This window comes from Bos javanicus, chromosome 10 (genome assembly GCF_032452875.1).
Source record: "Bos javanicus breed banteng chromosome 10, ARS-OSU_banteng_1.0, whole genome shotgun sequence".
Taxonomy (NCBI): Eukaryota; Metazoa; Chordata; class Mammalia; order Artiodactyla; family Bovidae; genus Bos; species Bos javanicus.
The window spans coordinates 92,372,751-92,516,929 of NC_083877.1; the positions used below are offsets into that span (position 1 = coordinate 92,372,751).

At 43.4% G+C, this 144,179-nt stretch overlaps 2 protein-coding genes across 6 annotated transcripts in view; both read right to left on the minus strand.

Annotated features, from left to right (window-relative positions):
• Positions 1–10,622, minus strand: part of STON2 (stonin 2) — a 182,013-nt gene extending 171,391 nt beyond the window's left edge. For 3 of the 5 annotated variants that reach the window (XM_061429619.1, XM_061429618.1, XM_061429614.1), the window contains exon 1: positions 10,459–10,622. The gene's annotated coding sequence lies outside the window, so the exon portion shown is untranslated. Of the gene's footprint in view, positions 1–3,178; positions 4,344–10,458 lie in introns of those variants that run through there. The other 2 variants (XM_061429617.1, XM_061429615.1) reach the window with 2 other exon arrangements.
• A 32,907-nt stretch (positions 10,623–43,529) lies between these two features.
• On the minus strand, positions 43,530–108,365 carry SEL1L (SEL1L adaptor subunit of SYVN1 ubiquitin ligase). The gene is made up of 21 exons (XM_061429620.1): positions 108,164–108,365; positions 102,801–102,838; positions 101,527–101,758; positions 80,872–81,039; positions 79,388–79,493; positions 78,405–78,567; positions 72,602–72,655; positions 72,452–72,511; positions 70,037–70,118; positions 69,571–69,725; positions 66,552–66,608; positions 64,199–64,267; positions 62,467–62,544; positions 61,050–61,112; positions 59,659–59,746; positions 59,197–59,345; positions 58,197–58,362; positions 56,291–56,365; positions 55,177–55,349; positions 50,997–51,125; positions 43,530–47,840 (listed from the first exon to the last, which is right to left on the minus strand). The coding sequence occupies exons 1-21, from the start codon at positions 108,231–108,233 to the stop codon at positions 47,631–47,633; spliced, it is 2,385 nt and encodes a 794-aa protein (XP_061285604.1). The 5' UTR covers positions 108,234–108,365; the 3' UTR covers positions 43,530–47,630.
• Between the last annotated feature and the right edge of the window lie 35,814 nt (positions 108,366–144,179).

Here is a 144,179-nt window from a genome sequence, read left to right on the forward strand (position 1 = left end):
ATTGCTCTTTACAGCATCAGACCTTGCTTCTATCACCAGTCACATCCACAGCTGGGTATTCTTTTTGCTTTGGCTCCATCCCTTCATTCTTTCTGGAGTTATTTCTCCACTGATCTCCAGTAGCATATTGGGCACCTACTGACCTGGGGAGTTTATCTTTCAGTATCCTATCATTTTGCCTTTTCATACTGTTAGGTAAGCTTTATCCATGGCAGCACTGTCTACCTACAATGATGATCGTGTACTACTTTGCTTTTGTGTGCTATTGGATAAACATGTATGTGACACCTCCTGTCTCCCAGAGACTGACCTCAAAGTGCCTTACAACTCATTTAAAGTAACTCATGTACTCCTCAAAAGAGCTGTATAAACTAGATACTTTTATTATAGGAAACTGAGGCACAGGGAAGTTAAAGAATGCCCACCACTCAAACATGTATAGTCTGGCTCTGGAGTCTTAATGAACCTACAGCTTCATCCGGTTTTCTTGCGGCCAGGACCCAGCTCTGCCAAGTGTCCAGGGTGGACTGCGTTTTCTTCACAGGACAGAGGCCACCGGAGGATGGCGCGCAGAGCCCCTGGTCCCAAGAGCACAGGGCTGCTGTGTGTGATGGTGCAGCTGGAAGTGCAGACACGCCTGCCCAATTAGGCTGATGTGAGTGACAGCCGCTGAACTGGCGCAAAGAGGTCCCCCTCCCAACTCACCCCCTTTCTAGCTAATACTTTATAACGAAAATTTTAAGGAGGAAGAGATAGGGAAAAGAAAGAAGGAAGTGTGCTTCAGCAGTCCTGCTGATAGTGCGAACCCAGAGAGCAAAAACAAGGGCCCGTTTCCTCCCACCGGGATCTCTGCGGGTGTGGTGGACAGCACAGACCGCACCCCCCAACTCCTGGCCTTAATTCTTTCTAGCACTTTTCCTTTTGTTTCCAGCTACAGCAGGGACTAAAAACTCCGGGAAATGGTGATGGACAGGGAAGCCTGGCGTGCTGCAGTCCACGGGGTCACGAAGGGTCAGACACGACTGAGCGACTGAACAACAACAGAGGATCCGGAATTAGCAAAATTCAGTGAATGACAGCTATCGACCGTGATTTTGATCATTTCGATTTCAAAAAAGCTTTTTCCCCATCTTTCAACTGCCAGGGTCTAAAGTGGAGGGAGATCTAAGAACAAAGAGTATTGTTAAAAAATTAATACTTTGTACTGGGCGAAGACACAAGCCAAGCTATTTGTGACAACTCTGGGTTCATGGAATAGACGGCGTTTAAATAATGTGTCACTGAATAAGCTATGGATCACCCCAACCTTATCCACTTAACTGTGGCATTACAATTACTCTCTTAACAACTGAAGTCAGGAAAGACAGACAAACATATTCGATTCCTAAAGCAAACAGATATAAAATCTGTTCTCATTTGAAGCAGCTCACATTTTAAAAAAAAAAGAAAAAAGCAATTAGCTAACTTCAAAAGGCAGCCAATGGAGGGATTCTATCTTGCTGGTAAGGGTCTGGTGTCTCACTTCAAAGTTCAGGCAGATTGAAAGCCACTGACAGTCCTGTTATACCGCTTGGCATCTGGCGTGAAAAATGCTGAGACTGCCATTTCATTCAGATGGTGTGTTTGCACAAACCCACAGCACTGAAATGGTACCTCCTTTCAATGAGAGCCAGGGTTCAGCCTGAAAGAGAAGGGTGTAATTATCTCATCCCCCAAATTAAAATTAATGAGGACCTTTTGCGAGACAGTTGGAAGGCCTCCGTGGGGTACAATAATAGATGGAGAAAATCTTAACTAGATGTCAAGGGCCCAAGTTCTGAGAGCCACCATCCCGACGGGAAATCTTCGAAGCAACTGAAGCTGGGCAGCACCACATGCCAGGGAGATGGCATCAGGGGGTGTGATATGCCAGGGGATTCCTGCACGACTTTCAACAAGTCGTTTGACCTTCCCAAGTCATTTTTCGCAAGTGGAGAGAGACCGACCTCCTGCCAGCTTGACAGAGTTTATGATGGGATTAGACGGTATTTATAAAGTGGTTTGTCATCCTTCACTCCAAAGCGCTTTCCTATTAATAAAGTAAAATGTTAAGAAGGTCAGATGAGAGTCTGGCGTAACTCATCTTCTAATGAATCACTGAATGGCTTTGTTTTTCAGGAGGTGATGCAAACAATGGAAGCTGTCAGGATATCCGGATTACAGGGTCAGACGGGGATCGAGAAAGAAGACTCAAAGAAGTTCAGGTTTCCCTTTTCCCCTCTCCCTTGATCCCTTCACTCAGATACAGAAGTTGAGTCACAGTCCTCAACAAGCCTGTGCTGACCATCAGAGCCACAGTTCACTTGGGTCCATTCCCTAAAGCCCGATGGTGGTGGTTTAGTCAAGTCGAGTCTGACTCTTGCAACCCCATGGACTGTAGCCCGCCAGGTTCCCCTGTCCATGGGATTTTCCAGGCAAGAATACTGGAATGGGTTGCCATTTCCTTCTCCAGTGGATCTTCCCGATCTACGGATCGAACCTGGGTCTCCTGCACTGCAGGCAGATTCTTTACCGACTGAGCTACCAGGGAAGCCCCCTAAACCCCAATGCTCCCACCCAAATGCTACTTCTCCCTCCAATCCGGTGCAACTGCTCCTCCATGAGCCTTCCCAGCCCAGGACAACCTCAGAAAAGACCCCGTTTCTGGATTCACAGCATGCGTGCCCCTTCTGAGTATGTGGCTCCTCTTGGCCTTGCTGTTGTGTATCTATTATTAATTCTGCACAAATACTATACCCTTTCTCAGATCAGAGCACCAAGTGTTACCCTTTTCTGAATTCCTCATGTCTTCTTCTGAGCCTTATACTCAGGAAACACTCAATGCCATTCATGCGAAGCCACCTTCCAAAGATATTACTGGGCAGATTAGCAATCTGCCAAGTAGCTTCACACTCCTCACTGTGACTGAATACTATAAAGGACACTGACCACCTCTTGCTGCTAGTGAGGCCACCTCCAAGCACATAAATCTGGGTTATGTGGGACCAACTGCAGTGACAGATGTGTATACAATGAACAAAAAAATTCAAGGAACTCTGAGTTTTCAATCCTGCCCTTCTATTATCCATCTATAGAAATCTGGCTGTTTCTATCTAAGTTGTCACATTTCAGAAAGACAACAACAGCACCAGAAACTTACCACCAGAAATTGCTAGACATGGAAAAAATATACACGGTATATTCCCAGGTGGCTGCTGCTGCTGCTAAGTCGCTTCAGTCGTGTCCGACTCTGTGCGACACCATAGATGGCAGCCCACCAGGCTCCCCCGTCCCTGGGATCCTCCAGGCAAGAACACTGGAGTGGGTTGCCATTTTCTTCTCCAATGCATGAATCTGAAACGTGAAAGTGAAGTTGCTCAGTCGTGTCCGACTCCTAGCGACCCCATGGACTGCAGCCTACCAGGCTCCTCCGTCCATGGGATTTTCCAGGCAAGAGTACTGGAGTGGGGTGCCATTGCCTTCTCCGATATTCCCAGGTGGAGCAGTTGGCAAAGAATTTGCCTGCCATTGCAGGAGACGCAAGAAACTCAGGTTTGATCCCTGGGTCAGGAAGATCCTCTGGAGAATGAAATGGCAACCCACTCCAGTGTTCCTGTGTGGGAAATATCATGGACAGAGGAGCCTGGCGGGCTACAGTCCACAAGGTTGCAAAGAGTCAGATATGACTGAGTGTGCATGCACACACATGACATGATCCATAACATTTATTCAATATAAACATACAGAGAGTATGCTATTTATGTAGTTATTTAATATCTGTGCTTTTTAAATGTCAAATATCTGGATAAATGCTATCCAACAATGAACAAAAACACTTTCTAATGAACATGTTCAGTGTTTCACATCCCTCCTGGCTAGTTTAAGTGTCCCTTTCCTCACTGGTTCTCACTCATGTCTAGGGTTTGGTTTGCTACATCTTTTGAAACTGCAGACCAAGTTTCCTGGAGACCTGAGATTGAGGGAACTGTGGAGTTCACTGTAGAGCTGATCAAGGGAAGGTAACACTAAGGCCAATTCTGCAGGAGGAGGAGAAACAGCCAGCCTTCCAAAATTACCTGGACAGGGTAACAGACAGATCTGACCAACGGAGCTGGCTGCAGGCCTCCTGGACACAGGCTACGGGCTTTCACATCCTTCTGGAGGTACCCAGAAACCTAGGGAATTCTCCTGCCTCCAAGAGCACACTTTTATTTATTTTTAATTCATTTATTTTAATTGGAGGCTAATTACTGGACAATATTGTGGTGGTTTTGCCATATACCAACATGAATCAGCCACAGGGGTACATGTGTCCCCCCGATCCCGAACCCCCCTCCCACCTCCCTCCCCATCCCATCCCTCTGGGTTGTCCCAGTGCACCAGCTTTGAATGCCCTGCTTCATGCATCAAACTTGCACTGGTCATCTATTTCACATATGGTAATATACATGTTTCAAGGCTATTCTCTCAAATCATCCCACCCCTGTCTTCTCCCACAGAGTCCAAAAGTCTGTTCATTACATCTGTGTCTCTTTTGCTGTCTCGCATATAGGGTTGTTGTTACCATCTTTCTAAATTCCATATATATGCGTTAATATATTGGATTGGTGTTTCTCTTTCTGACTTACTTCACTCTGTATAATAGGCTCCAGCTTCATCCACCTCATTAGAACTGACTCAAATGCGTTCTTTTTAATAGCTGAGTAATATTCCATTGTGTATATGTACCACAGCTTTCTTAGCCATTTGTCTGCTGATGGACATCTAGGTTGCTCCCATGTCCTGGCCATTGTAAACAGTGAAGGGTACAATTTTAAAGTGTCATTTGTCTATCACATTTCTGTTAGGAAAATGATCTTTTTCAAATCTCACTTCATTTGATAGCACAGGCACACCATGCTTTCGAGTTGCAGTATTGGAGAAGACTCTTGAGAGTCTCCTGGACTGGAAGGAGATCCAACCAGTCCATCCCACAGGAAATCAGTCCTGAATATTCACTGGAAGGACTGATGCTGAAGCTGAAGCTCCAATACTTTGGCCACCTGATTCGAAGAACTGACTCATTGGAAAAGACCCTGAGGCTGGGAAAGATTGAAGGCAGGAGGAGAAGGGAACGACAGAGGATGAGATGGTTGGATGGCATCACCGACTCAATGGACATGAGTTTGGGTTAAATCTGGGAGATAGTGAAGGACAGGGAAGGCTGGCGTGCTGCTGTCCATAGGGTCACAAAGAGTCAGACACGACTGAGCGACTGAACTTAACTGAACTGAATATGCACAGAGTTTCTAGTATATTCAGCCCCACAACAAACCATTTTATACTCATGACACCTTGAAACAAATACTGTAAATTGCGAGCCAGCACTCAAAAGTTGACCCTGAGAGTATTTCATTCATTCACATGATGTCCATTGGGCAGGACTATCACTGATTAGACTTTTGCCGCATCTGGGATTTATGAAAACACAGTGAAAAGAAAACAAACCCTCATTATGGTTTATTTCTTGTGTCATGTTGTACATGCCAACATATTTTCTCCTTAACGTCTGATCTTGGAATGCTTTCTCATTACAGGAGCTGTGAGTCACAGCTAAGGGAACTGCCACAACTTCCTCCAACCAGAAGCATGATCCAAACTAGGAATGACCTTGGGTTCTCAGGGGGTTATTTATCCAGGGGGCGGTGATCACAATTTGCATGATCATATGGTACAGATGTTTATTCATGAAGACCCTCAAGGGAAACGAGTAATTTTTTCGACTATTTTAAAATTCAGCCAAATGTCCACCCAGTGAGCAAACCCAGCTCTGGAAGAAATCAAAATCGGGATGACAAGAAGTGTGACGGGTCAGGACTGGAACTGCGTTGACAGACTCATGGATTGGACAGGGCGTGGGGGCAGAATGACAAAGGCAGGGTGGCACATTTCTCGCCTCTCCGAATCGGAGCTGTTCTCGTCTCCTGACGAGAGCACTGTGCCTGCAGTTCAGTGTAGCCCAGAGACTCAGTCACTCTTACAGGCCAAAGCTGGCCTCCAGCAAAACTGCCACATGGATTATCCTGGGGCCTTCCAGATTTTCTCCTCCTTCCACTAGGCCCTTCCTTTCAGGTCTTTCCCCTCAACTCTGTCATAATTCCTCCCTGTAATTCGGTGACTTTCAGAGTGTGGCGTCTGGGCCAGCATCATTATCACCTGAGTGCCTCTCTGAAATGCTCGTTCCCAGGCTCACCCTGCTGTACTGGTTCAGAGACTCTGGTATGGGGGCCCATAAATCTATTTTTTCAAGCCTTCTAGGTGATTCCAATGCACCCTAAACTTTGAGAACAGTTGCTTTGGATGATAATTATGAAATAAGGACTTTAATGTGAGAGAGACGCCCATTTTAGAAGACCTGTGAAGACCTGTGGGCTTCCCTTGTAGCTCAGTCAGTAAAGAATCTGCCCACAATGCTGGAGACCTGGGTTTGATTCCTGGGTCAGGAAGATCCCCTGGAGGAGGAAATGGCAACCCTCTCCAGTATTCTTGCCTGGAGAATTCCATGGACAGAGGAGCCTGCCGGGCTACAGTCCCTGGGGTCGCAAGAGTCAGACACGACTCAGCAACTAAACCACCACCTGTGAAGACAGGCCACCCAAATGAGCCACTTCTAGGAGTGGACTCTCAAGTCATGTGACAGACAGTGAGAGGGAGAGATCTGAGATCTCAACTGCTTCAGTCTCCCTACATTGCTACTAGAGATGCACTCACCCTGAAAATTTGATCATCTCAACCACCTTAAAACCCTTCGAGTAACACAACCTTCTAAATCAACTATATGTCAACTGGGCTTCCCTGGTGGCTCAGATGGTAAAGAATCTGCTTGCAATGCGGGAGATCAGGGTTCGATCCCTGGGGTCAGGAAGATGCCCTGGAGAAGGGAATGGCAACCCACTCCAGTACTCTTGCCTGGAGAATCCCATGGACAGAGGAGCCTGGCGGGCTACAGTCCATGGGGTCGAAAAGAGTCGGACAGGACTGAGCGCCTAACACTACTACTACTATATAGGTCCACTGAAAAAAAACCTTCAGTGGCTGCTCCCCGCCTATAGGATAAAGTCCCAGGCTCCTGGCACATAACCCTGTATCATCTGCCTCTGGGACACCTCCCTGGCCTTGTTTCCTCCTGTGCTTTCCCTCCTAATCATCTCTGCCTCCTCTGCAAGAGGTTACATGTGCCCACACCACCAGCATTAGCTCTGGCCACGTGGCTTACCTTGGCCAACAGCATGAGGCCTAAAGTGACACCCGCTCCTTCTCAGCAGACCTTTCAGGGCCATGGTCATCTCGTTCTGTCACGTTCTCTTTTTCCCCCTCTCCCATAAACAAGATTAGTACGTCCCAGCAAGAGGCTGTTTCTTCAGCCTTGAAAGTGAAACTCACCCAGTCTTGTCTGACTCTTTGCGACCCCATGGACTGTACAGTCCATGGAATTCTCCAGGCCAGAATACTGGAGAGGGTATCCTTTCCCTTCTCCAGGGTTCTTAAGGCTTAATGGGCCCCAAAATGGAGACACATGAGGAGCAGAACCATGAATGCCCTACCCTGGACATGTAACATGGGTGAGAAACAGACGGCGGTTGGTAGTAAGCCACTGAGACTGGGATGCGGTAGGCGGGGGTAGGTATTTGCTGATTTTTCCTAAGATGACTATTATAGCACTTCTGATATCCCGTACCCTCTCTTTCTGGAATCCTCCCCTCTGCCTTACTCTTCCTTCCAATCCCAGCTCAGTTCTGTCTGCACAAGAGAATTGCCTGTTAGTCTACACTCAGCTCAGGTGTATCCCCTCAACAAAGTCTCTCTCTCTCCAGAGAGACTTTCCCAGGTACAGTTCGTCATTCTTACCTTGTAGACCTCCTCTGTCTGCTACTGATCTATAACCACATCCCTGGAATGGCACTAGGGGTTTCTATTCATTAGCACCATCCTTAGAACAATTCCTCTTAAAAAAAAAAAAATTTTTTTTTTTGAGCCCTCATTTTGCAATGTGAGAGAGACTTTGGCTCAGAAAAAATCAAGCAACTTCTCTAAGTTTCCCAGCTGTCAGGGGCGGGTGTGGCTCTGAACTTGGCAACCTGCCCCTTACCCCACGTGCCTCTGTGTCTCCTCCAGCACAGCTTCCAAATCCCCCCACTCAGGTGCAGAGGGAGGATCTTCTCACCAACAACTGAAAGGGCTGGTGAATTAATCTGACATTTGAAACATATGACTTCCCTGGTGGCTCAGACGGTAAAGCATCTGCCTAGTTCGATCCCTGGGTCAGGAAGATCCCCTGGAGAAGGAAATGGCAACCCACTCCAGTACTCTTGCCTGGAAAATCCCATGGATGGAGTAACCTGGTGGGCTACAGTCCATGGGGTCGCAAGGAGTCAGACATGACTGAGCGATTTCACTCACTTTGGAAGATTTACATCTGGAAGTTGGCTCCTTACCCTCTCAGATGATAGTCATGTTCTCTGAGTGGATGTATTTATTCTAAGGCTCCTGGTAAATGTGCCAGAGACCCTAGGAGCACTGGGGCACTTTACCTGCGCCCTCTCCCCAGCTCTCAGGTTGTGGGGGTAATGTTCTAAGAAAGACAGACAGGTTCCCACTAACATTACTCTAGAGCTGCCCTCCCCAACCTTTTTGGCACCAGTGATAGGTTTCATGGAAGACAATTATTCCACAGACCAAAGTTAGGGGTTGGGTTTCGGGATGATTCAAGCACATTTACTACGCACTTTGTCTCTATTATTGTTTCATCAGCTCCTCAGATCATCAGGCATTAGATCCCAGAGGCTGGGGACCCCTGCCCTAGAGAATTTCTGGGAAGGCCCTTTGGGATTTGTCGGGGGGGGGGGGTAGGAAACAAGTAGCAGAGGGCTCAGAAATCCAAGCCAGTCTGATATATATTGATATTTTAGCTTTTAAAAAGACACATTCAGGGAATGAAACATTTATCTGACTCTTCAAATTAAACAAGGAAAGTGACACAGTGGCAAAGAACCGAAGCAGACCACCCAGGTCAGAAACTGGAAAAAAAAAAAAAAACCTCAAGTGGGAACTATAATTTTAGGTTTCTGTGAGCCGTTGGCATTTTGTTGTGTGGTTGGGCTTTTGTTTGCTTTTCTCTTCTCTCTCTTTTAAAATTCACTTGTTTTAAGGGAGGAGTAGGGAGTAGAAGAACGTTCAAAGTTTCCCCCTAAATCAGCCATAGTAATGAGGCAACACAGTCTTTTCACATGACATTCATACACTTTTTTTTCCAGGGTTACAAAGTTTTCTCAGTTACTAGTTGGAATCCATTTATCTCTCACCATTCCAGTGAAGCAGGCTTGTTTTTCTTTTTTTAAATTCCTCAAAGGATATAGTACCTTTAAATGATACCATCAGTAACATTAGTAAGATTACTTTTCCCCTTCAAGTGTAAAGAGCTGTTCAGAACTCCAAAGAGTCACTGGGCCCGTTTGGACACGTCTGATTTACTCTTTAAAAAGGCCATCCGCTCCCTATAATGAACACTAAGCCAGCGTTTATGGAATACTTAAGCGCTGGCCTCAGTGTTTTCCAGCTTGGCTCACTTACTCCGCAAAGCCACGCCATCGGGCAGGTAAAGGCAGTGTTTTGACTTTACAGTCTAGAAGAGTGAAGCGCAGGAGACCACGAAGGACCTGCCTCAGAGAAAGAGACGGAGGCCACTAGCTGTCAGAAACCAGTTAATGATTGACTCACAGCCCTGGGGCAGCTCCTTTTAGTACAGGCTGCAACAGAGGCACACACACACCAACCACATCAACTCTCTTCATCTCAGGGAGAGGGGCGGGTGTCAGGCAAATCGCTTGGCAACGCGAGGAGGAAACTCCATCCAAAGGCCGGGTCCAGGCCGCCTCTGGGCGCTGTCCAGCGGGCATCGCGCCTGAGAGGCCAGGCTGGGGTCCCTGTATCCGGGCACCCCGAAAGTGGGGCGCAGAACGCCAACGCAGTTTGGGGGAGGGTTGGGGTGAGGAGTGGACGGTGGAGAAAAGCACCGTCCGCAAGGACACCTGTTGTCGCCTCTCTCGCTCGGGCCCCACGAAGACGTCCCGGGGACCCAGATCTCGGGGCGGACACGCACGGGCAGACAGCGCCTGTGTGCGGGGCAGGGTGTCCAGGGATCACGTCTTCCCCCCCGACCCTGCACCCCTGCCCGCCTTAGCGGACTCCCCTCGCTCACTCTCACCGCTGGAAGCCCGCGGTGGGGAGCGGCTGGGGGAAGCGCGTCTCCCCGGGGCATTCCAGCCGAGGCAGCTTCGGGGGGCTCCAGGGGTGCTCGCGCAGCTCCCGCAGCCCTACGACCTCGCGGCCGGCCCGGCCCCCGCCCGCTCCACCCGCGGGGGCCCGGAGCGCGATCGGCCTCCCAGCTCGGGGAGCAGCTACCTGCGGCGCGGCGCGCAGAGTCCCGAGGGTCCGCCGGAAAGTGGCCGCGGCTCAGCGGGAGCGGCGCCGGCCCCGGGGCGCCCCCGTCCCGCCGCGCGCTCCTCCCTGCCGTGCTCGCTCCGGGGCGGCCAGGCCGCCGGCTCCGAGTCCGAGCTCGCTCTGCGCCCAGCCGCGCCGGGCGCCGCTCCCGCCGCTGCGGATTGGCCGAGGCGCGAGCCCGAGCCGCGCGCTGACTGGCCGGCCGGGCGGTGGGCGGGTCCGACGCGGCGCGGACCCGCCCCGACCCCGACCCCCCGCGCCGCAGCCCCGCGGCGCCTCTCTGCGCCCGGAGCCCGGAGCTCAGAGCCAGACGCTGCAGCCCAGGTCCTGCCGCGCGGCCAGTGCAGCTCAGGCGCGCGGCCCGGGGGTGCAGGGGGGTGGGGACCGCCCAGGAGGCTGTCCCACAGCCCGTGTCGAGGCTGCATGGTGCGGATTGCTGCTCTCCCGTCTCACTCTTATATGAGGTTTTGACTCCGCATTCATTTAACGCTTTTCCTCTCAGTTCGGTTCAGTCGCTCAGTCGTGTCCGACTCTTTGTGATCCCCTGGACTGCAGCATGCCGGGCTTCCCTGTCCATCACCAACTCCCGGAGTTTACTCAAACTCATGTCCACTGAGTCGGTGATGCCATCCAGCCATCTCATCCTCTGTCGTCCCCTTCTCCTCCTGCCTTCAATCTTTCCCAGCATCAGGGTCTTTTCCAATGAGTCCGTTCTTCGCATCAGGTGGCAAAGTATTGGAGTTTCAGCTTCAGCATCAGTCCTTCCAGTGAATATTCAGGACTGATTTCCTTTAGGATGGACTGGTTGGATCTCCTTGCAGTCCAAGGGACTCTCAAGAGTCTTCTCCAACACCACAGTTCAAAAGCATTGATTTTTCGGCGCTCAGCTTTCTCACATCCATACATGATCACTGGAAAAACCATAGCTTTGACTAGACGGACCTTTGTTGGCAGAGTAATGTGTCTGCTTTTTAATATGCTGTCTAGGTTGGTTTTACTATATATACATATATATATATATATATAGGCATACTCTCTCTCTCTCTCTATATATATATATATATATAAATATAAGCTATAGGATTATAGCTAATAATGCTATTGGCCACCTGAATCGTTGGAAAAGACCCTGATGCTGGGAAAGGTTGAAGGCAGAAGGAGAAGGGGATGACAGAGGAGGAAATGGTTGGATGGCATCACTGCAGTGATGGACATGAGTTTGAGTAATCTCTGGAAGTTGGAGATGGACTGGGAGGCCTGGTGTGCTGCAGTCCATGGGGTCGCAAAGAGTTGGACACAACTGAGAGACTGAACTGATATATATATATATATATATATATATATATATAGGCACAGGACGCAGGGCAGTAGCTCATAAACAGTGGGCACCAAATTGTGTTTCTAGACTCAGATCGTACTTGACACACAATCTTTGTGGAGCTTGCAAAGGGTAAGCGACTTGTCCAAGGTCCTAATCACGTTAAGAGATTACTAAGGACGAGAAGGACAGCGAGGTCTTCCTCGACAAGGAATCTTTACCTAGCTATGGAGATGAGTCTGAATAATAATAACAACAACCCTAACGTTTCCATGATGCGTAGTATTCGCCAGTCAGGTTTCCAAGTACTTTGCATATATTAATTCAGAAATGCATATAACAGCTGTCATAAGTATGTACAGAGGTCCTTTGTGGACAAGAGACATCAGCTCTGAGTGCGAGAGATTTTCATCTGGAAGACAATCGCCCTGCATTGCGATGGAGAGGCACAAGTTAGAATGGAGAGCAACCGTCAGGAATTAAAACTGTCCACATCTTCATCTCTCCTCCCATTTTACAGTCTTCAGTCCTCCCAACATTCTCTCACACCTGCAATGAATCTTTCTAAAGAATAAAAACAATCACTGTAAATCAGGGTGTTCCCAGAACTTTGTTCTACCACTCATCAAAGGACCCCAACCCCATCCCCAAACACCCAGCTAGACAATGAATATAAACAAATAGCACAGTTTCTGTCTTACCTTTGACTTTGGTTGCAGTAATGTCTTCTTGACAGCAAGTATATAACCATTTTCCTACAGGTATTTCCCCCTAGTTCTTTTCTCCTGTGTTGACAGAACCCTTGAGAGAGAAATTTAGTTTAATAGAGAAGTTAAAAGACCCTGGTGAAAGCCAGTATGACTCATTCTAAAGAGCCTGATTTTTGCCCTAAGGATTAAGTATTACTTCCTCAGTCGTGTCTGACACTTTGTTACCCCATGAACTGTAGCCTACCAGGCTCCTCTGTCCATGGGATTCTCCAGACAAGAATACTGTAGTGGGTTGCCATTTCTTTCTCCAGGGGATCTTCCTGTTCCAGGGATCGAACCTAGATCTCCTGCATTGCAGGCGGATTCTTTACCATCTGAGCCATCAGGGAGTGAGCTGAAACACACTTACTTTGAAGAGCCCAAGACCCTTGGAGAAAATGAGCTCGGTTTTCTCCAGTTTACATTAGTGGATAAGCAATCAATTAACTTCATACTGAAAAGATGTATTGGTATAGTGAAGCCTTACCTGGTAAAAATGAGGGCACAGCAGATTGTATGAGGAAGTCTCTTTCACCAGCATCCCTCCCACACACCATGGGTGTGGCTTTTGGTAAAGCAGAAATTCCATCTGGATTGATCATGCAGTCACTCTGAAGAAAAGAGGCTCCTTCAGCCAAAGAACTAGGCTAACCCCAGATGATTTCTTAAACTGATCAACCTTGGTCTCATCACACTAAACTCAGCCCCCCTGGAAGGATACATGGAAGACTCTGGTTTCCTGGAACTTCCCTGGTGGTCCAGTGGCTAAGACTCCTGGCTCCCAACCCAGGGGGCCTGAGTTCAACCCCTGGTCAGGGACTAGATCCTGCATGCTGCAAGTAAGAGTTTATAAACAATTTTTTTTTTTTTAATCTGGATTCCATCACATTCACTGTGAAATCCCCCTTTGGCAGGAGCTTTTTGTGTATCCATCTCTCATCCCTGTCTCCTCTAGCAAAATGCTTTGCTTGGTTCTGCTTCCTGTGTGGCTTTTCTTCTCTGGCTACTTGGCACTCAAGACAACTAAAATAGCTCTTCCTCCATAAGGCTGTCATTAGCTCTCCCAGGCAAAGGTAGAATCCCCTCACCTGTGTTATATCTGCATGACAGCATTCTAGTTTACATGGCTGTCAGCCAGTGGGAGGTAATAGGTATTCAGTAAACATGAACTGATTGCCTAAAGTCCTTAACAGGGTAACAGGGTGGCATTAAGGAGACTGGGGCCACACCCTTATGCTGGTCAACAGGGCATCCTCCAGGTCCAGACTGGTGTGGGTCAAAGTGATCACCAACCTGACCTGATAGTGAGCAAGCAGTTTCTGTATGTCAAGCGCTATCAAGTAAAGAAAAGAATAGTTCTCTCTTAAATTTATGCAAAATAAAATGCTGCAGCTGACTTAGAAAACACTTCGGCAGTTCCTGAAAGAATTAAACATAGAGTTACCTTATCACCCAGTAATTTTGCTTCTAAAGTATATATTCAAGAGAATTTAAAACATATGTGCATGCAAAAATGTGTACACTGATGTTCTCAGAAGCATTATTCATCATAGCGGATAAATGCAAGCACCCCACATTTATCAACTGATGAATGGATAAACAAAATGAGGTGCATCCATATGATAGAATGCTATCCAGCTATAGAAAGGAGTGGATACAGATACACGCTACAATATGGATGAACCTTGAGAACACTATGCTAAGTGAAAGAAGCAGAGACCCAAAGGGCATCATATTGTAGGATACCCTTTAGATGACATTTCTACAATGGGCAGATTTATGGAGACACAAAGCAGATTAGTGGTCGTCAAGGGTCTTGGGGAAAGAGAAATGGGGAGCGACTGCTGAATGGATCTGGGGTTCCCTTTTGCAATGACGAAAATGTTCTAAAATTAGATAATGATTATGATTGCACAACTTTGTGACTATATTAAAAATCACTGAATCTTTTTTTCATGTCCACAGCATGCATTCCAAGAGTGTAGAAACTGTCAGGGAAGGCAACGTCAGTTAAATCCTGAAGTGTAGTAGCTAAAAGTATAAAAGTGTAGAGAAACAGAAAAGCCTATGAAAAAGTCAGATTGTCTTGCCCTCGTGTTGCAGCTTTCAACAACAGATCTTTTTAGATCTGCATTGTCGAACTGAACATTCTATGGTAACGGACATATTCTCCATCTGAGCTATTTGTTATGAAAGCCATTAGGCATATGTGGCTATTGGACACTTGCAATGTGGTTAGTGCAAGTGAAGAACTGGATTTTCAATTGTATTTAAATAGCTACGTGTGGGTAGTGGCTACTTCCCTGGCAGGGTAGCTTTTGCAGGTTTAGAGGACTAGAGCCATCTTCACTGGCAGTTTGGTACGACACTTCAGGGCATGGGAATGGGAAAGCCTATGTCCTTCTGTCCCAAAGCTTAGCTCAACCCTGTATCCAGGAAAAATCCCTCAATACAATCTCATTCCTCCTGATCTCCTCCCTTCTGTGAACTCTTAATGAACTTCTATCAATAATACAGTGTTTAGTTTTGTCTTTATGCAAGGTGCTTCCATTCCACAAATATTAATGGACCAAGCGCCATGAAGAATTCTGGGGAGAGCAAGGTCTGTAGACAATGTCAGCCACATCTAAGGGCTGGCCTCAAAAAGGCTGAGAAAAAGAAAAGATAAGAGAAATCCTCTACTGGGATCTGGTTGCTTCCTTTTCCTCCAGCATCTCCTGCTCACACATACAATACTCTTCCAAGTGGGAAATTGTGCTACTAAGATGCTGAAGAATCTTTATTTAGATTTCCAGTTTCCCACTCAAGCCTTTTAACGTCCTTAATTCCTTCAGCACACCTTCCAATTCATGTAGCTTTTTCCCTTCTATGAACTTTCATTGACTTTGAAATTAATAGAACATAATGGCTCCAAAATCACTGCAGATGGTGATTGCAGCCATGAAATTAAAAGACGCTTACTCCTTGGAAGGAAAGTTATGACCAACCTAGATAGCATATTCAAAAGCAAAGACATTACTTTGCCAACAAAGGTCCATCTAGTCAAGGCTATGGTTTTTCCAGTGGCCATGTATGGATGTGAAAGTTGGACTGTGAAGAAAGCTGAGAGCCAAAGAATTCATGCTTTTGAACTGTGATGTTGGAGAAGACTCTTGAGAATCCCTTGGGCTGCAGGGAGATCCAACCAGTCCATCCTAAAGGAGATCAGTCCTGGGTGTTCATTGGAAGGACTGATGCTGAAGCTGAAACTCCAATACTTTGGCCAGCTGATGCAAAGAGCTGACTCATTGGAAAAGATCCTGATGCTGGGAGAGATTGAGGGCAGGAGGAGAAGAGGATGACAGAGGATAAGATGGTTGGATGGCATCACTGACTTGATGGACATGAGTTTGGGTGGACTCTGGGAGTTGGTGATGGACAGGGAGGCCTGGCGTGCTGTGATTCATGGGGTTGCAAAGAGTCGGACACGACTGAGTGACTGAACTGAACTGAATGACTTTCTAAGTGTTCTTCTGTTATGTGGTGTCACCACTGCAAGATTTATTTGTTACAGAAATCCTTACTGAACTCCTCCTTATTTTTTGCTGGAATAGTCGTAGAGGGCATGGATAAAAAGAAAGACAGGGTCACTGGGAAGTTGAGAGCCTAGCAAGAAGGCCCACAAAGACACTGTTCCATAGAGTTTGGCTTAATATTTATTTCTTTATTGCCATACCATATGCCTTGTAGGATCTTAGTTCCCCTACCAGGGATTGAACCCCAGGCCCCAGCAGTGAAAGCATTGAGTCCTAACCACTGGACCACCAGGTAATTTCCAAGTTTGGCTTATGTGTGTTGGAAGGTTCACTAAACGCACAGGGCAAGGAACAAATGAGTAGACATAGAGAAATCAGGGAAAGCTTCTCAGAAGGGGTGATGTTTGAATTGAAGGAATTTGAAAGATGAACAAGAATTTTTGAAACATTTTTTTAAAAGTAAGATGCTATTTTTATTTTTTTAAGTGAAGTATCAGTTCAGTTCAGTTGCTCAGCTGTGTCCAGCTTTTTGTGACCCCATGGACTGCAGCACTCCAGGCCTCCCTGTCCATCACCAATTCCTGAGTTCACTCAAACTCATGTCCATTGAGTCGGTGATGCCATCCAACCATCTCATCCTCTGTCGTCCCCTTCTCCTGCCTTCAATCTTTCCCAGCATCAGGGTCTGTTCCACTGAATCAGTTCTTCAAATCAGGTGGCCAAAGTATTGGCGTTTCAGCTTCACCATCAGTCCTTCCAATGAATGAATATTCAGGATTGATTTCCTTTAGGATGGACTGGTTGGATCTCCTTGCAATCCAAGGGACTCTCAAGAGTCTTCTCCAACAGCACAGTTCAAAATAGTTAACATTATATTAGTCTCAGGTTAGCTACTGAACAACACCACCACCACCAATATAACGAACCAATGTTTGTATAGATTGTGAAATGATGATCAATTCTTAAAATGTAAGATGTGATTTTTTTTCTTTATAACTTAAAATTTTTTTAAATTCATTTATGTATAATTTTATCACCCAAAGTTGGATTTGAGGCAGCATGTCAGGGAAAGCTTTGGGGACCAATGTTTGAAAGAATACATTAACATCAAAGTCCAGCTCATCATCTGTGGCAACGGTTTTCGTTGCTAACAATGGTGTTAACTGGACAATCACTCTGGCTGCCCTCAAGGCTTAATCCTGAGAGCAAAACAAAATAAATATAAGACTCTAATCAGAGGAAGTTGAAAATGTCTCACCTGTATTATTGCAATAACCTTCTTACTGGTCTCTTGTGTTTAATCTTACTTTCTTCTATTCCAGTGTATCTTAAATTCCAGTCATCTGTGTTTGACTGTACATTCTTGCAGATGTACAAAAGTCTCCATGTATCAGCTGTACTTGTTGCTATTGTTGTTGTTTAGTTGCTAAGTCATGTCTGACTCTCCTGTGACCCCATGGCCTTCAGCCCACCAGGCTCCTCTGTTCATGGGATTCTCCAGGCAAAAATATGGGAGTGGGTTTCCATTTCCTCCTCCAGGGGATCCTCCCAACCCAGTGATGAAACCCAGGTCTCCTGCATTGCAGGTGGATTCTTTTCCACTGAGCCACCAGGGAAGCCCCTATCAGCTGTACTAAGGTTCTACTTAGTATACACTTAACTGTTTCTTAACAGTATACACCTATGTCTTTAAATTCGTCTCATTTTGCTCAACTTTATTGAAAAGGAATTTTTATATCATTATCATCAATGAAAAAACCAGTATCATTTGCCATAAATAGAACATTAACCACACAAAAAATAGTAGAATGAAAATAAGCCATGTTATCTAATCTTAGCAGGATACTGTTGGCTGCTGAAAGTTTCAAGTTTGAGGTCCTGCTTTTTCTTTGCTCAAAAAGAAGAGTATCAAGATTTAGGGCTTCCCTGATGGCTCAGATGGTGAAGAATTCACCTACAATGTGGGAGACCTGGGTTCGACCCCTGAGTTGGGAAGATCCCCTGGAGGAGGGCATGGCAACCCACTCCAGTATTCTTGCCTGGAAAATTCCATGGACAGAGGAGCCTGGTGGGCTACAGTCCATGCAGTTGTAAAGAATCAGACCAGACTGAGTGACTAAGCACAGCACATCAAGATTTCAGTTCAGCTCAGTTAGAGAGGTATTAAAGACACACTGCCACCACACTGATCATTTCTTCTTGGCTAAATCAAGCAAACAGACTGAAAGATAATTGGAAAAAGAATAATTCTCACACTATGCGAGCCAATGAAATTTATTGCCCCTTTTGCATACCACTTAAAACCTGCTTCTGCATCAAGGAAAACCAGCTCTTCACAGGTACCACATAAACGCTGCTCTGATCCATCCCACCCAGAGCTATTGATCTAACCTATAAATGTCAAGAAGAGGTGGCAAGAATATACAGAAGAACTGTACAAAAAAGATCTTCACAACCCAGATAATCACGATGGTGTGATCACTGACCTAGAGCCAGACATCCTGGAATGTGAAGTCAAGTGGGCCTTAGAAAGTATCACTATGAACAAAGCTAGTGGAGGTGATGGAATTTCAGTTGAGCTATTTCAAATCCTGAAAGATGATGCTGTGAAAGTGCTGCACTCAATATGCCAGCAAATTTGGAAAACTCAGCAGTGGCCACAGGACTGGAAAAGGTCAGTTTTCATTCCAATCCCAAAGAAAGGCAATGCCAAAGAATGCTCAAACTACTGCACAACTGCACTCATCTCACATGCTAGTAAAGTAATGCTCAAAATTCTCCAAGCCAGGCTTCAGCAATCTGTGAACCATGAACTTCCTGATGTTCAAGCTGGTTTTAGAAAAGGCAGAGGAACCATATATCAAATTAACAACATCCACTGGATCATGGAAAAAGCAAGAGAGTTCCAGAAATAACATCTATTTCTGCTTGATTGACTATGCCAAAGCCTTTGACTGTGTGGATCACAATAAACTGTGGGAAATTCTGAAAGAGATGGGAATACCAGACCACCTGACCTGCCTCTTGAGAAATCTGTATGCAGGTCAGGCAGCAACAGCTAGAACTTGACATGGAACAACAGACTGGTTCCAAATAGGAAGAGGAGTATGTCAAGGCTGTATATTGTCACCCTGCTTATTTAACTTCTATGCAGAGTACATCATGAGAAACACTGGACTGGAAGAAACACAAGCTGGAATCAAGATTGCTGGGAGAAATATCAATAACCTCAGATATGCAGATGACACCACCCTTATGGCAGAAAGTGAAGAGGAACTCAAAAGCCTCTTGATGAAAGTGAAAGTGGAGAGTGAAAAAGTTGGCTTCAAGCTCAACATTCAGAAAACGAAGATCATGGCATCTGGTCCCATCACTTCATGGGAAATAGATGGGGAAACAGTGTCAGACTTTATTTTTCTGGGCTCCAAAATCACTGCAGATGGTGACTGCAGCCATGAAATTAAAAGATGCTTACTCCTTGGAAGGAAAGTTATGACCAACCTAGATAGCATATTCAAAAGCATAGACATTACTTTGCCAACAAAGGTCCATCTAGTCAAGGCTATGGTTTTTCCTGTGGTCATGCATGGATGTGAGAGTTGGACTGTGAAGAAGGCTGAGCGCCGAAAAATTGATGCTTTTGAACTGTGGTGTTGGAGAAGACTCTTGAGAGTCCCTTGGACTACAAGGAGATCCAACCAGTCCATTCTGAAGGAGATCAGCCCTGGGATTTCTTTGGAAGGACTGATGCTAAAGCTGAAACTCCAGTACTTTGGCTACCTCATGTGAAGAGTTGACTCATTGGAAAGGACTCTGATGCTGGGAGGGATTGGGGGCAGGAGGAGAAGGGGACGACAGAAGATGAGATGTCTGGATGGCATCACTGACTCGATGGACGTGAGTCTGAGTGAACTCTGGGAGTTGGTGATGGACAGGGAGGCCCGGCGTGCTGCGATTCATGGGGTCGCAAAGAGTCGGACATGACTGAGTTTCTGAACTGAACTGATAAACATTATCATTTCTCTCTCTTATCCAAAACCATTCAATGGCTCTTTACTACCAGGTCTTCTCTTGAACTTCAGGTTCTAAGCACTGCATTCTTAGAAGGTGCTCTCTCTCAGTGTCAGCCACACCCCTGCCTGCCTCCTACCACCCAGAGGGGAGGACAGGGTGAATGAACAAGCTTATTCACATGAGGAATGTCCATCCCTCATCCAGACAGCTTAAGGCCTGACCAGGGAGAGCACGATGTCACCACATTGAGCAGAGGCAAGAGAGGACTTCAACCAGAAAAGCCTGTAGGCATTGTGAAAATGGGCTGGAGAGCCCCCAGAGAAAACAGGCATCGCCACCCTGGGGGCTGGTGGGAGCCCACAGAAAGGAGGGGTCACTGTCCCGGGTGCCAGCTCGGAGTTGAAAAAATGCCTCAGGTAGCCCAGAGGCAGCACCGTAGCTGGAATATTGCCAGTCAATACCAACGCCTGGGCTCACACATGCAGCTCAACCAACATTCCAGAAGTGAACTGTCCACCGCCCTGATCTCTGAGCTTATCCAGTGTATCATGTGAGTGAGTCATCCTGAATCAGCATACCAGGACCACTCTGGCAGTCCGTCTCATGCAATCCTGCAAAAGAAAGAGTGCACAGGCCAGGGAAGCAATCCATGCTCCCGGCCAGCCTCCTAGGTAGAGAAGACGGCTACAGGGTACCAAAAAGACCCCAGCAGGACGAAGAAGCTAAGAGCTCCTTGGGGCTCCGGTCAGTTCCATGTGCACCTGGAGAGCCCCAGGGCGCTTGTGTGCATGTGTGCCAAGTCACTTCAGTCGTGTCTGACTCTTTGCAACCGTATGAACCGTAGCCCGCTAGGCTCTTCTGTCCATGGGATTCTCCAGGCAAGAATACTGAAGTGGTTGCCATTCTCTTCCCCAAGGGACCTTCCTGAACCAAGGATCAAACCCGAGTTTCTTGTGTCTCCTGCATTGGTGGGTGGGTTCTTTACCACTAGCACCACCGGGGGAGCCCCCAAGAGCACTTACAAGGGGAGAAAAGGGGACAGACAGGGCCTGACCCAGGCTCAGGGTGCCTACCCAGACAGCACTTTCAGCCCCGCCAGTCTCAGGCACAAAGTGGAAAATTGTGAGGAAGGCATTCTGAAACAGGACCCCGAGGCCTGGAGTCTGGGGCAGTACCCCCTCTGCCTGCTGTAAGGACAGTACTGTCAGTCATATAGCTACTTTTCACTGTTGAGGCTGAAAAACTCATATACTGGACTAATTTGTCCAGCCTCCTTTGCCCCTAGGGAAGGCCATGTGGCTTAGTTCTAGTAAATGAGATGTAAGAGGCAGTTTACCAGATGGGGAGGAGTGGGTGTTTGAGAAAGATTTTCCTCCCTGATTTAAATGAAAGCCTCTTTCCCTGCCCAGTCTACTTTCTTCCTTCTTTGAATATACTTTTCTGAAGATGAGATACTTGGAGCTGTGGCAGCCATTTTGTGCTCACAAGGCAGCAAGCCTAAAATAAAGCCAAAAAGTCAAGGATGAAAGAGCAGAAAGAAAGAACCTAGCTGCTTTTGCTGTCACAGAGCATCATACCTTGAAACTTCTGAGACCTGGTTGGAAGATGTGTAATTCTATCTTAATAAGGTTGCTGACATTCAAATGAGATTATACACCTGCGAGTCCTTCATAATGTACATGATGTGTGGAAATATTAGTTATTTTTATTTGTCTCATTTGACAGATAGGAAATCTTTTTAGCTTTTTAGAGGAAAATTAAATGACCCCATCCCCTGGCCCCCAACACACACACACACACACACACACACACACACACACACACAGAATAAAGAGACACTATAGGATTTTTGTTGAAAGGGAGAACTCATTTCAGACAGCCTAGAATTGACACCCAGCTCAGCCACCTCCTGGTATCATCCTGGGCTGGTTCCTGAGCCCCAGTCCCTTATTTATAAGTGGGGATAATAATATACCTACATCCCCAGAGGGTTTGGGGAAGTATAAAATGAGAAGATGCCTATAAAGAATTTAGCACTGTGCCTATGTTCGGAGAAGGCAATGGCACGCCACTCCGGTACTCTTGCCTGGAAAGTCCCATGGATGGAGGAGCCTGGTGGGCTGCAGTCCATGGGGTCGCTAGGAGTTGGACACGACTGAGCGACTTCCCTTTCTAGCACATAGTGGGCTTGCCAGGGGGTGCAGTGGTAAAGAATCTACCTCTAATTCAGAAGATGTGGATTTGATCCCTGGTTCAGGAAGATCACCTAGAGAAGGAAATGGCAACCCACTCCAGCATTTTTGCTGGGATAACCCCACAGATAGAGGAGCATGGCAGGCTACAGTCCATGGGATCACAAAGAGTCGGACATGACTGAGTAACTGAGCACACACACACACTGGCACATAGTAGGTGCTTGACAAATATTTAATATTAATTATTCTTTTACTCCACAGATGTCTGTAGCTACAGATCTCCTGGATCAGCCCTGCTCTGCACTAAAAAGGAGTTATGAGAAAACATTTTGAAAGGAAGCTTGCCTGAGGCTGCAGTGATATATGAGTATCTGGCATTCGAGAGGTAAAACAGCAGGTGGGCAAGAGCAGAGCGTTGGGAGCCAGGTGGCTTGGCTGTGAATCCTGGCTCAGTCACTTAATGGTTATTGACAAGTTATTTAGTCTGTGCCTCAGTTTCTTCACCTCTGAAATGGGTTCTCGTGAGGAGTGAATGAGATAAGGCACATCAAGTGTTTAGGGTGGTGGCTGGCACATAGTGTTAGGAATTACTACATACCATTCATATTAAATCTCTGAGTTAATTTAAAATTCAAAATAAAGTTTGTTCTTGAAAATCCCAGTTGGCTTTTACTTCAAGATGATTGGGCCGGGGGAGGGTGGATAAAAGAACACAGAGATACATCTGATGTCTTTGTCTTAGGCCCCTTTGCCTAAAAATCCACCCTCCCCTTTTCTGGCCCATAAAACCACCACATATTCTCCACTGCCCCAAGGCCAGGGCTTGCTCTCTTATGCTTCTGTCCCTCAAAAAGGACTCATCTCTCCTTTTACTGCCCATCTGTAAATTTCCCAACGTCTTTAACAAATGTTTCTTCCGCGGAGAGGTGAAAGTAAGGGGGATGTTTTTAAAATCTTGGCAGTTTGCGGACAAATACAGAGCCATAGTTCACACTGGAATTCGTGCCTCCCTCTCCAAAGATGAAGGGATTATCAGAGGACTTGGGCAGACGGGGCTTCTCAACACCAGGAGGAAAAAACACACAGAATAACAATCTGATCTTCCATGGGAAAGAGCGCCAGCCCCCACGGCTGCGTCTTGAGGAGGAGATGTACCCTTGAGTGAGCGCGAGTAAGGTTTGGACCCTGCACAGCCTCTGTTTCAGTCCCCATTCTGGCATTTAACAGCTATGTGACCTTTGAACCAAACATCTCTGAACCTATTTTCTCACCTATAAAATGAGGGTAATACCAGCCTCCAGGGGTAATTCTGATGATGAAATGGGATACTAATGCAATGCCTGGCACTAAGTACTTCATGTTTGTTAAGCGACTGAAAAGGGCTATGAAAAACCAGTACCGTTGTTGGATGGATGTATGCAAAGCCCGAAAGCCCAACAAGGCTTCACGTTGCCCACCCCTTCCCTGATCACAGACCAGTCCCCAGATTGTCCCGGAGGCCTTCACACAGCTCCTCCTACCCTCCATCTGAGGTTGATCTGCAACTGAGAAGCCCAGACGGGCGGAGACTTGGCATTCACCCCCTTCCCCAAACCCTTCTCCTCTCCAGCTGGCACAGAAACGCTCCACATTTGCAGCCTCCACGGCAATTACGAGAACCTACTCCCTTGTATTGTTTTTCTTCTCTGAACGAGGGAGCAAGCGCATGATTGCAACAGGAAAAACAACTCTGGAATTGGACACTGTCTGGACTGGTCCCCGTGTCTGAGCCCCTGGAAAGATGTTCGATGCTGGTGGGATGGGGGATGAGCTGGACAAGCAGCACATGCTCACCGTAGGCTGGCCAGCAGAGCAGCTTGCATTTCAGGATGAGAAATAGTACAATCCTAACAAACACGGAGAAGGCGATGGCAGCCCACTCCAGTACTCTTGCCTGGAAAATCCCATGGACAGAGGAGCTTGGTGGGCTGCAGTCCATGGGGTCGCTAAGAGTCAGACACGACTGAGCGACTTCACTTTCACTTTTCACTTTCCTGCATTGGAGAAGGAAATGGCAACCCACTCCAGTGTTCTTGCCTGGAGAATCCCAGGGACAGGGGAGCCTGGTGGGCTGCCGTCTATGGGGTCACACAGAGTTGGGCACGACTGAAGTGACTTAGCAGCAGCAGCAGCAGCAACAAACACGGAACTCCTAGAGTTAGTTTACAGGGCAAATGATCAGCACTTTGCGGGCATTGTCGAGCTTAATCATCGTAGCTGTCTCAGAGAAGCATTTTTTATCTTCATTAGATCAGTGAGGCAAATGAGGCTCAGAGAGGTTAAGGAGGTCTTTGAGGGCACACAGGAGTCAGGGGTTTTGTGAACGTTCCACTCCTTTTTGCAAGCCGTCAGAGCCTATTTATCTCCCAGCCCCTGCCTATAGCAACACTTCCAAACCCCTGGGAGTGCTAAGTCCTGTCTGACTCTTTGTGACCCCATGGACTGTAACCCGCCAAGCTCCTCTGTCCAGGGGATTCTCCAGGCAAGAAGACTGGAGTGGGCTGCTATCCTCTACTCCAGGGATCTTGGTGACCCACGGACCAAACCCCCCTTCTCTTATGTCCATCCCGCATTGGCAGGAGGGTTCTTTACCACTAGCGCCACCTGGGAAACCCCCAAACCCTCAAGAAAAAAAGAAAGTGAAGTCGCTGAGTCCTGTCCAATTCTTTGCAACCCCATGGGCTGTAAACCCACCAGGCTCCTCCCTCCATGGAATTTTCCAGGCAAGGGTACTGGAGTGGGTTGCCATTTCCTTCTCCAGGGGATCTTCGTGATCCGGGGATTGAACCTGGGTCTCCCTGCATTGTGGGCAGACACTTTACCATCTGAGCCACCAAGGAGTCCAAACCCTCAGGTGCATTCCTGGGACCTTGTGGAAAAGCAGGTTCTGATTCACTAGAGTCGCAGGTGGGGCCTGAGATTGCATTTCTAGCACATTTCCCAGGGCTGCTGCGGATTGGGGCACTTGAGTTAGACCAGTGGTCTGGACCTTGGCTGCCTGTCCGAATCACCTGGGAGCCTGCAAAAGGCTGATGGGCGATATCACCCAAGAGATTCCGATCCTGCAGGTCTGGGGTGCAGAGTGGGCAGATGACTCCCCCCAGCGGGAGTCTGTGTCACCAGGGCCGAGCCTGCCGTTCTGGAGGGAGGAAGTGTCTGTGGGCTCCCGAGTATACCGGGTCACCCCAGGTGCCCCTTTTGGCCCCCGCAGAGGCGTCCAGGGCTGGGGTCGCCCTTGAGGAGGCCTCTGGCAGCCAGCTTCCAGAGGGGAGGAGGCCAGAGCCGCCACCTGTCTCCTTGAAATAGGTCGCAGCTGTGCGGGGGTGATGACCTCACCGCCTCTGGCTTCTGCCACCGGCCAAGGGGCGATCTGGAAAGCTCTCTCCGCAGATCCCAGATTCAAGGCGGCTCCGGGCTCCCCGGGAGGCGTCGGTCAGCGGAGAGAGAAGGGCAGCCGCGCAGGGGCAGCTGCGGGGCCGGGCGGGGGGGTTCCGGGGAAGGGCGCGCCCCGCCCCCGCCCCCCGGGGACTCCCGGCCCCCTGCCCCACATACACACACCCCGGGGCTGCGCTGTGAGCACCAGTGACGGCCTCAGGCAGCCTCCCTCCCCAACACTGGGGGATGGTGAAATCACAAGTCCTCCTCCTCCTCCCTTTAAAGTGATGCCTGAACAAACAAATGGGCTTGGGGAGCTTCCCTGGTGGCTCAGACAGTAACGTCGTCTGCTTGCAGGGCTGGAGACCTGGGTTCGATCCCTGGGTCAGTAAGAGTGGGAGACGACTGAGCAACTTCACTTTCACTTTTCCCTGGTGGCTCAGCTGGCAAAGAATTCGCCTGCAATGCTGGAGACCTGGGTTCTATCCCTGGGTTGGGAAGTTCTTCCCTGGAGAAGGGAAAGGCTACCCACTCTAGTATTCTGGCCTGAAAAATTCCATGTACTGTATATAGTTCATACTCTTGCAAAGAGTCCGACACGACTGAGTGACCTTCACTTTCAAACAAACAAATACCAAAGTCTGTAAGTAAAAATGGAAAAATCCATCTTTTCTTCCTCTTCCACTTCCCCCAGGCAACCACAGCTAACAGTCGGGGATCTTACCTTCCACATTTTTTTCTATGCCTAAATATGTCTTTGTACACACACTGTTGTTTAGTCATTAAGTCTGGTCCCGTTCTTTTGAGACCACAGGGACTGTAGCCAGGCTTCTCCTTCCATGGAATTCTCCAGGCAAGAATACTGGAGTGGGTTGCTATTTCCTTCTCCAGAGGATCTTCCCCACCCGGAGATGGAACCTGTGTCTCCTGCATTGTAGGCAGATTCTTTACCACCAGGGAAACCCTTGTACTCATATACACACATGTAATACTATTTTTATTTTTTTAATTTTATTTTATTTTTAAACTTTACAAATTGTATTAGTTTTGCCAAATATCAAAATGAATCCACCACAGGTATACATGTGTTCCCCATCCTGAACCCTGCTCCCTCCTCCCTCCCCATACCATCCCTCTGGGTCGTCCCAGTGCACTAGCCCCAAGCATCCAGAATCATGCATCGAACCTGGACTGGCAACTCGTTTCATACATGATATTATACATATTTCAATGCCGTTCTCCCAAATCTTCCCACCCTCTCCCTCTGCAACAGAGTCCATAAGACTGTTCTATACATCAGTGTCTCTTTTGCTGTCTCGTACACAGGGTTATTGTTAGCATCTTTCTAAATTCCATATATATGCGTTAGTATACTGTATTGGTATTATTATATATTCCCTGAATGCTCAGTGGGTAAAGAATCCGCCTGCAGTGCGGGAGACCCAGGAGACACAGGTTTGATCCCTGGGAGGGGAAGATCCCCTGGAGGAGGGCGTGGTAACCCAATCCTGTATTCCTGCCTGGAGAATCCTATAGACAGAGGAGCCTGGTGGGCTACAGTCCAATGGGTCACAGAGTTGTACATGACTGAGTGACTAAGCACACAGCACACATATTATTCTAAACACTGTCATGGATATCTTTTCCCTATAGTTACATGTACTCATAAATTATTTTAGTGTATGTCAAACATCTGGAAATCAGAATCTCTTGAGGACATTTTTAAACATAGAGATTGAGAGGTCTCATCTCAGACAGACTGAACAGAATAAGTATTCATATGTAACATGGTATTCATGTTGCTGCTGCTGCTGCTAAGTCACTTCAGTCATGTCCGACTCTGTGCGACCCCATAGACGGCCACCCACCAGGCTCCCCCGTCCCTGGGATTCTCCAGGCAAGAACACTGGAGCGGGTTGCCATTTCCTTCTCCAATGCAGGAAAGTGAAAAGTGAAACTGAAGTCGCTCAGTCGTGGCCGACTCTGAGCAACCCCATGGACTGCAGCCTACCAGGCTCCTCCGCCCATGGGATTTTCCAGGCAAGAGGACTGGAGTGGGGTGCCATTGCCTTCTCCGGTATTCATGTTAGGTATCCGATATCTCTAGTGGGTTTTGTGGAGAATGTCTTGCCTTTGTAATAATGTTGCACAGAAGCAGCTGGGCCGCAGTTCCTGAACATTTAGGCTGTTCCGGCTCTTTTCTTCGTGCTACAGACAGTATCGCAAACATATGCATATTGTACAGGCACCTGCATGTGTGTGTTTCTGTAGGATAAATCTGTGGAAGAGCTAAGTCTTAGGCTTACCTAGAACTTCTTTTCCTTCTCAGAGTGCTCATGGTTAAAACAGAAACTCATAGCAGGACAGACACTGAAAACCTACATTGTCAGGACCGGTACTGCCCAGTGGAAATATAAGGAGTCAGATACATCATTTAAATTTTTCAGTAGCCAGAATCATGTTAGTAATACACTTTTATTTAAGCTGATGTATCAAAATATTATCTCAACATATAGTCAAGAATTATGAATGAAATATTTTACACCTTTTTTGTTGTTGTTAAATCTGTGACAATTGGTGTAGATTTTATACTTTACAGCACACCTCAGCTCAGACTAACCACATTTCAAGTGTTCAGTCCTCACATGGGCCAAATGGTTATTATTATATTGGACAGTTCAGATCTAGAACATTTGTTTCCCCCCCCCCCCTTTTTTTTTTTGAAGAACTGTTACTTGGGAGATAGTTATAGGAGACAAAGAGAAAACAACTGTGGAGTAGATACACTTTGCTTTTAAAGGAGCACTTAACATCCATTATTGCTAACTGCTCACAGAGAAGTGTGGTGGGGAGAGAGGTGAGAGTTTTGCAGAGGATTAAGCTGAATAATATATTAGGTTAAAGACATTTTCTCTTTGGAACAACTCTATGAGGAAGACAAGGAACATGTTATTTTAATTTGAACTTAATAATTTGCCAAGATCACACAGCCAACAGACACAAAGGCAGAACTAGAATCATGTCTTTTCTTTGATCCCACAGAAGTCTCCAAAATAGTTATTCAAAGTCCATCCTTACATTAGCGGTGCAGGGAGAGCTGTCAACAAATTAGGTGAATTACTGGAAGTCACAGGTGAAACTAATTTCATCTCCCCTAAATGGTTTGCGATTTTGTATTGTTGAAAACCTGGGCACTGATGCACCCTGGTGGAAGTGAGTTATTGCAAGCCGCCGGTAAATGCATTTGTGCGCCTTCATTGTTCGTTAACTGTTTTTATATACAAAAGTATGACAACAATTACATGGTGGTCCTTGAAATTTGAAAAAAAAATCATAGAAAAGTTGGGACTCATTGCAGGAGATTCTTCTGTCTCAGACTGTCAGAGTTGTACAGTCGCTCCGTCGTGTCTGATTCTGCGCCCCCATTGACTGAAGCCTACCAGGCTTCCCTGGTCTTCACCATTTTCCGAAGTTTGCTCAAACTCATGTCCATCGAGTCAGTGATGCCATCCAACCATCTCATTCTCTGTCACCCCCTTCTCCTGCCCTCAATCTTTCCCAGCATCAGGGTCTTTAGTGAGGCTCTCAATCAAGTGCCGGGCCCCACCCTGGCTGACGGGTCAGCCTAGAGATTTGAATCATCTCCGACAGTGGGGCTCACACTTTCAATCCCAGCAGACCCCAACCTTTTTGGTACCAGGGACTGCTTTCGTGAAAGACACTTTTTCCACGGACGTGGGGGAGCAGGGTTGGTTTCAGGATGATTCAAGCACGTCACATTTATCGTGCACTTTATTTCTATTATTATTACATCAGCCCCACCTCAGATCAACATGAATTAAGTCCCAGAGCCTGGGGACCCTGAGCCAGACCATGAGAGCTGCCTGCATCTTCAGCTTTTGTATCGATTCTGAGACCTACCCCAGACCCTCGTAATAAATGTCTCTTTTATTATTTCCAGCATGAATCTCAAAGATAGACATACACATTTTAATTGAATTCTGCTTCGGTTTGGAAATTTGAACAAGCTCTCATAAGCATCCAAGGAATGGAAGACTTTCACTTGCTGAATATACAACTAGCTCTTTTCTCTGGAGGGCAAAACGATGACCAATGATGAACTGGACCAAAATTGTCCTTGGAAGACCTCCCTGGCAGTCCAATAATTAAGACTCCATGGGCCCCACACAAGGTGCACAGGTTGATTTCTGGTTGGGAAACTGAGGTCCTGCACACTACTTGACGTGGCCGAAAAATGAAAAAAATGTCTTTGGAAAGAGAGACCCCCAGAGGTCAGCTGCCCCTCTAACTGCAGCCCCCGCACACCCTCTTTGATCCCTCCTTTCTTATCAGCTCCTGACAACCCCCACGCAGCCCAGCACTTCAGTAGGAAGGGCCACCTCCCATCCTCCACCCACAGGTCTTCAGCTCTCATCTCCACTCTTGGCCAGTCCACACTGACCAGATGGAACCCTGGCTCCTTCCACCAAACCTAAGGTGTGAGTTATTTCTTAAGATCTTACTTGCAAGCATTCAAAAATTGAATACTGATGAATTAATGGAAGGAAAGTTATGAGCAACCTAGATAGCATATTCAAAAGCAGAGACATTACTTTGCCAACAAAGGTCCATCTAGTCAAGGCTATGGTTTTTCCAGTGGTCATGTATGGATGTGAGAGTTGGACTGTGAAGAAAGCTGAGTGCCGAAGAATTGATGCTTCTGAACTGTGGTGTTGGAGAAGACTCTTGAGAGTCCCTTGGACCACAAGGAGATCCAACCAGTCCATCCTAAAGGAAATCAGTCCTGAATATTCATTGGAAGGACTGATGTTGAAGCTGAAACTCCAATACTTCAGCCACCTGATGCAAAGAACTGACTCATTGGAAAAGACCCTGATGCTGGGAGGGATTGGGGGCAGGAGGAGAAGGGGACGACAGAGGATGAGATGGCTGGATGGCATCACCGACTCGATGGACGTGAGTTTGAGTAAACTCCAGAAGCCGGTGACGGACAGGGAGGCCTGGTGTGCTGCGGTTCATGGGATTGCAAAGAGTCAGACATGACTGAGGACTGCACTGACCTGAATGGTGACAATTCTAGTGCAACGACATCACCGCTGCTGACTTAGCTGCTGCAGACAGGCCACCACATTCACAGAGCTTCCACACCCTGTAAAAAGGACATCAGTGATTCGCCACGATTTGTGTGTGTGTGTCCACGATTCTGTACGAGTTAATCATCGCCAGAATGCCCCTGGCACTTGCTTTTGGACTGAAGCCAGGGGCTCGCTCAGGAGTGGAAACCGTGCAGAGCCCACGAGTCCACACTCGGCACTCCGTTACTATGTGTTGGTGGCAACCGGACGACTGGATTTAGATAAGAGTTTAATGAGGCGTCATCCAACTGCGTGACAGCCTTAACAAGAGAAAGGGGCAGGACCCAGGAAACTAAACAGGCAAAGGGCTCCTGGCTGCCTGACGCTTCTTCATGCTAGAAGATGAGTCACCGAAGGCAGGAATGTTTGGGGGAATTTCTAGCTGCAGGATATCCAGCAAACTGTGCAAGGGTACTTTGCCTGAAGAAGACATAAGTGTGGCAGGTGTGAAAACGCAGTGTAGAAACCACAGTGGAGGTAGTCCACACACAGCTACGCAGGAGTCACTGAGGGCTTGAGGAGAGAGGAAGACGGGGAGTCCGGGAAGGTCCACTTTCAAACGCCATGCACAGTTGGCGTCCAGTCGTGGAGGTATTATGGAAAACCCCATGGTGGTGAAAAAAACAAAACAAAACACCCAGTCCAGTGTTGCAGAAACAGAAAACTGAGGCAAAAGCCACTTACTTGCTTGTCTATCGTGTCCTTAAATCCCACTCATGAGAGAATCTTTCATCTGGTGACGTGAGAGTGAAACACGACTGATTCTACTAGCACCAATATTTTAAGAACATATGCCAAAAAGCATAAATGCTAACTTAACATTCAGATTTTTTTTTTTTTTTTTTTGCTTTTAATTTAACATTTGAACAGGCAGCACAGTGCCATGGTCCAGGGCACACAATCAAAAGTTGATCCCCCATCGGGGCCACTCTGTTTTCTTCCCTTTAAGCACACCACTGTCACCAGTGCAATATGTATCTTTTCTGTGATACTTTAGTGGGTCAGCTGGTAAAGAAGCCACCTGCAGTGTGGGAAGATCCCCTGGAGAAGGGAAAGGCTACCCCCCGCTCCAGTATTCTGGCCTGGAGAATTCCATGCACTGTATAGTCCGTGGGGTCACAAAAGTTGGACACGACTGGTCGATTTTCACATACAGATACATATTCTTCCTCTCTGCTTGTATAAGAATGACACCACTTTGTAAATGTTCTGCTCCTTGCACTTTTTTACTTAATGTATTTTGGAGATCTTCTACTAGTACACAGAAGGACTCCTCCTGTGTGTGTGTGTGTGTGTGTGTGTGTGTGTATTGTATTCCTTGGGTGTATCACAGTTCATTCAAATAGTCCTCACTGATAGACATTTAGGTGATTTCCAGCCTTTTGGTATTATCAAAAGTGTTGAAATCCCTTCCACTATACATTCTTAATGGGATGATATTGCCCACCCCTCAAGGGGTGAAAGTGGATTCTTGACAGGGGCTGTGATTTATTTACAAAGCACAGCCATGCATGCAATACATAAGACACATATTCAGTCTAGACTTGGATACGGGCCATGGGATTTGAACATCCATTCAACTCACTTTGGTATCAGTAGCGGATCCCAGAACCAATGCTCTATGAATACCAAGGGTTGACTCTGCCAGGGGTATTAAAATTCCATGAGGGCAGAAGGATGTGATTAGGGAAAAAATATCTAAAATGATTCCTTAGGAAGCCAGCAATGAAAAAACCTGAACACTGTGTTGTAAGTTTAATCCCCAAGTCAACAGGATACAGGATGCAGTGACTGGCTTAGACCTGACACATTACTTTGCCAACAAAGGTCAGTCTACTCAAAGCTATGGTTTTTCCAGTAGTCTGGATGTGAGAGTTGGACTGTAAAGAAAGCTGAGCACTGAAGAATTGATGCTTTTGAACTGTGGTGTTGGAGAAGACTCTTGAGAGTCCCTTGGACTGATAGGAGATCCAACCAGTCCATCCTAAAGGACACTGGTCCTGAATATTCATTGGAAGGACTGATGCTGAAGCTGAAACTCCAATACTTTGGCCAGCTGATGCGAAGAACTGACTCATTGGAAAAAACTCTGATGCTGGGAAAGACTGAAGGCGGGAGGAGAAGGAGACGACAGAGGATGAGATGGTTGGATGGCATCAACTTTTCTTCCAGGCAGTAAGCGTTTCTTTATTTCACGGCTGCAGTCACTATCTGCAGTGATCTTGGAGCCCCCAAAAAGAAAGTCTGTCACTGTTTCCACTGTTTCTCCATCTATTTGCCATGAAGTGATGAGACCAGATGCCATGATCTTAGTTTTCTGAATGTTGAGCCTTAAGCCAACTTTTTCACTCTCCTCTTTCACTTTCATCAAGATGCTCTTGTAGAAAAGAAGGAGGAGCCTAAAATGCCTTTCCCTGAGGAAAAAAAGTTTAGGTTCCGGCTATATTTTGCTTTTCTCTCTCTTTTGTAACATCTTAATGTTTCCTCATGTTGAAGTGGAGAAGGGCCCTGTGGTCCTTGCCATCAGCCCCTCACCCCCACGTCCTCAGCCTGCCTTTTGCCTGTGGGACTGTTAGCCATTCAGTCATGTCTGACGCTTTGCTATCTCGTGAACGATAGCTCACCAGGCTCCTCTGTCCATGGGATTCTCCAGGCAAGAATCCTGGAGTGGGCTGCCTTTCCCTTCTCCAGGGGATCTTCCCGACCCAGGGATCGAACCCGGGTCTCCTGCATTGCGGGCAGACGCTTTACCATCTGGGCCAGCGGGGAAGCCCTGTGGGAAACTTCAGCCAAAGAATAATTTTCATCAGAGAAGTAAGAAAACACAGAAACAAAGGGAAATAGTCAAAGGAGACCTAATAATAATAATAACGTAGTCATTAAGCATAGTCGAGGACCTTTAGTTCCTTCTCAAGGGCTGGAGATAACATTCTGAGTCATATCCTGGGAGTTGTCTTATAGATACTGAATCCGACCCCCTCCCACAAGGTGGAGAAGTCAACTTTTATCACACGATGACCAGACTGTAGCCATGACAGAAGCTGCCACAGTTCTGAGAATTGGCCTCAAGCGAATGGGACCAAACCTTCCATGGAACTGAGGATTTAGCGCACTTAAGACAGGATGGTGCTGGTCAGACCACTGATGATCAATTTCAAGATGCCTCTCAGAGCTGACTGTGCTGTTTCTACATGTAGGCCCCTTCCTCAGCCTATGAAAGTGCTAGCCCCCTGATTTTCTGGGTTGGGGGGCATCTCCTCTGCCTTTGCTGGCATCCAAAACAAAGCAGATTTTCCTTTCCACCAACCCGTCCTCTTTAATGGCTTTTGAGTGGCAAGTGGCTGGATTCCACTTTTGATTACAATGTAATCTTAAAAATTAAAAGTAGCACTGATGTGCCGGGGTCCAGCCCCGACTGATCCAGGGTATTCGAAGGAGAGACAGCGTAGGCGAGGATCAGGAAACAATTGCTTAATTAAACGTTAATCAAGGATATAAAGAGTAATAGAATGAGGATAGCTCAGTGAGGAAATTCAGTGGAGAAAAGAGGCTGAATAATTCAGCCAGAAGGTGAGAGAAAGAACAACATGGGGAGACCAAGTTTCGGTGAACAAGGCCCACACTTTATTTTCCAAAGTAGTTTTTATACCTTAAGTTATGCATAGAGGATAATGGGGGAAGGGGTAGAGTCATGCAGTAAGCCAGGCTTTCTTCCTGCAAACTTATCATATGCAAAAGCTTAGGTGATTTGCATCATCTTCTGGCCTGGAGGCCTGTTAACATTTTAAGACCCTTTCTTCAGAAAACTTATTTTTCTCTAAAGGTGATTGGTCAGGAGCCACCCTCCAAAAGCATTAGATAAAGTTGCATTCCTACAGGGCAAAGGTGTGGTGGGCTATAACAAGAAAAAGAATTAACTCAAGGGTCCCAGGTTACAAACATTAAAGCTACTACTTACACCAATTATATTAATCAATACACTGCCAGGGACACAGCAGGTAAGGGATATGGAGACTTAGCAGCAAACATTGGCCCAACAAGTGAAAAGCCCTTCACCAATACAATTTCTAATCAATCTTTTAACTGCTCAAAGGAATCTGTATTTAGACAGTTTAGAACATCTCATGCCTCTCACAGTTGGGAGGCTCTGAGCAATCACATGTGGCCGGAAAAACCTATTCAGGCAGGCTAGAGGACTTCCAAAGGAGTTTGTAGGTTGAAACACTGTCACACCCAGGAATTATTAACTGGAGCTGTAAGCTAACTCTTTTTTTCAGAGAGAGGTAGTGGGGGACAGCCCCCGTAAAGTCAGAGGTGTAGGTGAAAGCACAAAGCAGAAAGTAGGCAGACTCTGGTTTTGGGGGTAGATGCTCGAGAATTTCCAGGGAGACTCCTGAGGCTTGATCCCGCCTTTGCGTATGCCAAGCCTCCTTCCTCAAGACCTTTGCCACGGGCGGAGCTCGCTCCCCGCACTGATGTGTGTGCAGCATAAGTGTAGAGGAGTGATTTTCAGCGTGGGGAAAAAATGATCATTCCCATAAGGAGCCTTGGTTAGATTTTGGTTTTTTTCCCTGGTTTTATTTTTTTTTAGTATCACAGATAATGGTGGCTCAGTCGGAAAAGGATCCGTCTACCATTACAGGAGAACTGGGTTCGATGCCTGGGTCAGGAAGATCTCCTAGAGGAGGAAATGGCAACCCACTCCAGTATTCTTGCTTGGAAAATCCCATGGACACAGGAGCCGGGTGGGCTACAGTCCATGGGGTTGCAAGAGTCGGACATGATTTAGCAACTAAACCACCCACAGATAGACTGCATATCTGCTTGTATACTGCGGTCCTTTGCAGGGCGACAAATCACTGCAGTATCTCAGATTTATTCATGCATTCCCTGCCCCCTTCCAAGAAACAATTTCCTCCTCCCTGGGGGCCATTTCACCCCCTCTGAGAATGTGCAGTATGACTATATTCGTCTTCTAGGATTGTTGTAACTTATTACTACAAGTTGATGGCTTGAAACAATAGAAATTTATTTGCTCATGGTTCTGGGGCCCAACAGTCCAAAGATCGAGGGGCGCTCCCTTCAGGGAGGGCCCCGGGGAGACTCCCTCCTTGTCTCTTCCAGCTTCTGTGGCTCCAGGTGTTCATGGGCTTGTGGGTGCATCCTCCAGTCTCTGCTTCCGTCCTCATGTGGACTCTCTTCCCTGTGTTCCCTCTTTTGTCTGAGCCGAATTTTCCTTCTGCCTTTCTCTTATAAGGACCGCTGTCATTGGATTTAGGGTCAGCTCCAATTATCCAGGAAATATCATCTCGAGACCCTGAAACTTTTCCAAACAAGGTCACACTTACAGGTGCTAGGGCTGGCATGAAAATGTCTTTGGGCAGCCATCACTGGGCCCCCTACAAGGACTGAAATATTTGGGGGAGGCTGGGGACATCATTCGTGCCAGTGACACAGCAAGAAAGCTTGGTGTGCCTTTCACAACCCACACTGCTGGTGCAGGGCACTTGCTAAGTCCTGTGATGCTTCTAGCAGTTACAATGGTGTCACTGTGGAAAGCATGGGAGCAGACCCCTCTAGGATCTTACCTGGCCAAGAAAGGACTTTTCCAGCCTTCATCTTCCATCAGATGTAGCCCTTTGGCGTCCTCTAGGGGAACCTGTGTGAACTGCAAAGTTAATTTTCAGAGGAAATTTTCGATAGATTTGAAATGATTAGCTAGGCAGGACATAGGATAGAAATGAAACAACAAAAAAACATGACTTAGAGAGTCTGAATTATAACGCAGTTCAATTTACCATCCACCCTGGAGACAAGTGATACCAGGCACAGTAGGAGGAGATGCCTGCGTGTGAATTCAGGTTCTCCTGGATCTTGCCCTCCACGTTACACAAAGAAAACAAGTCAAGGGAAGTTACCTGCAGGAGGGAAATAGGATGAATATGGCCAGATAACCGCCCAATATCCCCGGAGAGGAGTGAGGCGCTTTCAGTCATAAAGAGATATTTGCAGACTTCTTCATTGTCAGTGATTTTGTTGTTGTTGTTCCTTTCCTTTTAATGTTTGTTTTTATTCTATTTATTTGGCTGCGCTGGGTCTAAGTCCCAGCGCGTGGGATCTAGGTCCCTGACTAGGGATGGAACCTGACCCCCTACATTGGGAGCAAGGAGTCTTCGCCACTGGACCAGCAGGAAAGCCCATTTAGTCATCAGGTTTTCATAGCAATGTTACTTGGAAAGACTTCTGAAAAAAACCCGAAGTGAATTCCCTACCTGTTTCCTTTGCCAGGTTTTGATCATCATGTTCTCATGATGATATCTGTCTATCGGATGAAGGAAGATTCGTGGGGAAAGGCCCGTTTCCCAGACAACTGTATGCAGGTGGACCTGAGACAGCAGCAGCTCAGGGAGCACCAGCGGCCCAGTTACCCCCCTCTGCCACATCTGAGCGCTGCTCTCTCCTGGCACAGGGTCTCAATGAGCGTCCAGGTAGTGAGCGGACCTGCCCCTCGGAGGACACTGTGGTTTCTTTTCAGTGGTGGCTTGTGAACTATGGGCTTCCCTGGTGGCTCAGATGGTAAACAATCTGCTTGCAATCAGATTGGGAGATCTGGGTTCGATCTCTGGGTCGGGACAATCCCCTGGAGGAGGGCATGGCAAACCCCTCCAGTATTCTTGCCTGGAGAATCCCTACGGACAGAGGAGGCTGGCAGGCCGCAGCTGATGGGGTCACAAAGAGTTGGACATCACTGAGCGACTAACACTTGGGCACTTTCACCTACTAACATTTCCTGCTTCGTCACTTCCCGTGAGCTGCCCCCAGCGTAGAGCTCTCCTGCCTCTGTTTCTGGGGCACAGTTCCCCCCTCTGCAGGGTGGGAGTTTGAGGACCTACCATGGGCCACAGAACCCAGTTCCAGACAGACCAATTTTCCTCTTGCTCACTTAGAGCTGTGTCCCAGCAGGGATTTCCCCTCCCTGTGTGCGGATGGGAAGAACCACGAAAGAGAACAGGGAAACCTCACACCACGCGGGTGAGCCACACGGTAATAAACCTCTCACATACGTCTGCGTCGAGGCTGGTTTTCTCAAGAGCTGGCTCTGGATCATAACTCTTTTCATAATGTTGCTTTTAAGTCCCTCCACTAACTCAGTTCAGTTCAGTTCAATCGCTCAGTCGTGTCTGACTCTCTGCAATCCCATGGACTGCAGCACGCCAGGCTTTCCTGTCCATCACCAACTCCCGGAGCTTACTCAAACTCATGTCCATTGAGTCGGTGATACCATCCAACCATCTCATCCTCTGTCGTCCCCTTCTCCTCCTGCCCCCAATCTTTCCCAGCATCAGGGTCTTTTCGAATGAGTCAGCTCTTCACATCAGGTGGCCAAAATATTGGAGTTTCAGCTTCAACATCTGTCCTTCCAATGAACATTCAGGACTGATTTCCTTTAGGATGGACTGGTTGGATCTCCTTGCAGTCCAAGGGACTCTCAAGAGTCTTCTCCAATACCACAGTTCAAAAGCATCAATTCTTCGGTGCTCAGCTTTCTTCACAGTCCAACTCTCACATCCATCCATGACCACTGGAAAAACCATAGCCTTGACTAGACAGACCTTTGTTGGCAAAGTAATGTCTCTGCTTTTTAATATGCTGTCTAGGTTGGTCATAACTTTTCTTCCAAGGAGTAAGCGTCTTTTAATGTCATGGCTGCAATCACCATCTGCAGTGATTTTGGAGCCCCCCAAAATAAAGTCTGACACTGTTTCCACTGTTCCCCCATCTATTTGCCATGGAATGATGGGACTGGACTCCATGATCTTAGTTTTCTGAATGTTGAGTTTTAAGCCAACTCAAACATGTACCAAATTGATTGCTATGTCAGGCATCATGCCAAGCTCTGGGTGTCTACTGGGGGATGAGACACAGATGGTGTCTGTTCTCTAGGGATTTACCAACAGGGAGACCAAGATTAAACAGTGTGAATAATCAATAAGAAGTGCTATAAAGGAAAGACACAGGGGTGCCTAACAGGTGCACCTGATTTAATGCGGAGACGAGAGGAAAGTGGGCTGGGACAAAGGGCAGAGGGAGGCAGGCAGGCAGTGTGAGACCTGAACAGCCCTGCCGGGATGAACACAGCACATGCACACGCGCCTCCACTAGCTGTCATGACTCTTTGCTGCTGCTGCTGCTGCTGCTGCTGCTAAGTCACTTCAGTCGTGTCCAACTCTATGCGACCCCATGGACTGCAGCCTACCAGGCTCCTCGGCCCATGGGATTTTCCAGGCAAGAGTACTGGAGTGGGGTGCCATTGCCTTCTTGACTCTTTGACTAGCTCAGCTATTTCAGGTAAATGGACGTGGGAGGTCTTGTTCTAAATTTATACACAGGTTGGGGTGGTGACAGTTGGGGTTAACTTAGAATCACAGAACTCATGGAAGCCGCTTTGGTCTTCAAAAGCTCCTGGAGGCCATTTTTAATTTTGTCTTTTCTAGTTAGAGGATAACTACTTTACAATATTGAGAGTCCCTTGGACAGCAAGGAGATCCAACCAGTCCATCCTAAAGGAAATCAGTCCTGAATGTTCATTGGAAGGACTGATGCTGAAGCTGAAACTCCAATATTTTGGCCACCTGAGGCGAAGAACCAACTCATTTGAAAAGACCCTGATGCTGGGAAAGATTGAGGGCAGGAGAAGGGGACGGCAGAGGATGAGATGGTTGATGGCATAACTGAGGCAATACACGTGGGTTAAACTCCGGGAGTTGGGGATGGACAGGGAGGCCTGGCATGCTGCAGCCCATGGGGTCCCAGAGTCGGACACGACTTAGTGACTGAACTGGACTGGACAATGCTGTGATGATCTCTGCCACGCCTCAGTATGAATCGGCCATAGGTGTACATATGTCCCTTCCCTCTTGAACCCCCTCCCGCCTCCCTCCTCATCCTACCCTGCTAGGTGGTCACAGAGCACCAGCTTCTGACAGGTTCCCGACGTCATACATCAAACTCCCCCGGCTATCTATTTTTATCTATTTTACACACGGTAATGTATATGTTGGGCTTCCCTGGTGGCTCCTGCAATGCAGGAGATGCAAGTTTGATTCCTGGATGGGGGGAAGATCCCCTGGAGGAGGGTGTGGCAACCCACCCCAGTATTCTTGTCTGGAGAATCCCATGGACAGAGGAGCCTGGCGGGCTATAGTCCACGGGTCACAGAAAGTCAGACATGACTGAAGTGACTTGGCATGCCACATACAGGGAAAAGCCTGTGCGGCAATGAAGACCCAGCATAGCCAAACATAAATAAATACCTACAATTATATAAAAAATAACCAGCCAACCAGTGAATTAAATGACCCTTTGACATTGTTCATTTGCTCCGTCTCTGACCTTTACTAGACTTGAGTCTGGAAACGCTGATCATTTGTGCCCACTGAATCAGCTACCCCATTCCTTGTGGGCAAAATCTCCAGTTGATATGGGCAAAATTTGCCCATCCCATAAAGATTCAAACAGATCCTGCAAAACTTCGTTCCAGAATTAATCGAGATCTTATATAAATAAAGAAGCCCCTCAAGGCATAAAGCCCATAACGGAAGATTGCAAGACTCAAGGCCGCATAATCCACCCTCCTGACCCTTGTAACGCTCTGCTCTCCTTCTCAAGTCTCTTCACGGGAAGGCAGCATTCACTTGCTGAAGCTTTCAGTCTTGAAGGGACATAAGGTCCCGCAGAGAAAAACTGCAGTTTGCTCAAACCCAGGTTTGATATTTAGGGCATCCGATATTAGAACAAAATGCACAGCTACATCTAGATGGACTTCATGGTGACCTGTTCTCCAGAACCCCAAACTGAATGCCAACTGTGAGGCATTTTCTCAGGCTGGTTGGTTCTTGGAAACATTCCTCTTCAATTGCTTTTGGCATTGAAGACCTCCAAGGGCTGGCAAGACCTGAATGAACACCCAGGGCCACCAACCTCACCATATAGTGAGTGGTCTGCCCAAGGCCATCCAGTCACTGTGAGGACCAGAGGCCAGGCCAGATCTCTCCTCACCCTTGCTGTGGTGTCCTTCCTTTCTCCCTTTGCATATCAGGGCCACTCAGTGGGGGCTGGACTGACCACTAATCTTCTACGAAGGGCTTAGGCAACTCAGGAGGGTCAATGGGAGAGGCCCGCCACAGGCCATGGAGGTTGAGTGGGGGTCTGTCCCAGTTATCATCATGACTCAGCCACTGGATAATGACTCGTGATTAAAATGTCCCTTTCATTGGTGACGTAGGTCTGATGGGTGCAGTGCAGATTTTCTCTGGCTAAGGTTGGCCTTTCATCCCAGTTTGTAGGCCTTTCTTCTACTTCACTGCTCTCAGGTTAAGCAGTATTAACCTATTTCTAAACCTACTCTACTGTGCTGGGAGAGAGCTACGAGACTCCTTCTTTGGTTTAGTGAACTTGAGGACAAAAAACATTGCTTATGCCGTTTTGATTACTTTTAAGTCTTAAGTGAGTGATGAAATACCAATGAACACATTTAAGGCTTCTTGAAGTACTTTTTTTCTTGCCCTTGAAATAACAGAGGCTGTTGTTCACAGCTCTGGTGTGGGCAGTTCCATTTACAGCATTTGCTTCATCTGGAGTCAAATTAGGGACTGTAGGGAAAACAGTGTGCTCTTCTCACCTGTCCTGGCAGTAAATTTCCACGCAGTGCTCACGATGCTACCAAAGAACATTGTCTAAATGGTATGCAAAATAAATAACAAATGTGGAGGCTGAAAAACATTCAAGTAAATTCTGTACTAGTACCTAAGAGACAAGACCAACTGGATGGGCTCCCTTTACTACCTCCCCCTCCCTTGCACGATCAGCATTAGTTTTTATTTGTTTAAAAAAAAATTTCATTTAGAACAACAAAAAATTCAACTAATCAAATTTTCTTAAGGGGGAGGAAAATATAGGCAAAGCATGGGTGAAGAATGGGGAAACCCAGATGCACAAGCTCTGAAACCAACAGCTGGGCTTTAACATCTTGAAATAAATCTGTTTCTGGCAACCGAGGTTTCTGTTGTTCCCATTTAAATCCTGAATCACGTAAAACTCGACGACCACTTTATTTTTCAAAGTCAGAATCCTTGTTTAGGATACTTAAATCTCTATCTGATACATGTAAGGCTTAGGAGAAATTCTTTTCAATCCTGAGAAGCTAAATAAGAGAGTTGTATTAGGTGGTAGAGAGAAGGCACAAGGAAACTGGATTTGAGCAAAACCTGAAAATATTTAGATGAATGTTCTTGGGTCAATTAACTGACCACATTCTCAACTTATATGAGAAAAAAAATCATGTGGGATTTTTAAAAGTTGGATTTAACACATAATTCAGCATTAGCACTAGGTCCTGTTTAGAAGAAATTAATCCAGATGGAAAACATTTGGCCACTAGGAAAACCAGAGTTTTGCTCAAAATGTAATCCTAACAGTAAATCAGAAGGTTGGCAGAATTTTCAGGATCCCATAAGGTTGTTCAGCGTGATGGCTTTCTAAACAGTGGTGGGAATGACACTGGAAGAAATAGACAAGACCTGTAACATAGAGGCACCTCTCCTTTTGAACTGGTAAACTCTAAAGCTCATTTTATTTTTCCCCTGACTCTTCAAGTGATTTGCAAAACATTCAAAAACTGAAAAAATCCTTTTCCCCCCTATAGTTTCTACTACAGAAACTATTTGTAATTTCTTACGTGCATACATTCATGTATGCGTCATGACATAGGATAAGCAAATTTCAGGGTTAGTGTGGCCAATCAAAATTAGTGTTGTACAAGGAACAGGGAGAGGCTGTTTCTCTCCAGGCTGGATCCAGTGAAGCCCCAGGACTCGTTTTACTGACTTGTCAGAAAGGGGTGAACTGGCAACCAGGGATCACGCCCAGCGCCAGGCGGAATGGACACACTATGGACGTTTCAGCTGATGTGCAACTTCCTCACGACTCTGATTTCAGTCAAAGTTAGTCAAGGTCACCTTGGGTGGCTGACTGTCTTCCCAGAAGTAAAATCTGAGGTGCGACTTCTCACCTGCCACAATCTGCATCATCCAGACTTTTTAAAAGGATCTGCTGCTTCTAAGCTGAACAACTTCTTTTGAGTTGGCTTCGAGGACGTCAGGGCTGTGTCTGTAGCCCAGCTCTGACGTGCATCTCTGTACAGTGTTCACTCCTGATTCAATACTGTTTTCTCCTTTGTTTCCCCTTTACTGAGCTCTTACTCATGCTATGCACATTTCACTGTGCTGCACGGTATGCAGCTCTGTAAAAACCTTCTGGGAAAAGGCAACGCCTAAACACACTGTAGCTAAGTTTTAGTAAAATCAGGATTAAAGTGAATCACGCTTACTATCACAGGCCAACTCAGGTCCAAGATCTCAGGGATTTAAACATGGAAACGCTTCTTGGCAAGTGTATATTCTCTGTACTCCGGAGGATAATACTCAACTTACAGAAATCTGAATTTCAATAGCTAAAAGTAAATTTAAGATGGATTCAAAGCGCCCCCAATGAATGTTTTTCCAGAAGCTTCTGAAAATCCAAAAGGTTCATTAAAAAATTGAATCATTCAGGTTTTTAAAAAAGTCTGTGTGGAGTGGTGCCTGGCCATGGTACATGATTAGCATACAGGATAACCAGAGGTGGAATCTTTATTTCACAAGTTTCAAGATACAGTACAAAACGAATCTGTACATCTCTCTATTAACAGGATTTGTTTACACAATTATATTACACTTCACCAGCCTTTATACTGAATTTAATTAAATACAAAATAAATTTACAAAAAGTCTACCATGGTGTTCTTTCCAATGTCAGTTTATGGTCTTTTAAAATGTCTCCTAAATATCAATAGTGGTTACACCTTGATCGTATCAAATGTTATGATTTTTTTTTAAATCAAAGAGAACAGTGTCATCTTATAATTCCAAACAGGAAAACTGGTGCTGTGAGATGACCCTACATATAACCAAGACATCCTTCTCGTGCACACACAGGCTTTTCACTTGTGCAAATCATTTTTACGTGGAATATTTTCAATCTTCTTGAAATACCAAGTGGAAGGAGAAATTTAGCTTCTTTTTACTACACATTTAAAAGTCAGGTAGTGCCTCAGACAGTACAGTATTCAGAAAGTTTGTATTTTCACTTATATCTGAGACCAATGACTGATGAAAAATACTTTCATGAAAATAGAAGTTCTTTTGCTTTATTTCTTGCACAGTGGTAGTCATAATATTGTATAACATATAATTAAATTCACTTTTAAAACAAACAGTAGCTGTTATTGGGGTAAATGTAGCCCATGCTGCTCTTCTTGGTAAGGGGGGTGTTTAACGGCTGAAAAACTTTTGTTCTGAAATGTGCATGTGAAATGTTAATCCAAACCTCTGAATAAGGTGTTTGCAGATGTAGCTAGACACTGTAACACACATGCTACATACATGAAGACCTGTGGTCTTCATTTACAGGCTCGCATGCATACTTCCAAAACACTGGTTTGAAGAACATGAGGAGCAAAGAAAGGAGGTGAAAGAAAAAAAAAAGCTCATACAAAATTCTTGAGTTTCCTGGAGGCAACAGCAGCTCCTTAAATAAAGCAACAGATCATGGGCAGAAGTTTCTACAACTTCCCAGTGATAGAGAGATACAATGGCTTAGCAGTAAAACTCACAAATTAACCGCATATGCAGAAGGGGAACCCATCCTCAAGAGTATTAGGATTAATGATCCGCAAGTTAATCTCCTTTAAGTGCTAAATCATTTTGGAAGAAAAGAAACCTTCTGATTTTTCTGTGCCATTGAATAGAAACTAAAAACAAGGTAAGCCTTACCCAGAAAACAGAAACAAAAGCTCCAAGAACAAAAAGGAAAAAAAAACAAAACAAAACAGAAAACCAATAGCAAACCCCAAACACCAGTGCCACCTTCTTAGCAGAAAATAAAAAGCTAAAGAGTCTCCAGACTCTGGAACGGTTGGATAAGCAACAGACCAAACGCACAAGAGAACGGAAGCTGAGCAAAGGCCCTACTGCCGCTGCCCCAGAGGCAGGAAGACAGCCTCTCACAGGGACGGGGAGCGGGGCTACCTCGGAGAGGTGAAGCCTGAGCAAAGGCCCTACTGCCGCTGCCCCGAAGGCAGGAAGACAGCCTCTCACAGGGACGGGGAGAGCTGGGCTACCGCAGAGAAGTGAAGCCACACTCTACCTGCTAACTCTAAATCCTAACATTAAAACTCCTGAATCCTGGAGTTGGTTTAATGTCACTGACATTAACTAGCTTGAGTTACTGTCATTGTATTCAAATGGATGCCATTTGATTAGGTTAAGTATTGAGCGTTATTTTAGGAGAAACCCCGTTCCTATTTGTTTAGGTATCAGGTCCCTTGTACAGGCCGAGGAAGGGAGCCAAGGATTTCGAGACAAGTCTTTGAATGAAGTCACAGGAACTAAACTATTTTAGGTTTACCATTCAAACTGCCAGTAGCAAATGAGCCTGCGTGAAACAGGAGGTGGACAAAGGCCAACAGAAAAAAGATCGATTTGGAAGATGAATGAAAAGGACATGGGCAAGAGGTACGCCAACAGGAAGTCTGTCATCACCTGGAGAACAAGACCGGCCTTTCCCGTCTGCCTCGGGGTAGAGGCCACTGTTGAAGAATTGTCTTTTTCCAAGTACTAAGAGGGAAGGAAAGATAAAGAGATAAGAATACTGCTAAAGGAGAAATTAGGTGGATGACAGAAAAACATAGAAGTTATTTGTTAAACGTTTAAATAAAATGAAACAGTTTCTTTGAAACGGAGAGTGGCTCTGACCGTGGATCATACTTATTTTGAAGGGTGGGGAGAAGAGGCAGGGGTGAAGACATGAACATCCTGTACCAAATGCAAGCGAATCTCTCACATAAGAGAGCGAACAGAAGTCTCAGTATTTACATGAGCTGCCCAAAGCGACATTACATTTCTGAGGGTAAAATGGCCTACCTTTCAGATGTGCATTTACACATGGTTCTCGCTGTGACCACCTCTTCAGGTTTAGAAGCAACTATCCAGGAGGAAAGTTTGCTCACCAGGTTTCTCATAATACTCTACACACACACACACACACACACACACACACACACACAAAAGCACACAACTTCACATTTAGAGCCCTCAGCTTCCTTACGGACTGATTAGACCTAGTTCTAAATACAATCCCCACTTCAAAAACCAAAGTTTTACAAGTCTACAGGTAAGGAACTCTTCAAGTTTTCTGGCACATGAGGGGTTATGAAAAGAGTATAAAGATTAATAGAAACAGACGGAGGTCAGCAAGCGCAGAAAGCCTGCTCAGACGCTAAACGGGCCTCAGATTGGATACAGGCTGGCGAACGCTGCCATCCAACTGTAAAAAGGAGTATGAGTTTGGCTGACGTGTTTCATTTGTGTATGTGATGTTCTCAGTGGTCTTTGTTGGTGCGTGGTGGCTTTTCTCCGTACTCCTTAAGCAGACAGTTCTGAAGTGTAACAGCCTGCTTTTCCTCCTGTTAACAGTGGGATGCTGATGAAACATGGTAGCTACGCAGGTGGTTGATTTTCTCCCATTACATCAAGCTGCAGAAATAAAAATCTATCTGAACAAGGAGACTTTAGTAGCTTTCTTCAACCACTGATTTTAATGCATCTCTGACTCGCTAGAGTTTTAGTATTGTAATGGTAGTTTCTGTCTGCCATAGCCTGGCAAGGATATTTCACATTTAAAGAATTCAGGAGGGTGGTCTGTTCTTTTGCAGTAAGAAATGCAAAGTATTAATAAAATGAATCCTGGGAACAGAAGCGTTAACTTTTGGCAAAGTGTGTCTGTGATCCTGGTACCCCACCCAGAGTCATTCAATATTGCTTTCTAATTCTCCCGTTCAGTCCAGCCTCTGGCTCCAGATAAAGGCTCTGCATACTTGTAACAAACAAGCAAATTACAGTGAGTAGGTGGGGCAAGTTCATGTGTTAGCTCAAGGAGTCAGTTCACAAAGTTTTCTATATACTCCACTCCAAGGAAATGAAGTTCACATAAAACTCTTTAACAAGGCCTTTCAGTCTTTGAAGGAGAGAAGTATGGTATAAAGTATGACAATCAATCACCAATAATAAGAAACCGCCCAACCTTCCCTTTTAAAGGAACAAATACGCTGCATACGTATACTTGCACATGGACTGATCAAAGGTCCTTGGTTATCACAGTTCTGGAACACTTTGAGGACTTCTTTTTTTTCTTAACTTAAAAGGCAAGTTCTATTTTCAGACTTTCAAACATGTTAAGGTTAAATTTGCAACTAACTGGGTTTTCCTTTTTTCATTGATCAGTTCTAGTGTCAATGCATAAGACCTTCAAGACGGCTGACAGAACTTATGCACACTGAAAGAGTGACTGAAGGGACCCAAGAAAGACAGCTGGACACAGCGGACATGACCACTGCGAGTGCCTTGCAAATGTTTCTGGGGTGAAAAAAGGGGGGCGGGGGAAGCCACTGAGAGCTGTTATTCCGTACGGCACTGAAACGGACATTCAACTTAGTTTAGGTAAGAGTTACTTATCCCTGAAAATAAAGGCATCAGATTCCAAGCAGCTTTAGGAATTTAACGCTTCCTTGTGCCTCTTCCAGGAGGTGGTGATCACTGATCCAAAGTCCTACACCGAATGCAAGCGTTCTCAGCAAACCCTTTCCTTGTCTGTCACCGTCGGGGGGACGCGGCAGGTTACTGCGGCGGCGGCTGCTCTGGGGGCCCCTCCTGCTGCGGTGGGGCCGGCCGTGGCCCCGGGGGCCTGGGGACAGGCATGTCCTGGTGCTGCCGCTGCCTGTAGGCGATCACTGTTCCCAACAGCAACGCGATGATGGTCATGAGGTAAAGGTCCCACTCGGGTCCCAAGAGCTGGTCCATATCAAGTTGGGTGAATATGTCTCGAATCTTAGTGAGAATAATATAAAAATCATTATGATCACTTAAACGTAAAGCTAGGAAAGTTACCTCACAAATTAGGAGATAAATACAGAATTTATTGAAACAATTGGTTTTAGTAATATTTTGCAATGTCTTTTTTAGAAAAAAGATTTTACTATAAAAACTACCACATGACCCAGCAGTTCCACTGTTGGCTATTTATCTGAAAAAAACAAAAACACTTAATTCTGAAAGATACATGCACTCCGATGTTCACAGTAGCATAATTCATAATTGCCAAGATATGGAAGCAACCTAAGGGCCCATCAATTGGTGAATGAAGATGTGGTGCATATACACAATGGAATATTATTACTCAGCCATAAAAAGAATGGCATTTTTCCATCTGTAGCAACGTGGATGGACTTGGAGGGCATTATGCTAAGTGAAGTGAGTCCGACAGAAAGACAAATGCTGTATGATATCACTGATATGTGGTATCTGAAAAATTTACAAACTAGTGAATACAACAAAAAAGAAGCAGACTCAGATATAGAGAACAAAGTAGTGGTTACCAGCAGGGAGAAGGAGTGGGAGGGGCGATACAGAGGTCTGGGATGAAGAGACACAGACTGTTACGTACAACATAAGCTACGACACGGAGAACATAGCCACTAATGTCTAATAACCATACGTGGAGTGCAATCTATAAAAATGATGAATCACTGTATTGTATATGTAACTCTAGAGTGCTGCACATCAAATGTACTTCAGTAAGAAATAAACTAAAAATTAAACCCCGCCAGACTTTAACACAGTAAACAATCTAATAAAATTAAGGACTAGACAAAACAATCAGTTCAACTGAAGAAATGAAAAGAACTTGGGTTTGATCTCTGGGGCAGAAAGACCCCCTGGAGAAGGGTACAGCAACCCACTCCAGTATTCCTGCCTGGAGAATTCCATGGACAGAGGAGCCTGGCGGCTACAGTCCATGGGGTCGCAAGGAGTCGGACAGGACCAAGTGACTAAACAACAACAAAGTATCTTACAGGACTCCTTCCCGTCAGTAACAACGCGCTAATTTCCAACCATTTTCACAGGAAATATCTGAAACAAACACTGGGGACAAGGACGGGGCTGGGGAAGCAGTGTATGGGCACAACTATAACGTGTTTCCAGCGATGACTCACTCGCTACCAAAACGCTTTCTTCTAATGACGGCAGGGCTATTTTACTACGGTCGCTCGTTTATTGTAACTGAAGGTGTTAGTTCTGTATGTTTCATATGAATCATAGTTAGATTCATGTTTAACAGCTGCACAAATAATGATTTTAGTTAGGATTTAACTGTAATTGACTGCTAAAACTGAACTTTAAAATTATGTTCTTTGTATATCATATTTTAATGTTGCTTAAGTTATTCCTGGTATTTTCTGACTGCTACTTACCCACCAAGAAGAAAGGAAATATGGGGCATAATCCTTTATGTTTAAATAAAACTACATTTAAAAGGTCCCCACAATATACATTTGTAGGTATAGAATCTAATTTTTTCTGGAAAAAAATTATAAGAAACTAATAGTTTCCTGGGGTAGGACCTACCATAGGAGACTGTTTTTCTGTACTGTTTGACTTTCTTACCATCAGTACTTCTTACTCCTTTCACAGGGAAGGTGGGAGAATATCCAAGTGGTAAGATTATGGGGCATCTGATTGTTTTCCTATACCTTATTCCTTATTTAGGAGTAAGTTCCTAAAACACAACTTATTATGGAGTATTACACAACCAAATCCTAGACTGTGCTCAATACTGATAATTAGGTAAACATGGATAATAATGTAATACACATTTAATCAATAGTTTAGTTGAAATAGTCCTGAGAGAGTAAGAGCTGGTGGCCACACTGTTAGCTTTTCAGTGAAAGGAACAAAGGTCCTTTGAGTTACTGATAGCAGAGTGCACAGTGTACCCTGGATCCTGCTACCAAACAATCCTACGTTGATTACGAGTGTATAAGCAGAGGACAGGACAGACGCCAGCACCTTCAGCCCTCAGGAGCCCTATAGGTGGAGAACCTTGGTACATCGCTAGGATTGCAAAACGAATTTCGTCTTCTGGATGCTGAAGCCCAAGGCCTCAATCTACATATGTTAACACTGAGTGAGGCCCCTTCTGGAATCTAACGGTGAAAGGGTGCATCAACTCGTCCTGAAAGATGCCAACAAAAGGTTGACATCATCCCTTCCTGGCCTGGAGTGAATTAAAGTTAAACAGCCCTTCTTTCTGCATACCTTTTAGGACTTTGAGAGTTAAATGCTGCACCAGTGAATCTGTTATGAGGAATGACAGGTACTGTAAGCAAAACAGACACCTGGAGAGCCCTAGAGCCCTGTGTTGGAAACTAAGCTGGTAGTTGTGAAGAGAATGGGTAACCCACCCACCTCCTAGCAAGGATCTACCGTTGAGCACATTTAAATAATTCTAGGTATTTTTAGAAAACACTTCCGGTGCTGTTTTTAACATGTTTCACTAGCAGAAGAATCTGAAGTACAATAGCCTGGGCAGACTCTCAGGTTCCACTTCTTTCCATGTTTTAAATTCTCTTTTTAAGTGCTTGGTCTGAGTCACTGCTAGGCAGTCATCTGAGTAAATGCTTTTGAACTTAGTTAACTACTATTTCAAGTTGTCATGGGTTAGTCTCAGATTCCCCTAACCAGAAAACATCTGCACCAATGAAATGCACTAGCAATGGGCATACATGCATGCACGGTCACTCAGTCGTGTCCGACTCTGCGACCCCATGGACTGGAGCCCGCCAGGCTCCTCTGTCCATGGATGTCCTAGGCAAGAATTCTGGTGTGGGCTGCCACTTCCTATTCCAAGGGATCTTCCCGACCCAAGGTTTGAACCCGCGTCTCTGGCGTCTCCTGCATCGGCAGGCGGGCTCTTCACTGGTGTACCGCCTGGGATGCCCTTTAGCACCGGGGACCCGTCAGGCGCCCCTGGCACCTGTAAATGCTCTGCGGCACCCTCGTCCCTCACCCGACGAGGTCCCTCTACCCAGGAAGAAGGGCAAAGACCAGTCACTTACTCTCCTCTCCCCCAACTGAGCAAAACCAAACCTGTGGGTTGAGGTTATAGCATGTGTATTTTCATTAGGAGAGTCGTGGACCACTTACATTTGTTTCCCGTATGTACTGCAAGAAATAGACAACGCCCAACTTGCAGAGTGCCAGGAAGACTGGTACTTGAGCATCTGGGCTGGCTTCAGCTGCCATGTCATAAAAACGCTTTGCAAGGTGAATATCCTATAACAGAGGTAATAAGCCAAGATTCATTTCTTGTTAAAGTAAAAATAATTACTATTTACATGTTCGGAAAGTTTATTTTACCTTTCAAGTTTCATTTTAAAATTTCCCTTATTCAAAGAAAGAACTCAAGCTTTAATTAGGGAGAATTTCTTTTAATTATCTAACTGCTTGCTTTTGAAGAATCTAATGGAAACAATTTGAAAGGTCACCTGTGTGTCCCTGACCTGACACCCCCTTGCTGGACACAGTTGTATGTGAGGTCTGTGCAGAACACTGTTAACCCGGAGACTTCTGGGGTGACCTGTAGGTCTCAAGTTAATTTTTTCCTACTTATAAACCAGTCAGCGTAAGGAATTTCTAGTTTCTGTCTGGAGTAGAGATCTTTATCCTGGGGTGGACATACTCAAAAAAGTTTTCTAAGGGGTGGTAGGGGTTTCTCAATCCTCTTTTTCCCTGTCTTAGATGTATTTCTGTAAAGGGGGAAACAAATTATTACTAACTGTGGCCCAGATAAGGGCGCTCTGCCTTCAGATAAATGGTAGAATGGGATGGTGTGAGTTGCAAAAATCTCATTTAACAACCTCACTTCTCTCATGCCCTGAGTATTGTCAAAGAATACTAAATTCGTAGGTAAGAAGTCCATGACACGGCAAAGAAAGGCTAAACACTAAGACTGACTTTTTCTGCACAGTTAAATAGAAGCAGTTACTTCCGGCTCTTCTCTGTACTTGTCCCCAGGCAACTCATTAGTTAAAAAGAAGACAGCATCAATCAAAAGTGACAGGATGGTGAGTGTCTTTGATTTTTTTAAAAAAGTAACACATTTTACTTGCACTGTCGTATTTTTCAAGATCACACATCAAACTTTATGTGATCCATGGCCTGTGTGTGGATGATTCGATAGAGAAATTAAATCTTATCAATCAAATCCTGAATTATTTATTCCAATTATCACCAATCCTCATCTTAATACTTAAATTTTTCTATCTATATTGGATGCTGGATTGCTTAGTTTTTAGGGTATGAATATGTCATTTATTTAAAAAACAGAAAACAAATAAGAAAAGGTGATCATAACGCCTTATTAAAACTAATGGAACTCCTTAAAAAATTAGGAATAAAACCACCACATGACCCAGCAATCCCACTCTTATACATATACCCTGAGGAAACCAAAATTGAAAAAGACACACGTACTCCAATGTTCACTGCAGCACTGTTTACAATAGCTAGAACATGGAAGCAACCTAGACGCCCACAGACAGATAAACGGATAAAGAAGTTGTGGTACATACACACAATGGAACATTACTCAGCCATAAAAAGGAATACATTTGAGTCAGTTCTAATGGGGTGGATGAGCCTAGAGCCTATTATACAGAGTGAAGCAAGTCAGAAAGAGAAACATAAATACTGTATATACTAATGCATAGATATGGGATCTAGAAAGATGGTACTGAAGAATTTATTTGCAGGGCAGCAATGGAGAAACAGACATAGAGTACAGACTTATGGATAAGAGGAGAGGGGAGGAGAGGGTGAGATGTATGACGAGAGTAACATGGAAAGTTACATTACTATATATAAGATAGATAGCCAATGGGAATTTGTTGTATGTCTCAGGGAACTCAAACAGGGCTCTGTACCAACCTATGGGGTGGGATGGGAAGGGGGATGGGAGGGAGGTTCAGGAGGGAGGGGGCGTATGTGTACCTATGGCTGATTCATGTTGAGGTTTAACTGAAAACAACAAAATTCTTGTAAAGCAATTATCCTTCAATTAAAAATAAATAAGTTAAAAAAAATTATGGATACCAGCAGTCTCTCCCCTAACTCTAATCAAAGGAATACTATGCATTTCATTAGTCTTTATTCGTAAGAATTTGCATAAGCTTTGTATAACATTACAAATTAAATTTGTATAACATTACAAATTATGACACGAAAAGCACTGATTTTCTTGTTGTACAGCTTATTATACAGATTTTTTTAAAAATTAAGAGTTTCATCACTTTAATTCTGATTGTCTTTGCAAATTATTACTAAATGTGTAAAAACCACAACTTACGTGTGATCTTTTTAGGCATCAAGCCCATTAATTTTATTTGAATTAACAAAGTCAGGCCTTCTGATAGAAACCGAGTTGGATTTGGCCGACTGGTTTGACAGGGCAAGGAGGCTTCAGCAGCTGTGCTATTCAGCAGACTGTCCACGAACTGAACGCACAGCCTGCAGCTCCGGATTCTTGATAAAACTATATTCAACATCTAATGTTCATATAAATGTATCAAAACTTACACACTGGAAATAAAATACTCAAATTCAATAAAATAAGCACTTTGACAAAAAAGCAGTGCATTAACAAAGTGAAATGAACCACCTTCTTTTAAGCACAAAAGGTCTCTAGGAGACTGAATGAGTAAGGAGTATCATTAGCTCCTTATCAGCCCTGGGAAAGCCTTTCAGATGTGACTCCCAGAAACTGAGAAAGCGTGAGTCCAGTGGCCAGGGAACACCTCTTTTTGCAAGTCTCTAGTTTCTAATTTGTTGTTTTCAACAGAACTGAAGGGGGGACCTACCCAAGTTATCCAGTGATGGATCATTAGAAATAACTTCGATGACAGATTAATCTGATTTTTGGCATATGTTACAGACTAAGTGTTTGCATTATCCCAATATTTATATGTGAAACTCTATGCCCTAAGGTATGAAGAAGTGAGGGCTTTGAGAGGTTATCGGGGTTGGGTGAGGTCCTAAGAGGACAGCACTCATGACCGGAATTAACGTCCTCATCAGAATCCTCAAGGAGCTTGCTGCTCCTTTCTCCCTCTTTCCTCATGAGAGGCCACAGAGAGGAGAGGGCCTTCACCAGACACCAAACCTGCAGGCACCCTGGCCTTCAACTTCGCAGCCTCCAGAAATGGGAGAATAAACGCCTGCTGCTTAAGCCACTGCTCTGTGGCACTGTTTCAGAGCCCACACTGACCCAGACAGCACAGCACTCTAAAGCCATTTAAAAAGCCAATAACCTTGCTATGGAATTCTTCCCATTCCCATGTACTTACTTATGTGAACGAGGTTCCACTCATATATTTATAAAACAGAAAATAGAATGCTAAATCTATTCTACAATACTTACAATAATTTTTTAAAATGCTCTATTCATCTCAAAGATGCATTAGAGAAAGTAAAATTTTATAAAATCATGAATTTGATGAGATCAACAGTATATTCATAATTGACTATAATAATATACCCATAATATTTCTTAAAACAGCCTATAATCACAGGAAATAAAATTCAAATTCGAATTTACATACTTGTTGTTTCAGATAAGCATGACAGAGTGATCAGTATATTACACTGGTATATAACTTTTAGGAATAATGGACTAAAATATAAATTCAGGGAGAAAAGTAAAGGATACAATTTTTATTAACAAATTTGCCATGCTTTTTTTAAAAAGTTAATAATGAGGGTATCAAATTATTTTGGGATTTAAAGTAATTTAGTCATTCCATTTATAAAAATTTTAGTGTTTAAAATAGCTAGAACTTAGACTCTTTGAAACTTAAGAGAAATTTTAAATGTCAAATTAAAAATGTGTAAGAGGATACGTTTCTCAAAGTTATTTTAACACAGGTAGAAACTTGCATGACCACGGGTCTAAAGGATGACTTCAGTAGGAAGGTGTAGGAGTGAGAATAAGTTCAGCACTAGCAAACACTTTAATTCATTTCAAAGTAATTTAGAAATGACAGAATTTGGCTGTTGATGGACAGTTTCTCAAACAGGAGTTAACAACAGAGGCAGCGATGGTTTTCCACTTTTATGGATCTGTCTTTGGCCTAATACCCTAAATAGCGTACGCATGTATGCTTGAGGGTGAGAGAGGTGGAGGGTACTCTTTCGAAATACTACAAGACTGGCTTCTAACTTAGCACCTAAAACGTGAGCACACTCCAAAGGAAGCCTATTTCCTATAAAAACGAAGATGCTTTCCCCCAAATCAAAATGGCAGCACGCATACATCTGAAGTCACGCCCACCTGTTTAATGCCCAGTCCTTTCTCATGCATGTAGCCCAGGTTAAACATGGCCTGTGCGCTGTGCTGCTGCTCAGACGCGAGACGATAGTGGATAAACGCAGTCTCGTAATCCACATCCGTGCCGAAGCCATAGAAGTGGTAGTCTCCAAGCTTGATTCTAGCCACAGTATAGCCTGAAATAGCGGTTAAATGTAAAACTGCCAATCAGAAACTGTGTTTAAAGCAGATGAAACTCTTATTTCTCCTCCTGCTAACACGCTTCCATAAAACAGAATGTTCATTTGTAACACAGCGTGCACGTGCGCATTCAGTCATGCCCAGCTCTTTGCGACCCCATGGACTGTAACCTGCCAGCCTCCTCGGTCCATGGGATTTTCCAGGCAAGAATACTGGAGTGGGTTGCCAGTTCCTGCTCCAGGGGATCTTCCCAACCCAAGGACAGAACGCGAGTCTCCTGAATTGGCAGGTAGGTTCTTTCTCACTAGCGCCACCTGGGAAGTCCATCTTCTAACACACAAACTTTATAGCAATTTCTTCAGCCAAGCTACAAATTCAGTAAAAAATTAAAATCAGAAGAGTTGCCCTTCTGAAGAAGGCTTTTTAATAGTCAGGGAGAGGCAAAACAAAGTGGGTGTAATCTCTATTTCACTAACAATACTCTTCAAATGATCACTGTATTCTATTGTGTCATCTAACATTTTATATAGTTCAACTGGAGCAAAGATGGGCAGATAACGTTGAGAGTAGTATGCATGAGAAAGAAATAGTCAAACAAAAAAGAGTGGGGAAAGGCTGAAATCTTACGTTTTACACCTATATTCTATTACACATTTTATTCAATTGTCATTTTACACAACACGCTAGACTCAAACTAAAAATCAGAGTAAAGCATAGGATGATATAAATGTCCAGTACAAAGATCCTGCATTTCAATTTAAAAACCCTGGGATTAGAACTCATTCTAAGAATGAATACCAATCAGGCAAACAAGTTAAGCAACAGTATCTCTGTTTAAAGTCACAAATGAATCCTTATTATGGAAGATAAAAACAAAGATACAATACAGAAAGGCCCCCAGGTTAAACTCTTATTCTGGAACTAACCAACCACTCACCTTGTGAGGCGGCCCGGTTCCAGTGAAGCAAAGCTCTGGGATAAGTTTCATTCTCACCTACAATGGTCGCTTCTCCTGCAAGGAAAATGAAACACAAACCAGGCGTTTAAGCAAAGGCACTAGAGTTTTAGGCTTCATCTGCAAACCAGAGTGGATACATGCAGCATAATTTAAATAAGAAATGGGATACAAAATATTAAATGAAAAAATTATTGACATTAAACGAGTATGGGAATAAAATACTGAGTTCAAAGAACCATTGCATTCAGGACAATACTACTTCCCGAGGCATGTTCTGACCACAGAATTAATAATGAGACTAATTACTGAACCACTCAGTTCAGTCGCTTAGTCGTGCGTGACTCTTTGCGACCCCATGGACTGCAACACGCCAGGCTTCCCTATCTATCACCAGCTCCTGGAGTTTAATCAAACTCATGTCCATCGAGTCAGTGATGCTATCCAACCATCTCATCCTCTGTCGTCCCCTTCTCCTCCTGCCTTCAACCTTTCCCAGCATCAGGGTCTTTTCAAATGAGTCAGTTCTTAGCATCAGGTGGCCAAAATATTGGAGTTTCAGCTTCAACATCAGTCCTTCCAATGAACATTCATGACTGAATTCCTTTAGGATTGACTGGTTGGATCTCCACACAGTCCAAGGGACTCTCAAGAGTCTTCTCTAACACCACAGTTCAAAAGCATCAATTCTTCGGTGCCCAGCTTTTTTTATAGTCCAACTCTCACATCCATGTGTGACTACTGGAAAAACCATAGCTTTGACTAGATGGACCTTTGTCGGCAAAGTAATGTCTCTGCTTTTTAATATGCTGTCTAGGGCTGCCATCTATGGGGTCGCAGAGTCGGACATGACTGAAGCGACTTAGCAGTAGCAGTAGCAGCTAGGTTGGTCATAGCTTTTCTTTCAAAGAGCAAGCCTCTTTTAATTTCATGGCTGCAGTCACCATCTGCAGTGATTTTAGAGTCCAAAAAAATAAAGTCTGTCATGGTTTCCATTGTTTCCCCATCTATTTGCCATGAAGTGATGGGACCAGATGCCATGATCTTAGTTTTCTGAATGTTGAGCCAGTTTTTTCACTTTCATCAAGAGGCTCTTTAGTTCTTCGCTTTCTGCCATAAGGGTGGTGTCTTCTGCATATCTGAGGTTACTGATATTTCTCCCTGCAATCTTGATTCCAGCTTGTGCTTCATTCAGTCTGACATTTCACACTGAACCACTAGGAATCTATATGCCACTGGAAAAACAATATTTTTATATTTGCTGTAGTTTGAAAAATGTATTTAACTGAAAGCAGTTAATTTTATGATCAATGTTGGATCTATTTCTAGTGTCAACTCCATAAAACTCACTTTGATGGCTTAGAGATCTGAGGTAAAATAACTTGAGCATGTGGGCTGTTCAGTTCAATAAAGAAGTATCTTTGTGGCTTTTCTGTTTAAACAAGTTAACTTGATGTCTTAAATTGATGCTTGTGAACTGTGGTGTTGGAGAAGACTCTTGAGTGTCCCTTGGACAGCAAGGAGATCCAATTAGTCCATCCTAAAGGAGATCAGTCCTGGGTGTTCATTGGAAGGACTGATGTTGAAGCTGAAACTCCAATACTTTGGCCACCTCATGTGGAGAACTGATTCACTGGAAAAGACCCTGACGCTGGGAAAGATTAAGGCGGGAGGAGAAGGGGACGACACAGAGGATGAGATGGTTGGATGGCATCACCGACTCAATGGGCATGAGTCTGAGTGAACTCCGGGAGTTGGTGATGGACAGGGAGGCCTGGCGTGCTGCGATCCATGGGGTCGCAGAGAGTCGGACACGACTGAGCGACTGAAGTGAACCTGACGTGCACCCTGTGTTCCAACACCCAGGCAGGACGGGAGTGGGCCTTACTCTGGTCGAGGATGAAGGCTGCGTTGCTCTGTGCCACCTCGTAGCCCTGCTCGGCCAGCAGGAGGTACTGGATCACGGCGGCGTTGTAGTCCCCGTCCTTGTAGCTGTTGTAAGCAGTCATGAGCCGCTCAGACCACCGGCCCCGTTCACATACATTCTTAAACAACTGTAAGAACAGGAAAAAAGAGAGGTGTGTCAGAAATCATTTTTTGCACGTTGGCTACAAGCAATTGTTAAGCTTGCTGTCTGAATCTCTGGCAGTTTTATTAAAAAAAATATATATATATATATAAATCTGGGATACTAATTTGAACAGTAACTCACTCACTCCTCCTGTGAGGGGCCACCCTCTTATGCGGTAAGTTCCAGTAACAGCTCCACTTTACGAGGAAGGAAACTGAGGCATAGAGAGGTTTAGAAACTTTGTGTGTGCATGCTCAGTCCTGTCCACCTCTTTGCAACCCTGGGGACAGTAGCCCGCCAGGCTCCTCTGTCCATGGGATTCTCCAGGCAAGGATGCTGGAGTGGGTTGCCATCACCTTCTCCAGGGGACCTTCCCAACCCAGGGATTGGACTCACGTCTTGCATTGGCAGGTGGATTCTTTACCACTGTGTCACCTGGGAAGCCCTGAGAAACTGTGCTAAGCGTTGAACAATGTTCCTCTGACGTGCCAATCATGAGAAAGCTAAAGAGGAAAGGCTCCAGCTGGGAGATATCAGCATTCCCCCTGCAACATTCATTTAACATATACTTTTTGATGCTATGTCTCAGATACTGTCTGAGGTGCCAGAGAGACTGCAGACAATAATATCCGCTCTTATGAAGGCTAATTCCAGGGGGACAGACAAACTGAATCAGTAAGTGCGACAGTCAGAGCCTTCCCTCATTGTCTCAGTGCCAGTCGACCGAGTCTGTCTCTACTCTAGAAGAAACCATACGAAGAGAACCAGAATCAGAACCGCAGACTCTCCTCCTGGGCGAGCGCAGAAGAGCCCTCACCTCCACCGCAGTGTGACACGATCGCATGACTCCGGTGCCGCTGGCATGCATCTGAGCCAGGTTGTAGAAAGCCAAGATATGGCCTCCCTGCGAAGCTAGGTTAAAATACTTCAAGGCTTGTTTGTAATCCCTCTTGACTCCAATGCCGTCTGTAAGGAAAATCCCATGAGAGGTCAGGAACAGTGTTAAGTGAGGTTTAGCTAAAGCATCAGAGAAGCCCTACCTAGGAATAAAACTAAATGAAACTCAGAATTCTTACTCCAGAATGATATGAATCTTATTAACATAGATTTGCACATTAATACAGATTAATACATTCTACAGGGCAATACAAGATGTACACAAATTACTGACTTGGAAGGACATTCATCAGATAGAAACTCAATAGCTCTCACTTCCACATCACAGTGACATCTAGAGGAAAACAGGGAATTTAGATGTGGAGTATCCATCATTACTTACTATAGTACATGGAGCCAAGCTGCAGCTGCCCGTCCACCCAGCCTTGTTCAGCAGCTTTCTGGAAATACTTCAGTGCCAAATCATAATTCTGGAGAAAAAGAGGTCACATGATCACACGATGAGAAGGCTCGAAAGGCTGACATATTCTGAAGTCAGGAGATTCATTCATAAAAAGAATTCACAAAGCACACAATATTCCTGAAGTCATTAAAAGACCTTCTTTTTAATAATACACAGATGGTAATATTTTTTCAGTCATGGTGGATTAACATTTAAGACCGTGCAGAAAAACAAATACATTATTTTGTGAAACAACTTGTATGTCTGCTCTCAGAAAACATAAAACAACACTACTAAAACAGCAGACCAAAAATTAAGAAACAGTCACAGCTTTTCTATTAATCATCAAACCCTTTTAAACCTCAATTTTTAAACATTAAATAAGAAAAATTATTCTGTCCTTATTAGTTCCTTCCCTGAACAGCTTATCAAACATTATTATCATATTTCAAATATACATATGCCCAGAGAAAAATGAAACAAATGACACTCCTGGATTCTACTACCCTAAAATGACTAGAAGGAAATCAGAATGAGACCACATCCCTGTCTTTAATGCTAGGGAATATCTACAGACTAGAATACTCTACCGAGCTCTTAGTCTGGGCCCAAATTAAAAGAATACATGGCTTGGGAGATCGGACAGAGGTGGGGACGGTGATGAGGATCCAGGGCCTCCAGTGTGAGTAAGAAGCGCAGAGGAGTGAGGCGCAGTGGCCCCGGAAAACCCAGATGGCTCCGAGGAGGAGCGAGTCCAGGGAGGCAGAACCAGCGCCGTGTGGGCCGACACGGAGGTCACTGCTGAGCCGGGCAGCGCAGTGACAGGAGGTAGAAGCCTGACTGCTGAGAGCTGAGGAGTGAACGGCAGCAGCTCACGGAGCTCCTTCTCTGGAGACACCTGGACTGAAGGAAAGGGCTGGAAAGGAGAGAGGTGGCAGCTAGAAGGGCAAGGGGTAGCACAGAGAGCTTTCCTCACTCTACACGACAGGACTTGAGAATTTTCTTAGGCCTGAGTGAAGATGCGGCCCGGAGATACTGAAGCCTGAGAGAGATGGGAGAGTAAGTGAGGCGAAGAGCAGAGATGGAAACATGAGAAACAGTTTCACGCCCTGAGAAGGCACCAGAGACACAGCCATGCCAAGAGGCAGCTGCTACGGTGGGACGGGGTGAGCGGTGGCAGGGAACCAAACCTAAGAGAGAATGGCCCAGGTTGAGCTCTGGTTACAAATGGAATGGCCTCACCTGGGCTGACTGGGAGCTAGTTAAGGAACACTTCCTACGTCACCAGCTGACTGCTTGTTGAAGTCAGAACATTAGGACTGAAAACTTACAACTTGAACTCCTCTCCCGTAGAGGTAAGCCATTCCAAGCCCACTCTGTCCAACTGGGTTGCCCTGCCAACCAGACCAAAATGAAAGGATTCATTAAAAAAAATAGGCAAGAAAAAGTGACTGCAAGAGAAATAATTTATAAGCATATTCAGAACATGTCTTAGTAAGTTTTTCAATTCAAAACAGAATTTCCTCCTTCCCATCAGACTACACAGGTTACTGAGTTTTGGAGACCTAACATTCAATATTTGCTGAAAAACAGTAACGAGTAAATTCACTTAGAATTAAATTTTGGTGACTTACCTTATGAATATCTGGCTCACAAATCTGTGATATGAAACATGACTGATATGTTTAATCTTTCCAAAATTAAAAGTAGGTCACTTTTTTTTGGGGGGGGGGTTGGTTTTCCACTGGTAGCCTCCCACCCCAACAAAGAAGATGCTGCCACAGGGCAGAATCAACACATTGAGATCAGTGGCAAGGGTATGCTTAAGGTTGTTGGACTGTGTGGAACAGAGACAATCACTGCTTTGAAACCTTAAAGAGAAAAAATCTAGTATCCACCTAAAACTCAGGAGAGAAGCATCTTTAAAAAAAGTGTCACCATGCCCCTTCAGGAAAAACTTAACTGTCGTTGTCGTTTGGGACAACAAGTACTAGTCGTACTAATCCACTTAGTAGTAGTACTACCAGCTAGTAACGTGTACTAGTTGACAGAGAGGTAAGCGCACACACTGGCGTCAGAGGGTCTTAAATACTCAAGAGGCAGCTTTCTCGGGGCCAAAGAAAGTCTAACTTGTGTGTTATAATGATCAAAACTAGTCAGTGAAGCTTTAAACCTCAAGTTGCAATACAAACAGGGTAAATTATATAACTCCCATTCTATTACTAATTATATAAATTATATATTTTATATATATATTTTAATATACATTAAATTATATATAAATTTATTGTAGATATATATATTATATATATACTATATATATTAAATATATATTTATAATATACATTATAATAATATAATATATATTCAATGTATATAATTATATATATTGAATATATATAAATTATTATATATATATGTATAATTATATAAAAATATATATATTAAAAATTATATAATTCCCATTCTATTCCTGGCCAGGAAACTTCTCAGTAAAACTGAAACAGACTTAATATTCAATGATCTGGTCCCTAATATACACATACATGCACGCACGCACACACACACATATATGTATATAGCTTTTTATTGAGAAGGTTTCTTCCTAATCCATTCATCCAAATGAATCAAAAGCACTTCCAATAATTTATAGAATAAGTTGATTATGATTAATTCCTTTAAAAACTTATCTCTTAAAGTAACAGGAATATGGCACACGTTTCAATACACTGAGTCAAGAAGGCTTACCATGTCAGCAGCCTTTTTAAAGTAGTGAAGAGCCGTCTCGTTACTCTGAGGTACAATATCACTTCCTTCTGAGTACATCTGGAAAACAGACAGACCCCAATTTCAGTATGAGCTGTAATCATCTCAGCAATTACATTTTCCCTAAGTCATCTCATGGTTTCATGAAATCTTTCAACAAAGGGTCATAGTTTCCCACAGGATATTTTAGAATTAAAAGCAAAATCTTAACAGTAGATATTTTTAATATATTCTTGGTCATGCCAAATTTACGACTTATCTATAAACATGACTACATAAAATCAGTTCACTAATCAATCTCAGGAGAAGTAATCTTAAACCCCAAGATAAATCTTTCTTCTCACGCTGACCGAGGGCAGTCAAATGGTCAATCAGTTGTTAGGAATAAGTGATTACATGAGAAAAAGGAGAGCTGAGAGCAATGTTGTCCACTGCTTTCCCCATAATAAGATGCAAGGACAGTCTTAAACTCAGGAAAAAAGGTAACTCAAAAAGTTATTTTAAAAGGTTCCAAGCACTGAATGATTACAGAGTACCAGGTATGGGACCTGATAAAAGGGCCAAGAGAAAGGAAGATTGAATGACCAGTAGTACTGTTTTTATCCATGTGTATATTGGGGAAATAAGGAAAGGAAATATTTTTTTGAGATAGGGGAAATCAGAAATTCAGAGCAAGAATCGAGAGGGCTGAAAAGAAAAGTTCTTAAACGCTAACAAAAATAGACGGGTGATACAAATTTCTACACTGCAATAGTTACAATGTCTAAATGTAAAGTTCTCAGGCCCCAAATGACCGGTTGTGATCGTGTGGCAAATACTGATGAGATCCTTCTCTTTGTAAAGGCTTCTGAGACATATTCTAGCTGAGCCTCCTAACCCTAGGACTTGGCCAAAGATGAAAATACCCATTGGTTTACACTGTGTTAGTGTTCAAAATAATGAAAAAGGAAGTGGTGAGAATATGCCGTGACATATAGAATCTGTTCATTAATCTCTAGACTTAAATGCTTCCTTGGCTGAAAAAAGAATAGCACTGAGAAGTGGGTTATGGCTATCATACTTAAGACATTAAATAAGGTCTGCAGATAAATTTCAACACACTCTGATCATCTCGATTCAACATGGAAGTAAACAGGCAATTATGACAGACTTAGCAAAACAGCACAACGTAAAGAGTAAATCCCTTATTACTGCATATCATACACCAAAAGCAGGACCACAGACAGTGACAGTTAGCGTCAGTGGAGAATTAACATACTGATAAACAAATGCTACGTTCCCTCTAAGTTACCTAAGAAAATGTCTCAGGGTAGCACTCTAAAGGAGAAGGCAATGGCACCCCACTCCAGTACTCTTGCCTGGAAAATCCCATGGGCGGAGGAGCCTGGTAGGCTGCAGTCCATGGGGTCGCTAAGAGTCGGACACGACTGAGTGACTTCACTTTCACGCATTGGAGAAGAAAATGACAACCCACTCCAGTGTTCTTGCCTGGAGAATCCCATGGACGGAGAAGCCTGGTGGGCTGCAGTCCATGGGGTTGCACAGAGTCCGACACAACTGAAGTGACTTGGCAGCACTTTAAAATATAATATGCTTGTATTGGAAATTTTATTTCCAGCTTACTTTTGTTAAATTGTAGATGATGAACACCATATGTGCTTACTAGGTGAGCACCTCCTGCTATCAAAGAAAACGCTCACAGGACGTACAGTACCTTTCCCAAGAAGGCCATGGCGTGGGAATTGCCAGCATTCGCTGCTAAGTTGAAGTAGTCAAATGCTCTCTGCGAGAAGGAATTTATGAAAAGAATCAGTTATTAACAGAATCTGCCCTTGGCTTTTAACCAGAATAGTTACTTCAGAAACATTAAAAAAAAAAAAAAAATCTTGTTACACTGAAGCATACAAGTTGAAATAAATGGCAAGGCAACATTTGCTGGCTGCCACAGGTGCCCCCCAGTCCCTCTGGCAGCCAATCCAGCCCCTAGTCCTGTTGCCTTCACCGCCGAGCACGCCTGGAGCGCATCTACGACCCTCCCTCCCCATGGCTCCAGTCAAAGCGGCGTTCTTTCCTGGCAAAACTTCTGCAAAGCACCCATCCCTGATCTTTCTGCTTTCATTGTTGGGGTCACCCAAAGCGACTGCTCTTAAGTCTCAACAGGCTGGACCTTGCGGCTCCTTGAAGCACTGTAAGGAATAGATCAGACCCTTTATCTCAGCACTGTCACACCTTTTGCTCACTGCTCTCCAGGTACACCAACGCCCTGTTCCTTCCTGCCTGACGACCTAGACACATCTGTTCTTTTTGGCCTGGGATGACCTTACCGCCAAGGTTCAACTTAAATGTCAACCACATTTCTTCAGAGGCAAGTGTTACTTTCCAGTCAGGAACCTACCACCAGACACTTTAAGTCTCCTTTGTAACAATAATCACAATTTACTACACATTTGTTGGTGTGATTGTTTAAAAAAATAACTAATGCTTCTGTTAAACGTGAAGCTCTGCCAAGGTAAGAACCAAAGGTAAGGTCCAGCGTTGTATCCTGAATGCCTCGGGGGGAATGGGACACGTGGTACTACTCAGTGCTGGCTGAGTTCATGTGATTACATATTGGGGATGCCTTCTCTTCCGTGAAAATCTATCCCTGTGTAACTGCTTCCCAGGCAGGTAGCATACAGCACCAAGAATATCCAAAAACCTGCTGTATAAAGGAAAGCAGAAAATTCTTAACCAGATTTCTGTTCTCTCACCTGACATTTTTACTCATCAGTTCATTTGGTGTGTTCACTGGCCTAACATGAAATTTTAATGACCGAGAGACACTGAAAGTAGTTAAAATGCTGGCTGAATAGTAATTTTTAAAAAGCATCAATATTTGGTATAGTTTCAGTGATAAGTGCATTTTGTTATGCTCTAATTCTTAAAGCTGATGCATTATGGTATATAAAATAACCTTAATTAGAACATATAACTGGCATGGCAGAAAAACAGGGTTTCTTTAGTAAGCATCGCCAGCTGCAGGCAATGAGGTGGCAAACAAGGCAGACACAGCCCGTGCTGTTTCGAACCTCATATTCCCGCAGGAGAAACAACTATACTACATCCCTGACTAATTTACAGTGACAAAGGCCGTAGGGAACACAGACTTGCAGAACTCCTAACCATGGTACACGACCTGTTCCTGCAGTGCGGTAGGGGTCAGGGGAGATGTGTTAGGGGAAGAGACACTGGACCTGACTTCCAGAGGATGAGTACGAACTGTCAGGCGAAGAAAGGAGGTGGGATAATAATATTCACTCTAGACAGAGGGACTGGCCTTCCAGAAGTCCCCAGACAGGGAGCTTCTTAGTATTTTCAAAGACCCGAGTAAAGGTCTCTGTGCCTGTGACTCAGAAAGCAAGGGGCTGGCGAGGGAAACAGCCATATCCAAGGCCTTGGAGTTCAAGCTGAGGGTTTTGGCTTTCGAACTATCGGAAATCACAGACCACTCGGAAGAAATTAGAGCAAGGGAACTGCACCATCAGATGCCGTTTATATCTGCAGGAACCTGTACAAGTTACTGCTTAGGAAATGCAGGCAGGAAATTATTCATGTAAGTGACAGGTGTATGCGGGCAGAAGGGAAGAGATGAGCGATACACAGGACAAAAAGCTGATAAAAAACAGATTAAAAACTGGGGACTGGAAATGGATGTGGCTGCTACAGCTGCACACGCCTAATTTATAAAAAAACTCAACACTAGGTCTCCTCGGTTCTAGGAAATACTTTCCAGTAGGAGTTTTCAGACATATGTCTATCACATTCCTATAGAAAACCAAGACGTTGTTCTATGCATTTTTGGCAGCACCGACCACTAGTTTTGGAATTAATAAAACCTTTTGCATCACCGCAAAGTATGACCACGTTTTTGTTCTTCAGGTTCCTCAGGGGTTAGATCTTGAAAGCTCATTTGTGATGGTGACTCAATTTCAAAGCTTGATATTGTAACTGACTTTGCAAGAAATACATCTGGAGCGTCACAGCTTGCCATGGCATGAAAAGCTAAGCCCAAAGATCAGGAAGGGTACCTGATGGTTTTGTTCCACTCCACGGCCGCCGTGCAGGTGCAGCTGTCCCAGACCAACCTGAAAATGAACAAAAAGGAGGCAAGGTTTGTAAATCACAGCACCTGCATCTGGCCTGTAATTAAATCAGCTCAACAAGAAACATTTGGTCACAAAAAGGGTTCTGTCCATAACACTGAATATTAAACACTTTTCTTAATTCCTTAAGATGCTACTCTACTTTAACTATATTTTTAAAAAAATTAAAAATGTCTGCTTTTAGTTGCAAAACATCCTTCTGAAAGAGGTGAGAAAACGCATTTCCACACAAACTAAAGAAAAGTTGACATCTTTTGAATTACAGGGTGTTCTTCAGGAAGTAAGAAAATTATCTTAGGAAGCTTGGAGACGAGACAAGAAATAAAGAACAACAGAAAGGTACATCTGTGAGGAATGCTATACTTACTGGATGGACTGTATTAAAGAATAATTATCTGATGGGGTTCAAAAATACAAAGGATTAAAATACAGACAGTCTCCAACCAAACAAAGGAGGGTATGAAAGGAGAGAAAAGGAAACACAGAAAAGCAAAATAAAAACAAGAAAGACAGAAAATTAAAACCCAAATGTGTCATTAATTACTCTAATTAAAAGACCGTCAGAATAGATTTTTAAAAATGAACAAAACTAGTCATATGTTACTCATAAAAAACATACCTTAAACATTAGAAGGTTGAAAGTACAAGACAGAAAAGATATTCCATGTAAATACTAACCAAAAGAAAGTAGGGCACTATGTCAGTATTAAGCAAGTTAGTGAGTTAAAGTCGCTCAGTCGTGTCTGACTCTTTGCAACACCATGGACTACACAGTCCATGGAATTCTCCAGGCCAGAATACTGGAGTGGGTAGCCTTTCCCTTCTCCAAGGGATTGAAAGCAAAAATATTTCTGGAGATAAAAAGAGGACATTTTACGATACAAAAGTTAGTTAAACAGAAAGATAACAGTATTCAGTCTGTATGTACTCATCATGGCTTAAAATATAAAGTCAAATTGACAGAACTGAAAAAAAAAGAAATCCACAGAGTGAAAAACTGCAATCATGTCGTCTCCACACCAGACAGAAAAAGCAGACAAATTCAGTAGGGATTCAGAAGAGTTGAATAAAGAATGAAGAAACCCGATTCAACTGACACACACAGAACACTACACCCGACTGCAGAAATTCACGTTCTCTTTAGCATACGGACTATTTGCCCAAACTGACCAAGTGATGGGGGCATAAAGCAAATCTCGAGAAATCCCAAACAACAAACAGCAAAGAGCATATTCTGACTACAATGGATTAAGCAAGACTCCATCAACAAAAAAGGCAAATAGAAAATTCATGTCCAGTCATCCCTTGGTATCCCCAGGGAACTGGTTCCAGGACCCCCTCCCCTGCACAGACACCAAACTTCTCAGATACTCAAGGCTCTTGTATAAAATGCGTACGGAGGGTTCGGGATGGGGAACACATGTATACCTGTGGCGGATTCATTTTGATATTTGGCAAAACTAATACAATTATGTAAAGTTTAAAAATAAAATAAAATTGGAAGAATAAAAAAAAAAAATAAATAAATAAATAAATAAAAAAAGCTACTCTTTTATACAGTGTTTAAGTACACATTTTAATGAAAATGGACAAAACAATAAGCTAATAAAATGCTAATATTGATAACACTAAAAAAAAAAAAAAAAATGCGTACGGCCAACACACAACCTCCTGTACATGTTAAATCATTTCCAGATTACTTATTTAATGTAAATGCTATGCAAATAGTTGTGAATACTATGTAAAGAGCTGCTGAAGTGTAGCAAATTCAAGTCTGCTTTTTGGAACTTTCTGGGGAGAAAAAAAACTTTTTCTGAATATTTTTGATCCATGGTTAGTATACGGAGGGCTGACTGTATACGGAAATGAAGCAATTCATTTCTAAATTATGTAAGAGTGAAAAAAATTAATATCAGAGCTAAATATGATGAAAACACGATAGTGGGAGAATGTATTTATATCAGATATCAAGTTCTATAAAGCTATGAAAATTTGAGACAAGATTTGCAGAAGACGTATTATGCATGTGTGCGTAATAATGCTGTGTGTGTAATAATGCTGTGTGTGTAATAATGCTGTGTGTGTAATAATGCTGTGTGTGTTATTATTTGTAATAGCCCAAATCTGGGAAGAACAAAATGGATAAATTGTGGTAGTTTCATACAACAAAATACTATATAGCAATGCAAATCAATGAATTATAGCTATGCGAAAACACATGGATTGATTTCAGAAACAATACTGAACAAAACAAGCTGATACCAAAAAAATGCCATAAGACTTTTTCTTTTTTTGCTTAAGATTCAAAACCTGGCCAAACTAATCTGCAGTGTTAGCTTCTATTAGTCTTAAAATTAATTGGAAAAGTATCTACTGCTCATCCCTATACGTTTCTAAATCAGAAAGAACTGTCAACTAAAAAAAAGATGGATGGTGAAGTTCTCTTTTTTAATATCATCAAAACCACCCATGACACAACAAATCACACATGCCACTTTGATGTACGTCACACAGTTCACATTAAACAGGCCTACTTCGGTCCCTGACCTTGAGAAAATTATAGATAAGATACGCAAAGGAAATGAATGGTAAATAGCTCTGAAGAGCATCTGAAATTACAAGTGTTCCAGAGACTTTCTGTTTAGAGGAAGTGACAGTTCTTATCTTGGTGACTCCAGTAAGAGCCTTCATCATCACTGTAATGTCGCTCCACTGGAGCAACAGTTTCCAACCTCGGAGCACCCTGGAGTCACCCGGCCAGCTTTTAGGGCCCCATCAATGCACGGGTCACAACCCAGACGAATCCAAATGGAAGGTCTGGAGACTAAATGGGACTCGTTTATAGCTAATAATAGCTCAGTGAAAACGTTATAGCTCCAAGTGCTTGCCCCCGGAGGCTTAACACACAGGCAGTGAACCTTGCATGAGACCTTTAAACACATACCTGGGCTTGCACATCCCCCTTTTCAGCTAAGAACTGGTAATACTGAATCAAGTCTTCCTCGAGCATTCCGCTGTTCATTCCTGGGTTTTCGACCTCATCAGGCAGCCGTATTCTCTGCACCACTGAGCCTCCCGTCAGCGAGATATCACTAGCAACTGAAACAGGGGCAGAGCAACACGGGGATGAGTCAGAGGGGTGGTCCCACAGCGAGAAGTGCCGTTCCAGCTCCAAGTGCCAACAGACACGGTGTTAAAGGAACTTCTTCTCAACGAAATTCAGTTTCTTTCCCACACAATATTAAGAAGTGGAATCCAAAACAAACTTTTTAAAAGTACTTCCTAATCAACTAGTGTAAAGACGATTCCACTTGAGTAAGCCAGTCACAGTATTTCAAGTAGTACAACAGATTTAAAATTAACTCTTTTTTTTTTTTTTTGGTAACGTCAAAGGCAAAAAAAGCAAGTACCATGATTGGCCACAAGACGATAATGAGTCAGTGCGGATTCACAGCTCTGGAGGACCCCAATGCCAGCCCAGTATCGGTAACCCTGTAATAAATACAACCTCAGTGAGAAGAGGGCAGTTTCACGTGCTCCAGTGGCATTCTAGCGGGAACAGATAAAGTGAACCACGTGCAGAGGGGAACAGTACTATCCTTTGATACAAACACATGGCCACCTCATTTATCCTGAGTGCCACATTCTGAGGTAATTTATTCAGCAACTTTTAACAATCAGACTACAGCTAAGACCTGGGAAATAGATACTAAAGTTCTGAGAGCAATCAAAATAGATGCCATCAACTTTCTATATGCAGTGTGTGCCCGTTTACCTATACGAGAAAATTACCTAGGCGCTTGCTTTTAGACGAGATTTTAATCTTGCTTCAGACACAATTTTAACAAAAATCGATTAATCTTCCAAAGCATTAATAACTCTTAAGGAAGCAACCAACTAGCAATCTAGGGAAGACAAGAAACTACTAGAGACAGACACAGCAGTACCAGGAATAAATGACTTCAGAATAAGGGGAAGACAGCCAATTATGAAGAAGAGAAGAGAACAGAGCTCTCTGGAGTCACACAGACTCATGTAACTTCACCAACTTTAACAGTCCTCAGGGCAGAAGTATACAATAACACGTGTAGTAATACCTGGATTCTCCAGGCAAGAACACTGGAGTGGGTTGCCATTTCTTTCTCCAATGCATGAAAATGAAAAGTGAAAGTGAAGTCGCTCAGTCGTGTCCGACTCTTTGAGACCCATGGACTGCAGCCCACCAGGCTCCTCCGTCCATGGGATTCTCCAGGCAAGAGTGCTGGAGTGGGGTGCCACTGCCTTCTCCAGAAGATTGGTAAACAGCTTTAAAATGAGATTTCTGTCAAAAATACTTCATGTTTTCTGAAAATTCATCTAAAAACAACGTTTCAATGACCGTGGGAGCAATAAACATTTTTGGAGATGAGACGAACAAATGAAAAAACTTCAAAGTTAGCGAGGAATGTTTCAGAAGGTTAGAGCGACACTCTCATTTTTCACGTATTAGAAAACGGTTTACCTCTGTAACAGGACCGAGTCCAAGCTCCCTGGTGTGACGTCCAGCCCTTTACATGATCCCTGTCTGCCTGTCCTGGTGACGATCTACCTGGCATTCCCTTCTCCACCGACAGCTGCTGCTTTCTTCAGAAGGCTCTCCCTAACTCCCTCTCCTTCCCATGCCAGCGTGGGCTGGGGGCCTGTCCATGATTCCTTGATGTTCCCATGCTGTACTGTAATGGTCTCCCTACTCATGTCTCCCTCTCGAGAATAAACGCTGCTTGTGGGCTGACATTAGATCTTATTGTACTAGAAGCCCAACAACAAGTATTCAGTGTTTTAGAATACACAGAGGGAAAAGTATCCAGGATCCACCCAGCTGGCCAGAAAACCAGATTTTCCTTCTTTGTTAAGTCTCATAGTCCTATCAGTGACCAGGCCTGTTGACCCCTTCCAGATTTTGGACTTGTTTCTCTGCTTTTGGTCTTATTTCTGCTCAGTCTATTCTTTTTATTTCTGCAAGAACTTAACACCTTCATTTGGAACATAGTAATATGGGCCAGGGGCTTCCCTCATAGCTCAGTTGGTAAAAAAATCTGCCCACAATGCAGGAGACCTGGGTTCTATTCCTCAGTTGGGAAGATCCCCTGGAGAAGGAAATGGCAACCCACTCCAGTATTCTTGCCCGGAGAATCCCATGGGCAGAGGAGCCTGGCAGGCTACTGCCCATGGGGTCGCAAGAGTCGGACATGAGTTAGTGACTAAACCACCACCACTACCACCACCCATATGGGCCAGAGGTCACATGACTCTCTTAAAGTCAATTTATAAAGTAGAAGGCAGATTAAACACCTCAGAAGAAAAGCACGCGGAGGTCAGATGCTATGTTTTACCACCAAGCCATGTAAATGATCAGCACTGTCAGGTAACATATAAAGAATACTCTGTAGTAAACTTTATAGGACACTGGCTCTTTCTATAGTTAGTCCATCATCGATTTAAACGTAAAATCTGCCATAATCCAATCTAAAAAATGATTCTGACAAACAATTCCAACTTAGAGAAAATTGGGAAAAGAGTCATTTATCAGATTCTTATTTTAAGGGCAATCAGCCAAACTAATTATTTTAATGAAAAATCATGGACTCTATCAATTTTCATCCACATGCAGATTCAACTGCTCTATCCAGTAACAAGAATTTTAAGGACATTCAATTGAATATTGGGTCTTAATAAATGTAAGTAAATTGTAATCATGAAAGCTAGTAAAGTGGTGGCCACTTGCAATTATTAATGTTATTATAATTGTTAGCAATTTTTTTACCTTCCATTTAAATCTTACTTACCAAAACCATGTGGGCTATTAGGTTGCCCCCAAGAGCTCCGAATGTGTAATAAACAAGGGCCTGTGAAAGAACGAAAGATGCTTAACTGAACACGGGCACACAGTCACCCAGTTCGCACTGTGTATACAACGAAGTCTCAACAAGAGTTACCTTTGCCTGACTTGAATTAACACCAAGTCCAGAAGCATAGAGAAAGCCAAGAGCCTGAAACAAAATGATAAAAGTCATGAGCTTTAAGAAGATGCAAGGGTCTTTAAATGCTAAAAAATGTGAAAGCTGCAAATATGCACAACTGTGGAATTAAAAAGCCTCAGAAATGCATTAAAGGTTTTACAAATTATAAAATGAAATGTAAGTTTAAACAAGTAAAAAAATTTAGCTTGAAGATTAAAGACAATTTAAGAAAACCAAAGCTGAACACACTTAAATATGACTTTTACTTGATTGTTGGGGAACGGCTACTATGAAAACAAAATGCCTCCTATATCATTACATTAAAATATTATCTATTGGACTTCCCTGGTGATACAGTGGGTAAGAATCCGCCTGCCAATGCAGGAGACATGGGTTCCATTCCTGGTCTGGGAAGATTCCACATGCCACGGAGCAACTAAGCCCGAGAGCCTAGAGCCTGTGCTCGAAACAAGAGGGGCCACCGCACTGAGAAGCCCGAGCTCAGTGGAACTACAGAAAGCCTGCATGTGGTAACGAAGACCCAGTGCTGTCATAAATTTAAAAACAAAATTTTCTTTCAATATATTATCTATGTAGAGGGTGGTACACAATGATAATGGGTGAGTGAAAGTTGTTCAGTCATGTCTGACTCTTTGCAAACCCATGGACTGTATAGTCCAGATTCAGGCCAGAATACTGGAGTGGGGAGCCTTTCCCTCCTCCAGGGGGTCCTCCTCCTGGGTCCCAACCCAGGGATCGAACCCAGGTCTCCCGCACTGCAGGTGGATTCTTTACCAGCTGAGCCACCAGGGAAGCCTGATAATGGGTAAAGGAATCACTATCCTAGGAACAAAAAGAGGCAGCAAGGGGCTAAATTTAAGGGGTGAAGGGAAAAAGTCACCTCTCCTTGCTAGAGCATATACAACTTCTTAAAAACAAAACAAAACAAAAACACCAATCAAGCAAACAATGCACTGGTAAGGTTATACCCTCTGCTCTCTGAGGATCAGCCTTGATGACGTGAAAGCGTAAGCTAAAGTTGTAAAGGCAGGTGCTATTCTCATCCAAATCCCTGAGCTCTTCTGTATTGCCCAGTCTCCCTTGAAGTTAGGGAGGGCAACTGCCTTGGATGTGACCAGAAGGGACGCAAGCCAGTTTCAGGCCTGGCCCTTGAAAACATCCTGGGCTCCTCCAGATCCCCCTTCTCCCTGATTGACGGCTTGGAAGTCCTGTGCTCTGGATGGAGGACAGCTACACAATGGAAGCAGCCTGGATCCTGAGCCATTATCTGAAGACTGGCTCAGGCAGGAGCACTGCACGGGACCTGGCGTGAGCAAGAAATAACTCCTCGTTGTGTGAAGCCACTGTGATCCTGCGCTTTGTTTCATCAGCGAGCGTTAATTACAGTGGACAGAGTGCTTTGCAAGTGTAAAAAAGCACTGTAGTACTGTAAGGTTCTATTATTAAACAGAAAGAGGTCTTAAAAGTAAGGCCATTTCTCGGAATGGAATGTGTCTGAAGATGAAGAAGGTATCTGTGTGTATATTATCATATGTGAAATAGATCACCAGTCCAGGTTCGATGCATGAGACAGGGTGCTCAGGGCCAGTGCACTGGGATGACCCTGAGTGATGGGATGGGGAGGGAGGTGGGACGGGGGTTCAGCATGGGAGACACATGTGCACCCATGGCAGATTCATGTCAATGTATGGCAAAAACCACCACAATATTGTAAGTAATTAGCCTCCAATTAAAATAAATGAAAAAAAAAAAAAAGAATGTATGTGTGAATTTCACCTAAACTCATTTAGAAGGGGGAAAAAGCCTTGAAAACACAGGGGAGCAATTAACACATTACCTGTTTATAAACCAAAACCAAAACTATCTAAGAGTTGCAGACTGGTTACCAGTCCTGTAGAAAACAATGGTCACAATGCCTATTATTACTTATATAGCCTGAAAACAGACTTCCTTTGTGACCAGAAATTTTATCTTTAAGCAAACCCCACACTATTGCTAAATCTTTATTACTGAAGGCATTTTTTTTTAAAGTGGGCAAAATACCTTTATAAGTAGGACAAAAGACCCAGAAACCATAAAAAAGATGAATAAACTCAACTACATAAAACTGCTTATTTTACACGAAAACACATAAACAAAATGAAAAGACAGTATAAAGCATATAGATAAACAGCTGGGTGCAGAGGTACTCAGGTCAAGGCCTGTAAGGTTCCTAACCACAGGAGCGTCCGTCCCCACAGAGTTGGGTGCAAATATAATTCTGAGAAGATACAATTGCAAAAATGCCTTCAGATAAGATCAGTCGCTCAGTTGTGTCCGACTCTTTGTGACCCCATGAATTGCAGCACGCCAGGCCTCCCTGTCCATCACCAACTCCCGGAGTTCACTCAGACTCATGTCCATCGAGTCGGTAATGCCATCCAGCCATCTCATCCTCTGTCGTCCCCTTATCCTCCTGCCCCCAATACCTCCCAGCATCAGAGTCTTTTCCAATGAGTCACCTCTTCGCATGAGGTAGCCAAAGTACTAGAGTTTCAGCTTTAGCATCATTCCTTCCAAAGAAATCCCACGGCTGATCTCCTTCAGAATGGACTGGTTGGATCTCCTTGCAGTCCAAGGATTCTCAAGAGTCTTCTCCAACACCACAGTTCAAAAGCATCAATTCTTCGGCACTCAGCCTTCTTCACAGTCCAACTCTCACATCCATACATGACCACAGCAAAAACCACAGCCTTGACTAGATGAACCTTTGTTTGCAAAGTAATGTCTCTGCTTTTGAATATGCTAGCTAGGTTGGTCATAACGTTCCTTCCAAGGAGTAAGTGTCTTTTGATTTCATGGCTGCAGTCACCATCTGTAGTGATTTTGGAGCCCAGAAAAATAAAGTCTGACACTGTTTCCACTGTTTCCCCATCTATTTCCCATGAAGTGGTGGGCCCGATGCCATGATCTTCGTTTTCTGAATGTTGAGCTTTAAGCCAACTTTTTCACTCTCCACCCTCACTTTCATCAACAGACTCTTTAGTTCCTCTTCACTTTCTGCCATACGGGTGGTGTCATCTGCATATCTGAGGTTATTGATATTTCTCCCAGCAATCTTGATTCCAGCTTGTGTTTCTTCCAGTCCAGCATTTCTCATGATGTACTCTGCATATAAGTTAAATAAGCAGGGTGACAACATACAGCCTTAATGAACTCCTTTTCCTATATGGAACCAGTCTGTTGTTCCATGTTCAGTTCTAACTGTTGCTTCCTGACCTGCATACAAATTTTTCAAGAGGCAGATCAGGTGGTCTGGTATTCCCATCTTTTTCAGAATTTTCCACAGTTTATTGTGATCCACACAAAGGCTTTGGCACAGTCAATAATGCAGGAATAGATGTTTTTCTGGAACTCTCTTGCTTTTTCCATGATCCAGCAGATGTTGGCAATTTGATCTCTGGTTCCTCTGCCTTTTCTAAAACCAGCTTGAACATCAGGAAGTTCACGGTTCACATATTGCTGAAGCCTGGCTTGGAGAATTTTGAGCATTACTTTACTAGCGTGTGAGATGAGTGCAGTTGTGCAGTAGTTTGAGCATTCTTTGGCATTGCCTTTCTTTGGGATTGGAATGAAAACTGACCTTTTCCAGTCCTGTGGCCACTGCTGAGTTTTCTGAATTTGCTGGCATATTGAGTGCAACACTTTCACAGCATCATCTTTCAGGATTCGGAATAGCTCAACTGAAATTCCATCACCTCCACTAGCTTTGTTCATAGTGATGCTTTCTAAGGCCCACTTGACTTCACATTCCAAGATGTCTGGCTCTAGGTCAGTGATCACATCATTGTGATTATCTGGGTCGTGAAGATCTTTTTTGTACAGTTCTTCTGTGTATTTTTGCCATCTCTTCTTAATATCTTCTGCTTCTGTTAGGTCCATACCACTTCTGTCCTTTATCGAGCCCATCTTTGCATGAAATGTTCCTTTGGTATCTCTGATTTTCTTGAAGAGATCTCTAGTCTTTCCCATTCTGTTGTTTTCCTCTATTTCTTTGCATTGATCGCTGAAGAAGGCTTTTTTATCTCTTCTTGCTATTCTCTGGAACTCTGAATTCAGATGTTTATATCTTTTCTTTTCTCCTTTGCTTTTCGCTTCTCTTCTTTTCACAGCTATTTGTAAGGCCTCCCCAGACAGCCATTTTGCTTTTTTGCATTTCTTTTCTATGGGGATGGTCTTGATCCCTGTCTCCTGTACAATGTCACGAACCTCATTCCATAGTTCATCAGGCACTCTATCTATCAGATCTAGGCCCTTAAATCTATTTCTCACTTCCACTGTATAATCATAAGGGATTTGATTTAGGTCATACCTGAATGGTCTAGTGGTTTTCCCTACTTTCTTCAATTTCAGTCTGAATTTGGCAATAAGGAGTTCATGGTCTGAGCCACAGTCAGCTCCTGGTCTTGTTTTTGCTGACTGTATAGAGCTTCTCCATCTTTGGCTGCAAAGAATAGAATCAATTTGATTTTGGTGTTGACCATCTGGTGATGTCCATGTATAGAATCTTCTCTTGTGTTGTTGGAAGAGGGTGTTTGTTATGACCAGTGCATTTTCTTGGCAAAACTCTATTAGTCTTTGCCCTGCTTCATTCTGTATTCCAAGGCCAAATTTGCCTGTTACTCCAGGTGTTTCTTGACTTCCTACTTTTGCATTCCAGTCCCCTATAATGAAAAGGACATCTTTTTTGGGTGTTAGTTCTAAAAGGTCTTGTAGGTCTTCATAGAAGTGTTCAACTTCAGCTTCTTCAGCGTTACTGGTTGGGGCACAGACTTGGATTACTGTGATATTGAATGGTTTGCCTTGGAAACGAACAGAGATCATTCTGTCATTTTTGAGATTGCATCCAAGTACTGCATTTCAGACTCTTCTGTTGACCATGATGGCTACTCCATTTCTTCTGAGGGATTCCTGCCCGCAGTAGTAGATATAATGGTCATCTGAGTTAAATTCACCCATTCCAGTCCATTTCTAGAATGTCGATATTCACTCTTGCCATCTCTTGTTTGACTACTTCCAATTTGCCTTGATTCATGGGCCTTGACATTCCAGGTTCCTACGCAATATTGCTCTTTACAGCATCAGACCTTGCTTCTATCACCAGTCACATCCACAGCTGGGTATTCTTTTTGCTTTGGCTCCATCCCTTCATTCTTTCTGGAGTTATTTCTCCACTGATCTCCAGTAGCATATTGGGCATCTACTGACCTGGGGAGTTCCTCTTTCAGTATCCTATCATTTTGCCTTTTCATACTGTTCATGGGGTTCTCAAGGCAAGAATACTGAAGTGGTTTGCCATTCCCTTCTCCAGTGGACCACATTCTGTCAAGTCTCTCCACCATGACCCGCCCATCTTGGGTGGCCCCACGGGCATGGCAGAGTTTCACTGAGTTAGACAAGGCTGTGGTCCTAGTGTGATTAGATTGACTAGTTTTCTGTGAGTATGGTTTCAGTGTGTTTGCCCTCTGATGCCCTCTTGCAACACCTACCGTCTTACTTGGGTTTCTCTTACCTTGGGCGTGGGGTAAAAATGCCTTACTGACTATAAATGTTCTCAAACAAAGAAAAAAGACTGTCCAAGAAGACTGGTAAAATAATTTGCCACAAAATTAATATTTACAGTCTTACTTGTTAAAGGAAGTCAGGGCAACGAGAGTATCAGGCTGTTAAAATACAACAGCACTGTGTGCAGAGAGATCTCCATAGAAAGCACACTCACAGTTTGTCCCTTGGGAGAGCCTTCCTCGGTCAGCTTCTCAAACATCTCTTTTGCTGCCTGGATATTCTGTGTCAGGTAATCACCGAACAAGAGAGCGTAGGACACTCTCTCCAGGGCCTTGGTGTGGTTCATGCTTGCTGCCTTCTGAAGATACCGATAAGCTCTGTAAACACAAGTAACGAAAAAACAAATTAGCAACATTTTGGAATTACCATTAAAATTTGTTTTCAAGATCTAGTAAAATGTAGCTTAATTTCCTTACTGTACAATACCCTTTTGATAGTTTTACTAAAGCAGTGTTACTTACAATACATTCTGGCTACTTTCGTTTTTACGTAGGATACCAGTTCTGTTGTTAGAGTATCTTGGAATTCTAATTACATTAGCAGTAATCCTAAAACGTTCTATTAAGAAAGTTAACTTGATTTACAGTGTCAGAACAGTAATAATATGGTCTCCAGTAAAAAAATCCAATGATGACCACTACAACTGTCTTTAAAATCTTTGCACAGACTATAGCAAAAGTCAGCTGAAATTAGGGGACACAAAATGTTAGAGGACAGTCACTTGTTTTATGTTCCTTCATTTCTAAATTCTAGACTTTGTCTGTAAGAAAATTACAAAGCAAAAACAAAAACCCCCAGAAAACACCTGACAACAATTCCTTTTGTTTGTTTTATGTCACTTTGAATTCTGAATAGTATGTGTTCCGGGCACTGAGAAATGACTACAGCTTAATCATATACAGCCATTTGCTCGCAGTTCATTCTTAGGACTGGTATTTATGACCTGTTTATCCCAACAAGCTAAAATTTGATAAAAGTAATGTCCCCAATGTCTATAGATACCATATTAAGTTTTCTTGTAATGCAACTTAGGAAATCTTTTTATCTCTGGCAGTACGTTCCATTTAAAAAGCACTCAGCCATTATCTCAGCAAGGGCCTAGCTCAAAGGAAGGATGGAGTGGGCTGTGCAACCTACTCTCTTTTTTGGCTTTTCTTGTTGCTTCCGTTGAGGATTTTCATCCCGGTCTGGTACATCATTTCCGCTTCCTGCATTTGCCGTCTTCTTGCAGCCTCTTCTTCAGCTGAAAACAAAATGTCAGTTGCATTTACATGGGTAATTCTGCACCAGTTACTTGTCAGACATCAGAACACATTCCTTCTCTTGGGTGGCCATGCAAATACAATTCATGATTGTTCACCATTTCAAAATCTCACTCTAAAGATACATGGTTGTAAGTATGGCCTTTATCTGACAAAAGATAGGACTCAAGGAAACAAAATTTGTTGAAATCACTTTCCTTCAGAGAAAGCACTCTCAGTCTGCTTTTGGAGGTACTTTTCTGCTAGTAATTCTAACTTTGTATTCAATTTAACTAAAATTTCACAAGGAGCTTATGATTATATATGCCAAGGTCAGCTAAAACCAGGACAGGAAAATAAAGTCAGAAAAATATTATTATTGTCAAAGAACACTTCTGCCTCACCTGAAATGCTGTATATTTTTACAAGGAAAAAGTATTTGACTAATTATGCTAAAAAAATTAATAAGAAATTTTGATTTTTATTAACTATAGATCCCAATTTAATGTTCAAGTTGTCTATTTTCTCCTATACATTAACATTAATACAACCCTGAAAATAATAGAATTATCATAAATTTCGCAAAAGTTATTTTGCTATTGTAATATATCATTTTAATCGAAATCTGTAACTCATCAAATGACAGACATATGGATATTTCATTAGGACTAATATTTATAGAAACAGAAGTGAGTTGTTTTTACAATATTAAAAAAATCTGATGTATTAAACTGGAGCATTTAATCATATTGGCCTACCTCCAAAGATGGACCATGTAAGATGCCATATTCTAGGACAGCTTAAATATTCTACCAGAGCCACTATTCTGAAAATGTCATTTGGTATCAACTGAGATATGTTCAAGGTTTTCTGTTGCTCTTTATCTTCAAGTTTTTCCTGAAAATACAGCTTGCCTTGAGAAGTCAGCCCCTTTGTACTGACACAGTTAAATATACTGTACTTGTCAAATGTTAACCTAGCACAGTGCATTTCACTCAAGTATTTAGAAAAGGAATTCTCTGTATTTCTTTTCACCACTATTAGTTAACCTTTACTGTAATGTTCTGTTTCCTTTGTTGCCAAAAAAACATTTCATGTTAATTAATTCAGTAGCCTGCCTACGAGTCTTCAGAACAACCCACACACACCCTGGAAAACCAGCTCGACATAAGGCAGGAGTGTGACAAGCTGCCGGGTGATGGCCTGGAAGTGGGGACACGGCCCGCTTCCTGTGCTGACGTCCAGGCTTTAAGGGACAGCCACAGCATCAGTGCTGACACTTCTCGGCGAGGGAGAAAACAGACAGCTACCAAAAGGCCTCTGAACTGCTGGCCAAGACGCCACACGACGTGGACCTGTCTTCTGCTGAACGACACTCACTCTCGCAGAAGCCCCACTTCTCGTCCGCCTTGTAGTCGTAGGTGGTGGCACACCACAGTCTGCCGTCTTCCCTCCCGTCCGAGGTGCACTCGTCATATTCCTTATCCAGGAACAGGAAAGGGAAGTGGCAGGGCTCCCCGTGCGCTGTGCCTTCAATGGCGGTCAGGGCTGCAAAGGCAAGGAAAACATGGAAGCACAGGCAGCACCTCTGCTGTTAACACTGTCAATTTCAGCTATGAGAACCCAGAGACACACACGCGTGATTTGTAATGGGGAACATAAAGAGCCAGCGCTGATTTCTGTTCAGGGACAACGAGGTCAGTCAACTTAGTGAGCGTGGCTAGCTACCTAGCTCTACATCTAGGTTAAAATTCTGTCTTGAGATAACCTTAGAAGGTCAAAAGTACAGCCGCTCAACTAGTGAGCAAATAAAGCAAACACAACTGAGTCAATTCCACTGCTCAGCACAACTCTTTTTTTTCCCCCATCTGAATGCTGTCAGTTTCTTCTATAATATAAAGTTACACAGTGAAACTGCTCCCCCAGGCCAAGTTAATCACTCACATAGTCCTCTGTGATCTCACAGCATTTTATTACAGGACTGATCATCGGCACTGAGCTTCTTTCTTCACTATACTCTGGCTCCCACTAGACTCTGAGCTTGTTTTTTTTTTTTTTTGACTCTGAGCTTGTTAAGGGAGAAACCGTATCTCTAATTTGTTCTCTAAGTTCTTTCCACATATCTCCCAGGCACTGGGAATTATGCCAGGGGCTGGAAATGAGGTGGAACTGAGGTCTCCGCTACGGAGAACCTGCTGCCTTACCAGGAAGGGAGACCTTAAACGAACATATGACCGATGTTTTGGAGGGGAAAGCCTCCCCGCCAGTAACTGAAGTTTACACTGAACCTCAAGGGTGTCCAGGAGGAGGCGGTGGACAGAATGCTCCGGGATGGGGTAGGGAGCAGCACTGCAGGCCAGGGGGAAAGTGTGTAGGAATCAAATGAAAGAGAGCACAGTGCGTAAGAGAAAATCAAGCTCGTCGTCTCAGAACCTGTAGAGTGAGTATCAAAGGGGACGAGAGAAAAAGCCAGAGGAGCACCAAAAAGCCAGACTAGAGAGGTCCTGACAAACCTAACTAAGGAATTCAGATTTCATCCTGAGAACAATGGACACTCAAGAGTTTAATGAAGGAGTGACATGCTCATCCTTACACTTTCGAGAGTGGACAATGGAACGCCAGGCTGGAGGCCAAGTGACCAGTTTAAAGGCTATGACAATGGTCTCATCGAGGGGTGATGACAGCCTCAAGAAGACAATGGAATGAAAACAGTGGATGCACTCAAGTGATGCTAAGCAAACAGAGATGGTCCTACTTACTGACTAGATGCGCAGATGAGCACAGAGAGAGGCCAAGGGATGTGCCCAGGCTCCGAGGCTGCAGGATGAGTACCGGGTTGTCCCTACCAGGACAGAGCACACTAGAGGAGGAGCAGGTGACTGGGCAGGGATGGAGTGGATCAGGAGAGAGGCTGATTAAGCTTTGCTCCTGCTGCATTCAAGGCAGCTAAATAAAACAAGAGAAAATATCTCAGACATCTTCTCAGCTGTAGCCCCGCAAAAAAAAAGGCCTCCAGGTCACAGATAAATTTCAATGTGAGAGTGTGCGTAAGAATGCCAAGTGAGAAGTGTAAGAGCATGCCAAAGGGCTAGGCCTGAGCCTGGTCTCCAACCACACTCGATGAGTATGAGTACATACGTGTCAGCATCCACTGGTTTGCTTTTACATGGAAAATTTACTTAAGCAGCAGAGCTTGTAAGTAACAGTATAGGTTCTGGAGTCAGAACACCCAATTCAAACCCTACTGATTATTACCTGTGCACTTTGAGTAAGTCATTTAATCTCTCTTATTCATAAAAGTATTTGCAGACAACTTCCTAATCTACAAATAGGGACAGCAGTCCTTGCCACATAGAGTTACTCGCAAAGACGAACTGACGCAGTACACGTAAGGGGCTCCTCACGGTGCCTGCCACTTAAGGTGATGAGTCTAAGAGATGGCACATCTGTTATTATTACTGGCATGTCTGCTCTGAAAGGCTAGAAAATGTACGCTCCTTCTTTCCAATGTAAAGAAGAATACATCCTAAGGCTAATTTGAAAACTAGTTTCAGTAACTTATGAGAGGCAAATGAATTTCTAACATTTTATACCAGATAAAAGTCACTCACCATCCTGGTAATTACTGACCAGAGGCAGTAACTTCTTCTTTGATCTGTCTACTTTTTAAGAAATGATCTTTAATTCAACCTATAAGCAAAGCATCCTTTATCAACAGCCTCAGAGGGGTCACTATGACTATAGAACCCGAAAAAGGTACTCCTGTGCACTGCCAATGGGGTCAAATCTGCTTTAGAAAGACGCTATTTGTATAACTGCAGTTTGTAAACTTGAATTTCAAACATCCAATGGTTTAACGAATATTTAATTTTTTCCTATGAAAACTGAAATTTCTGTTTTAAAGGCAAATAGCTTGTCATAAGAATTCTAGTTTGCCAAAACTTGTACTTTTTAAGAAGTTCAAATATATGAAAGGATTCTTTCATGTGATGGAACGATACACCAGAAAAGAAACTAAAGAGAATCCAAAGGCAATACAAGATTTTAATCCACTACTGAATCAGCATTAACTTAAGCTAGAAGAATACCCAGGGTACACCTGCTTCATCAGTTGGGTTAAACTGAAAAATCTTGGTCAAATTATACACTGGTCAAGTAATGTGATTATAAGTAAGTTAACAGAAAATCTGTATTTCTCAGTTATGTTCTCCAAGCAAAGCCACCATAAGGAAACTGCTATTACCTAAAGTCTTCCAAAAGTTACTGACTGGGGCTTGCTAGTTTCAAGTCAATTATCTCAGGTATTCCTCACAACAGGGTTAATTTGAGTTAATTTCCTTTCCATGGAGAAATTCTGTAAGAATTTAAATTTTAAAAACAGCCATGAAAACAGTACTAGTTTTAAAAACAATGGTAATCACTGCTCTGGCATATGGAAGCTGACTGATTATGCAATCTGAATTAATGACAGCCAGCAATCAAATCTGATACTCAAAAGGGAAAACTGTGCCATTAAGTCAATTCTGAACCTTCATGCAAAAATGATATAGCATCGCAATTTATTTAGACTGTGGGAGTAAGATATTAAGCTTATGGTATTTGAGAACTTATAATGATGAACAGAACACTTTATACTTAAACTAGTAGAAATTTGCTCTCTCAATTAAAATCATTTAGGAAAGCTAGAAAGGTATTTTTTCCCCCCTAAAAAAACCTACCCTACCTGAATATGTAATCCTTCAGCGCTGGCCAGAATATAGGTAAATGGCAGGAACGTAAATTTCGTACTATTGGCAGGGGTGTAGAGGGACATTTAGTAACATCTGTTAGAAGTGAAAAGTTCCATACACCTTTAGATCAGATTTTTTCAATTGTGGGATATTTACTTAGAGAAGCATTCTCACAAGGATACAACAGAGAGGTATGTCCAAGGAGTGTTTGCACATCATCATTATTTTAAAAATATAAACCCCAGAAGAACTCAGAGAGGTAAGGAAGAGAGGGTTGGTTAAATCAACCACAGTGCAGCTGTTACAGACGGGCGTCCACACCGATGACTCAAAGGTTACCAGAGACTAGTGGAGACACAGAAGACGAAAGCTGAGTCCTTGGGGCAACCTTCTATCTCAACAACGGACAGATTCTGAGGAACCGCAGCTAAGTGAAGAAAGCGTCCTCAGAGAAAGGAAAAAAGAAAAAAACGCTTGAGGGGCCGGGAAGATAAGGACCAAGGACTGCCCAGGTCTTCAGCCATCAGGATGTGCCTGGAGGGGTGTGGATTTAATGGTCTGGCGGGGGACCAGGGCCTCACTCCACTCAGACTCGAGAATGGAAAGAGAGGAACTGAAGTCAGTGGACAGAGACCCCTTTTCCAAGCAAGACTGCTATGAAGGCGAGGGGAGCAAGACTGCTATGAGGCGGCCGCTGGAGTGGCACTGGGGGTCAGGTTTTGGTTTCTCTGATGTTCAGATATTACAGCATGTTTGAATGTTGGTGAGGACAGAGGGTGGAGAAAAACAGGACACTGGGTCTATCAGGTACCATGCGCATCTCAGGGATAATCTCAACGAGCCCAAACTCCTACATCTCCTCAAACACAGAAAAGCACTAAAATCATTAACTTGAGAAGTTCAACTTTTGTGATTAGCAGTAATTTTTTGATGACTGACTACCCGCATTCCCTCCCCACCCTGACCCTGCCCAACAACTCCTATATATCTTGGCTCTGCCCTTGCCTCTTTGGAGCAGTTCCTCAGAGCGACCTGAGAGGCTATCTCCCACACTGCAGCCCTCAGCAAGGTCCCTGAATAAAGTATTATTTGCAATCTGTAGGTTGCATGTTTTAAAACAACAAACGTGGCTAGAATTTTGCTGTTGGTTCTGAATGAAATACCCTGGAATACTTACATCTTTTCCTCATTTTTATTTTAAAATTCAAAACAAAAACATCAACTTCTTGATTCACACAAATAAAGGCAACTGTTCTGGCTTTACAAATTTCTTCATTTTTAGAGCATTTACGCTATTAAAGTGGGCTTCCCTGATAGCTCAGTAGGTAAAGAATCTGCCTGCAATGTAGGAGACCTGGTTCAATTCCTGGGTCAGGAAGATCTGCTGGAGAAGGGACAGGCTACCCACTCCAGTATTCTTGGGCTTCCCTTGTGGCTCAGCTGGTAGAATCTGCCTGCAATGTGGGAGACCTGGGTTTGATCCCTGGGTTGGGAAAGGCTATCCACTCCAGTATTCTGGCCTGGAGAATCCCATCGACTGTATAGGCCAGAGGTTGCAAAGAGTCAAACACAACTGAGCAACTTTCACTTTCACGCTATTAAAAGTAGTACAAACAAAACACGGATACAGATGATTTAAAGCAAGCATACTTGAGATAAAGCAAATGGTACAGGCCGCATATTTACTGCTGACTGAGAAATACGGTATATTAATCTTCTAAGGAAAAGAACAATTTTATGTTAGTTGCTACAAGAAGACTGCTTTCATCCAAGGTTGAGAATTGCTAACTACAGTTGAGAAATTACATGTTAATGAAGGGAGGACAGACAGATACACACAGTATACCAAGGAAGGCGCTGCTTTAAGGACTAAGATGATTTTTCAGAAAAATGAAATGCAGTCAGATGGAGAATGAACAAAACATTAAGTCAGAGGTTATACAAGCTCAGTTCTCTCTGTGAAAACAATCACTTAAAAGAAGAAGCAGCAAGTACTGGCCCATGCACCCAGAGGAAAGGGACAAACTTCAAGACACTTAGGTGACAGGAACTGTCAGAAGCCATGCACAGTGAAACCTCCTCAGGAAAACTGCTACTGAAGGACAGCGAGGGCCTCCCCTGGGGGTCCAAGGGTTACAAATCCACCATCCAGTGCAGGGTCAGTTCAGTTCAGTTCAGTCGCTTAGTCGTGTCCGACTCTTTGCGACCCCAGTGCAGGATACAAGGGTTCAATCCCTGGTCGGGGAACTAAGCTGTGGGGCAACTAAGACATGATGTAGCCAAAAAAAAAAAAAAAAAAAAAAAAAGAACAGTGAGTTTCACTAAATAATGACTGTAAAGGTACTTGAGTTTCAACAGCGCTGGTGGGGCGCTGTTCCACAGGACGGTCTCCCAGAGGAGTTTGCGTCCACAAATAACTTGCTGGACGACAGAACAAAGAAACACCGATGACAAAGAAATCTTTAAAGTCGGACCTGTTGAGGGTCATGACCTGCTTCCTTAACCATCTATCCATATTCTGTTCAGTCTGAGTACTAAGTTAAGGTTTGTTTATTCCTTGCCACCCTCTTGCACGTGACGATGAAGCAAAAATGCGATGCTATTACTCAGTCAACTTTCACACTCCAGAACCCAATTTTAAGCACGTTTAGTAAGTTTCAACGCTATGCCGCTCAAAACAGAGAAAGATGCTGGTTATTTCTCCTTTTTGTTTTTTAGACTATTAGGATAGCGTGCTTATTGCAAAAAAGATGATTCAAGTGATGGGAAAGTATACAAACTTTAAAGAAAAATCACACTTGAGTTACCACTGAAAACTACCTTTTTCTCCAAAGGTAATGACCGTTACTAGAAAAGAGATTCATTTCTCAAGTGCGAACATGTTGGGGGGAAATGGTTTTCTTTCACATAAGGGACCTATGATGGTTAATGGTGCTTCCCTGGTGGCTCAGATGATTGAAGAATCTGCCTACTACTGCTAAGTCACTTCAGTCGTGTCCGACTTTGTACCACCCCATAGACGGCAGCCCACTGGGCTCCCCCATCCCTGGGATTCTCCGGGCAAGAACACTGGAGTGGGTTGCCATTTCCTTCTCCAATGCATGAAAGTGAAAAGTGAAAGTGAAGTCGCTCAGTCGTGTCCGACTCTTCGCGACCCCATGGACTGCAGCCCACCAGGCTCCTCTGTCCATGGATTTTCCAGGCAAGAGTACTGGAGTGGGGTGCCATTGCCTTCTCTGAAGAATCTGCCTACAATGCGTTAATTCTGTGTATAAACTTGGCTAGGCCACAGCGTTTCAGGTGTCTGGTCAAACTCTATGCTAGGTTTCTATGATGGCGTTTTTGGATGAGATTAACACTTAAATCAGTGGATTTATCTGAGTAAAGCAGACTACCTCCACAATGTGGGTGGGCCTCAATCAGTTAAAGACCTAACAGAAGAAGGGCAAGAAGGAATTCCGCCAGCAGAGCCTTCAGTTCTACTTCTCTGAGGAACCCTGACCAATACAGGATCATACTAGGTGAATTATTTACGACACGGCATTTTCACTTACCACTGACGCTCCCTCCAGTGGCAGCCAGTGCAAACTGGCTAGTAATTCTTAACACCTTCCTCACTGCTACGGGTTTCCAGTAGTCAAGTATGGATATGAGAGTTAGACCATAAAGAAGGCTTAGTGCTGAAGAACTGTGGTTTTGAACTGTGGTGTTGGAGAAGACTCTTGAGAGTCCCTTGGACAGCAAGGAGATCAAACTAGTCCACCCTAAAGGAGATCAACCCTGAATATTCATTGGAAGGACTGATGCCAAAGCTGAAGTTCTAATACTCTGGCCACCTCTGCGAAGAGGGGACTTGTTGGAAAAGATCTTGATGCCGAGAAAGACTGAGGGCAAGAGGAGAAGCGGGCGACAGAGGACGAGATGGTTGGATGGCATCACTGACTCAATGGACATGAGTTTGAGCAAGCTCCGGGAGTTGGTGATGGACAGGGAGGCCTGGCGTGCTAGTCCTTGGGGTTGCAAAGAGTCAGACACAACTTAGCGACTAAACAACTCGCTTCTGTAGAGCGAGGGATGGACAGGCCAAGTGATAAGTTCTGACATTTCCTCTAGTGACTTCTGAAGGGGGCTCCTGCTCCTTTGACGCAGGCACATCTTCCTAAGGACCCGGGACCTGGAGGTCCAGCAATCACCAGGTGTGATCACTTGGGACAGACATGACAATGAAGTCAATTCACAGAACAGGAGAGAAAAGAGCTGGAGTCCTTGATGGCATGAGTCCTGAACCACCTTCTCTATGGAGTTCTGATTATGTGAGTCAAGCAAACTTCTGCTCCTGCCAGGGTTTGGTGGATTTTCTGTTATTTGCCAACAAAACATGTCCCTTTTAAAATAATCGTGAGTGTCTGGTAACGGGAATACCACAGTGTAAACCATTTTGCCTCTTAGTGGCCTTTTTTCATTCATTTTCAACAAATGTTTATTACTGAGATGATATGCAGAAAACAGATAACACAACAGACATGACTGTCATCCTTTGAGAGGCTGGCCCTCGGCTGGCATCTGGGAACTTAAGATGTGGGGAGGGTTCCTGCCACCCCAGTGACTCACTGGGCCTAAACCACTTGGACAAACAATGTGGTTGATGCTCAACACCTGTGTTCCTTCTGGGAATCTGTAATTTCAGCGGATGCCAGGCAGACAGTGACTACACGGTTAGTCCACTGGACACTCCCGGCTGGGTTGCTGAGTTCCCTGGCAGATGACAGGCACACAGTGTCACCTGTGCTGGGGAGCAGTGAGGCCTTCCCTGTGGCTCAGCTGGTAAAGAAGCCGCCTGCAATGTGGGAGGCCTGGGTTTGATCCCTGGGTTGGGAAGATCCCCTGGAGGAGGGAAAGGCTACCCGCTCCAGTATCCTGGCCTAGAGAATTCCATGGACTGTGTAGTCCATTGGGTCGTAAAGAGTCAGACGTGACTGAGCGACTTTCACGTCACTTCACACGACTCTGCTGGAAAGAACCTTTGCGCCTGTTTGCTCTGGACCTCGCCCACACTGATTTTGCTTTGTACCCTTCTGCTACAATAAATCAGAGCTGTGAGGATAACTACATGTTGAGTCCTCCCGGCAAATCACGGAGGCCAGGGATGGTCCTGGAGACCCCCAGTTTCGGCTGGCATCAGACGGGCTTCTTTAGTTTGGGGGAGAATGGACGCACGTATCTGTACGGCCGAGTCGCTGTGCTGTCCACCTGAAACCACAGCAATGTTGGTAACTGGCTATGCTCCTATTAAAAAAAGGAAGAAAAAAAAAAGCGTGGTTCCCTAACTCACACCTGACCCACTGAACAAGGGTGCAATTTTGGGAAAAGAAGGGTAAGGGGCCGGGTACGACGCTATCTCCGGTGCCCAGGTGATGATGGAATTCTCCGTGGTATGCAACAACAGCCGATCTGTTATCTGTTCTGAGAAATAAAAGCTACCTGTGGAATTTGGAAATGAGAGCTCCAACTCCTGGAGTGGGCTCGCTGGGTGCCACCACCTGCTTCCAGCCAGGCCAGCTAAAGTTATGCCTTTAGGGTCTAAGGGAGGAGAGAACGGACCCCCCTAAATGCCCGGAGGTGAATATGTTAAAATGGAGGCCAAAATGTTAAAAGTTTGCATTGCTCTCTTCTCCAAGAGGAGAGGGGGTGGGGCTGAAATCGGATCCCAGGGCTAGAACTACACTTCAGATAAACTAGGAAAAAAGTGGGGAGGCGGGCAGAGGGAGCTGATTCCAGTGACCCCAGGGATGGCAGGGATGCCAGTTTTTCAGCCTGGCTGCTGAGGCAGTCCCTATCTGACCCCTGCCCTTTCTGCATTCCAGCCTGGATCTGCCCTGGCAACGGTGACGTCACACTGCAAAACACTGAATTTACTGCTAGGAGTTTACATAAACTTGCAGTGGGGGAGGGGGAACAGAAATTTTTTTGTGACTTTAGATTTGTGGCCATGACATCTGGATGTATAGTAAAAATGGACATAAAACGTTAAATGCTGTAACTGCATGCATGGCAGAGGAGTCATCCTGATCAAGGCAAGCTCCAAAAAAGAAATGTGTTAGTGGGACACAACTTCGTTGCTTTCTGCCGCCAGTGGGTGGGCTGGAATTGAAACTCTGTGTACTGGAAACTGAACCAGCTTCCGTAACTGATGAGTTCTGCTATGGAAGACAGGGGTTTTTGCTTAATTGGAGCCTCTGGGAAAATGGAGACAAAAAAACAGAAAGAAAGGTGCTCTACAGATGGAGATGTCCTTTTGGAGTTCTGAAAAGCAGGTTTCAGTTGACTGATGGGAGCTGGTGAGAGTAGAGATCTGTCCCTTGAAGGCTGATGTGTGTATGTGTGAGTGGGGTTGATCTGGACTTCAGAGGGACAAAACCAAAACCTCTGTGGTCTGTAGCATCTAGGCTTTGCTACTGAAGAAAAGCCTCTACCTTTTTTTTTGAAAACTCCTGAATTCACAGATCCTAACTACCTGGACTTGATTCTAAGCTAAGGCCCCACACGTCTGGTATAAGCGTCCAGCCTCAATGGGAGCCGGGGCTGAACTGAAAGCCGGCATGGCTGGCTCGTAAACACAGCTCAGGCCCTCTGGCCTCTGAGCATCAGGCCGCCTCTCTGCAGTGCATCACGGCTGCTTGGCTGGACTGTCTGGGTCCCCTACAAAGGCCCACAGGAAAGGACTTTGATCTTTGATGGGACCATCCAAAATCAAGCTGCAGGTAGAGCCTGTATGGTTCCAATACAGAGCCTGACTTACATTCTTAACTTGTGGCTGGAGCCGCAAGCTGTAACTGGGGAGAAGGGACATTACACCAACGGTGGCCTCTGATCACTCTGGACTGGCTGAGTCAACTCCGACGCCCTCCGGAGCATGTCTAGCAGAGGTCAACTTCCCTGGGCTGTTCAAGATGACGGACTGATGTCTGACTTTGCCTCCCTCACTCTCTCCGGCTGTGGCGTACGCCTTAGTGCAATCTGATTAGCCAATGCAGCCGTCCTCAGAAAGGGACCGGTCTTTTCTAGGCTGGTCACTGGGGAAGTGATGTTCACAGGGTGAAAGGGCTGGGGGGTTACATAAAACCATTTTTAATTTTTTTTTTTTTTTTGGAAATTCAGGAGTTTTGTCCTGACCAATCTGTGCATTTGGTATTTTTCTGGTTCGGCTATATTAACAGTGTTTTTTTTTTTTTTTTTGGTAATGCCATGTGGCAAGTAGGATCTTCCCCGACCAGGGATCGAACCCAAGTCCCCTGCGATGGAAGGGTGGTGTCTTAACCACTGGACCCCCAGGGAAGTCCTTAAAGGGGTATTTCTAGGAAGATGTTTCGCCACCTCTTTCCCACAATCCCTCCAGACGGAAGGTCAGGACGAGAGTAGGGCATGACCAGAAAACATAAAATGACTGCTGAATGGAAGCACGGATTTTGTAACCACCCAGGAAAACGAGCCAGAGCCCCTGCACCTGGAAAGGCACAGGGGAGGGGTGGGGCGCTACGATCCTTGCCTTTCGAAGCTATTTCTGGAAGTGTCTTCCTCTTCGTGAAGGAACACCCTCTGGGCCCCTCTTGCAAGCTGTTGAGAGTGCTGTGAATTCAGACTCAGCCTACAATCACACCTGGCAGGGCTGCTGAGCGGCAGAGGGGCTGACCCAGGCGCTGCACTTTCCACGCAGAAGACCTCCAGATGTCGATCACACTCGTGAGGTGGACCAACTGTCGTCACAGACAACAAAACTCTAGGGAACTGACTGGCGGTCCCTTGGAAACCAAGCACTGAACTTAAATGACCTGGGATGGACCGGGAACTCAGGACAAGAAACCCACGTGGGCAGCTGCATCGTTAGTCAGTTCAGTCGCTCAGTCGTGTCCGACTCTTCGCGACCCCATGGACCACAGCACGCCAGAACTCCCTGTCTATCATACTGCTAGTTAACGTCTTGTTCTGGGTGCCCGGCGATCATAAACTGTTTTTTTGGGATTCCGTGGGAATCCCGGCAATTTCTTCTGGGATGGGACTTCTGTATGTGCGCCCTGACTATCACGACACTGCCTCAGCCCTAGAAGGCTTTCAAGCCAGCTTCAACTTACTGGCCAGACTTGTACTTGGCCTGAACTCATGCTGCTGGTGGTGTTTAGTTGCTCAGTCATGTTTAACTCTTTTGCGATCCCATGGACTGTGGCCCACCAGGCTTCTCTGTCCATGGGATTTTCCAGGCAAGAATACTGGCAATTCCTGGTTGCCATTTCCTTCTCTACGGGATCTTTCCCAGGGATTGAACCCATGTCTCCTGCATTGGCAGGTGGATTCTTTACCACTGGGCCACCAGGAAACTGATGCCTAGAGTCAGGTAAAAAAGGCTGATACAGAAACTTGAGGAGGGTGCTAACCCGCCTTTCCAAGGGAGATCTTTACGATTAATGGGATTTCTCAGTTGGCTAAAACATGTTAAAGAACACAGCTGAAATCAATACTGCAGGGGGTCTCCTTATTCTTGCTGTCTGGGTCACACTGATAATAATTTTGCTGTAAAGACAACCTGGCCAGTGACCAAGGGGGTCTGCGGGGACACAGAGAAGAGTGAGCGCGGCAGGCCTGAAGTTCTATCCTTGAAAAGGCCTGTTTACCAGGCCGGCCCTTGGCTCGTGTCTGAGAACTTAAGATCATGGAAGGGTTCCCACCACCCTCACAGTTACCAGCAACTCACCCCAGCTGTATAAACAACATGCTTATGCTGAACACCTGCTTCCCTTCTGGGTGAACGCGAGGCATGGAGCACTTAAGTGACCCGGCCCCTGTAGAAACTCCGGGTCCTGGGCCTCTAACGCTTTCCCTGACACTTCACACGTGTGGTCACAGCTCCTTGAAGGGAAATTAAACACGTCCCGTGTGACTCCCCTGGGGGAGGACCCCTGCAACTTGTGTCTGGCTTCCCCAGACTCACTCTGTGCACCCTTCCCTTTGCTGATTTTGCTTTGTATTCTTTTTCTGTAATAAACTATGGCTGTAGGTATGACTATATGCTGAGTCCTGTTGAGTCTCTCCAGAGAATCATCAAGCCCAGGGGTGTAGTCTTAGGGATCCCTGACAGCTGTGAATTAAGTGTGAAAGGTTCAACACGCAGCAGAAGGCAAGTGTGACTGTGTCACGTGAGTGACAGAAGATGAGGTCAGACAGGAGGGGCCTGATCATTCAAAGCCTTGTTTGGATTTTATTCTCAACGTGGCAGGAAGCCACCTGTGGCTTGTGAAAAGGAAGGAAGACCAGTCTGGCTGCTGTTAGATAACTGACCTCAGCGGGAGAGTGCAAATGGGAGCACTGGATAGGAAGTCTTTACACACAAGAGACTCTTAGCTACCCTCAGGAACTGCTTCAGAAAAGAGAAGCCTAAGTTTGGCTTTCAAGATGAGCAGAAATGTGACACATGGATCTGGGCAAGGAGTTGAGCAAGGAATCCCAAGCGGTGGGGCGAATTTGTACAAAGGCCCAGAGGCACACACCTCTGAAGAAGGGTGATGGGCTTAGTCTCCTTGGAAAAAGGCACATGGAGGGGAAGGTTCGGGAGATGAAGCCACAGAAGGTGGCGGCCACGCGCATAGAGAGGCTCTGTCAGTCACCCTGGGAGCAAGGACTTCATTTCACAGGTGAATGGGAGCTAATGGGAGTTGTAAACAGCGAAGTGACAGGATCACATTTGGGTTTTAGGAAGATCAGTATGGCAGAGACATGGATGAGAGGCTGCCAGAGGAAGCAAGTCTGGAAGTTAACTGTCATATAACCCAGTTCTAATGCAACTGCGACCACACGCACACACCAAGCCATGCAGACACAACGCAAGTTTCGTGTACGTACGTAAGTCCTCTCACGTACTGAGAACACATTAAAAACAAGCGTGAATGAAAAGAAAAAAACAATTACTGAAAGCTGAACGATCTAAATGTTTAAAAAGTTCTTGGTATGACCACACACAGCATTACTGAAGTGATTTTAAAACACATCATGTTACAAATCACTAGTAAAATATACACCAAGAACAAAAAGAACCACAACGAAATCTTAAAATGACATTCAGTGACCTTACTGTTAGCGGTACGGTTGCCATTGTTATTTTGAAATGATATATACTTTGTTTGCTTGTCTGATTGAAGATAACATACATATTGTTAGATACCAGCACCAGGGCAAGGAGACCCCAACATAAAAATAAAGAAGCAAAGATCCTGACAGGTAGAAATCCTGGCAGCCCTGAAATCCATTCTCTCCTTTCACTGTCTGAGAAACAGACAGCGAGCGGTGGGGTCAAATCATCTAAGAAACACGCCAAGAGGCCTTCCCGTTACCACCGGGAGCGCCCCTACTTGTGCACTGTAGCCGGCTGCAGCTGGTGTGATCAGACTGCTCACTGTGTGGAGACCCAGGATGTCAGTATTTACCAGGCACAACTTCCTAGAGAACACCACACAAGTCATGCAGTTATCAGGGAATACCCTGAAGATGTCTGATAACCGAAACAGCTCCCTACTGTGGGGCTGACACTCCACAGCATCGGTCAAAGCCGTTGTAAGTTAAAATCGCATGTGAAAATCAGCCAGGGCACATCTTAAATGAGGCAAGACAGGACCTGGGAGCGGCTCTGGTGGCCTAAGACCTGTGACTTGTGTCTTGTGATAGTCACATCTATGAAAATATTAGTAAAGTCGGACAGTAGGTAGGATCTTGGATTCTTATGAACTCAATTTGTCAGTCTGATCGTTTGTTATCTCACCTGTAATATTTAATCTGAACTGGAAAAAAATCAATATGAATGTTATATTTCCTAAGCCTTTCACCAGAAAAAGCCTATTAGTAATGGTAACGCAGCTGCAATGCATATCCTTGGTGTCTACATTATTCTCTCCAAAATAAACAAATTTCCCACTAAAAGGAAGGCTGAGATTCATTTTTAGGTCAGGAAACACATAAGGTGAATTTGGGACATTTTGTGCCGCCTAAAAAGAAAAAAACTTTAAAAGTTACCTACAATTAGTCAAAAGCACAAAGGAATAAACTTAAAGGGACTCTCAATAGCCAAAAATGGAAAAATGTAAACAATAAGAAAGAATGATTACAAAAGAGTAATGCATAGATATATAAAACCCATGGATTTCTAATGATGCTCAAAAGCAAAGCAAAACAAACAGAAATGAAAACATATTCACAGGTCTCTTTTGCAGGTTGCTAGGGTACCAAATCCAGAGAAGGCAACGGCAACCCACTCCAGTACTCTTGCCTGGAAAATCCCATGGACGGAGGAGCCTGGTAGGCTGCAGTCCACGAGGTCGCTAAGACTGAGCAACTTCACTTTCTCTTTTCACTTTCATGCATTGGAGAAGGAAATGGCAACCCACTCCAGTGTTCTTGCCTGGAGAATCCCAGAGACAGAGGAACCTGGTAGGAGGCCGTCTATAGGGTCGTACAGAGTTGGACACAACTGAAGTGACTTAGCAGCAGCAGCAGCAGCAGGCTACCAAATCATTATTTGAAAATATTTCAGGGGAAAGACGGAGAAGGCAATGGCAACCCACTCCAGTACTCTTGCCTGGAAAACCCATGGATGGAGGAGCCTGGTGGGCTGTAGTCCATGGGGTCGTGAAAAGTCGGACACGACTGAGCGACTTCACTTTCACTTTTCACTTTCTTGCACTGGAGAGGGAAATGGCAACCCACTCCAGTGTTCTTGCCTGGAGAATCCCAGGGACGGGGGAGCCTGGTGAGCTGCCGTCTATGGGGTCGCACAGAGTCGGACACGACTGAAGCGACTTAGCAGCAGCAGCAGCAGGGGAAAGAATCGAGCATTTATCCTACTGTATGGACTATATTTCTGGGTAACCAAATAGTTGATGAGGAAGAGTTCTTTATGAAAGAATCCCAGATAACAAATGCAGAAGGAATAAGTTAGAAAACCATATTCTGCAACTCCCACTGAAAAAAATGGATCCATACAAAGAATGCAATGGTTCTCAAAACCTCTGGGTGAAAGGTCAGTGAGGAAGCTTCCAATGGCTGGATCAGCTGACAACACCCAACCCTGCTGACAAATCCCTGAAGTGGGACAAATACTACATCCCTCCCAGGTAATGCAATGGCAAGTGTGCGACATATCTATGAATATTATCAGTTAAAAACAGTTTCACAGAGATCAGAGAACAGACTCTATATGGTTGCAATACCTTTAGACCATGAAATGTGTGCACTGTGTTTCATGTCGCTGGATATGTTCCCGTGTCTCCTAGTTTACAGTATACGGGAACTTGAACAGAATCTGTATCCTACTGTTGTGTGAAATTACAAAAATCTTAATTATGTTGAATTAGTTCATGGTGCTTTTCAGGTCTACAATATCCTTCTACTTTTCTGTATATTTATTGTTATTTTTTGAGTTTTATATTGAGATTTCTACTAAAAAATCTCAATTTATCTACTGGAAAAAATAGTGGAACTATATGTAACTTTGTTCTGTATTTCCTAAGTCTCCTGTAAATATGTAATCATACTTTCATAATTTAAAAAATAAAAAAGATTCTAGATAAAAAATAATAAATTAAAAAACTGACTTCAAAGATATACAACACATTGAGTATAGTTAACAATACTGTATATCTGTAAGTTGCTGAGAGAGTAGATCTTTAAAGTTTTCTTCACAAGAAAAAGAATTTTAACTATGTGGTAATGGATGTTAACTAAATTTCTGGTAGTCATTTCATAACATAAACATATATTAAATCACACACACACACACACGACTAAATCTACCCAAGACTTTGGACTGAACTTCTAGTTCACAGACCAGACAGCAGATAGTGGAATAAGTTCGATTACGTTACATAATATGATCCACTAGATCTAGAATGCGGGAAATCCTATAGCACAAAGGACATTCTTTCTTTAGCAAGTAAAATAGCACTTGAAAACAGGGAGGGAGACCGTTGCAGAATAAGAGAGATCTAAGCTCTTAGTGTGGATCCTGACTGAAAGACACCAATTCCAAGAAGACACTGGAAACAACTGGGAAAACAGAGCAGAATCTGGGTGTCGGGTGATAGGAACAGGAATAACAGATAATCCTGTGAGTGTTTTAACACCTGTCATTTTTGTTTTGTTAAAAAAAAAATTCTTACTTTTAGAGATATGTACGCAGGTAAAACAGTGTGGAATTTGCTTAATACTCCAGGAGAAAAAGAGAGTAAGTGGACATGGAGTAGCAAAGACACAACGAGTACAAGAGCGCTGACGGCTGCTGAAGCTGGGGACGCTGGGCACACCGGGCTCAGTACACGCTCTACTTGTGTACTTGTTGGGAAGTCTCCCTGATAAAAAAGAAAGCAATGAAAATAAATATTTGGCAAAAACTTAAAAATGGTAATACATATCTGACTGAGGGAGAAGAAAAGGAGTGGTTTCAAAGAAACTAAAGAGACTTATTTTTCTGCACAACTTAGCAATATGACTCAAAAATGTCTTAAAATTTTATATTTTACTTTCAAAGTTTACTTTTAACAACTCTAAGGAAACTTTCCATTCCCATAGAAAAGAAGTGCAAAAAAGCAAAATGGCTGTCTGGGGAGGCCTTACAAATAGCTGTGAAAAGAAGAGAAGCGAAAAGCAAAGGAGAAAAGGAAAGATATAAACAACTGAATGCAGAGTTCCAAAAAATAGCAAGAAGAGATAAAAAAGCCTTCTTCAGCAATCAATGCAAAGAAATAGAGGAAAACAACAGAATGGGAAAAACTAGGGATCTCTTCAAGAAAATCAGAGATACCAAAGGAACATTTCATGCAAAGATGAGCTTGATAAAGGACAGAAATGGTATGGACCTAACAGAAGCAGAAGATATTAAGAAGAGATGGCAAGAATACACAGAAGAACTGTACAAAAAAGATCTTCACGACCCAGATAATCACGATGCTGTGATCACTGACCTAGAGCCAGACATCTTGGAATGTGAAGTCAAGTGGGCCTTAGAAAGCATCACTACGAACAAAGCTAGTGGAGGTGATGGAATTCCAGTTGAACTATTCCAAATCCTGAAAGATGATGCTGTGAAAGTGCTGCACTCAATATGCCAGCAAATTTGGAAAACTCAGCAGTGGCCACAGGACTGGAAAAGGTGTTTTCTTTCCAATCCCAAGGAAAGGCAATGCCAAAGAATGCTCAAACTACTGCACATGCTAGTAAAGCAATGCTCAAAATTCTCCAAGCCAGGCTTCAGCAATATGTGAACCGTGAACTTCCTGATGTTCAAGCTGGTTTTAGAAAAGGCAGAGGAACCAGAGATCAAATTGCCAACGTCTGCTGGATCATAGAAAAAGCAAGAGAGTTCCAGAAAAGCATCTATTTCTGCTTTATTGACGATGCCAAAGCCTTTGACTGTGTGGATCACAATAAACTGTGGAAAATTCTGAAAGAGATGGGAATACCAGACCACCTGATCTGCCTCTTGAGAAATCTATATGCAGGTCAGGAAGCAACAGTTAGAACTGCACATGGAACAACAGACTGGTTCCAAATAGGAAATGGAGTTCATCAAGGCTGTATATTGTCATCCTGTTTATTTAACTTATATGCAGAGTACATCATGAGAAACGCTAGACTGGAAGAAACACAAGCTGGAATCAAGATTGCCGGGAGAAATATCAATAAGCTCAGATATGCAGATGACACCACCCTTATGGCAGAAAGAGGAACTCAAAAGCCTCTTGATGAAAGTGACAGTGGAGAGTGAAAAAGTTGGCTTAAAGCTCAATGTTCAGAAAACGAAGATCATGGCATCCGGTCCCACCACTTCATGGGAAATAGATGGGGAAACAGTGGAAACAGTGTCAGACTTTATTTTTCTGGGCTCTAAAATCACTACAGATGGTGACTGCAGCCATGAAATTAAAAGACGCTTACTCCTTGGAAGGAAGGTTATGACCAACCTAGATAGCATGTTCAAAAGCAGAGACATTACTTTGCCAACAAAGGTCCATCTAGTCAAGGCTATGGTTTTTCCTGTGTTCATGTATGGATGTGAGAGTTGGGACTGTGAAGAAGGCTGAGCACCAAAGAATTGATGCTTTTGAACTGTGGTGTTGGAGAAGACTCTTGAGAGTCCCTTGGACTGCAAGGAGATCCAACCAGTCCATTCTGAAGGAGAGCAGCCCTGGGATTTCTTTGGAAGGAATAATGCTAAAGCTGAAACTCCAGTACTTTGGCCACCTCATGCGAAGAGTTGACTCATTGGAAAAGACTGATGCTGGGAGGGATTGGGGGCAGGAGGAGAAGGGGACGACAGAGGATGAGATGGCTGGATGGCATCACTGACTCGATGGACGTGAGTCTGAGTGAACTCCGGGAGATGGTGATGGACAGGGAGGCCTGGCGTGCTGTGATTCATGGGGTGCAAAGAGTCGGACATGACTGAGCGACTGACCTGATCTGAAGGAAACTTTCAAACATTAAAAAAAAATACTGTTACGGTACATTTACATGAAAAAATATTTATAGGCATTAACCGTCAAATTGTAAAAGAATGTTAAATAATATGGGGAAACGTTCAAGATTAACTGTTATGTGCAAATGCAGGCTGTAAAACAGTATACACATTCTGAACCAATTTAGTCTTAAAACCAAACATCTAGAAAAAAGCCTGAAAGAGTCTCCATTATGTTAACGGCTGTTACTTCTAATTGATGGGATTAAGGTACTTTTAATTTTTAAACAGTGGTTTCTCTTTTTGTATATTTGCAATAAACTGTATTTTTAAAAGGTCAAATCTGGACCAGTTCTCGAGACTGCCTGCTAACAGAGTAAGCGCAAATGTTGCTGATCTTTGAAATGATGAACTAAATGACAGAAGGGGGGTGGGACAGGGCAGCAGGGACACATTAACAGTGAATTTTTAGAAGAACAGGTTATTTAGCACACTATTGTGAGAAAGAGCAAGTCGTAAATTAAAAAATTACAGTGTCAAGAAAGTGAAAATTAGAATTGGATTAAAGTTTTTATGTAGGCTTCAACTAGAGAGGGATAAACACCTAAATCAAATAATCCAGGATGACTGAAAAGATTACTGTAGTGAAAATCCTAACACAGTTCTGAAAGTAACCAAAGCAGAACATTAGACAACCCTCCCTGTCTGAGTTTCTATTTAGTGTACCACCCTGCTTATTTAACTTCTATGCAGAGTACATCATGAGAAACGCTGGGCTGGAAGAAGCACAGCTGGAATCAAGATTGCTGGGAGAAATATCAATAACCTCGGATATGCAGATGACACCACTCTTAGGGCAGAAAGTGAAGAGGAACTCAAAAGCCTCTTGATGCAAGTGAAAGAGGAGAGTGAAAAAGCTGGCTTAAAGCTCAACATTCAGAAAACGAAGATCATGGCATCAGGTCCCATCAGTTCATGGGAAATAGATGGGGAAACAGTGGAAACAGTGTCAGACTTTATTTTCTGGGGCTCTAAAATCACTGCAGATGGTGATTGCAGCCATGACATTAAAAGATGCTTACTCCTTGGAAGGAAAGTTATGACCAACCTAGATAGCATATTCAAAAGCAGAGATATTACTTTGCCAACAAAGGTCCATCTAGTCAAGGCTATGGTTTTTCCAGTGGTCATGAGACTGTGAAGAAAGCTGAGCACCAAAGAATTGATGCTTTTGAACTGTGGCACTGGAGAAGACTCTTGAGAGTCCCCTGGACTGCAAGGAGATCCAACCAGTCCATCCTAAAGGATACCAGTTCTGTGTGTTCATTGGAAGGACTGATGCTAAAGCTGAAACTCCAATACTTTGGCCACCTCATGTGAAGAGCTGACTTATCTGAAAAGACCCTGATGCTGGGAAAGATTGAGGGCAGGAGGAGAAGGGGGACGACAGAGGATGAGATGGCTGGATGGCATCACTGACTCGATGCACATGAGTTTGGGTGAACTTCGGGAGTTGGAGATGGACAGGGAGGCCTGGCATGTTGTGACTCATGGGGTCACAAAGAGTTGGACACGACTGAGCGACTGAACCGAACTGATGGATTATTACATACTGAAGTTCTGAATATTAATAAAACACAAGTGCAATACTGACTGTCAAATTCAGCTTATGTAACACACCCTGTAAAATTATACTCTACACATTATATGTGATGAATAATCAGTAAAACAGGACTTCTACACCCTCTACACTAGCTTTAAAATTTCAGTTGCCTCCTTGCTAAATCAGACAAAAGCAAACAAAATGTCGACTACCTGGTTTCCGTACTTTCGTCAGCTCTTCATAGTCCTTGTTTTCTGGATTTGGAGATTCTAGAAAGCTGATTTCTTCTGCAATGCTTTCCCCTTCTTGGCTTCTGAGGTTGCCTTCCTCTTCTTGAGGAGGTGATTCCAATTCGGACTCTTCTGAATCAAGGAATATCTGACCAGCGATTACTCTGCTTGCTGGGCTATGGTTCTCTACCGACTCATCTGACGGCACAGAAGTCTGAGAATATAAAGTATTTTCAGTTACCAATAGTAATCAGACTCCTTCCAATCTAATCTGACCATTACTTTCACTAATCCAGACATAGCTCCTTCAGCTCCTTGAACGTGTCCTACTTACTTGCCTCTTTAGATTTTGGTTATCTGCCTATCATGTGCCCTCGTCACCTGCCTAAACCTGATTGTGCGGATTTCAACTTGGATGTTACCTCCCCCGCAAGAAGCCTTTCTTAAATCCCTTAAGTCTTGGTTCCCCTCCTTACTCCCAGTATATCTCATACTTCCCAGTATGACAGCCCTGTACAACTTCCTGTTTCTTACCTGCATTCCTCCTAGTCTAGAGATCAGGGATCATCTGTGACTGGTCTCTTTGAATAGGCAATAATCAACCTCATTCATTCAACCAATCAATTTAAGGGCATTAATAGATTTTGTTTTTAAAGAACTTATATAAGTGGAAACAATGACAGAGGTTAAATCTTCAAATTAAAAAACTAAAAAAAATGAATAAAATCAATCTCTCATTAGGCAGTAAAACATAACTACCTTAAGGCTCTTCAACACACAGATACATACACATTTAAGTTGAAATTAAACCTAGTAACCAACACTCTTAACAGAAATATTTATTATTCTCTGGGGGCTTCCCAGGTGGCTCAGTGGTAAAGAATCCACCTGCCAATGCAGATGCCACAGGAGATGCAGGTTCAATCCCAGGGTGGGAAGATCCTCTGGAGGAGGAAATGGCAACCCCCTCCAGTATTCTGGCCAGGAAAATTCCATGGACAGATGAGCCTGGTGGACTAGAGTCCATGGGGTCACAAAGAGTCGGATGTGACTGAGTGACTGAGCACTCCAACAGGTCAGTGATTTCCACCCTTCCCTGCCCCCAGAAGAATTAGTAATGATGCTAGCTATCTTTTTCTTTTTGAAATCCAATTCTGTTCCTCATAAGATGCAGATTTCATATCCTTTCTAAGATACATAATTCATGCTTTTAAATTGGGCATCAAACACTGGTCAATGCAAATCTGAGTACACACCTTGGAATCTACGGATTCATCCTGGTTGCCCTCTTCATCTGTAAAGAAATTTTAAGACAATTTAGTCGTCTTTCTTGTTTGGCAATCACAGGTATTACTAAGTGAAAGCAGTTGATAAGTATAATAAATAATAATCAGACACTGGATAATCTAGAATTATTTAAAAATTTGTTGTATTCAACAACTGTTCAGAAAAAACTAAGTGAAAGGAAAAAGGGGTGTTGGGGGTGGTATTTCTTCCTCTTTATCCAGGAAGGACAGTAGCTTCATCTGTTACACAGACAGGAAGACCAAGAACACCACCACCAAAACCAGGTATTTCTTCAGATACCATCCAGTTCTTTTGTATACAGTTAGTCCACTATTGAGCATGAGTTACTAAATTTATAAAAATAGAGCCCTCATTGTGTGGTTTGGGATTCCACTCCTTCTTTTCCTCTGCTCAGAATCTGAAGTTACTGTAGCTTATTTTAGTGATGACTAGCATTTTAGTATTCACTAAGACCACTTTCACTAATGGGCTTCCCTGGTGGCTCAGAGGTTAAAGCGTCTGCCTGCAATGCGGGAGACCTGGTTTTGATCCCTGGGTTGGGAAGATCCTCTGGAGAAGGAAATGGCAACCCACTCCAGTATTCTTGCCTGGAGAATCCCATGGACGGAGGAGCCTGGTGGGCTACAGTCCACGGGGTTGCAAAGAGTCGGATACAACTGAGCAACTTCACTTCACTTTCAAGACTACTAAAGATGGACATCGAGAATGATTAGCGGAGTTGCCAAAGACAGTTAGGATCTGTGTTTGACTTCACTAAAGATATAACCAGATAACATCACACTGTCATGTATCCATTCACATGAGATCTAATTATTAGGAAATCAATAGCCTATATTAAATTAACAATAAATCCAATCACTACTTGTATCTTTCTTCCAAATTCATATTAGCTGTTTTGGCTTTGTCAGATTAGATTAAGATTACTTGTTATTCTCTCTGTATTTCTCTGTTAATTCTATTCTAGCTGCTTGTTATTCTTTTTACTGCCTTATATAAACACTTTCAGCAACCCAACTGGCCATTCGCAAATATTTGATCTTTGTATTCCAATTAAAAAAACAAGTGTCAGATGATCTTTAAATTTCCTTCTTACTCACTTCAGTACTGCCAGCTCCACAAGTTATGTGAGAAATTAACCATAGGCAAAAATGCTATAAACTATGTGATTTTTACTAGAAAATGTGGTGCTATGGTTGCCATTTACCTTTACTTCATATGATTATAACCTAAATATTATTGGTAACTTGTAACTCTTCAAAGTACAGCAAAAACATGTTTTGGAGTTTGTGTTAGCAAAGCACTGAACTAAACTTTAAGAAGTATAAGAAACTCATTATGTACCAAATACTCAACTCTATTTCAGGTTTTGTCTCCGTTGAATATTTCAGAAATCGGTCTAGTGGTGAGGTTCTGCCACATATAAAGGTGCTATTAATTCAAAGAAAACTTAAATGATCATTATTTTCACATTCACTACTTTTAGATTACCTTCCAAATATTTTATTTCTGGTGGGTGGGGAAAAGAGGAGAACAGCATATATCAGTCCCATAGGGCCTATAACTTTTAGGTTTATGGGTAGTGATGTCAATTAATAAACAGTCATTCTTTAGGCTCACTTCTTCACAAGTATTACCCAAAGCCCAAGTTCTAACATATGGTTCAAAGTCCATTTTCAGCAAATCTTTGGAAAAAGGAAAAAAAATTCACCTCTATTACACAACTACATTGTATGTGTGAATGTATTTAATTAGTCACAAATTTTAACTAGTTAATATATCAAGGGCAGATATTAAATGTGAAATGTATAGGGTATACCCCCAAATTCTGAAACTTATTCTATTAGTCAGAACTCTTAAATCATTAACCACCTAGCTGAGTACCTTGCTACAACAGGTCATGTATGTAGCTAATAGGTAAATAATATAGATGCCTATAAATAAATTATAAAAAATGTATATTTGAGACACTACAAGCTGTTAGGCATCAGAGTAGCAGGGTATGTTTTTGAACTCCCAGAGACATGGAAACTTGTGACATCAGGGTATTTCATACGAATTGCATCATGCTTCTCTTTCTCTTCTAACAAACCAGGAATATATACTCGGGTTACTGGCAAATTAAGAAAATTCTCACTTACTAAACTGGGAAAGCCTACTCCAGATGGTAATCTGAAAGCATCAGCTATTTTCTTTGTCAAACTAATAGGTCCATTCACATAATACTTTACAAATAAGTTTCTCATAACCTAGAAACTTCTGATAGGCAGTCAGGTAAGGATGAAAAATACTGAAGTTACATATAAATAAAAAGAATACAGTAGTGCTTTTAACAGATTACATATATCAAGCAAGAAGAAAAATGCAAAAAGGATACAGTGAAGAGTTAAGGATTTCTCACTCAACAGTACTGTATCCAAATATCATGGTTTACATTACTTTGGTAATCATATCCCCTGCTTTGAGAAAGACCAATTTTCAGTTTTATTATATTAGTTAACAAAACTGCTTAGTATCAAGGATCATCTTTCAAGGGAAAGTGGTCACTACAAATTCATCTTCTAATTGTCATGTAGATTAAACAGACAGACGGATACACTTTTAAACACAGAAAGTCTGGAAAGTTTAGTGAAAAGAGACCAGACATCCTGTTTTCGGATTTGCCACTGAATCTGTGCAGATCCTAGGATACTGTTGATTCTTAACTACTCCAAATCCAAGGCCTGGCAACTAGGCTCAAAACCTGGCTTCATGGCATGTCAGTGTTACACACGCGGTTCAACGCGGCAAGCCTGCTCAGCTTCTTATCCCAAGTGTCAAAGGGAAGAACATCACCTGCCCTGTTGACTCTCGATAAAGTTTTAAGGAACAAAGGAGAGTGAAAGGAAACATATTTTGCAATCTGAAATATATGGCGTGACTATTACCTGAAATACCTAGCAGTGGACCTAATTCACAAGACTCCATATTATTATTTGGCATTAAAAAAACAAACAAAACCAGAAACGAACAGTAAACTATTTTAACCAGTAAGCCACTTCCTGTCAAAATCAAGAAAACATGTGAGAAGTTAAAGCATGTTTCATTACAATCTGGAGAAATTGAAGGAGAAATATCTTTTAAATCTCCTTCTTTAAATTTATTTATTCAGAAGGAAAAGAAAATGTTTATAATAAAAGTACAAAATTTTTACACAGCTTCAAGGTAAGTTATTAGATAATAGCTACTAACCACGACAGGACCAAGATTCCCTTTGCTGGCTGATCAAATTCTACCTGGCAAAAATGCGACTCACCCCGGGTAACTGCTAACAGTCAAACATTTTAAGTCAACACTAAATTGTGAACCTCATTTTTAAATAGGAGCAAAACTTTTTAAGCTAAAAATGAGGCCAACACCTTGTATAAATAAGCTATTTAATGAATAAAAAAGCCAACTGAAAGTCCATGTACTCAATTTATAAAACTATCTCACTTAAGTGTCTTATCATATTTGCTCTTCATGTCAGCATGCACATCTAACATTGTTCTAGTTCGAGTTAAGTAAGGCTTTAGCCTCTACCAGAGAAATGTTTCTGCAGTTTAATATAACGGAAATCAGAGCAGACGTTTTGTGAACCTAGTCCTTTGCTTGTATCAACACAACCCAAAGATTTAACAATTTTATTATTAACAGTCTTCTATTATAATCTACTGGGAATCCCAACTGTTGATTAAAAGACTTCTTCAGTCATCATCTCCACTGAAATGACACTTTGGATATGTGAAATCTGGTCAAAAGAAAATGCAGGAAAATGTTTATATGCTTTTTCTTTAAATTCTGCAAACTGAATTCAGAGGGATACACATTGTGTTCTTAACTATTTCTTACACTTTAGTGTGAAGAATCACTTGTGCAGCTTGTTAAACAAACAGATCTGCTAACCCATTCCAGACCTAAAACTGCATTTTTAACAAACACATAAGACAAACCCTGATGCAGGTGGCTCCTGGACCACAGGGACTTCACTGCACTGATTTCATACTTCCTTTGATCAAATAACTACGAGCAGTGCTTCAGGAGTTACACCGAGTTTTAAAGATCTGGTCATGAACACAGATTAACAAGAAAAGGGGAGGCGGGGGCAGACTTTAAAGCTTGATGTTGGCAGTAAAGAACTGGCATATGCTTGCTTGTTGCTTTTGAAACGGTGTCTTACACCACATTATGGATAGAATTTTAGGTTTAGATCTCTTATTTTAGAAGCAGAATGACGTTACAACACTGACTTACAACTAGGACAGATAATTTGAGGATTCAAATAACCATCTGGGAAATTTTCTGTTGGGGAAAAAAAAAAGCGTTGACATTTATACCCTGCCTTGTTCCAAAAAAATTTAAAGCCACGGAACAGCTGTTTCGTTAACTGAAACCAATTAAAATTCAAAAGCTTTACTGTACTAATTCTTTCTTTACCAACACTTGGAAACACTAAGTGCTTCTTTACCAACACTCTCAAAACAGACGTTTTCAGATGTTGGCAGATTAAACTATTAAAGAAGGGAAATGATAATTTCCACAGCCAGGGTACAAATTAGCTAATTGGGAAAACAATTCAAAGGCACATGAATCTATTTATGCAAAAAAAAAAAGTTAAATCTAGAGGCTATACATGTTACACTGATGGAAAAAAAAAAAAACAAGTTTTTTCTTTTCTTGAAAAATGACCGTCAGCAAACATGGGTCACAGCTCAGAAACCCTGTGACACAGTGAAAAAACAAAAACAAAAAACCCTTTCTCAGGAATTTTTTCTTTAAAAGGGGTACCAGACTAGGGACGATCAGATCAAAAGCCTTCGTTCGTTGTTTTTTTTTTTTTCAATAAACAGAGACAGGATCATCTGAGGTGCCATGCAAACCCAACCAAACACTGTCAACATCCTGCTTTTTTGATGGACCTGGCTCTGCCCAGGGGACAAGCTCAGGTTGTGCGAAGTTTCTAAAGCGACGGAGCACAGCATCCCCGTGGCAGTCGTGGGTCCCTAAGCTGTCGGGGTTCACGCCCATCGAATCAGTCCTCCTTCCTAAGGAGTCGTGCAAGTTTGTCAAGTGAGGAGAGGCGTGGGCAGTGTGTTGGGCGGGGGGGACCCTTCTCTTCCTTCCCTCGCAAGCTCCCCTCAACAAACACTCTGGCCCCGGGCATCCCAAACCCAACAGAGGACCGTGAGTGACAGGCGAGGGCGAGGCTGGAGCCCCCACGGCCCTGCCACGGGAAGGAGGCCGGAGCGGGGGGCGGTGGCTCCCGGCCTCCAGTCCGAGGGGGGCGGATACTGACCCGAGGACGCCAAGGCCGAGCCCAGCAGCACTGCCCAGAGCAGCAGCGTCAGCCCGACCCAGACCCGCATCCTGCTCCCAAGGGCCGCTGCCACCCCCTGGTGCTGTCTCTTCCGCCTCGGCCACCACCAGCTCAGCCTCCTCCTCCTCCGCCGCCGCCGCCTGGCCGCTGGGCTTCCTGCTCTGGTCTCCTTCCTCCACCCCTTCCCAGACCTCCCTGTCCCAGCGGGCAGCCAATCCACGCCCGCCGCCGCGTACGCCTCGCCCAATCGTCGCGGCCCTCCCCGCCCACCTAATTTCCCCGCCCCCTAGGTCAAGGATTCGACCAATCGCTATGCGCGATTCTCACACCGGCTGTCTCGGTTGGACCACGGCCTCAGCGACATGGCCCCAGCTAATTGGTAAGCTCCTTGGTTTAACCATCCCGGAATCGGAGCGAGAGCCCGGAATTGGACGAGGGTAGTCACCCAGGAGACTACAATTCCCACAATGCACTTCATGGGCCTCTCTCTCCTGTGTGGCCTCTTGGGAAACGTAGTCCGTTGTGGGGCAATATCTAAAAGCGCCGGTTCTGTAGAAGTTAAGAGAACTTAGCTAACACCTGAACCAGACGCCCTCTCAAGGCCATGAACCCAGAGGTTGTTGTTTTATTTTTTTGGGCGCCAAGTAATTATCAAGAAGGGGCTTCTCCGGTGTGGTGCTAGTGGTAAAGAATCCTCCTGCCAATGCAGGAGACCTGGGTTCGATCCCTGTGTCGCAGAAGAACCCCTAGAGGAGGAAATGGCACCCTACTTCAGTATTCTTGCCTGGAAAATTCCATGAACAAAGGAGCCGGGCAGGCAACAGTTTGTGGGGCCCTCAAAGAGTCCCCCGGGACTAAGCGACCGAGTGCACAAATATTAAGAAACACACATTATAAGATTAATAAGAGTTTGTGGTGTGTTAACTCATTGGAAAAGACTCTGATTCTGGTAGGGATTGGGGGCAGGAGGAGAAGGGGACGACAGAGGATGAGATGGCTGGATGGCATCACCGACTCGATGGACGTGAGTCTGAGTGAACTCCGGGAGTTGGTGATGGACAGGGAGGCCTGGCGTGCTGCGATTCATGGGGTCGCAAAGAGTCGGACACGACTGAGCGACTGAACTGAACTGAAAGCTCTTCTTCCTCTTAGTTTTATTTAGAGAGTTTGGATTGGGCTTAGTGATAACAGCACTGAGGAAAAAATACAACGGCTAGACTGAACGCGAGGTATTTCTTTTTAACTTAAATGAAACAGTACCTGGTATAGGGATACCAGGTTGGCACTCACTAACCGGCCTCCTTTCCCCTACAAAACAAAAGGAAATAAATCCTACCCAGTATCAGAAAAACATCTACTTCTGCTTTATTGATTACACCAAAGCCTTTGACTGTGTAGATCACAACAAACTGTGGAAAATTTTTCAAGAGATGGGAATACCAGATTACCTTACCTGCCTCCTGAGAAATCTGTATGCAGGTCAAGAACCAACAGTTGGAACGGAACATGGAACAACAGACTGGTTCCAAATTAGAAAAGGAGTACATCATGGCTGTATGTTGTCACCCTGCTTATTTAACTTACATGCAGAGTACATCATGTGAAATGCTGGGCTGGATGAAGCACAAGCTGGAATCAAGATTGCCAGGAGAAATATCAATAACCTCAGATATGCAGATGACACCACTCTTATGGCAGAAAGGGAAGAAGAACTAAAGAGGCACTTGATGAAAGTGAAAGGAGAGTGAAAAAGCTGGCTTAAAACTCAGCGTTCAAAAAACAAAGATCATGGCATCTGGTCCCATCACTTCATGGCAAATAGATGGGGAAACAATGGAAAGAAACAGTGACAGACTTTATTTTCTTGGGTTTCAAAATCACTGCAGATGGTGACTGCAGCCATGAAACTAAAAGATGCTTGATCCTTGGAAGAAAAGCTATGACCAACCTAGAAAGCATATTAAAAAGCAGAGACATTACTTTGCTGACAAAGGTTGATCTAGTCAAAGCTATGGTTTTTCCAGTAGTCGTGTATGGATGTGAGAGTGGTACTGTAAAGGAAGCTGAGCACCAAAGAATTGATGCTTTTGAGCTGTGGTATTGGAGAAAACTCTTGAGAGTCCCTTGGACTGCAAGGAGATCCAACTAGTCAATCCTAAAGAAAAATCAACCCTGAATATTCATTGGAAGGACTGATGCTGAAGCTGAAACTCTGATCCTTTGGTCACTTAATGCGAAGAACAGACTTATTGGGAAAGACCCTGATGCTGGGAAAGATTGAGGGCAGGAGGAGAAGGGGTAGACATAGGATGAGATGGTTGGATGATATTACCGAGTTGATGGACATGAGTTTGAGCAAGCTCCAAGAGTTATTGATGGACAGGGAAGCCTGGCGTGCTGCAGTCCATGCGGTCGCAAAGAGCCAGACACAACTGAGCAACTGAACTGACTAACAGATCATGTCAATACTAGTTATTTTTACAAGGGTCACCAGATAATAATAATCTTGAAAAGGGGGCCAACAGTCTTTGAAAAACCCTTTCACGTATTTGTGCTCATCACTCTCCTTTTGTCAGTTACATTGTTCTCTTCATTGACTACCTAGGTCTTAGGTTGACTAGGTTCAGGTATCTAGGTTGACATATTTGGAGATAAAGGTGACAGTGATTACATTGCGGAAGTGGAAATAGTCTTGTGTATTAAGTACCAACTCCAGCATGCTCTCATGAGGTAGCAGGGCAGTGGCTTAATGCTCCTGCTCCTTCAAAAACTGGGTCATTCTGTTTTCCTTAGCATTCACCCACAGGCAACTCTTAGGTCTGGAACCTAGACATTCTGAGTTCGGGATTTTGGAGAAGTTCACTCTGGACAAGAATCTTCATACCATTTGTGTTCCATCTTCTCTGATGAAGAGTCGTCTTTTCCAGGAAAAGGATAAAAAAAAAACTGTTGTTCAACATTCACATTGGAGAGGATGAAGGACAAATGCTGTCCCATGAAAAAGAGTTTTCTTTTCTAATACTAAAAAGTATTAGCACGATTCATCTCTATTTTTGTCACTAAGTGCTTCCTTAGAGTTCCTCTGATTTTTAAATTATAGAGTAAAATCTAGTATATTATGTGGCCATTTTCCCCTTTCTCACTGAAAACTTCCCTGCTGGCCCTCATTTTCCCTTACCTGCCTGATGCACCTGAGTTCTAGCCATATTCACCAACACCATTCTCTCTTCTCTCTAACCTAAACTACATACCACAGCCAGATTAATTTCCCTTAAACACTGCTTTCATCTGCATTTTCAAAAATTTCCAATGGCTGGCTTTGTCATAGAATAAAAAAAAATTAGAACATCTTCTGACAAAATAGAAACTTGTACAGATAGTTCTACTTTCTCAGGAGGATTATTGGGAAAGAAACTTCTGTCTTCCACAAGAGAAGCAGTGATTATCTGATTGATAAGATTGACGAAAGCTCACTGCTTGGTTAAAATCTAACTTCATCTTTTTTCATCTTTTTTCTTTACTGAGTGCTTCTTACATTGCAAGCCCTGTGCTAGGCACTGCACTGATAAATTGCCAACTTCTCCTTTACTATTTTCTCGATTTCTGTATTAACACTCTCTTGTTTTCTCTTGGGCTCCTTTGCCGTCTGCCCACTGCTCTGCTGCTGCTTCTTAGCCACAACGCTGGCATCTTCCCAGTTTCACTGGCAGTTCATTTTAGCTGAGCCTTCTCCTTTCAGGCCAGTCTTCATTAATCCTTATTTCTCTGAGTGTCTGCAGAACAGTCACAAACTTGCCTTTTAAATTTGTGGTAGTTTGCTGAGACCAAAGACAATTATACAATTAAGTGTATAGGTATATAGCATTGAACATCTACTAGCTTTAGATGATCTTTGATTAATGATGTGTGTGTGTGTGCTCAGTTGCTCCATTGTGTCCAGCTCTTTGTGAGCCCATGGACTATAGCCTGCCAGGCTCCTCTGCCCGTGGAATAGTCCAGGCAAGAATATTGGAATGGGGTGCCATTTCCTCCTACTCCAGGGGAGCTTCCAGACCCAGGGATTGAACCCAAGTCTCCTGCATGGCAGGTGGATTCTTTACCACTATTGCCTCCTGGGAAGCCCTGATTAATAGATACACCTTACCAATAAAGTGTTCTAACAATATTTTCAAAGCACATGTTGTGTACCGTAGATTAGTCTTAAAATATCTACCATAATTTTATCTTACAGGAAATATTAAGGAGCCCTTGTGCCCCTATTACACAGGAAATTCACCTCACTCCTATTCACCTCATCTGAAAACCAGATATGTTGTTCATTCCCTCTTCACCAAGTCACTAGGTCTATCGTGAAGTTCAAAAGAGATATGGGGTGAGGAGGAGTGATTTCTTCGTTATAGAATTGCCTACACATGGTATTTCTTACTGATTCTTTGAGGCAAAGGAGCAAAACAAGTTAAAATTAGTTTTTATTAAGACTTATAAAGTTAACTTTATTACCTTAATTTGAAAAGGGTTTAGAGCTGCTAAAGCGATTGTCTTAGGCCAGCAATGAGTTACTGACATGTTCTGAGACCTTAACACCCTGGGGAAATTCTAAGCCTCCTGAGCAGGTCTTTAAAATGGTGTGGGAAAGCCAGGTTTATTTTGTCAGTCTGCTACCTTGCATGATGATTAATTAGTGAAAAGGTAGTAGATTTTCCATGGCTTTATCCAGACTGAGCACACACTCCTCAAGGTTTCCTGCCAGCATTCCCAGTTAAGTTGTGTACTCAGTCAATTTGCACAAAATGTTAGCATTATTTATTAATTCATAGACTGCTTTACTATTTGCTCAGCTGTCTGTACCCTGTTCTACTTGCTAATGTCAGTGTTCTAGTTCATTGTTACAGATTTCCAAGTTACAGAACACCTTTTTGCTCTGCATTACGACACAGCATAGGACCCAGAGGAGGTAGACAATAAGTGGCTTGTTATTCCGTTGAAATTGATGTGACCTTATTCTATTGAAATGAATCAAACAATCCATAACTATTCAGAACCTCTGCAATGTGTTGAGCACGTGAATTCAGGTTGCTCTTCGTTTAAGGATGGTGAGATAGCCTTCAGAGCCTTTTCCTGAGAACAGAGTGATGATCAGTATTTCTAGTCAAGTATCCTTACCCATGTTATTTTTAGAGATCTATTTGAGTTGGCAAAAATGTGTGAAGGCTGCCAGTGCTTGAATTATTGTATCTGCCAGTGCAGGATTAGGGAGAGAGGAGGAATTGTAGGTTTTCCCCTCAGGGCTTGGAAAAGAAGATATTTTCTTTCAGGTAGATGAGGGGAATCAAAGTCATTATTTTTATGTTTGTTTTTCATGGATAAATGAAAATATAGGTCCTTGCATCGTATTGTAAGGTAGAACCTGGCATCTCTTTCTGCACATTCTGAGCTCCTTGAGTAAGTGGATAATGGTTTTATATCCCATTGTATCACCTGGAATTCCAGATTGTATATGGCAAGTCAATAATTAGTAATCAAAACAAACAAGCTTTAAATGTTCCACTCACTTTCTATAACTGTCTCGTAGAAGTCAAGTGTAGATCCAAGATTGCAGAGAAGTGTATGCAGTATACTACCTAAGTGTGTAGCAACAGAATGAATGGGGTTGGGTGTGTGAGTGTAAGGCTCTGTTTACCAAGTTTCATCCAGAACTGACATTTACTTTGGAGATGTGTATTCTTTCTGAGCAGTATTGACTCACAACAGATAAAGGAAAAGTCAGGATAGCTTTATACCTTGAATAAACAGACAGGCATCATTTGACCTGTTTTTTTTCATAAATTTAACTTCCCTGGTGGCTCAGATGGTAGAGTGTCTGTGTACAATGCAGGAAACCTGGGTTCGATCCCTGGGTTGGGAAGATCCCCTGGAGAAGGAAATGGTAACCCACTCCGGTATTCTTGCCTGGAAAATCCCATGAACTGAGGAGCCTGATAGGCTGCAGTCCATGGGGTTGCAAAGAGTTGGACACAGCTGAGTGACTTCACTTTCTTTTCACTTCTTTCTGGAGAAAGGCTGGGTTATAATTAAATTTCAGTAAGAATTTGATTAAGGGAATCTTAGAAAATGGAGATAAACCAATGGGAGCTCCCATTGTTAGGCTCCTCTGTAGATGGCAGTGTGTTTCATTTGTGAATGTTGGGTTAGGAACATTATGTTCATAGGATAATCTTTCCTTTCTTCCTTCATTGGTTCAACAAATATTTGGGTGGCACAGTCAATGGCCTCCAGCCAAAGATCAACCAAAGGAATACACCAGTCATTGAACATACTGGGTTTAGTACTTACTGCAATGAGGAAGAACACACACACTGAAGGGTGTTTCAGGATGGGGGATTTAAATGAAAACTGTTATAGGATTTGGGATTTAGCTGAGTGATTTGTGGGAGAATCCAGGGAAGCCAGGTTTACTCTCGACTGGATGCTATTAGAAGTACCCCTGATTTCTATAATTTGGTAGAAATCTATTGATAAACCCCCTTGGACTGCAAGGAGATTCAGCCAGTCCATCCTAAAGGAGATCAGTCCTGAGTGTTCATTGGTAGGACTGGTGTTGAAGCTGAAACTCCAACACTTTGTCCACCTGATGCAAAGAGCTGACTCATTTGAAAAGACCCTGATGCTAGGAAAGATTGAGGGCAGGAGGAGAAGGGGACAACAGAGGATGAGATGGTTGGATGGCATCACCGACTCGATGGACATGGGTTTGGGTGGACTCCGGGAGTTGGTGATGGACAGGGAGGCCTGGCGTGCTGCAGTTCATGGGGTTGCAAAGAATCGGATATGACCGAGCGACTGAACTGAATTGAACTGAATCGATAAACCTCATCTTAAGGGAGATGAGACTAGAAGGAGGATAAAGCTGTCATTGGTGAAGAAGCAGCAGTTACTCATTTGGGCTAAGAGAGGACGTATTTAGTGTTTTGCGAGTGGCACAGGGAACTTGTTTTTGTCTGTGTTTGGGTAAAATTATGAAATAATTGTATCTTGGTCTCAGGGTAACCTGTCTGTGGGTGGTATTCTGTGACACTGTTTATGTCCAATGGGAGAACAACAGGGCCTAGGTGTGCGAGCCAAGGGCGGTTTCTGAATGCCGTGGGCTGCTCTTTGTTTATCCTTCTCAGCCCTTCCCAGGAGGCCCTTGATGCTGGGGATTCTGCAATGCACACAACACACAAAAGTTACGGAGTTTATATTCTAGTAGGAGGAGAAAAAAAGAATATACTATATTAGAAGATGATAAATGCTCTAGAGAAAAAACATAGAACAGAAGGAATTAGGATTCGAAGGGGAGGGTTGGAACCACTTAAATTTAAAGAAGGGAGGTCAGGAGGTTTCCCTGTAATACACATGTTTGAACAAAGATTTATATTGATGAGCGTATTAAGCCATAAAGATGTGAGAGTGAGGAACCTTCGGGAATAAGGAGAAGGAAACAAAGATTCCAGGGGAAAACCCCACCTGCTGTGCTCTAAGAACAGCAAGAAGGCCAGTGCTGCAGAGGGACTTGCAAGTGAAGGGGAGGTCAGAGAAGAGATGGGGCCGGATGGTTTAGGGATTTGCCGTCAATGTTAAGGGGTAATCAGAACACTACTATTTAATACTCAGAGACTGACTATCTGGAAGTGTGGCTTGAATAAGGGCCTAGAGTTTTCCCCTGTGCCGCGCTGCAATGACCAATTAATTACACAAAGTCTTTGTTCATCGTTTGGCCATATGCTACAGTGGCCGTTTCCCTCGTAGCTCCGTCGGTAAAGAGTCTGCCTGCAATACAGGAGACCCGGGTTAGATTTCCGGGTAGGGAAGATCCCCTGGAGAAGGAAATGGCAACCCATTCCAGTATTCTTGCCTGGAAAATCCCGTGGACAGAGGAGCCTGGTGGGCTATGGTCTATGGGGTTGCAAGAGTTTGTCAGGACCGAGCGAATAAGCACGCAGCCGTATGCTAAAGCAACCAATTAAAACAATTGTATTCAAAAGTTTGATTCATAGGAAGTTCTTACACTGGTTAGAAATTGAGATAGATAAGTGTAAAATAGCCATTATCAAGAGAAGGATGGTCAAATAAGTATTTTCAAAATATTGAAGTAATACTGTAAATACAATCCGTTTTGAAGTAAATTAGGAATTTTGATTATCTCCTATACTTGAATAGGCCCCACCTATGCTGGGATGACTTTGTATAAATCTAACTCAATATATGTTACATATATTAAAATAACAATCACTAAATATCAATATCAATAAATTTAATAATAATTAAACAATTAACTAAATAAATGTCAATAAATTAAATAAAAATTAGTAAATTAAGTATATATTAAGAAATCAAATATATATTCATATATTCATGGTAAACATGTGTATACATAAATACACATGTATATAATTAAAACAATTGAGAATGAATTGCAGACATGATACCTCTTTATCCCTACATGTATTAGTGTGTATTTTTTGAAAACAAAGCCTTGGAAATCCCATGGAGAGATGAGTGTGAGCGTGGCAGGCTACAGTCCATGGGGGTCACAAAAGAGTCACACCACATAGCTATTAAACAACAACAACAGATAATCACAGAACTGTTAACAAAGTTAGGAATTTACCACTGATTCAAATACTGTCATCTAATCTACCAATGTTATTCAGATTGTCCTGGTTTGTCATGTCTCATTACTGCTGCTACTGCTGCTGCTAAGTCGCTTCAGCCGTGTCCGACTCTGTGCAACCCCATAGATGGCAGCCCACCAGGCTCCTCTGTCCCTGGGATTCTCCAGGCAAGAATACTGGAGTGGGTTGCCATTTCCTTCTCCAATGCATGAAAGTGAAAAGTGAAAGTGAAAGTGAAAGTGAAAGTGAAAGTGAAGTCGCTCAGTCGTGCCTGACTCTTAGCGACCTCATGGACTGGAGCCTACCAGGCTCCTCTGTCCATGGGATTTTCCAGGCAAGAGTACTGGAGTGGGGTGCCATTGCCTTCTCTGCATGTCTCATTAGTCACCCTTTAATGTGGTACATTTAACGTGGTACATCCTTTAATGCCGTAATCCTTTAATGCGGTGCAGTTCTTGAAGGTGTGTGTGCTACTGTGTTTCCCTGAACCTCACTATATTGACGTTTTTAAAGTGTTTAAATAAGTTATTTCCTAGAATGTGCCCTAATTTCAGTTTGTGCCATTACACACACTTGGTAAGAATACCTTAGAGGTGATGCTGAATTCTTCTCAGTACATCACGTCAGGAACCAAATGCTGGTGGTTAGTCCAAATCCTGGCAATAATAACTTTGATCAATTGGTTAAGGAGAGATGCCTCCACTATATTTTTGATTTGTAATTAATATGTATCTTGTAGAAGGTACTTTGAGACTTTGTAACCATCTCATTAGCTCTCAAACATTCACCTACTAGCTTTACCAGTGTATTCATGTTTCTTGCCTGAATCAATAATTACTATGGTGATTGACAAATGGTTATTTTTTAATTCCATCATTCTTTCTGTATTTATTATTAGCTTTCTAGTGTAGGCAGAGCATTATCTTTTAATTTATTTATTCATTTAATTAATTTACATTGGTACAGACCCATGTATTCTTTCAGTTCAGTTCAGTTCAGTCACTCAGTCGTGTCCGACTCTTTGTGACCCCATGAACCGCAGCACGCCAGGCCTCCCTGTCCATCCAGAGTTTACTCAAACTCATGTCCATTGAGTTTGTGATGCCATCCAACCATCTTATCCTCTTTTGTCCCCTTCTCCTCCCTTCAATCTTTCCCAGCATCATGGTCTTTTCCAATGAGTCAGCTCTTTGAATCAGGTGGCCAAGGTATTGGAGTTTCAGCTTCAATATCAGTCCTTCCAATGAACACAAGGACTAATCTCCTTTAGGATGGACTGGTTGAATCTCCTTGCAGTGCAAGGGACTCTCAAGAGTCTTCTCCAACACCACAGTTCAAAAGCATCAATTCTTCGGCACTCAGCTTTCTTTATAGTCCAACTCTCACATCCATATGTGACTACTGGAAAAACCACAGCCTTGACTAGACGGACCTCTGTTGGCAAAGTAATGTCTCTGCTCTTAAATATGCTGTCTAGGTTGGTCATAACTTTCCTTCCAAGGAGTAAACATCTTTTAATTTCATGGCTGCAATCACCATCTGCAGTGATTTGGGAGCTCCAAAAATAAAGTCTGCCACTGTTTCCACTGTTTCCCCATGTATTTGTCGTGAAGTGATGGGATCGGATGCCTTGATCTTTATTTTCTGAATGTTAAGCTTTAAGCCAACTTTTTCACTCTCCTCTTTCACTTTCATCAAGAGGCTCTTTAGTTCTTCTTCACTTTCTGCCATAAGGGTGATGTCATCTGCATATCTGAGGTTATCGATATTTCTCCCAACAATCTTGATTTCAGCTTGTGCTTCTTCCAGCCCAGCATTTCTCATGAGGTACTCTGCATAGAAGTTAAATAAGCAGGGTGACAATATACAGCCTTGACGTACTCCTTTTCCTATTTGAAACCAGTCTGTTGTTCCATGTCCAGTTCTAACTGTTGCTTCCTGACCTGCATACAGATTTCTCAAGAGGCAGGTTAGGTGGTCTGGTATTCCCATTTCTTTATTCAATAGCTTATAATCTTCATTATCATTATTATTTTGATGTTCAGATCGCCTCAGATTTGGCCAGTGAGTACTCCTTCAGACTGACTCCTACATCTTTTTGACATGTCCCCATCATTTTTTTTTTTTTTTTTGCTTTTCCTAACCCAGCACTGGAACCAGACATTTCTCCAGAGAAGCCTGCTTTCTTTCAGTGGAGAAGGTGTTTACATTCCAGGAATACCCATCGCTATGTGGCGTTAAATGTTTCTAAAATCTCTGAGTGGACTCAGTTGGGAAGTGAGTGTCTGTGTGTCTTTGTATGTGTATAAGCTTGTGAATGCACACACACACCTATAATTCACATATACATAGCCATACACATCTGTACCTGTTTCTGTATTTATCTTTCTATATATTAAAACCTCTGAGGAAATGAACATCTGACATCCAGAGCTGAGCCGTAGAAAAAATAGAAGAAAGTATCTGTAGTACTGTACTCTTGAAAAAAATGATCCAGTGATATCAGGGTACTAGCTCTTCTTTTCTCGACATAGATGACATGGTAGCAGTGGATTGCATTCTGAACAGCTGCTTCAAACTTCGTGCGCCGGCCTGCACTTGGGTCCTGTGCTTCAAAAACTCACAGCGCCTCTTCAAATAAAGACAACTCCCCTGCCCTTTGCTGCATCATGACTCTGCAGTTCTTCAGTTGCTTCTCCTTTCTCTTCTCTCTCTCTGTTCTTTCTCTGGCCCTCTACTCACACCAGGCCTTCATTAGTGAGCTCCTCACGCTGCACAGCAAGGACTTCGTGTGCACCATCTTTTCACCTTGCCCCACTCTCTCAATGATTTTCACCTTAGTTTCCATCGTTATCGCTTGGTGCTTCTTAGCAGGACCAGCTACATCACCACTGCTTTTGTGCCTGCTTCTAGACATCCTGGGCTGAAAGAAAGATACTATACTATTGTATGCTGTACAGTATTATACAGTAAAGTACACAAAGCAAAACCACTCACAGAGGATGCATGCATATGTCAATGAACGCCAGACACGTGAACTAACTTATCACGATTGGACATAAGAACATGTGTTCATATCTTTGAAAGTTTGCAACCTGAATGTTCACCTGTAGTGCAAGTGTTGTAGATATGTTTTAAAGTGGATATAACTGGTGGGACTGCAAAGGCTTTCAACTGCTGAGGAAAATTGTTTGATAGTAGTTCTTATACATCAAAACATACACTTTCAAAATACCCACCTTCTGGTGAATGGATAAACAAATGGAATACTACTCAGCAAAAAAAAAAAAAAAAAAAGGAAAAGACAGACTGGTTTGTACACATCATTGATAAATCATAAGAATCTTATGTCGAGTGACAGAAACCAGACAGAAAAGAGAGTACATCTTTCATGATTTTATTCATGTAGAGCTGAAGAACAGGTGAGACTAATTATAGTGAGGAGACTCAGAATAGCAGCTGCTTGGTGTAAGGGTGGGTAGGGCCACTGGCAAGAGGCAGGAGGGAAATTTTGGATAATGGCACCTTCAATAGTCTAATTAGTGGGTAGTTCAAATGAGTAGATACATTTGTCGGAATTCACAGATCCATACATTTTACTGTATGCAAACAATACATTGGGGCAGGCAAAATAAGGAACCCTCCCAGAAGGTGTCCTAATCCCCAAACCTATGACTATGTTACCTTATAAGGTGTAGGGCTTTGCTGATGGATCAAGTTAAGGGTCTGGAGATGGGAAGATTCTCCTGGATTATCTGGATGGTCTAAATCACAATCATTCTTACAAGAGGGAGGCAGGAGGCTCCGTGTCAGAAGGAGAAGATGTGACGATGGAGGCAGGGGTGATGCCATTGCTGAAAGGGAGTCATGTGTCCAGGGGGAGACAGCCTCTAAAAGCTGGAAAAGGCAAGGCATGGGTTTTCCCTTAGAACCTCCAGAAGTAACACGGCCATGCTAGTTTCTTGATTTCAGCCTTAGAAGGTCTAGTTTTGGACTTCTGACATCCAGAACTGTAAGAGTATAAATCTGTGTCCCAAACCACTGAATTTTTGGTAGTTTGTTAAAAAGTAAAAGTGAAAGTCAGTCAGTCATGTCCGACTCTTTGCAACCCCATGGACTGTAGCCCACCAGCCTCCTATGTCCATGGACTTCTCTAGGCAAGAGTACTGGAGTGGGCTGCCATTCTCTTCTGCAGGGGATCTTTCCAACCCAGGGATCTAACCTAGGTCTCTCGCATTGTGGGCTGATTCTTTACCGTCTGAGCCACCAGGGAAGCCCACGAATACTGGAGTGGGCAGCCATTCCCTTCTCCAGCAGATCTTCCTGACCCAGAAATGGAACCGGGGTCTCCTGCATTACAGGTGGATTCTTCACCAGCTGAGCTACCATAAAGTCCATAGCCACAATAGGAGACTAATTTATACCTCATTTTAAAATTTATTTAAAAATACAGCTCTTAAAGAGCAGTCTCAGATGGTACCAAAAAAAAAATCCCCATTGTAGAACAGACCTGGGTTCCATTCTGGACTGTGTCACCTGCTAGCTCAGCCAGGGAACCTTTGCCAAGTTATGCAACATCCCTGAGGCTCAGTTTCTTAATCTACGAACTCAGAATCACTAAATCACTATTGCCTTGCTTCTCAGACTTGTCATGAATACTATAAGCAATAAAATAAGAAAAGATTCTGTCCACAGAAGACCGAAAAGGTAAACTTCATTATTGCTGGACTTGTCATCCATCACAAATGCATGACTGACTAATGGTGATTGGGCAGTTTGAATTTTCCCTCTGGTACGAAAGATAATTAGAGTAGAGGGGCAAAGGTCACGTGGAGAACTTATCAGGCTGTTCTTGTTCATTTTTTAAAAACAACTTTTTATTCTGAAATACTTTAAGACTCAAAAGACATTGCAAAATAGGTTATCTATTCATTTTCAAAGGTGCTTATTACTTCTACTTATTACACTCCTTGGAGAAGGCAATGGCACCCCACTCCAGTACTCTTGCCTGGAAAATCCCAGGGACGGAGGAGCCTGGAAGGCTGCAGTCCATGGGGTCGCTGAGGGTCAGACACGACTGAGTGACTTTGCTTTCACTTTTCACTTTCATGCATTGGAGAAGAAAATGGCAACTCACTCCAGTGTTCTTGCCTGGAGAATCCCAGGGATGGGGGAGCCTGGTGGGCTGCCATCTATGGGGTTGCACAGAGTCGGACACGACTGAAGAGACTTAGCAGCAGCAGCAGCAGCATTCCACACCTACTGGCAATCTGGGCGGATCCTAGATTTGCTCAGTGTCCAATCATATTGGAGTAACTAAGTAACAAAAGTAACTAAGGTTTGCTCTGAACTCCCACTTTACACACTTGGTTGTCATTTACACTTGATGCTAATGGTAACATGAGAGGGGTGCTTCCGTTTTTCCTATTTTGTAGACAGAGAAACTGAGGCATAGAAACGGTTAGTAACTTCCCCAAGCTGGGTGTGGGCACCAGGATTTCAGCCTGGCTCCTGACTTTAGAGACCAAGCACAAACAGGAAGAAGGTATCTTCCCCATATCACAGAATCACTTAGAGACATTTCTATATTTTATACACAAATACACATGCAAGAGAGCTTCCTTGGTGGCTCAGTGGTAAAGAATCTGCCTTCCAATGCAGGAGATGTGGGTTCTATTCCTGGATCGGGAAGATCCCCTGAAGAAGGAAATGGCAGCCCACTCCAATATTCTTGCCTGGAAAATCCCATGGGCAGAGGAGCCTGGCGGGCTACAGTCCATGGGGTCATGAAGAGTAGGATGTGATTGAGCAACTAAACAATGATAGGTGCAAAAGGAGTGCACGCACACATATGAGGGGTGGGTTTTTGTGCTAAGTCAAGGAATAAAGGCAAAAAAGGATTTATGATAAAAAGAGGGGAGGAAAAAATTGGAGACCATCTGAAAACAGTAAGCAACTTTAGCAATTTTTCAAAAGCCCTTGGGACTTTCCTGGCTATCCAGTAGTTAAGATTTCGCCTTCCAATGTGGGGGGTGGGGGAGTGGGGGATTCAAACTCTGGTCAGGGAGCCAAGATCCCACATGCCTTGGGGCTAAAAAATAAAACAGAAGCAATAAGGTAATAAATTCAGTAAAGACTTTGAAAATGGTCTGCATCAAAAAATCTTCAAAAATAAAAATAGAGGCACTGATTAGTTGGCAACTAAGACAGAGGGTGACCTGGGTGTTTTGTCCTAGAGCAGTCTCACTCAGTTCATTTCAGTTCAGTTCAGTCGATCAGTGATGTCCGACTCCTTGTGACCCCATGGACTGCAGCACGCCGGGCTTCCCTGTCCATCACCAACTCCCGGAGTTCACTCAAACTCATGTCCATTGAGTTGGTGATGCCATTCAACGATCTTATCCTCTGTCGTCCCCTTCTCCTCCTGCCTTCAATCTTTCCCAGCATCAGGGTCTTTTCAAATGAGTCAGTTCTTATCAGGTGGCCAAAGTATTGGAGTTTCAGCTTCAACATTAGTCCTTCCAATGAACGTTCAGGACGGATTTCCTTTAGGATGGACTGGTTGGATCTCCTTGCAGTCCAAGGAACTCTCAAGAGTCTTTTCCAACACCACAATTCAAAAGCATCAATTCTTCGGCACTTAGCTTTCTTTATAGTCCAACTCTCACATCTATACATGACCACTGGAAAAACCGTAGATTTGACTAGATGGACCTTTGTTGGAAAAGTAATGTCTTTGCTTTTTAGTCTCACTAAAGATACCTGACACCATTTTCAGTTATTCATGAATTCTCCAGAACACCTTGGGAGCTTAGTTGGGAAGCAGGCAGGACAGGGGCCTCTAGGAAAGACGGCCAGGTCCCTATGTCCACTCCTCTGTGCTCATTGGCCAGGCCTCCACCATTTTCCTCATCAGAATCTCTCACTTGTCAGGCTTAAGAGATGAGTTCATTGCTTAATAGCAATTAATTTCATCTCCAAGTTCTGGCAAGTCTTGTCCCCTAATGTTTCTTTAAAGTTTTGCTCCCTTTTCTATTTCAGTGGCCACCGTCCTAGTCACAACTCCCATTACTTCATGCTACATAAACTAGCCGATGGGACCATCACTCATCAGATGTATTTTCCTCAAACTCTCTTGCTTAAGAAGTTATAAGGGGGCGCTTCCCTGGTGATTCAGTAAAGAATCTTCCTGACAATGCAAGACACATGGATTCAATCCCTTATCTGGGAAGATCCCACATGCCACAGAACAACTAAGTCTGTGTGCCACAACTACTGAGTCTGAGTTCTAGAACCCGGGAGTGGAAACTACTGAGCCCATGGGCTCCAAGTACTGAAGTCCACACCCCCTAGAGCTTGTGCTTTGCAACAAGAGAAGCTACCACAGTGACAAGACTGTGCACTGAAACTAGAGAAAAGTCCATGCAGCAACGAAGACCCAGCACAGCCAGACATAAATAATTAAAAAAAAAAAAGAAGCTATGAGGGTTTCCTGTAATCATAGGCAATGAGTTCAAATTCCCCCATGTGACCACCAAGCATCTTTTTTCTCTCCTGCCCTCTACATCTCCAATCTTATATTTTTTCCCCTAATATATTTGGATTAGGGCAGCTTGGGCTGCTGTACAAAATAATATAGACTGGGTGGGTTAAGGGACTTCCAGGGGTCACTGGTGGTAAAGAATCCACCTGCCAATGCAGGAGACATAAGAGACTAGGGTTCAACTGTTGGGTCAGGAAGATCCTGTGGAGGAGGGTATGGCAACCCACTCCAATATTCTTGCTTGGAGAATCCTATGGACAGAGGAGCCTGGTGGGCTAAGAGTTGGACATGACTGACATGACTTAGCATGCACACAGGGGTGGCTTAAAGAACAGAATTTACTTCTCACAGTTCTGAACACTGGAAGTCCGAGATTAGGGTGCATGCTGCTGGGTTCTGGTGAAAGCTTTCTTGCAGACAGATGCCTTTTTGTTGTATCCTCATAAGGCACGGAAAGTGAGTAAGCATGCCCTCCAATTCTGATGTCTCTTTTTAGAAGGGCACTAATCGTTCCACAGGACCCCACCCTCATGTTCTCATCTAACCCTAATCACCTCCCGAAGTCTCCATCTCCAAACGCCATCACATTGGAGGTTTAGGGCTTTGACACATGAATTTGGGTGGCGGGGGCACACAACTCAGTCCATAGAACTACATTCTGCTTCAGGTGCAATAATACTGCGTGGACTCTCCTGTACTTCCCCTGTCTCTCCTCTAGCTGCATTATTTGCCCTTATTTTCTGATAAACTTCCATTCCAAAGATAAATTCTAAAGTCTAAGAATCATTGCTGCTACTGCTAAGTCACTTCAGTTGTGTCCGACTCTGTGTGACCCCGTAGATGGCAGCCCACCAGGGTCCCCCGTCCCTGGGATTCTCCAGGCAAGAACACTGGAGTGGGTTGCCATTTCCTTCTCCAATGCATGAAAGTGAAAAGTGAAAGTGAAGTCGCTCAGTCGTGTCTGACCCTCAGCGACCCCATGGATTGCAGCCTACCAGGCTCCTCCATCCATGGGATTTTCCAGGCAGGAGTACTGGAGTGGGCATACATCCAGTTTAATCCATCTCTTGTTGGACGTCTCCCTTTTCATAAAATATTCCTTTGTGCTATTTTAGTTTGCATGTATTTGATCTTAAGCATTTTGCTACATATTTTATTCCAAAATTATAACTGGGTTGTAATGAGGCAAGTGCCATTTCTTGCAGAATAAATACTGTTATAAAGAGAATCTCTTTATTATGAAAAGATTTTGACAACCTAATGGACTACTTATCTTTAGGATTACAAGACTCCATTATAAGCAAGATAGGGAAAAATGCACAGTAACTGGGAGTCTGTTGTGGCAAGATTTACAATCATAGAATTTTCAAGATTTATCTCTCACATTATGCATTTTTAAAACCTCATGCCTTAAGAAGTGACTTTAAGATCATATAGCAAGTTAATGATGGTGATGTAAACCTTGATCTCTTGATTTCCAGTTTAAAGTTATTTATTAAAATGTTTTTTCATTGGCTGGTAAACAATCTTTATCTATTGCTGATAAACAAATTATAACAAATTTAGCAGCTTAAAAACACATTTATCATCTCATTGTTTCCATGGATCAGGAGTTCTGGAACAGTTTAAATGAGTCTTTTGGTTAGGGTCTTGCAAGGTTGCAGCTGAGGGGTCTGAGGGGTCTCAGACTTGGTTTCCTTCTCTGAGCGCATGTGGATGTTGGTAGAATTCATATCTTTGAAGATGAATGAGAAGTTGAGTAAGGCAGTAAACTCACTGCTTTTTCAAAGCCGGCAGAAGAGTCTATTGCTTCAAATCCCAGTACAGTAAACTTTCAAAGGGCTCACTGGACCAAGTCAGGCCCTCACAGGATAACCCGCCTTTTGATGAACTCAGCGCCAACAGATTAGAGGTCTCATATTGGTAAAAACCCCTTCCCTTTTGCTATATCATGTAACCTAATCATGGCAGTGACATCCATCATAACCAAAGGTCTTGCTTCCATGCTCCAGGCCAGGGTAGGTACACAGTGTTAGTGTTTAAAAACTAGGCAAAGCAGCCACAGAGAAAAACAAAGTCACTTCCTGTTTGATTTCCTAAACCAAACACCTTATTGATGCGTTTCTTTCTAGCCATTTGTACTTATTTCTGTCCCTTGTGTCCACTAGGGCTTTGTTTTTCACTATATGACTCACAGAGAGTCACATAGTGTGTGGAATGTGGAAAGTGGAAAGTGTCAGTCGCTCAGACGTGTCTGACTCTTTGTGACTCCATGGACTGTAGCCTGCCAGGCTCCTCTGTCCATGGGATTCTCCAGGCAAGAATACTGGAGTGGGTTGCCAGTCCCTTCTCCAGTGAATCTTCCCAACCCAAGGATCGAAACTGCAGGCAGATTCTTTACCTTCCAAGCCACCAGGGAAGCTCTATAAACATAGAGTCATAGAGTATATACAACTAAACAGAGTCATATAGTATATACAACTAAATTTGACACTTCATTCATTTGGTTTTATTTTATAAGAATTTAAAAATGTTGTTATATATTCCGCACCAGCACCCTCCCCTCCCCCCTGACCTACTGTTTTCTTTTATTAAAAATGTCTTTCCAGTGGTGGCGGGGGTGGAAAATATAGATAAGCAAAAGAGAAAAAAAACAAATCAACTGAAATTGCAATATTTAGAAGTCACATCACTCAGGAAAAAGATTTTGATAGCTCTTTGAGGGGTAAGGTGAAGGCCTGAGTTCCAGGATGTTCGATGATATCAAGACTTCAGAGAAGGGCAAGTACAGTTCAGTTCAGTTTAGTCACTCAGTCATGTCTGACTCTCTGCGACCCCATGAATTACAGCACGCCAGGCCTCCCTGTCCATCACCAACTCCCGGAGTTCACTCAGACTCACGTCCATCGAGTCGGTGATGCCATCCAGCCATCTCATCCTCTGTCATCCCCTTCTCCTCCTGCCCCCAATCCCTCCCAGCATCAGAGTCTTTTCCAATGAGTCAACTCTTCACATGTGGTGGCCAAAGTATTGGAGTTTCAGCTTTAGCATCATTCCTTCCAAAGAACACCCAGGGCTGATCTCCTTTAGGATGGACTGGTTGGATCTCCTTGCAGTCCAAAGGACTCTCAAGAGTCTTCTCCAACACCACAGTTCAAAAGCATCAATTCTTCAGTGCTCAGCTTTCTTCACAGTCCAACTCTCACATCCATACATGACCACAGGAAAAACCATAGCCTTGACTAGACGGACCTTTGTTGGCAAAGTAATGTCTCTGCTTTTCAATATGCTAGCTAGGTTGGTCATGACTTTCCTTCCAAGGAGTAAGCATCTTTTAATTTCATGGCTGCAGTCACCATCTGCAGTGATTTTGGAGCCCCCAAAAATAAAGTCTGACACTGTTTCCACTGTTTCTCCTTCTATTTGCCATGAAGTGATGGGACCAGATGCCATGATCTTCATTTTCTGAATGTTGAGCTTTAAGCCAACTCTTCCACTCTCCTCTTTCCCTTTCATGAAGAGGCTTTTTAGTTCCTCTTCACTTTCTGCCATAAGGGTGGTGTCATTTGCATATCTGAGGTTATTGATATTTCTCCCGGCAATACCACCACCCAATCAGAAAAAAGTCTGTATGATGCAACCCTTACCCAAAATGTTGCCTTTAAAAATCCTTCCTTGAGCTGCAGTCTGAGAAAGTATCAGCTGATGGGGTGCCCAGAGCAAAGGCTAATAGATTCCTCATTGGGCACAGTGGCTGACTCAAGTCTCCTGCATGTTCTGGCTGAAGCCAAGCTGGGAAAGACATGTTGTTGTTGTTGTTTAGTTGCTCAGTCGTGTCTACCTCCTTGTGACCCCATGGACAGTAGCCTGCTAGGTCCCGCTGTCCATGGGATTTCCCAGGCAAGAATACTAGAGTGGGTGGCCGATGCCTTCTCCACGGGATCTTCCCGAACCAGGGATCAAACCTGCATATCCCACATCAGCAGGGGGGTTCTTTAACCACTGAACCACCAGGGAAGCCCCGGGAAAAGCATAGTCTCTGTATGAATTCACAGCGTACCGAGGGTCCCCTTGTCACAGGTCCTTTGGAAGGGGGTTCAGCACAGTGCACCCCTCACCTCCATGGCCACTGCACGGGGCCATAGGATGCATATTGCTTTAACACCAACTTGTTTTCCTCACTGGTTGTAGATTTTGGCACACTGAGCAACACAGGTCTTGCTACAGCTGCACACAAGGCCACGACATACCTGGAGAAAGTATACTCTTCAGGCGGTGGGTGCTTGGACCTCTCATGAATATTGCCTTCCCACATGAAGTTCTGTTTCACTCCCTGGCTTCAGAAAGTCTTCCCTGGATGTGATATACCATAAACAAGAATGAAATTCTGCCAACATGGACAGACATAGAAAATAACATGCTTTGTGAGATAAGTTGGACAGAGAAAGACAAACACTGTAGGATATCAGTTATACATGGGATAAAATCCAAAAAATAATACAAATAAATTTATCAGTTCAGTGAAGTTGCTCAGTCATGTCTGACTCTTTGCGACCCCCTGGACTGCAGCATGCCAGGCCTCCCTGTCCATCACCAACTCCTGGAATTTACTCAAACTCATGTCCATTGAATTGGTGATGCCATCCAACCATCTCATCCTCTGTCATCACCTTCTCCTCCCACCTTCAGTCTTTCCCAGCATCAGGGTCTTTTCAAATAAGTCAGTTCTTCACATCAGGTGGCCAAAGTATTGGAGTTTCAGCTTCCGCATCATTCCTTCCAATGAACACCCAGGACTGATTTCGTTTAGGATGGACTGGTTGGATCTCCTTGCAGTCCAAGGGACTCTCAAGAGTCTTCTCCAACACCACAGTTCAAAAGCATCAATTCTTCAGCACTCAGCTTTCTTTATAGTCCAACTCTCACATCCATACATGACCACTGGAAAAACCATAGCCTTGACTAGATGGACCTCTGTTGGCAAAGTAATGTCTCTGCTTTTTAATATTCTGTCTAGGTTGGTCATAACTTTTCTCCGAGGAGTAAGCGCCTTTTTATTTCATGGCTGCAGTCACCATCTGCAGTGATTTTGGAGCCCAAGAAAATAAAGCCTGCTATGGTTTCCACTGTTTCTCCTTCTATTTGCCATGAAGTGATGGGACCGGGTGCCATGATCTTTGTTTTCTGAATGTTGAGCTTTAAGCCAACTTTTCACTCTTCTCTTTCACTTTCATCAATAAATGTATATGCAAAATAAATGTATATGCAAAGCAGAAACAGACACACAGATGTAGAAAGCAGACTAGTAGGTACCAGCGGGGAGAGAAGAAGGAGGGGCAGGAAGGGATGTGGGATTAACAGATACAAACTACTATGTATAACATGGATAAGCAACAAAGATGCATTGTAAGGCATAGAGTTATAGCCAGTATCTCATAATAACTTTTAATGGAATATGATCTGTAAACATACTGAATTATTATGCTGTTGCCTGAGGAGGATTTACAAACAGCTGAGAAAAGAAGAGATGTGAAAGACAAGGGAGAAAAGGAAAGATATACTCAACTGAATGCAGAGTTTGAGAGAATAGCAAGGAGAGCTAAGAAAGCCTTTTTGGATGAACAAGTTTTTAAAATGTGAAGATTTGAAAGGGATATGATATTTTGGTACTTGATTCAGTTAGTAGAAAACTTTACAATATGTCCCAAACAATTTGGGTGTATAAAAAATGTAGTTTCTCAATTGTGAATTTTATGAACTCTAACTACAAATCAAGGATTTGTGATGAAAACTTAGTATCTGCATTGAGATGTGCTGTAAAAATGTAAATGTAAAATATACAACAGATTTAAAAGACTTCATATGGCAAGAAGAATGAAAGATATTTCAATATTTTAAAATATTAATTACATGTTGAATGATTATTTGAAATGTAATGGTTAAATAAAATGTTATTAAAATTAACTTAAAAAAAAAAAGCCGTCTTAAGTGAATAACACACAGAAACAGAGGAAAACAATAGAATGGGAAAGACTAGAGATCTCTTGAACAAAATTGGAGATATCAAGGGAACATTTCATGCAAGGATGGGCACAATAAAGGAAAGAAATGGCAGGGACCTAATAGGAGCAGAAGAGACTAAGAGGTAGCAAGAATACACAGAACTACACACAAAAAGGTCTTAATAACCCATATATATACGATGGTGTGGTCACTTACCTAGAGCAGACATCCTGGAGTGTGAAGTCAAGTGGGCTTTAGGGAGCATTACTAGAAACAAAGTTAGTGGAGGTGATGGAATTCCAGTTGAGCTATTTAAAATCCTAAAAGACGATGCTGTGAAAGTGCTGTACTCAATATGTCAGCAAGTTTAGAAAATTCCACAGTGGCCACAGAAATGGAAAAGATCAGTTTTCATTCCAATCTCAAAGAAGGGCAAAGCCAAAGAAGGTTCAAACTATATAATTTCATTCATTTCATGTTAGCAAGGTTATGTTCAAAATTCTTCAAGCCAGGCTTCAGCAATACAAGAACTGAGAACTTACAGATGTACAAGCTGGATTTAGAAAAGGCAGAGGAACCAGGGATCAAATTGCCAACATCCTCTGGATCTAGATAAAGCAACAGAATTTCAGAGAAACATCTCTTGCTTCGTTTGACTATGCTAAAGCCTTTGATCACATGGATTACAACAAACTATGGAAAATTCTTAAAAAGATGAGCATACCAGACCACCTTACCTGTCTCCTGAGAAACCTGTATGCAGGTCAAGAAGCAACAGTTAGAATTGGACATGGAACAACAGACTGGTTCCAAATTGGGAAAGAAGTACAACAAGGCTGTATGTTGTCACTCTGCTTATTTAACTTATACATCATGTGAAATGCTGAGCTGGATGAATCAAAAGCTGGAATCAAGATTGCTGGGAGAAATATCAACAACTTCAGATATGCAGATGACACCACTCTAATGGCAGAAAGCAAAGAGGAACTAGAGTCTCTTGATGAAGGTAAAAGAGGAGAGTGAAAAAGCTGGCTTAAAACTCAACATTAAAAAAAAGTAAGATCATGGCATCTGGTCCCATCACTTTACGGCAAATAGAAGGGGAAAAAAGTGAAAGCAGTGACATGTTTTATTTTCCTGGGCTCCAAAATCACTGCAGATGGTGACTGCAGCCATGAAATTTAAGACACTTTCTCCTTGGATGGAAAGCTATGACAAACCTAGACAGCACATTAAAAAGCAGAGATATCACTTTGCCAACAAAGATCTGTATAGTCAAAGCTATGGTTTTTCCAGTAGTCATGTATGGATCTGAGAGTTGGACCATATAAAAGGCTGAGGTGGTGGTGGTTTAGTTGTTGAGTCGTGTCTTTACTCTTGCGACACCATGGACTGTAATCTGCCAGGCTCCTCTGTTCATGGGGATTCTCCAGGCAAGAATACTGGAGTGGGTTGCCATTTCCTTCTCCAGGGGATCTTCCCGACCCAGGAATCGAACCAAGGTCTCTTGCACTGTAGGCAGATTCCTTACCAACTGAGCTACAAGGGAAGAAGGCTGAGCACTGAAGAATTCATGCTTTCCAATTGTGGTGCTGGAGAAGACTCTTGAGAGTCCCTTGGACTGCAAGGAGATCAAACCAGTCAATCCTAAAGGAAATCAACCCTGAATATTCACTGGTATACTTTGGCCACCTGGTGTGAAGAGCAGAGAATTGGAAAAGACCCTGATGCATATGGGCATTAAGGAAGGTTCAGGAAAGTGGTAGGGGCTATTTGCCTCTGCTGGATGGAAAAATATTAGTTCAGATATAAAGGACTCAAACCCAGAGTCACCTCAGGACACATTGTGAAGCAGTCTGTTGCAGCACACTTCCAGACAGCTGACTCATTGTCTGTCTCCTAAGAAATGACAAGGGAACGTTATAATCAAGAACATTAGGCTATTAGATAAAACTTGGCAAGAATAGTCTGTATTAATGTAACCGCAGAAAACTTTTAGGCAGATGCCACACAGATACTCTGTATGCGTGGCATTTCACTGCATGCGCAATAAACATCGTACACATGCGCAGTTATCAATAAAAGGACACGGCGAGCCTCCACCGGCGCGCCTATTCTGCCTGGTGGATAGGTGGCCACTTCGCTACATCATCTCCGTGTTTTTCTTTGCTGCGACACCACTCCTCATCCCCGACAAATGGTGCTCGAACAGGGACCTGATGGACTCATCCGCCTGGAGCAGGCTCCGGGCGTCGCCCATCCTATATGGTAGGATCCCGGTGAGTCTACATCATGGGAAATGCCCGTTCTGAAAAACAAGATGCGCATAGGCTTGAGTTGCAGTTTTTATTACTCAAGGCAGGGCATGAAGGAAGTCACAAGATACGTGCTCAACTATTGATGGAGATCGATTCCCATTGTCCTTGGTACTCCGAGGTGGGTTCCTTGAGTATCAAGGATTGGGAACAAATGGGGCAAAAGTTACATGAGGAGCCTCGTGCACCAGTTGCAATTCTTGCATGGCATCTCTGCCGGGACGCCATTTCTCGTTTTGGTGTCCCTATTACCCCTGCTGTGGAATATCAACCCCCTCTTTCCGTTGCTCCCATTGTCTCTCACGATCCCTCTCCCAAGCTAATGGAGACGCCTCCTAGGAAGTCCCCCATGACTGGATGCATGCAGGAAGCTCTCAATCAGGGGGATCTATCTCCATTCGCTGTTTGTCCAATACTACGAGCCCCAGGTCGAAAGTCCCTCTCTGAGCATCTTCCTTATTCAGTTTTTAAAGAGTTAAAAAGGAGTATAAATGATAATGGGTTGAAGGCAATGGCACCCCACTCCAGTACTCTTGCCTGGAAAATCCCATGGGCGGAGGAGCCTGGAAGGCTGCAGTCCATGGGGTCTCGAAGAGTTGGACACGACTGAGAGACTTCACTTTGACTTTTCACTTTCATGCATTGGATAAGGAAATGGCAACCCACTCCAGTATTCTTGCCTGGAGAATCCCAGGGATGGGAGAGCCTGGTGGGCTACTGTCTATGGGGTCACACAGAGTTGGGCATGACTGAATCGACTTAGCAGCAGCAGCAGCAGCAGCTGTTTGACTACTGGCATTTTGGAGGAAGTTGCAGAAGGATATGAGATGACACCTTGGGATTGGAAACAGTTAATAAAAATGGTGGTGATGCCTGCACAATACATGGTATGGTAACAAGAATACTCTGAGTTAGCCGCCATTGCCGCCATGAACAATCTAACTGCTGGCATTAATGTGGACCATAATATGTTAATGGGAATTAGGCCATTTGCCAGCCTTCAAAAACAGCTGGCCTTTCCACAGGAGGCCATCCAACAGGCTGCTGAAATAGCTGTTAAAGCTTGGAGAAGGATGCCGGATGGAAGGAGTGCTACTCAATCCTTTTCTAGCATTAGACAGGAGAATAATGAATCTTATTATGCTTTTGTAAATCGCTTGCAATTCACAATTCAAAGACAAATAGAAAATCCTGAGGCTAAAAAAAAAATAAAATAAAATCCTGAGGCTGCTGAGATCTTACTTAAACGATTGGTCTTTGAGAACGCTAATAAAGACTGCCAGGAGGTTTTGAAGGGTATCTATACTAAGCCTGATACTACTCTGGCCACTATGATTCAAGCATGTCAAACAGTATGTTCTGAAACTCATCAGACTACATTATTGGTGGCCACTTTAAAACCTCCTGGCAAAACTTGATTTAATTGTGGGAAGATTGGACATTTACTCTGGGAATGTCGAAATAAGAGAGCTGATAGACCCAAGACAACCAATACAATATTGTAAAGTAATTAGCCTCCAGTTAAAATAAATAAATTTATATTAAAAAAAGTGTTCCAAATGTGGGAAAGGATATCATTGGGCTAATCAATGATGATTACCAAGTCAGAATTAGGGAATCAAAAAGACGGAAACATCTCCAGCCCCTGTCCAAAGGAGCCCTCCATACAAGAACAATAAAAGAATTCAGATTTATCCAATAAACAGCTCTGCCCTGGTCAATTCTCTGTCTCTCAATCTATTCATGCCACCCATGGAAGTGCAGGAATAGGTTTTATAAATGGTGAGGAAGTCAACATTCAATTGCCTGGGGAAGTATATTTGATTCCTACTCAGTTTCGGGGACCTCTACCAAAAGATACGGTGGGACTTTTATTGCCTCCTTCTCATGCACGAAAAAAAGGCATTTTTGTTATCCCGGCGGTTATAGATTGGGATTTTACTGGTATTATAAAGGCTCAAGAATGGACATATTTACCCCCCAAAATAAATTTCAGGATTATCTATATCCCAACTGGTTTTACTCCCTTATGTTTCTGTAAACAAACTGGATAATTATCAGGGTGATCATGGTTTTGGTTCTACCGTTGTTGCTGATACCATACCTGTAAAATCAGATAAGCCAGTACTTACCTTGTCAGTGAGTTAACGGGAAACTAATCAATGGTCTGTTGGATACAGGCGCTGATTTCCCTCCTTCTTGCTGGCCTGCGGCCTGGCCTTGGGAACATACAAAGCCCCTCTGGGGCATTAGGGGCAACACCATATCTCAACAGAGCACCTTAGGGTCTCGTGTGCAGCCGGGAATGAACCCTCTAAAGTAATCGCCCGTATACAACCTTATATTTTAAACATTCCCTTTGTGGTATGGGGGAGAGGTTTACTACAGCAATTAAATACAAAGATTATTATGCTGTTTTTGTAGGGGCTTCTGCAGGAGAAAGGACAGCAGTACCTTTAAAATGGCTGACAGAAATGCCCATATGGATTGATCAGTGGCCATTAACATTAGAGCAATTACAAGCTGCATAGGCCCTTATTAATGAACAATTACAATTAGGACATATAGAAGAGACTACTTCTGCTTGGAACACTCCCATTTTTGTTATAAAGAAGAAATCTGGTAAATGTAGGCTATTGCAAGACTTAAGAGAAATTAATAAAGTAATACAACCTATGGGGACACTTCAATGTGGATTTCCTGACCCTAACTTGATTCCTTTAGATTATCAATTTATGAGAATAGACTGAAAAGATTGTTTCTTTACCATCCCTTTGTCAGAGAAGGATCGAAAAAATTTGCATTTACTTTACCAATATTAAATAATATTCAACCTACTAAAAGGTATCATTGGAAAGTTCTCCCTCGGGGCATGCTTAGCAGTCCCATCTTATGTCCATATTTTGTTGCTCAAGCTTTAAATCCTTTTTGATCCCGATTTCCTGATCTTGTAGTTCATCATTATATGGATCATATTTTGTTGGCAGGCAAATCGCCCTCTGAAGTTCAGCTTATAACATTACAAAAAATGTCACTTTCTTATGGCCTTACATAGCCATAGAGAATAGAGGAAAGTCAAAGAAATTATCCAGATTTATACTTGGGACATAAAGTTCTTGAAGATGCTGCCACTCCTGCTATTCCTCAACTCACATTGCCTGCCAAATTTTCTTGTGTACAATTACAACAATTTTTGGGTCATCTTAATTGGGCCCGACCCTACATACAAATCACTACTGATATGTTGGCTCCTTTTTACAAATTATTAAAATAATTAAAATCACCCTCAGCTTCTATTCTCAAAACACCCAAATTGGATAGAACATTATCTACTATTAATGCCCATTTAACCTCCCACTTTGTAGATCGTTTTCCTCACCCACATTCTCAGTTGAGGCTGGCCTTGCTACCTGGGTGCCCGTTTGCATCCGCAGTTCTTTTCTCCAAAGACGCTCAAAAAATATATCTATTAGAATGGTTATATTCCCCTCATTTTTTAAGCCGTAATGTACTACCAGATATGCAGATGACACCACCCTTATGACACAAAGTGAAGAAGAACTAAAGAGCCTCTTGATGAAAGTGAAAGAGGAGAGTTAAAGCGTTGGCTTAAAACTCAACATTCAAAAAACTAAGATCATGGCATCTGGTCCCATCACTTCATTGCAAATAGATGGAGAAACAATGGAAACAGTGAGAGACTTTATTTCTGGGGGCTCCATCATCACTGCAGATGGTGACTGCAGCCATGAAATGAAAAGTCACTTACTCCTTGAAAGAAAAGCTATGGCCAACCTGCTGCTGCTGCTGCTGTTACTTCAGTCGTGTCAGACTCTGTGTGACCCCATAGACGGAAGCCCACCAGGCTCCCCCATCCCTGGGATTCTCTAGGCAACAACACTGGAGTGGGTTGCCGTTTCCTTCTCCAATGCATGAAAGTGAAAAGTGAAAGTGAAGTCGCTCAGTCGTGTCCAACTCTTAGCAATCCCTTGGACTGCAGCCTACCAGGCTCCTCCATCCATGGGATTTTCCAGGCAAGAGTACTGGAGTGGGGTGCCATTGCCTTCTCCAGATTAGCCCTCCTGCTGCTGCTGCTAAATCGCTTCAGTCGTGTCCGACTCCTAGCGACCCCATGGACTGCAGCCTACCAGGCTCCTCCGTCCAGGCAAAAGTACTGGAGTGGGTTGTCATTGCTTTCTCTGACCTAGACAGCATATTAAAAAGCAGAGACATTACTTTGCCAACAAAGGTCTGGTTGTCAAACATAGTCAAAGTTATGGCTTTTCTAGTAGTCATGTATGAATGTGAGTTGGACTATAAAGAAAGCTGAATGCTGAAGAATTGATGCTTTTGCACTGTGGTGTTAGAGAAGACTCTTGAGAGTCCCTTGGACTGCAAGGAGATCCAACCAGTCCATCCTAAGGGAAATCAGTCCTGAATATTCATTGGAAGGACTGATGCTGAAGCTGAAACTCCAATACTTTGGCCATCTGATGCCAAGAGCTGACTCATTGGAAAAGAGCCTGATGCTGGGAAAGATTGAAGGCAGGAGGAGTAGGGGATACAGAGGATGAGCTGGTTGGATAACATCACTGACTCGATGGACATGACTTTGAGCAAGCTCCAGGAGTTGGCGATGGACAGGGAAGCCTGGCGTGCCGCAGTCCGTGGAATTGAAAAGAGTCGGACATGACTGAGCAATTGAACTGACTGACAGCCCAGGAGAGAGAATGTTCCTTCCCTCAGTGTCTGTAAGGTCAGAGGCTGCTCAGAGGAAAAATGATCTCAGGTTCTGAGGGGTTGCTGATCTTGGTGACATACACACGACTATTTCCTAGACAGCATGTCCATGGCATCAGGGTGTCCGAGCAGGACGGTTTCACAGTCGATGCCTTGCTCTGCCCAGACTAGGCATCTTCTAGGATTATCTGAACCCTGGATAACTCTGTCCCAAGCCCATCCTTCTCTCTCTGGGGTGTCTTCTTATGTTTTCTTTGCCAGCTGTGTGTGTGCTCAGCTGTGTCTGACTCTGTGACTCCATGGACTGTAGCCTGCCAGGCTCCCTGTCCATGGGATTCTCCAGGTAAGAACACTGGAATGAGTTGCCATTTCCTTCTCCAGGGAATCTTCCTGAGCCAGGGATCAAAACATCTTCTGCACTGCAGGCAGGTTCTTTACCATCTGAGCCACCAGAGAAGCCCATCCCTTGCAGGCTAGGAGGCTTCATTTTAGGTCATTTTGTCTTTCAGACACATTCTGTTACATTTTTTAAAACTTAACTTTTAATCAGAATAGTTTTAGGTGTATAGAAAACTTGCAAAGGTAGTACAGAGTTCCCATTGCTGCACACCTGGTTTCCCCTAATGTGAATGTGTTCTTACGTTAACGAGGTACCCTTGTCACAGTGAAAGAACCACCATGGATACATTATTATTAGCTGAAGTTCATAAGACTTCTCAGGTGGCGTTAGTGGCAAAGAACCGCCTGTCAATGCAGGAGATTTGAGAGATGTGGGTTCGATCCCTGGGTCAGGAAGATCCCTTGGAGAAGGAAATGGCCACCCACTCCGGTATTCTTGCCTGGAGAATCGCATGGACAGAAGAGCCTGGGGGGCTACAGTCCATGGGGTCAAAAGAGTTGGACACGACTGAAGCAACTTAGCACAGCACATACTTCTTTCAGTTTCCGGTAGTTTTTACCTAATGTCCTTCTGGCCCAGCAGCCCACCCAGGACACCATATTGAATTTAACCTTATCTTACTTGGCTCCTCTTCCCTGTGAGAATTTCTTAGATCTTCCTTTGTTGTTGTTGTTTGTTACTTATTTTATTTTCTTGAGATGGAGATATTATTGAGGTAATATCTCGATAACTTGAGATTGAGATTTTTTGAGATATTATTTTATTTTTTTGAGAGATATGGGCAGGGTATTTTGTAGAATCTCCCTAAATTAGGACTCGTCTAATGTTTTTCTCATGATTAGATTGGGTTTTGTGAGGAAGGTCACAGAGGGCACTCACATCAGCTCGATCGATATGGCTGATCACTGAGGTTCGGGTTGACCTTGATCTCACCTGACCGAGGTCATGTTTGTCAGCTTGCTCCACTGAAAGTTTGCTCATTGTTTCCCTTTCTGTACTGTACTCTGAGGAAGAAGCCTTTCTGTCACTTTAGAGTCTCAAAGAAAAGAGCCCGTGTCTCTAGTGATGATTGTTTAACAGGGTTCTCCATAAGCAATTTATTATTTGTGGTGCAAGGAACATTGTTGTTGTTCAGTCACTCAGTCGTGTCCCACTCTTTGCAACCCCATAGACTGCAGCACACCAGGCTTCCCTGTCCTTCACTATGTCCTGGAGTCTGTTCAAACTCATGTCCATTGAGTCGATGATGCCATCCAGTCATCTCATCCGCTTTCCCAGCATCAGAGTCTTTTCTAATGAGTTGGCTCTTCATGTCAGGTGGCCAAAGTATAGGAGCTTCATCTTCAGTATCAGTCCTTCCGATGAATATTCAGGGTGGATTTCCTTTAGGACTGACTGGTTTGGAACATTACAAAACAATACTTGGACCCATTTTCATGTATGACTAGTGAAAGTGAAAGTTGCTCAGTCATGTCTGACTCTACAGTCCATGGAATTCTCCAGGCCAGAATACTGGAGTGGGTAGCCTTTCCCTTCTCCAGGGGATCTTCCCAACCCTGGGATGGAACCTAGGCCTCCTGCATTGCAGGTGGAATTCTTTAGCAGCTGAGCCACAAGGGAAGCCCAAAAGCTTAATATCCTCTAAGCACAAGAGGATGCGTAAACCTCCTGCCTGGACAGGTGCAGGGAGCGAGCTCCGCCCCTGGCAAAGGTCATGAGGAAGGAGGCTTGGCATACGCAAAGGCGGGATCAAGCCTCAGGAGTCTCCCTGAAAATTCTCGAGCAATCTACCCCCAAAACCAGAGTCTGCCTACTTTCTGCTTTGTGCTCTCACCTACACCTCTGACTTTACAGGGGGCTGTCCCCCACTACCTCTCTGAAAAAGAGTTAGCTTACAGCTCCAGTTAATAATTCCTGGGTGTGACAGTGTTTCAACCTACAAACTCCCTTGGAAGTCCTCTAGCCTGCCTGAATAGGTTTTTCCGGCCACGTGTGACTGTTCAGAGCCTCCCAACTGTGAGAGGCACGAGATGTTCTAAACTGTCTAAATACAGATTCCTTTGAGCAGTTAAAAGATTGATTAGAAATTGTATTGGTGAAGGGCTTTTCACTTGTTGGGCCAATGTTTGCTGCTAAGTTTCCATATCCCTTACCTGCTGTGTCCTTGGCAGTGTATTGATTAATATAACTGGTGTAAGTAGTAGCTTTAATGTTTGTAACCTTGGACCCTTGAGTTAATTCTTTTTCTTGTTATAGCCCACCACACCTTTGCTCTGTAGGAATGCAACTTTATCTAATGCTTTTTGGAGGCTGGCGCCTGACTTTAGAATAATCACCTTTAGAGAAAAAGGCCTCCGGGCCAGAAGATGATGCAAATCACCTAAACTTTTGCATATGATAAGTTTGCAGGAAGAAAGCCTGGCTTACTGCATGACTCTACCCCTTCCCCCATTATCCTCTATGCATAACTTAAGGTATAAAAACTACTTTGAAAAATAAAGTGGGGGCCTTGTTCACCGAAACTTGGTCTCAGCATGTCGTTCTTTCTCTTACCTTCTGGCTGAATTATTCAGCCTCTTTTCTCCACTGAATTTCCTCACTGAGCTATCCTCATTCTATTACTCTTTATATCCTTAATTAACGTTTAATTAAGCAATTGTTTCCTGATCCTCGCCGACGCCATCCCCGCTTCGAATTCCCTGGATCCACCGGGGCTGGACCCCGGCAGACAGGGACATGAACCCTGGACCCTCAGATTAAAAGTCTGATGCTCTACCAACAGAGCTACCCAGGCTCCTGAAGGCTCTTGCCTTGCAAAGAAAAGATGGTGCATTTGCCTTGTGCTGGGCATAAGGAGGAAGGAAGCCTTCACTGGTAATGCTAAGCCCGTGTCACACTCATGTTCCTTGTTTGACAGACACCAGTGGACAAGCCTGCCAGGCCTGTGCCAGCTATTTCAGGGATTGGGGCGAGTAGAAGTGGAGGCTTATAGACTGTGTTTCCAATGAAGTAAAAATTATAAATTAAGCAAACCAGCTGTTGAATTATATTCTATGCTCCTGCCAAAAGAAATACTCCTTCACAAAAACATGTGCAAAGCTACAGATGTCAATAATTGCAAGCTGGCAAATATCAAAGGCAGCTGAATTTAATTATTATCACACATGCCCAGGTGTTCTGTTGATGGTCATGTTTAGGTGAGTCATAAAGACATAGATAATTTACAAGTTACACATTTATTCCAAAATTTTAATTTTTACTGTCTTGAATTCAGCAATATCTCCACTTGGGTTGTTTAATCATGATTTTTCACAACATTTCTGCTTTGTTAAAGAGTGCCAAATTAGGTAATCCTTCTTAAGGCATTGAAGATTTTAGATAGTTTTTTATTCCAAGTTGGGGAAACCAGTTTGCTGAGGCTATAGCAATTTGAATTGCCAATAAAGTTCTTAAAGCACTACTTAAATTCAGAAATATACCACTAATATTATACAACATGTTCAAATGTTGTGATAGGGTTGCATGTGGTAAATTGCATCTATTATAGAAAATATTACATATTTTAATTCATGACAAAATTGCTATTTTAGATCATAATTTAAATTTTTTCCTTAGAGTAATAATTAGGTCCATTCATGGATCTTCTTTCAAATTTCTCAATGTGGAGGTGTTATAAATAGAACTTAAAAGTAGTGGTTAGATATTCAATTTGTTAAAAATCTGTGTTCAATTAACAAAATACCCTGATTTATGATTTGTCAGAAGATAGCGGTCATGTATGGACGTGAGAGTTGGACTATGAAGAAGGCTGAGCGCCAAAGAATTGATGCTTTTGAACTGTGGTGTTGGAGAAGACTCCTGAGAGTCCCTTGGACTGCAAGGAGATCCAACCAGTCCATTCTAAAAGGAGATCAGTCCTGGGTGTTCTTCAGAAGGACTGATGATAAAGCTGAAACTCCAGTACTTTGGCCACCTCGTGTGAAGAGTTGACTCATTGGAAAAGACTCTGATGCTGGAGGGATTGGGGGCAGGAAGAAAAGGGGACGACACAGGATGAGATGGCTGGATGGCATCACCGACTCGATGGACGTGAGTTTGAGTGAACTCCGGGAGTTGGTGATGGACAGGGGGGCCTGGCGTGCTGCAATTCATGGGGTCACAAAGAGTCGGACACGACTGAGCGACTGAACTGAACTGAGGGTTTCTAACGTTTGTTTTGAAAATGTTTATATATAGTCATGAAAATATTTTCATTTTATTTTTCTAAATTCTTTATAGTTTATTAGAATCTCACTTCGTTGTCTATTTTATATCAGTTTCTTTCAATTTGGAAAAAAAAATCTCCGAAATTAAAAATACATAGTTTAAAAGCTTTGGAAGTGGAATATTATAATAGATCTGTTTTGTTTCTTTTTAAAAAATAAGCAATGGATCATTTGTATTCATTCAAATGAATAGAGATAGCACACATTCAAAATTAATTTCAATTTTGATGATTATTCACTTGTTATTTGGGAATATTATTTTACTGAATTCTCCTAGTACATCTTAGTCTTGTCTAAATGGGATCTAGTTACTTTAAGGAGAATGTATTCCACACCTCATATGTAATGAGGTGTTAAATTTTGGTTTAGTGTCCAATTTCATGTTCCATCATGGTAGTCCATCTTTGGGCAGGTCCAGAAAACACTACATTCAATCTCTGGAATTGTTCCAAAGAGCAGCATTCCTGTTGGTTCAGATAAGCCCATTTCTCCCAGCAGTAAGTTCTAACTATGTTCCACACAGCACAGATGCTTCTGGACTTTTGGTAAAAATTCTGGCTGACTCATCTTCTTCTGTGCCAGCTATGTTAGTGAGATTGGGCAAGCCTTTCAACCTGTTTTTTTCATCAGTCTCCTAAGTCAGTCCCTAAAACTGAAAGCTATTTTCTCAGTTTGCCAGTAAAGTCTAAACTTATTTTCACAACTGCTGTAAAACCCAGTGAAATACATAAATGTTGACTTGTTTTCCTTTTCTTGTAGTTCAGCAGCCATACATGTAATGAAGACACATTTCTGTGATATGAATTTTGATGCTTCTACAGCCTGACTGAACTGAGTAATAATAACTTTTTAAAGTTGTATATGTTTTCTTTTCTCACTTTATTACTCATCAGATTCATGGCCTCATCTTGAATTTTCAGTCCTTAAGAATGTTCATTCACTTCATTGTGTTTATCTGCATTATATTTTTGTTTATTTTAGCACCCCAAATTGAAACCATTTGTACTAAACCTGAACATTTTCCATTGTTTTCTGTAAATACTTCACTTTTATTCAGCCAAAAAGCATTATTATGCTTGGCAAGCTTTAGATATAGAGGGTCATTTTTTAAAAGAACATCACAGTAAGGGTCTCAATTGGAATCACTTATGGTTACTGAATATTATCAACTGTACTTTATACATCCCTTTTTCAGTGCTATAATTGCATTTGTATTTTTTCTGTGTGAGAATTATATTTTGCGCTGTGTAGTTGTACCTTTATTTGGTAAGGAATATGAGGTTGTAGGCCCTAGAGAAGTATTCTTGCCTGGAGAATCCCATGGACAGAGGAGCCTGGTGGGTTACAGTCCATAGGGTCACACAGCCGGACAGGACTGAAGTGACTCAGCACACGTGCGTGCAAGAGGTTGTAGCAACTTCATCTGACCTATTCATATTGTGAATTGATGAGAAAAAATTGCTAATTTGCATTTTTAAAATACCAATTACATTTTCATTAGAGAATATATAGTAAATTGTTCAGGAATTTTACGTGAGTCATGCTTGACAGAAATTTGCTCATTTTTTTGGGTTCCTAGCTTAAAAATATTTAAGCAACATGCTGAGTTCCACATTCATATATTTCCTTTCTTTCATGATCTCGATGATCTATAGCATTAGGCAATAGAACTCAAAATATGTAGAATTTAGCCACATTTTCATCTAAAATTTGAAAATAAGTTAATATTTGATGTATATTAAACATGTTTATTTTGAAGGACTCAAAATTATGTCAAAATGAAAGGTGATGAATACATTATAATGAATGAATATAAACTTTTAACAAAAAAGAGTGAGAACATTTTAATATAATTTTTCTTAAAATTTAATTATATCACATTCAATATTTCATAAAAGTAAAATGAGATGCATTTCCAGCATCCAGTGTCCATATAGCTGCCAACGTAAAGAATCAATATCAAGCTTCATACATGTTATACCTAAACCTATTTCCACAAATTTAAGGGTGATATAAACTACTGAAAATTGCAAAATGCCATTTGTAACTGCTGTGACCATCTTGAAATTTGTGAG

Bases quoted from the DNA above. Each gene is read 5' to 3' on its own strand.
- SEL1L (XM_061429620.1), bottom strand. From the start codon at position 108,233: ATGCGGGTCTGGGTCGGGCTGACGCTGCTGCTCTGGGCAGTGCTGCTG. The intron at 62,545-64,198 runs GTACTGTACGTC...TCTGTTTTCCAG, and splicing joins CCATGGCCTTCTTGGGAAAG to ATGTACTCAGAAGGAAGTGA. The intron at 47,841-50,996 runs GTAAGTGGTCCA...ATTCTCACTAAG, and splicing joins AGTACATACGGGAAACAAAT to ATTCGAGACATATTCACCCA.